This window comes from Antechinus flavipes, chromosome 4, assembly GCF_016432865.1.
Source record: "Antechinus flavipes isolate AdamAnt ecotype Samford, QLD, Australia chromosome 4, AdamAnt_v2, whole genome shotgun sequence".
NCBI lineage: Eukaryota > Metazoa > Chordata > Mammalia > Dasyuromorphia > Dasyuridae > Antechinus > Antechinus flavipes.
Window position 1 is genome coordinate 114,252,911 of NC_067401.1, and position 109,302 is coordinate 114,362,212.

Sequence of the window (109,302 nt, forward strand, 5' to 3'; positions counted from 1 at the left end):
GGGCAGGGGAAGCCTTTTGCCATTCTTTGTATACCCCCAGTGCCTGGCACATAGTAGGTGCTTGGTAAATGTTTACCGACTTCACGATTTAGTATCTCACACACCTCCCACTCGTACTCATTGCTCTCCTGTGGGATTATGGTTCCTCCTTGTTTTCACTTTTCTTTGTCAGGCCGAGGTCCTTGGTCTTAAATAAGAAACTACACCAAATGTGCTAGCCATGTGACTATAAGGAAAGCTCAGGGTGGTCCTGCTACTAAGAGGTAAAGATGCACTCTAAAGGAAATCCATAGATAATAAGATAAAAGAAAGAGAAGCCCTTCTCACTTTGGGTTTACCGCACATCTTGGTCCTGCAGCAAGGAGTAAGGAAGATTTCAGATCCTAAGAGTTGTTGGACAAACTGAATACATACAAATCAGCAGGGTGATGTGGACGCGCAGTCTAAGTGTATTAATTAATGAACTTAGCAAATTACCAGTTTCTTTTGAAATCTTAGGTCGAAGGAGAAAGAGAACTGAAGAGGAAAAGCTTGGCTTAGTGGGGAACAAGGCAGAGAAATGTTCTATTTATGAAGACACAACTCCAAATTAAAAAAAACACAACAACAGGAGTGAACAAATGCAACTCCATAAAGGAAGAAAAGAGCAAAAAGGTGTGGTTATTTCAAGATTTTTATTAAACATCACATACAATAGAAAAATCTCATGTGAATACGCGTCATCGGATCACCTGTACACATAAAAATGCCAGAAGGAACCCAACCTTTCTGAGCTTCTGTACCTGGTGGGTCTCAGGGAGTGTCTCTGAAAAATTGGTCGACTCTACTTGTCTGGAAAGTTTGTGCTAAGCCCGGCACTCGCCATTTCTTGAATCTGGCCCTCGGGGAAAAAGATATTGGCACTAATGCATTAAATGCATGAAATGTCTGTGGAAGGAACCCTTAGGGAATATTAAAGGCCCAACTGCACTTCAAAAGGCACATTCTGGATCAATTCAGGGGCTCAGACTCAATCTTCCTTTTAGGTCTGACTGGTATGAGGTGGCCATCCAGAATACCGAATCTTAGGCAATATTTAGCAATCCTTACAAAATTCAGGGCAAGCTGCAGGGGGAGAGGGAGGATCAGCCTGGAAAAATGAATAGAAATGGCCACCTTTCAATGTGATCACCTCCCTATATTCTAATGAGGCCTCTGGGTCAGGACCTGTAGTATCTTGGCATCTTCTCAGTCCAAAAGCTAGAGGCCAGAACAGACCTGGAACGGAAGGAGGCAAAAGCAACAGAAAAGGATCCAGAGACATCATGCTACCTAGAAAAAGCCGCCACAGTTCACCCTGCACTAACTCAAGGCAGCTGAGGATGTCAGGACAAGTCTTAAGTCACAACAAGCAAGAGAACCGGAAGTGAGAGTATTTATCAAGACACTGGCAAGGTGATCCCAAGAGATGAGAAAGAGCAAGGAAAAGGACGGAAGAGGAGGGAAGGCCTGTGCTCTACTTCCGTCTGTGGCAATGGAGGCCAGTCAAGGATGATACCACATTTTGGACATTACCAGGTTCCTCAAAATCTCCCTTTTTTCTGCCTTTGACAGTGTACTGGTGGGCTCCGCATGGTCCCTGGTTTGTAGCTGCCATAAGTAGTCAGCTGGTCAATAATAAAATAAGCAAAACTTCATACAAAAGAGAGAATGCTTCAGTCAACATTGAAAAAGGTCTCTGGATTGAAACTCTAGATAATGCTCTGAACTCATTTAAAAATCAGCATTAGCCACCAAAATGTAAAGTATTAGTTTTATTAAAATGCAAATCAATCAACTAATCTGTCTTTCTAGTAACAGTTGAATTGCAGTATCCGTGTCAATTAAAATAGTTTCCAATTTATTCTTGGCTGGAAGGAGGGTGGTATTCTGAATTTTAAAACATGGGCCTCCCTTTGCTGAAAACCCCTTGCCTGTTCGGTATTTCACACTGCACCCGATTTTTCATTCACTTTAATTAAGCATATTTGCTCCAAAGATTCTGGAACACCTATTTAGATCTCATTCTTCACCTGATAAAATTTGACAGTGACAAAAGGCCTCATCCCTTTAAGAAAGCAAGCTTGATGTCATGTTCAGAGAAATACTTAAGAGTTATTTACTTGCTATTATAATAATGTATAACCTGGAAGTCCTCAGGCCAGATGGAAAGAATCATACATTATATTCAAAAAAGAGATGCCTTTTGAGTGATGTCTTAGATTTCTGGTGATTGGTATTTTCTGGAAATAGACCAGCACTGAAAATTTTAAATTTCCTTGACAATCAAACCCAAGGGATGACTATCAAGGCAGGAAAAACAAGTCACCATGAAAAAAAGATCAATTAATTAGAAGTGGGGAAACCTTCTTCTATTCTATTCTCCCCCATCCTGTGCTCAAAAGACATATATGCATGTAAAAAAAAAAAATAAACAACAATCCATGTAACACTCAAGTCTGAATGCACTAGATCCCAGCCTCAGGATACCATTATAATCAAGAGTCACTGGATACTAAAGCCATTGGAACACAGGATTCATTCCTAAGAAAATAAGAATCTGTAATTCCGTTTGGACAGTTTCATCACCAAAATATTATTTCCCAAACCACGACTCTGTATTATAACAATTATATTTGTGAGCTGGTCTAAGGAGCTCTTCATACACTCTAAGGCATCAAATAAAGACTTGGGCAGAGCAAGGATGCAGCTGAGCACTTGGCTCCACGTGCTGCTCCATCCATATGCATGCATTACTTATGCACGATCATCTTCATTGTAGATTGACCACAGCAGGCCAATAAATCCCCCTTATGGGGATTTAATTTCCAGCTTTTGACCTTTGGATGAAAAACAAGTGAATCATCTGTTCCTGCTAGATTTACACCAGAGTTAACCTCAATAAAGTGTGTCATGAGTGGTGAGAAAGGAACAGAATTCTGAAAGAATTCTTATCGGCTGGAGGGGAAAAACAAAGAAAAGAAAGTCAAGAGATCAATAGTTAGTTGAAAATCCACAAATATCTCTGAGCTGTGGAAAAAGGGTAGGCAGAACAGCTTCCTAGAGCTCCCTGTGGCTGGGGACCATGAGAAGCTTCTGACCAGGACAAGCAGAGTATGGCTCAGGCCTCCTTCCTTAAGTGCAGTCCCCCATCATGCAAACAGCCTCTTGCTTGAAAGAAGAATTCCCAACCAGTTCTGGTAGAACAGAAGAACAGAAGGTCCCTGACAGCCGATGCTTTCCAAATGTTTAAAAGTAGCGAAACCAACAGCCCTGGCTGTGATCGTCTTAGATGTGAGCCACGGCTCCCTTGGCCACACTAAGCACCGAAGACATTTTCTAAAAAGGACAGGGAGGGTCCTGGAGGTTCCAACAGGGTCTTATAAGTGGGTGCTGTTAGAGCCGCTTCCTGAGGGACTGCATTAGCTCCCCGACCAAGTTCAGTGTTAAGGAACTGTCGATCATTTGCCTGGGTGAGCGGCTGACACTGAGATGTGGAGACAGCTTTTAATTCTCTTGCTGTCTCTTGAACTCTAGTAGACAAGACAGAGCCCAGTGGTCCTGGTGGGGAGTTAATTCCGAGGGCCTTCTGCAGGGGCGCCGCCGAGTTTTCCAAAGAGTGATCGATAGAGCTCTGTCCTAAAAGACAAAACCAAAAGGGAAGTATGAAAAAAAATGTGCACTGAGTAACTTTTTCAAGGTTAAATCCAGACAAAGAGATATGAAACACTTTAATGTTTCAACAGAAAACCCCCCCAACAAGTATGTTCCACAGGCTTCCTTCCTTCACACAGAGGGAGGAAAGGAGACTAAGCAAACCAAGTACAGACTGCCCTGAAATATGTCACTATTCCAGTGTGGCTGGGGACCCTGTCTCCAGGGAATGAGCTTTCTCTAAGTTTGCCCTTTACAGACAGGCTCTTCAAGTAAGAAAACAAGATTGAATATTTTAATAGGATGTATGAGACTGCCACACTCTAAGGAGGATTCAATCAGGAATGGGATGTGGGGGATATAATTTAGTTTTCATACATTTTCTTGGACTTGACGGTACTTGAAAAACAATGAAAATGACCCAGCAACAAGATTCCAATTAATATCACATATGCAGCAGTTCCAATAGTAGAATTGAGTTTCCCTTCCTTCTCCCTCCCCTTCCCTTCACCCCAATAAAAATTAGACTAGCTTATTTATTTCTAAAGGTTGGGTTTTGACATTTACACACACACACACACACACACACACACACACACACACACACACACACGATCTTGTGTACCAGAAATCAAAGAAGTAACTTCTAATTTCTGCCCTAAGAACAGCTGCATATACATACAGTCACCCAGTGGGTGGTGTCAATAAAAGCATAAAGAAGGTAGTAAAAGGTAAAAGTCATGTGCCTACAAGTCAATTAGCATATCTTAAATGCTGACTTTATGCCAGGCAAGGGGAACTCAAAAGAAAAGCAAAAATGGGATCTCTGCCTCCAAGGAATCCATATTTTATTGGGGAACACAATGTAAGAGATTATGTATACAAAAAAAAAAAAAAACAGTGCAAAAAGAAGATAACCTGGGAGGGACCCAAGAATGGAAGGGTGAGCAAGGATGGCAGAGGTGGCTCCAGGAAAGGTCTTCTGCAAGCCCAGGGGGCAGCCTGCTGTGTGCCAGGACCAATGGGGAGGCAGGGAGGCCGGGGCTGTCGGCTCCCAGACTGGAGAGGAGTCAAGTCTGAGACTGCAAAGGAGAAGAGGCCGGTGACAAGAGGCTTTGAATGGCCAACAGAGGATTTTCTATTTATTTGACACTGGGGGTAAGAGGGAGCCTAGTGGGGAGGGAGGCAGAACAGAGCCCGGGGCAGACCCCAGCAGCCTCCACTCAAGGGATACATCTTCTCTTCAGAGGTCAGAGGGTCCCCAGGGCTCCCTGGCAGAGCTAAGTATACCCCCCTGTACAGAAGGTGATCCATAGGAAAAACAATGGGGGTTCTTGCCAAATAAAGGCAGATGACCTTTAGCAGAGGACAGGCACCATTATTTAACACAAAATGACCCAATAAAAACCTCAGATGAAAGAGAAAACGGGCTGGAGAGTCTCAACCCAATGAAAACCACAACGGGGCTCCTGCCTGCTCTGTGTGGGAACCCTCAATGCAAGTTTCTTCAGCAGAGTTTGTAGCTCCCTGCAATGATTACGGATGTCGAGAGTAACAACAATGAAAAAACCTCATCCAGAAATCAAGTTATAAGAGAGAGACTTAAAAGGAAAAATAAGAAGCTGCTTCCAAAGCCCTGCAGGACATTCATGGAGGCACCGAAATCCTGTAATCTGGGACAGTCTGGGGAGACCAAAGCAACCAAATCCTGAGTCCTGGTTCTTGGTCAGGAGTTCAAGGGTTCTGATCCTTGGACTGGCTCTGCTGTGATCATGGACTATTCATGAAGCAATTCAGTTAGCAGCCCAGTCAGCAAGACGGAGCTCAGATCTGGTCTCAGAGACTTCTTAGCTTTGTGATCCTGGGTGACTCACTTAATCTGGGTGTGGCTCAGTTTCCCCAAATGTAAAATGAGAATCATGCAGCACCTACTGTTGTAAGGGTCAAATGAGAAAGTAATTATAAAATGGACATAGTTCAAGTTCAGTTCTAGTCACTTTTCTCTGTGCCTCAATTTCCCTATTTCTAAAATGAGATTTGAACTAAATGATGTCTAGGGTCCTGTGATTCTAATACCACGGGATGCAATTCATTTCCTTTAAACTTAATCCCATTAATTTAAAAATAACTCCCCTTCCCCCTTTCTTCACACACCAAGGTGAGAGTCCTTTTGTGGATTTGTGATTTCTTTCTTTCTTTCTTTCTTTTTTTTTTTTTTTGGATTTCCTCATTTTTCATCATCTCCAAGGAGCTCAGCAAAATTTCCCTCCAGCTGAGCCACAACAATCCTGGAAAGAAAAGCAGGGACCACTTCTTAGTGATTCGTATCCCCACCTTCTCCAAGACCGAGGTGAAGGCTGACCTGACTGGCCAAGGTGAGGGTGCTCCAACAGCCCTGGTCACCTCTACTCCATCTCACTTTAAATCCAAGAGGAGGTCACAGAATGTACGGCCTCCTCTGGAAGCTCCACAGGTGCTGGTGGTCTCTAGCCCTTCCCTTTTTCACCTGGGAGGGAAGAAGATGAAAACAAAGGAGGGATTCGCCAGTTCACAGGACCTGACAGTCTCAACGTCGGCGCAAAATCAGCACAGACTTTACTGAACCCTTCCTTATAGGAACAGAAACCTATACTTTTAAAGGCATTCATATGCAAAATATTAGGCAATGTTTATACAACAGGGAAAATCAAAACATCTTGTGGTATTGATGATTAAGGCTCTGAATATTGAGATCTCTAGGAGTTTTGTGAGCAGCTGAACCTGGCTCCAATTCTAAATGGCTCTTTCTCCTACCCGCCCTCCCCTTGATCCATGAGCTCATTGGTACAGGGGACTCCTGGTGAGGAAATTCCCTCTACCAATGAAGATCTGCAACTGCTCTGCAATTTACAGTCTTAGATAGTAGCCTGGGGTAGTGGGAGGTTAAGTGCCTTGCAAAGATAGATGGCTTTTTCTAGACAATCATACACAACTGTCCTCTACCCCATTTTTAAATTCAGGTTTCATCTCTGGCTGAATTTTCCATTGACTGAAGGAGTCTAGTGGAACTGGGGAGAAAAATTCAGAATCATAAACTAGGGGGATGCTGAGTTTTCCGAGTTTCAAAAGACTGAGAGCTATCTAGCCAGGTTTGTCTGGATTCAAAAGTCCTGGGATCCAGAGGTCACTGCTCAGGACAAAGCATCAGTCAGTTTGTGAAAGACAGCTCTACCCTTTGCAAAATAAAATAGCAGTAGCAGCAATAACCACTCAGCCCTCTTAACAAAACAACTGCAAGGAATCAAGAGTCAGGTTTTCTTCTAAAGCACAGAAAATCCCACGGCCAGCCACACCCCTCCTTCCTCCCCAGCATCTTCTCTCACCAGGACTTGGCCAAACTATCAATCCTTCAGGTTAGCCTTGTCTCCATCTGATGATAAGTGTATAGTTTAATACTCTTGGTCTCCCTCCCCCCTAAGGCTACGCATAATGAACTCAGAATTAAACAACAACAACAACAACATAATTCCTTCTACCAATCACATTAAGAATCGAGATTTGAGTCACTGAACTGAAATGCATTCCCGCCCTTTGTCCCCCACCGCCAAACACACTCCTTTCCTTTCAACTGCCAGTGGGAACGTCTGCTGAAGAAAAGGTGACTTTAAGCACCTTAGAGTGTATTGCTATTAGTACCATGCAGAAGAATAACCTACATAGAGTAATTAACAGGACTTACACCTGAGGTAGAGAGAGGCAGAAGGTCGATAGCAGGGGCTCTTCCTTGAATTAAAATTTAACTTACCCTTTATTGCAACCTACAAAAGCAAGTAATGAGCACTAACATTTTTATTTCTTTTAAACTGTCATTTAGGCTGTAGAGGGGATAATTACCTATCTCCACTGTAGTAAGGTTTTATAACCCTTAGTGAGGCATTTTCTAATTTAATATTTTTACTATATTATCATAAAACCTGTTTCTGGAAAAAATGGTCATGGATTAGCAGCCATTTTCCATAAAATGTGTGTATGTGTGTATTAGGATCTGGGCTTTAATTATTTATTATGTAATTCTTCTGACCATGCTTTAAAAAAAAAAAAAAAGTACAAACTATGCGTGCCTGTGCAATGCAATCAATTGTCCTTCTCAGTGGGTACATTTCAAACATTACTGAACAATGTAAGGCAAATGCCCATGGCTGTAAGGCAGACGGTTCGTACACACGGACACATGCAAGCGTCCGTGCTCTGGTGCTCCACTTGCACACTGATCGTGGGACTCGAACGCTGACAGTTGTAGCTCATGATCGAAGAAGGACAAATAGCACAACAGGGGCATATGAAACCTGCAAATGATCTTGGTCGGCTCTCGGTTTCCAAGGCCGCTGCCTTCGGCAGTATCCAGGAGGCTGGTTCCCGAAGGCACTGTACCTGCGTCCGCCCCACCCCCTATCTCATTCCCAAACACGCTTTTCCTCCCCACCAATTTCTGTAACACTATGGACGCCATTAAGTGCTGCCCCCAAATACAGGCGATGTGGGCAGAAAGCAATCATCCCCTGCTGCTCCCCATCCTCCCCTATCACCCCAAAGTCATTTTCCCCAGGAAAGCATGTCACTTTCCAAGATCTGAGGCTGGTTCTTTGATATCTCCTGGCAAAGAGACTCTTCCAAGCAAACCCTGTCATTTACTTGATTAAAATAAGACACTGCACACGCTGTACCGGATTAATTTATACATGTTGATTTGTTGCTCTGAAAACATGTCCTTGGCTCGTTTCACGCGTGTGCTTTGTCTCTCTAAATAGCCTGTCAGCCCCCACGGGGGCAGGTGGCCCCTCCCGCCCCCTTCCCCACAGCGCTGGGGGCCTTGTTCTGCGGACGGTCACTGGCGGTAAATGCTGGAGACTGACCTGACCTGGTGCTGAGAATCAAAGGAGATGAACAGGGCACTCAAACAGCGAGAGGGAGCCGCGGATTCTTAGACTGGGAAGGCAGGATCTGGCCAAAGTCTTGACCAAATCAGTCCTGAGGAAGATGGGCAGCCCCTACAGAAACGTCCCCCTCCCCAGTGCTTCTCTGAGGGGCAGCTCCGCTTCCACCCACAGGAGCGAGTGAAGGAGCAAGAATGATCTTGGCGTGGTGGGGATACTCAGTGCATCTAATAATTTCACTGATGCTCCCCTACGCTGTGTGTCTACCTTTTAAATCAAACGGTAATCTCAGGGAGACAGCCGGATGCAGGGGAGAGCCTGCTGGCCTGGGAGCCAGTCTGACTGGGCTGCTAACTAGCTGTGTGATCCTGGTCAAGTCATCCATTTCCTGTGTTGTAAAATGAGGAGGGGACTAGATGATCCGTCACCTAAGTATCTGGCCTTCTCTGGAGATGGACCATGTAAGGTACACTTGGGAGGAACATGAAATAGCAGAGATGGACTTTGTTCTCCAACCTCAGAAAAAAAATTTTCAATGCTGTGTCTGTGGCACGGAATACTGCCAATGTTCAGGTGTCTGTGTGCCAGTGCACAAAACATTTACTGTTGATGTTTTGTCCATTTAAAAGCACTGACTCTGCAGTCAAGGAAGCCAGGTTTGAATGCCAGCTGGGCTCGGTACTGCTTATGTGCTCACAGAACCTCTTTGGGCTTCAGGTATGTCCTTTATAACAGAAGACTTGGAGTGGATGAATGAATGGGTGAATAAATATAACAGAATTTATTAAGAGCTTAGTATGTGCCAGGTGCTCTGGGGGGACTGAGAAAGGCCCTGCCTGCCCTCAAGAAGCCCACCCTTTAATCAGGGGAGACAGTGAAAAGGGAATTCCACTACTAGGCAGACGGGCAGGCCACGGACTCCTCAGGTGGCGTCACGTAGGTCAGAGGCGGAGAGGGACTTGAGGGCCTGGACGCAGAGCGGGCAGTCATTCCTATTTATGCACTGTCCCACCCTGAGAAAGAGAGCAAGGGATAACTAGTTGGGATGGTGGCTGGGTCTGGAGGAGCTCTGGTAAATAAGAGATGACCACTAGGCCTTCCCAGCGTAGCTCTATGCTTCCTTCCAGATCTATATGACCAGTTCATTAAAAACACTAATTTCTACCTTTTTTAGGAATATTACCAAATACTAAGCAGGGACCTGCTTGCTCATACAGACCACAAACAGAACAATGGTCTTACAGGTATCACAACACCACGAAGGACTTAATTCTGACGCGCCTTGTGGCCTGTCTATCTTTGTAGTTCTCCTTCCTCCTGCAAGGCCGTCAGCTCCTCTGGGGCAGGGGAGCCTGTTCTGTGTCCTCCTCTGTAAGTCCAGCGCTTGGCCCAGGCCCTCATTCAGACTAGACCTTTCTAAATGATTGCTGAATTACATGGTTTTGGGAACAGTAATAATGGATAACAAAAGGTGGCAAAGATCAGGTATTAACTGTTTCAGTTTACCCAGAGCTGCCTAGATATCAACACAAATCAAAATAAAGGTCAAGTTTATGCAAACTTTACCTATGTGCAGGGACCATTTTCATGGCACAGCACGGCAGGCTCTCAAATTCCACTCATCCAAGGGCCCTCACTGGTGGAATCAGAATCCCATCTACCACCTGCCTTCTCCCTTCAGCTCCCTATGCAGACTGAACCCTTCTCTCCATCTTTCCTTTGTTCCCAAACTACTCCAGATTAGTTCCTCTAACCCCAATCTGAGTCACTTATTGTCCACAGAGACACATTTCTGACTTCCTCTGTGTGAGTCAGATGCCCAGGAGGTTTTTCTGAAATCTCTCCAAAAGGGAACATTTTGACCCCAATTACAATAGGTGGTAGCTCTGAATGCCTTCTATGGAAGTGGATGGAGGATAATTAACCTAGCCTTTATCATCATGAATATGGGACAGATACATATTGAAAATTCAAAAGGAAACATACAAAATTATTTGGTTGAAAGGGGAAGATCAAAAGAAATGGGAGGAGACAGGTAAGGGAAACAAAAGGGAATGAGAGAGGGGGAAGGAAAGGTGAGACAGTTTTTCGAAGGAACAAGTATCCCAGTTAATTAACTGGAATGAACACTGGAACTCCACTGTGAGACAGTGGAATAAATATTAGCAAGGAAATTTGTTTTGAAATCTCAACACAACTATCTATAAAGAAACACAAAATTCTCTTTAATAATTCCCCAATTTTCAGCACTTTGTAGAGGCAAATCAATACAGCAGCTGACAATGCTGTGCTTTTAAGTGAGGAAGAGTGGGCCTCTCTGTCCGACCACCACCTTTTTCACAAGGCCTCCGGAACCCAAAAGGGCACGTGTTCTCAGTCGGCCACACGATGGCAGTGCGTGATGCATTTCTACCAAAGCCAGGACATCCTGACCACTCTGAGCAAACCGGAGCCCATAAATTACCTCGTGTGACAGCTCTCATCACCAGCCTCCCCAGTGCTTGAAGGAGACTCGAGAAGGGCTGTTTCAATTCGTTCTTTTGGTCAGGTCAAAACTAGGTCCTTCAAGCCCCTGCAAATGCTTTTAGCCCTGCAGCTTTAAATTACAGATGCTGACAGGTGACCTCCGGCCTGTCTCCTAAAGATCAGAAGCAAGATTTATAAATTTTTTAAGAAGCAAGTTCAGATCCCAAACAAAGGAGGCTGGAGATGAGGGGAGGAGAAAATCAGTAGGGGAGAGAGAAAATAGATATGAAGAAGAACAATAGTTTATTTATAAATATTTCTTCTCTCAATCCTGTATCTCCATTAACTTCAAAGCAGTTCCAATTGGCACCTTCACAGCAAGCCCACTTCATAACCTCCACACTTCCTTCTTGGCTACATCCTTCTCTAATCACACCTTCATACCAGAAATCCAGCCTCCAATAAGCCAGTGAGGCCGCCATTCTATTCATCTGGACCTCTTATTGAAGACTGGATGTGTCCTGATAGAGGAAGGAATAAAGTACTTGCAGCCCTATCTTCCCCCACCATCAAGTTCACAATCTCAGCATTTACAAGACAATTACCAAGGCAAAAAGAAATTGCCTCCTTTAGATTTCAAAAAGGAGGAGAGAAACAGTCTTTAGACAAAAGGGACTTTTCCTTTCCTGTGCATTAATATTCTATATTCCTAAGATGATTTCCACTTTCACAGTTTGACTGTTTTAACAGATTTGATGCGAGTAAAGACAAACTGCCTCACAAAGGAAAGATGACAAATCATCTTGCTGCTTTTAACAGGGTTTTCTCTTTATTTTTATTTATTTTTATTCCATAGCTGAGCTGCAGAGCTCCCCGCCTTGCTGAAGATGTTTAATATTAACTAACATCAAGCCACCCCGATTCTAGGCAATAGAGTTGGTCCGTGTTGTGTTTACGGTTTTGTGACTGCCAGCTTCAGGAAGATGAAGCTCCCTGTTCAAACACCAGCCCTTCTACCCGCTCCTGTTAAAAGCCAAGGGATGCTTCACTGCTTAGATGTGAATCACTTCCTCCAACTGAACTGGAGGTGAGACAGGATACCACAGTTACATTAGACTTCACATCATGAGCATTGCACAGTGACCCTGTACATTGGAGGGGGCAGCTCAGTTGAGCATCTCTTAGCTTGCATTTAACTCCTATCTTCGAAGGCCTAAACATCTCTAATTCAGCAGCAGTGCTTGTTGCTGACTGGCAGTCAAACAAGGAAAGTGCCCAGCTAATACCCTACTGAGCGTGACAGGGAGCATGGCCCCCATTCTACTTGAAGGCAGGATATCAACCCTAAATATGGCAACTTCAGAGACAAATAGTTAAAATATGATATGCAGCTTAACCCATGCTACCTCAGTGTGCAGGCTGGGTGGGGTCTCCCCTTCCATGTCATCACAGTTCAGGAAAGTCATGAAAAATAACAGGGCCCATTTGGTTACTCCAGGGCTAAAAGGCACATGAACCAAAGCAGTTGCCACAAAGAGAGAAGGATTCTTGGCCATTCAGGAAGCCCTTCTTAGGAATCACAACCCACCATATGAATGTTTTGGAATATTATTGTTCTGTAAGGAATGACCAGCAGGATGAATACAGAGAGGACTGGCGAGACTTACATGAACTGATGCTAAGTGAAATGAGCAGAATCAGGAGATCATTATATACCTCAACAACAATACTGTTTGAGGATGTATTCTGATGGAAGTGGATCTCTTCAATAAAGAGAGCTTTAATTGATCAAGGATGGACAGAAGCAGCTATACCCAAAGAAAGAACACTGGGAAATGAATATAAACTTCTTGCATTTTTGTTTTTCTTCCCGGGTTATTTATACCTTCTGAATCCAATTCTCCCTGTGCAACAAAAGAACTGTTCAGTTCTACAAACATATATTGTATCTAGGATATACTGCAACATATCTAACATGTATAGGACTGCTTGCCATCTGGGGGAGGGGGTGGAGGGAAGGAGGGGAAAAATCGGAACAGAAGTGAATGCAAGGGATAATGCTGTAAAAAATTACCCTGGCATGGGTTCTGTCAATAAAAAGTTACCAAAAAAAAAAAAAAAAAAAAAAAAAGGAATCACAACTCACGTGCAAGCGATCCCCGTTAGTCTCTGCTTCATATAGTTCCTTCTGCCACTACTTCAAACTGGCCAACTCGCCAGGGGCAGCTGAACATGCCTGGTGCCCACCAAGGATGGCTTCCAGCGGGGGGCCAGAGCAGGGGGCCAGAGCTGGGGCTCATCACCTCTAACAGCCTTATTATACAAATCAGGAATGCCATGTTCCCTTAAGCAATGGAAGGGGGAAGCTCAAGCTTAGCAGAGCAGCCCCACAAACAGCTTTGGGCCGCGGCCACTCTGGCAACACAGTCGTGTCAAACCCGGCAGGCCAACGGCTCTGTATCAATCGCTCCTTTGACCCTGCAGTATTATCAGGAGCACTTTGGGGCATCCCTGCTCTCACACTCACAGTAAAAACACATTCAGCCGAGGAGGGAACAGTATGAGCAGAGTCTCAATTGTGCCTCTTGGGACACACAGTTTTATCAAGGGAACCTGCGCCTGGGTGGTGGGGCGTCCGTGGGGATTGGGGCAGGGGTCTGTGAGAAGAGGAAATGTTTGGCTCCAGCGAGGACAAAGTGCTGCAATGTCTGGGGTGGGGGGCACATGTATGTGTATATACCTTACTGGGGATAGCATCCCAGGGAGTGAGGTGACAGGAGGACCTCAGAGATGTGCATGGGGGAGAGCAGACTACTGACAGAGTGTGGGGGGCCTGTGCAAACTCTGGATGCAGTGAGCACTGCTCACTGAGAGGAGATTGGACTGGGTGCAGGGTGGAGTGAGTGGAGACCAACCCAGGGTACAGCCCCTTATTCAGGGGGGCCACCACTTTCAACAAAAGCCTAAAGAAGCGGGCATTAGACAGAAGGGAAGGGAAGACAGACAGAATGACCCTGCCCTACCCCTCAATGGACATGATCAGATGCATCAGATCCTTGGCCACATGCCCCAGATCAGCACCTTAGATCCGGTACTTGGGGAGACAAAGGGGAGCAACCTCCTGGGGCACCTCCCAGAACAGGCAGGGTCCAAGGTCTCCTCTTCTGACCACAGGGTGATCCCCCTATGTCACTCCTAGGGCAGACCCAACGGATGATAATTCCTCCCTTTGGTTGCAATCGTTTCGCCAGGCTCAGTGTTCAGTAATTTTTCCCCTACCCCCATTTTCCCCACAGCCCTATTTTCCTTGCACCATATGGTATAACTCTCACTGAGGTGATTTCAGAAACCTCTGCATCCAGTTCCAGCCAAACTGTTGGTCTGTGTGAAACTACACAAAGGAGATGAGGGAGGACTCTAGGAGTTTGAGGGAATCAGGACAGGTTTCGTGGGCAAGCTGGTGCTCAGCGAGGTGGGGCTGGAAGTGCAGCACCCAGAGACGGGGGGGGCCGAGTCTCAATTCTGCCACTTGGGGGCCGCAAGGCCTAGCGACAATCGCTTAACCGATTTGTGCCTGCGCAGTGAGGGGCTTGGAAGAGGGGCCAACTGTAGCCCCCACACCCTGGGACTCTATCCTCTCTAAGGTCCTTTACACGTACAAAATCTTACAACTCTAAGTAAGGATTCCTACAAAAGAACTGGCAAGAAAAAGTTCTGAGGGGCCTGAGAGTGAGGCTGGGGGAGAGGGAGGCCCTCCAAAGTACGGGATGACACAATGACCTCCTGGCTTAAGTCAACACAACTGATTTATTAGTAGATATATTGGCCTCCATTCCTGCCCATCCCCTTTGTGCTGCACCTTCTGATTCACCCTCTAGAGAACAGATTCTTAGGGAAGGTAAAGGGGGACGCAGGCCCTGCCTTCCTCAGTGCTCCCTGCCAGGCGGAGGCGAGACTCCACTACCGCGACCGCTTCGGCCTTCTGACTATCTGAGCTGCTGGGCATTTACGCAGCAAAGACAGCTTGCTGGGTGGCACAATGAAGCTCTGGCCTTTATTCCCTCGTGGGGAAGCCGATTCTTACTCCGTCTACATCCACTAACTACTCATTCAAGCCAAGAACCTTGTTCCCTAAGCCAACCACATGAATTGCTTTAAAAAACCTGATTCTCAAGTATATAATGAGCAGTTTGCATTTCCCTTTCCCGAGAGCTGATGGAGCTCTGCTCCCTCCCTGCAGGCTCAGGATCTGGGAGGGAGATGGGGGAATGCTGCTGAGTGCATGTAAGAGAAAATGTGTATCGATTTCTTCTTCCTTATAAAGAAGCAGGGAGCCCCGAAGCCCTGCAGGACAAGTGGTCGTCTTTGCAACATTTCAGATTCTACACAGCAAGAGAGCCAGGCTAAAAAGACGCAACCCAGAGCATCTGAGAAGGCCACGGCAGAGCAGAGGCACAGGGACAATCCTTACCATGGGTTGTCATGAGTGGGGCCTGCCAGCTCTTCAACTGTCTTTGATCAAGGTTTTCAGGTCTATTTTCTTTTAAGTAGTGGTGCCCAGAGGGTAAAGGAGTTAATGTTTATAAAGTGTTTTGCTCTTAAAGGAAGATCAAGGTGTGGTCTGTGCGCATTCCAGACCTCATTTCTAGGACAGTGGAGAACAGCACCCCAAAGAAAACACTTTTTTTCCCCTTGTAATTTGTACTCCAAAGTACGGGATGACACAATGACCTCCTGGCTTAAGATTTAATACCAACTGTGAATGGATCCACCCATTCTGGAGAGCAATCTGGAACTGTGCCCAAAATTCTATCAAACTGTGCATACCCTTTGATCCAGCAAATGTCTTTACTGGGCTTGTATCTCTGGGAGATCTTAAAGGAAGGAAAGGGATCCACATGTGGAAAAATGTTTGTGGCATTTATTTAAGGGCTGCTCTTGTTTCTATTGGGCTTATATCCCAAAGAAATACTAAAGAAGGGAAAGGGACCTGTATGTGCCAAAATGTTTGTGGCAGCCCTGTTTGTAGTGGCTAGAAACTGAAAACTGAATGGAAGCCCATCAACTGGAGAATGGCTGAATAAATTGTGGTGTATGAATGTTATGGAATTTTATTGTTCTGTGAGAAATGACCAACAGGATGATTTCAGAAAGGCCTGGAGAGACATGAACTAATGCTGAGTGAAATGAGCAGGACCAGGAGATCAGTATACAAGGAAATAACAAGACTATAACGATGATCAGTTCTGATGGACGTGGCTCTCTTCAACAAGGACATGATTCAAAGTAGTTCCAGTTGTTCAGTGATGAAGAGAGCCATCTACACCCCGAGAGAGAACCATGGAAACAGAGTGTGGAACACAACATAGCATTTCCTCTCTTTCTGTTATTGTTTGCTTGCATTTCTTGTTTTCCTTCTCAGGTTTTTTTCTTTCTTTCCAGATTTGATTTTTCTTGCGCAACAAGATAACTGTATAAATATGTATACATATATTGGATCTAACATGTATTTCAACACATTTAACATGTATTAGAATATTTGTCAGCTAGGGGAGGGGTTGGGGGAAGAAGGGGAAAATGTGCAACAAAAGGTAATGCAAGGGTCAATGTTGGAAAAATTACCCATGCATATGCTTTGGAAATAAAAAACTTTAATTAAAAAAAAAGGATTTAATACCACCACCAAAAATAACAAAAGATCATACCTAAATCAGACTACACACCTCATCTAAGGTAAATCCAGAATCCAAGGTATTGCTTTTAAACATGGTTGACGCTGCACTGGGCTTCACAAAGCTTAGTTTCTTTCACCTTATTTCTTCTAGACTCTAGGGGCCCACATACTCAACCATTTATGAACATCAAAGAAAAAAGGACCAGGGACAACACAAAATATAGTTTACTTCTTGTTAATCATCTGTGCAAAATTAATTAACTTTAGATTACTCAGAGTAACTCACAGAGCTCACTTAAGTAAAAACTGATAAAGAACCTCAAAGATTCCCAAAGGGAGGAAAGTAAGCAAAAGGCCAGGACTCAGAGACCTCTAGTCATCCCTTTCTTCAGGCATTCCTCATAAGGCCCTGGCTAAGAAGTTTGGTCAACTCTATCGGTTTCCAACTGGTCCTCTGTCAAAAGAGGCAAAGAGAGAAACTTCCACCCACATTAAGGAAACTGAGGTACAAATAAATTTCTTGGCACATCATACAAACTAGCACTAAATTAAAGCTTAGGACTTTTAAAATAAATTTTTAAAAGGAGCCCTAGAGGTAACAAACAAATTTCTACAAGACTCTATCTGCATGTTGGCTATGGGCATAAACTTGCAATCTCTTGTACCTGTGAGCACAATGGAACTGACTGGTCACAATAAGGGCTCGCAACATCTCTCTTCTGGGACCAGACAAGTGTGGCACATGAACGTAATCTTATATTATTGCATTATTAAGAAAAGATGGATATGAAGAATACAAGAAAGTCTGGGAAGAGTTATATAAACTCATGGGAAATAGAGGTGAGGGTGGAGTGAGGAATAAATATTTATACAATATCTACTATGTTCCAGGAGCCATGCTAAGTGACTTTACAAACATTTCATTTTTCGTCAGGTGGGAAAAAAAGCCAGGAAAACAACATATATAATGACGCCACAATGTAAATGGGGGGAAATAGGAAACTAAATGCTAATTATAATGGCTAAAGCTGCTCTATACCTCCTTCAACAGAGAGATAAGAAGCTACACCAGTGTGAAACATTACATTCAGCCACAGTTGCTTTTTTTTTTGTTTTTCACTTTCATTTCTCATCTTTGTTAAGGGAATGGTTTCCTGTGTGAAGGAGAAAGAGAGGGAATACAAATTTTTGGAACTGAAGGAAGTGTACAAGCAGAAGACAGCAACAAAAATCAGTTTTTTAAAAAAGCTCCATTTCATCCTTAAAAACTTACGAGTTAAAATTTATATCTTGAAAGCTGTTCCCTTAAATGTCATCTATTCTAACCCTTTAGAGGTGAAAAATTTGGGCCAAAAACCAGGCCAGGCACACAGCAGGCATGTAATAAATGCTTGTGGAAGATCAAGTCTGCCCAAAGTCACTTAAGCACTTAAGTGGCCAGAACTGTAAACCAGGTCTTTTGACTCCAAATCCAGGTTTTTCTCAACCTTACCACAATGTCTCTGCTTGCTCATAGTCAGACAGTGAGTTCCTGGTAAGACCATGATCACAGAATGCCGATCTCCAATGGAAGGAGCCATAACATGCAAGGTAAATAATATACATGCCAAAGAAATGGTATATAATAAGGCCAGATGCAACTAGAATTTAAGATTTATTTCAAATTTAAGAGTACAGAAATTTGATGACACCCAATACCATAAGATTATAGCTTGCGACAGAAGCCTCTTCAGCACCCACCTTATAAAGTTGGTATTTTTAGCAAGAAAAGAATAATATAGTAAGACAGTCATATAATATGCATCTATATACATACATATGTGTGTGTAAATATATGCTTGTGCAAACAGATCAGAAGTAGGAGTTTGGAAATTTGAGTTTTATCCCTAGCTTTGTGTACCAGTTCATGTACCTCAATTTTCACTATTAAAAAGATTCAGAGCATCCAACTACCACCAAAAAAACTGGGGTACTGTAGGGACAGAGTAACTATTAAGAAAGGAAAGAACTAGAGAACAAATTACATGGCATTGCGAAATGGTGACTTCAAGGACAGCAAAGTTAGGTCAAGAAAACGGTAAATAAGATTTCAGAATGGCTCCTAATCTCAAGTGCCTCAGGTGTCACTACTCAGGGCTAAAGAGAGTATACACTGGCCAGAATCCTCAATAAAGCTGGGAAGAGCCTGGTCTATGTGGTCCTCTGACCACTTCTCTGCCATTATCAGGTATCCATTACTTCTCACTCTGTCTGAGATGTCCAGTTCTCTCATATTTCCTCTCAAACCTCAACCACTGGGCCATCCTTCTGATCCTTCCCCAAAGTGACTCATATTATTCTTCCCTTTACCAATCAAAATTCCATTTCCATCAGTACTCTAACTCCTAAGAAGCAATAAGTCAGTGAGTCAGGGACAACTGGCCTACTGCTACATATGGTTTAGAGTAGGCATATTTTTTAATGTCACCATGCTTCCTAAATTTGCAAGTTTATTTTATTTAATGGATTTCCCCCTTTAGTCAATGATGAAGTTAATTTTTAATTAGAAAAACTCAACCAGTTTCAGTCCCCTAAAAGGACCAAAAAAGAACTCCAAAAATGTGAACCTTATAAAAAGACAGAGAGGCTATTACTCTGGCAACTCAGGAACAAAACCCCAATAAACATTACAGTGAAGAGGGCCCTGGATCTGAGTTCAAAACCTATTTCAGACACTTAGTATCTAGGCAAGTTGTTAAACTTCTGTTTAACTCAATTTTCTTATTGTAAGACAGTACTACTTAGTAGTAGTAAAAGGAGGGGTTGGATTCAATAGTCTCTTTCAGCTTTAAATCTCAAAAAAGAAAAGGAAAATCCTGAAAATTCTAGCTGATAATAGGAGACGGAATATCATTCTCTTCCTGTCTATCACTTCTTTACTGACAGTATCAAGCTAGCAGTCTGGGGAAAAGTGAATGCCCAGTGGTGATGATGACAATTTTGTTGTTCAGTTGTTTCAGTCTACCCAACTTTCTGTGACCCCAAAGAAGTTTTTTTGGCAAAGATACTGGAATGATTTGCCATTTCCTTCTGCAGCTCATTTTACAGATGAAGAACTGAGGCAAACAGATGATGAAAATAGCTAACATTTATAATAATAGTAACAATTTAACATTTATATAGTACTTATTATGTGACAAGTACTGTGCTAACTCTCTTTACAAACATTATTTCATTTGATCCTCTCAAGAACTTTATGAAGTAGGTGCTATCATTATACCCAATTTATAGATGAGATCTGAGGATGGATTTGAATCCAGGCCTTCCTGACTCCAGATTTGGTATTCCACCTACTGTTCCACTTAGCTGCCCCTATGGTCTGGGACAATTCTACTTTTTATAACAAATGAATCTCTAACTAGTGAAAAGTTTGAAGGATATACTTTTTTTTTTATTTTCAAAACACATGCATAGAAAATTTTTCAACATTGATCCTTGCATAATCTCGTATTCCAAATTTTCCCCTCCTTCTCTCTATCCCCTCCCCAGATGGCAAGTAATCCAATATATGTTATACACGTTAAAATACATCTTAAATCTAATACATGTAAACATATTTTTACAATTATCTTGCTGTACAAAAAAGATCAGATCAAAAAGGAAACAAAATGAGTAGGAAAACAAAATGCAAATGAACAACAGCAAAAGAGTGAGAATCTTATGCTGTGATCTACATTCAGTTCCCACAATCTTCTCTCTGGATATAGATGGCTCTCTTTATCACAAGATAATTGGAATTAATCTGAATCAGATGATCTCATTGTTGAAAAGAGCCATGTCCATTAGAATAATCTTGCTGTTGCTGTGTACAATGATCTCTTGGTTCTCATTTCACTCCGCATCAGTTCATATAAGCCTCTCCAAACCTCTCTGAAATCATCCTGCTGACCATTTCTTACAGAACAATAATATTCCATAACATTCATATACCACAATTTACTCAACCATTCTCCAATTGATGGGCATCTACTCAGTATTCAATTTCTTGCCATGAAGGATATACTTTTGAGTGGGGAAGGGCCTGTCTTCTCTGTTATACTCTGTCCTGTCCAATCTTATCAATTTAGGAAAGTTTAGTTAGAGATGTATCCCACTGGGGATAGGGACACTTGCAAAATTAAATGTTCTCAAGATCAAATGAAATAATAATTGTAAAGCATTTAGCAGGGTGCCTGGCATACAGGTGTTTAATAAAGATCCAGTCAAGATTTAGTTATATAGGTTTATGATCTAAATTAAGGACCAACTGATTAGTCTTTCCCCTCTTTCTCTACAGATGAAACAGTAAGGGAGAGGGAGAGAAAGAATATACTATTTCTCTGCAACATGCCAAGGTCACTGACATACACGAAAAATGGGCTAGTAACAGAACAAAAGCAAGAAATACAGTCTTATCCACTTTACTGTTCAGAAATTCAGAAGGTTCTCAGATTGTTGGAAAGGAGCTTCTGTGAAGGATTTATGAGAACAAATTGACAAAAATCACTCAAAATGCACAGACAGTTTGCATTGCTGAAATATTGTCATCAAGGAGATATCATCTCTCAGCATCTCAAAGAACTACATGCAAGGCTCTGAGAGGGAAGCTGACAAAACAAAGATGAAAAATGACACCGCCACTGCCCTCAAGGAGTTTATGATCTAATCAGAGGAAATAAAGTATCTATAAGTATGATACAAGGTAGATGATAAGAGCAAAGAAGACATGCATCTAAGTGGGTTTAGAAAAGTTTGAGGAGCAAAGACTGGGGGCTGGATGCCCAGGCCTCAGTAAGGGGAGGGCATCTGAGCTAGGCTTTCAAAGAAAAAAGGATGTTCCTTAAGATGGAGGTATGGAAAAAACAGTCTATGACTGGGAGATGGCTTCAACAAAGGAAAAAAATCAGAGGACTCTGAAGAAGTGTTGGGACTATGGGTGAAGAAATGAAGGTTTTCTTCTATTATTAGAAGATCATTTTAAGAAAGAGCTTTATTCTGCCCTGGATCCACAATGTTCATTTTTTGAAACCACCTTTCTTAGTCCACTTCCAGATGAGCACCAGGACACCAAGTTGTACACTCAACTTCTTTGAAATTGTACAGTGACCAATCACGTAGGGAGAAAAGACAAAAAGAAACAAGAGGAATACTCGCTTTTCAACATCTGCCCCAAGTTTCAATGTCTCCTTTGTCCTTGTCGACATAAGTAGTGAACAGGCCCCTGTGCCTCCCATTTCTGTGCTGAATGCCATCTTTAATGATGATATATGGGGGTCCTTTCCCACAGCACTGCTGGGGGGTCAAACATGTGACACCATCAGTCCGTGTATCAACAAGCGAATTATAAACTGTGTCAATTCGAGTTAATGCAAAGCTGTAATCCTCTTTAACAAGAGATCAAATCAGTGCCATGAGTTATGCTCATTCTGTAATCTGATAAGAAAGAGAGGGAATCTCTAATAAAAGAGTAATGAGAGCTCTTAATGATGCTGTTAAAAGGTAGCACCAGTTAAAATATTGCTCTTGTTCCCTGCTGATTAGATCAATGTTGCATATTTGCCCAGACTTGTTTCACCTGTCAGAATAAGCAGTGTCTTCTTGGGAGATAAGAAGACTCAGAGAAAACATCTGTATCTTTAAAGGGCTTCTCTCTCCCTCCTTCTCCTTACAAGTTTTACAATATTCAGTGGTGACACACCACCCAATACATCTTGGGTTATTAAATGATGAACTTCTTACTTTCATAAACTCTATCAAGACATCATTTCATCACCGGCAAGTGCCAATTTGTAATAAATAACAAAGGATATGGAGGTGGCAAGTGATGGTAAAGCTACTTATAGGACTAGGATATACTCATCTCATTTGAGTAAATATCTACAAAAAAAATGGTAATATAATACAAGGTTTAGGGTGCACAACCACACATAAAATGGTAAGCCAAAGATAAATTGCCTGCAAAAATCCTATTATTCCAAATCACAACAAGAACAACGTGGCAATGATGTTGACAAAGCACTTTACAAGGTTGGATTATATGTGTACATTTCTTTTCTAAAACTCAAGATGTAAAACAACAATGGATTTGGAGCTAGTGAGTATTAGCCTTAAAGAATCCCTACCTGGTTCTTTCATAACACCATACTTTGGGAGAGGGTGTCAAATGTTAGTCCATTTTACTTAAATTGAATGAGCTCAAATTCTTTTTAAATAATATTTTATTTTTCCAAATACATGCAAAGATAATTGTCAACATTCACCTTTGCAAAACCTTTTATTCTAAATTCCCCCCACCCTCAGCCAGGAAGCAATCTGATACAGGTTAAACATGTGTAATTCTTCTAAACTTATTTCCCAAAGTTGTCATGCTGTACAAGAAAAATCAGGTCAAAAGGAGGGAAAAAATACAAGAAAAAAAAAACAATGCAAGCAAATAAAAAACAAGAAGGTGACAATACTATGTTTTGATCCATATTTACTCTCCATAGTTCTTTCTGGATGAGGATGGCTCTCTCTATCACAAGTCTATTGGAATTGTCCTGAATCACCTCATTGTTGAAAAGAGCCCCGTCCATCACAGTTGAACATCACATAATCTTGTTATTACTGTTGGTTTTGCTTACTTCACTTAGCATCAGTTCATGTAACTTTTTCCAGACTTTTCTGAAATCAGCCTGCTTATCATTTGTTATGCAACAGTAATATTCCATTACATTTATAATATACCATAATTTATTTAGCTTCTCCAACTGATGGGCATCCACTCAATTCCAATTCGTTACCACCACAAAAAGGGCTGCTACAAACATTTTTGCATATGTGGATCCTTTTCCATTTTTTATGCTCTCTTTGGAATACAGACCCAGTAAAGACACTGTAGAATCAAAGGGTACACACAGTTTAATAGCCCTCTGGGCATAGCTCCAGGTCAGATACAGAGTAGAAACCGTTGCATGCCCTAATTGAATACTGAGTATAAAACCAATTCTAGAAATTTAACTGTGTGGCTTTGAAGCCCAGGAATGGAGAGGTAGCTCGTTTTACAACTTGGCCACAAGAGTTCCATGAGAATATAACACAATTTCTTTAAATGTCCAAACACAAAAGAGGAGAATGACTTGAAAATATCTATTAAGTAAAACCTCAAAGGAAAATGTAGATTGGACACAATCCCAACAAGAATCCTTAGAAGAGTTAGACTTTTTAAAAAAAGAGTAAAAATGTCATTTAAAAAAATATGAAATCAATAGGAGAAAAAGTGGCAAGAGCTAATAAAATTATGAAAAAGGAATTAAAATATTTGTAAAAGAGGTAATTAACCCATAATAAGGAAAAATAACAACTTAAAAAATTAAAACTGGCCAAATGGAAGCTGATGACTCCATAAAATATTAAGAAATAATAAAACAAAAACAAAAGTTGAAAAATAGGGAAAACAATGAAATATCTCACAGGAAAACATTATATGGAAAATAAACTAGGAAGAGATAATTTAAGAATTGGTCTACCTGAAAAGTATGACTAAAAAACAACCTAGACTATTTCAAGATATTATAAAGGAAAACTGCCCAGATGCCTTAGAATCAGAGGGCAAAGTAGAAACCGAAAGAACCCACTGGTCATCTTCCAAAAGAAACCTCAAAATAGAAGCTCAAGAATAACACACAAAAAATCTACAACTACAAGGTCAAAGAAGAAATGCTACAAGCAATTGGGGAGGGGGGGGAGGGAATTCAAAGATCCAGATTCACAGTTAGCACCACATAAAAATTTATCAGCTACCAATATTAAGAAAGAGAGGGTTTAGAAAGATATTCTAGAAGGCAAAAAAGTTTGGATTACAACCAAGAATATCTGACTCAGTAAAACTGAGTTTAATCCTATAAGGGGAAAAATTGACATTTATACAAATTGGGGACTTTCAAGCATTCTTCATGAAAAGAGAGCTGAAAAGAAAATCTGACATTCAAACACAGGATTCAAAAGCAGCATAAAAAGGTAAACGCATGTGAGAAATCCTGAGATACTAAAAAATGGTTAAACTGTTTACATTTTTGATGATGTGTGTAACCTCTTAGACCTTATCACTTAAGTTGACAGAGAATCTAGATCTCTAATTTTTTACTTTTGAATGATCTCAAAAGAAGACTGGTAGAATAAAGAAGAGAAATACCTTGGGAGGGAGGGAGAAGGGAAAGGAAGAAAAGGGAAATTTATGTCATTAATGGGGCATACAAGGAAAAGAATATACAATGAAGAGAACAAATGGAGGGAGTGGGCAACATTTGAATGCACTCTCATCTGAACTGATTCAAAGAAGGAAGAATATAGGTACACACACAAACAAATGGATTTAGAAATTCACTTTACCCAACAGAGAAGCAGAAAGGAAAGGGTTTACGAGAAGGGGAGTCAGGGTTGGGGAGGAATTAGGTATTAGGAAATAAAAGGGAGAGTAGTGATCAGAAGCAAAGCAGTGTCTTAAAAAAGAGATAGTAAAAATGATCAAATAAGATATAAAGAGGTTCATGGAAAGCAAAATGGATAATTTTGATTACATAAAATTAGAGTTTTTTGCATAGATAAAACCAATGTAGTTAAAATTAGAAGAAAAGAAAGTAGTAAAAAATCTTTGCATCAAGGTTCTCTGATAAAGATCTTATTTTTAAAATATATGGAGAACTGAGTCAAATTTACAATAAGATTTCCCAATTGATAAAGGGTCAAAGCATATAGACGAACAGAAAGCTCTTAGAAGAAAGTGAAGTTATCAACAGCCATATGAAAAAATGCTCTCATTTATAAATAACTGAAAAAATACAAATTAAAACAATTCTGATATGCTACTTTATATCTATCAGATTGGCTAAGATGACTAAGAAACAAAATAACAAATGTTGGAGGAAATATAGGATAATAGGTACACTAATGCACTGGTTGTGGAGCTGTGAAGTATTTCAACCATTCAGGAAATCAATTTGAATCTATGCCCTCAAACTATCAAAGTGTACATATACTTTGACTCATCAACACAACTATTAAGTCTCTCCCACAAAAATATTTAAAAAAAGGAGGGGGGGCACGCCACAGCTAGATGGTACAGTGATTAGAGCACCAGCCCTGAAGCCAGGAGGACCTGAGTTCAAATCTGACCTTAGACACTTAATACTTCCTAGCTATGTGACCCTGGCAACACTTACCCCCAATTGCCTCAGGGGAAAAAAAAGATTTGAGAGAGAGACAGACAGACACACACACATACACACACTAAATGTCAAAAATATTTATAGCAGATCTTTTTGTGGCAGGAAAGAATTGGAAGATATGGGAAAATCCATAAATTAGGAAATAGGTGAACAAGTTATGGTATGTGAATGCAATGAAATACCATTGTTGTAAGAAATGATGAATGGAACGGTTTCAGAAAAAAAAAACCAAATGGGAATATTTATATGAACTGATGTAAAATGAAGTCAACAAAATCAACAGAACAATTTATTCAGTCACAGCAATATTGTGGACCAGCTGGGTAGTGTTGGGATAGAGCACCTGGCCTTGAATCAAGAAGACCTGAGTCTGAATCCAGTATCTTTGGCAAAAAAACCCCAAATGAAGTCACAAAGAATCAAACACAATTGAACAATAACATGTCTAATTCCTGGAGAGTAACGTCTAAGACTTGAAGGCAGTTAAGTGGTACAGTGGATATAGTGCTACTCCCAGTGCCAGGAGAATCTGAGTTCAAATCTGGCTTCAGAACACTTACTAGCTGGGTGATCCTGGGCAAGTCACTTGATCCTGTTTGCCTCACTTTCCTCATAATCCCTCCAGTATCTCTGCCAAGGAAACTCCAAATGGGATCATAGAGTGTTAGAACAACTAAAAAAACTACACAACAAAAAGCAATACTACACAAACAAATAAATCAGCTCTGAAAGACTAACTCTGATCAACAAAATGACCAACCACAAATCCAAAGCACTCATGAAGTTATCTACCTCCAGAAAGAGAACTGATGGACCCAGAACAGAGAATGAAGCATGTATGTATGTATGTATATGTGTATTTTTTTCAGGGGGAGGGAAGGAGAACAAGGTTAATATTGAACTTTGTTTTAGATTACATACATATTTGTAATGAGTTTTATTTTTCTTGCTTTCTCAATGGGTGGTAGAAAGAGAATTTATAATTGAAAATAAAACAAATTTTGAATGAATTAAAATGAGACATTATAAGGCTAACAAAGGAAAAAGAAAAAAAAAATTTAACTCCAAAGGCTGACAAAGTTTACAAATAACTAATATTAACATAATCTAAGTTTCAGAAAAATAGGATAATAGAAGAATAAATATAATATTATAAACTTACTTTTGATCCTTAAACCATGACTGGGTAACTGCTAGTCTGGAAGACTATTTTCACTGGCATATAAGCAAACTGTCCCTAATTGGACATTCCTTCCTATCACTGCTGCCTGCAAGCAGAGAATGTTGCCATTTTGCTTGAGGGCTGAGGCCTGTAAAAACAGGTATTTAAGACTCTTTTGTTTATGAAGTAGATACCACCAGATTTCCAACCCTTTCCATTTGGTATCAACATGCTTAACTTCCTCTCCTCACCTCCCCCTCCAGAGCAGGGGGTAAATAGAGAGGGACTAGCACTTTAATATACTTCTAAAAGATACCACCTTTAGAAAATATGTCCCAAAAAACCTATGGAAAAATCATTTGATCGTTTTCTGGCCACAAAGTTTTTCCTGTTAACAACTACTACAACAAAAATGGCAGCAACAATAGCAAGCACTGCTCACACTGATGTAGTGGGTTGAGGTCTGTAAAGTTTTCCTCACTCCCATTATACAGATGTGCACATTGAGAGTCAAGAAGTTTAAACACCTTTCTTAGTCTTAGAGTAAGCCTCAAAGCAAGGTGGTCTGATTAGTACCATCCCTAGACTGTCTCCCTGATATTACTTAGCTCCACAAGAAAAAGAAGGCTTCTGGACTTTTACTTTATACTCTCACTGGTCTGTCTGACAAACAACCTTCTTTTCACTCCTCTTCCTGATTCTTAGCATCTGGACTATCTACTCTGTCCTCTAATGTCTTGAATAAATTTAGAAATAACTCCAATACTCAGAAAAAATAAAGAACTCAGCAGCTCCAAAGCCCTGCTCTTCCTCCCAAGAGACTCTATAAAGCATTCAAGAAATGTAGGAACTAACCTACCAATAGAATGGCAGAAAGTCCCTAGAGAGATTCTTTGTAATGAGGGTGTGAAGCAAACTCCCTCCTTAGTCCATAGATAACTCTCTGTCTCTGAGGCTCACCTGAAAGCTCTGAAGGGCAAACAAAGGATCCCTGGGGAGGACTGTCCCATGTCAAGGACAAAGAAGATCACATGGAGAGCCAAGCCCAACAACCAGGATAACCATGGAAGCCTCTGTTGCTTTCAGAGAGGTGCTGGCCTAACAACAGCAAGCACAGAGGCGAAGCCCAACCACTCGCCATGCTCTGCCAGGGTCACCAAATGGCTCTTAAATGGCATGTCCAAAATTGTACAAGTCGCACATATGCTTTATTACAAAAAGACACCTCCAGAACATAAAGCTAACAAAAATGAACAATCATTTGAGAAAATAAGCTTTAGTTAGAGAACTGGGTAATCAAGTTGTGTTACTGTGCACATGGCAAGAGAAAGGATAAAGTTTTGATGCAAGAAATAAAGAGGAAAATTTCCATTGTGAAGACAAAGGGCAAACTGAGATATAAAAATGAATCACATTAAACTACCTACCCATACTCACAGATGGCTATTCACAACAGATATTCCCAGTGTTTAAGATAAGTCTAGTGTGGCAGCTTACCCATAGTGAAACTTAATTATATAATTTTTGAAAGAATGATATACTTAAGTACTTTGCAAAGTCCAATGGGTACAAATAAGGCCAATTCAAGGGACACTTCAATGCAGTAAGCTCCCCATTTCTCAGACTTGGTAATAGGTGATGTCACAAATAATTCTGACTCACTAGCACCCAGGACAGAGTAGAAGAGATTCAGCACAGCCCAATGGCGAGGGCACGGCCAGGGGCCAGTGGATCGGGACGCCTTGCCCCTTGCACAATTCCTGCACAAGGGGTTCTGCTTCTCTGGGCCTGTTTCCTCATCCGTATAATGAAGACTTTCCAAGTCCCCTCCAGCTCTAACTCTACCAAAACCCTCTAACAGTGGAGCTGCTCTTCTGACAGGCCCAGGCTGGCCTGTAGTGGGCCATACAGTCTGCACACAACCAGGCCTTTCCCACTCTGGCGGCACTGTGATGGAGCCATGGACACATGCCATTGCCTCCTTCAGAGACGTGATGGAAATGAAGTGTACTTTGGTGGAACTCCACATACAGAAGTTGCCCAGCTATAATTAATCATCATAAAACAAGGCTTTTTACAAAATCTCTTAATTGTGACTGGATAAATCAGTTGTGGAAAAATGATGTGGCTAACAATTACACTCCATTCAAGGGCTATAACCTTGTTTCCATAAAGACTATACATCAGGGAATTGTTTCTAAATCTCATTGCCAAATACTAGAAAGCTCATTTCTATGATAAGGTACCAAGGAAAAATATGACTAAAAGTAGTAGAAATAAATTTTAACATGGTTCTAAAAATACTACTGAAGTCATTGCTTAAATCTAAAAGAGTTTGGTTTTAAATTTCAAATTATTTTGTTGCTACTCCTCATTACCATTTGGTAATTAGTGTTGACATCATTCAGAATGTCCCCTATGGCAAAATTAATGTCATATGAGAAAGAGGGACTATTTTCTATCAGTATGAATCACTAAGACCTACATCAGACTAAAACTACTGATATCACCTGAAGCAATGTGGTGAAGAGAAAAGTGACAATCAAACACCCTGAAGGGGAAGTTCTGTCACTTACTAATTATGTAATTCTGGGCTAGGGACAACCTCTCTGAGTTTTATTTTCCTCATCTGGAAAACAGAATTTCCTACCTGCACTATTTAACTCAGAGCAGTGTTGTGAAGCAAGTCCTCTGTACATCTTAAATGGGAGGGGTTACTAAGAATATATCATTCTATAACACGTTCACAGATAAAGTGATGTATCTGTATCGCTCTTTTGTTTTTATAGAATGAGGAAACCAACAATGACTTTGCAGAGCTCATATGAAGTCATAGTGAGGTCAGAAGGATTTACCTCTTTGACACATTCAAAACCAGTCCTAAAGGAATCCTGATTGTGAACTTAAGATGCTGGAAAAAGCCAACAGCTTGTTCTCTTCAAATAGCTAATTAAATATCTCCAAATAAACATACAAAATTGTCTTTTCCACAAGATAATGAAAGGTGATGGAGCTGAATCTTCTGGAGCAGAAACAGTATTATGCCAGTTACATATATACTTCAATGTAAAAAATAAAATCTAAGTTTGGAGAAAAATTTGGCTGAATTATCACTATTAAAAAAAAAAAAGGTTTTGGGGCAATTAGATGATGCAGTGAATAGAGCACTAGCCCCGAAGTCAGGACGACCTGAGTTCAAATCTGGTCTAGCTGTGGGACCCTGGGTAAGTCACTTAACTTCAATTGTAAAATTGAGTTAAAAAAAAAAAAGATTTTTGTCTACCACCTCCCAAAATAAGAAGTGATGATGATTGTCTCTTTCAAGTTCAATGATTTCTTCTGGAATGGTAGGTAAAGCCCACACAGCATGAAGCAAATATCTATGATCCCACAACCTCTTTCTTCATCCTAGTAAAGAGTTCTATTGTTCTGGGACTACTGGATTAAAGGTACAAAACCTCTAGTGGCAGCCCAAGTTTATGGAAATTCCCAAGTTAGTTTTACAGGAATTACAGGAGTAAGGGTTCAGCTAGATTGCATTAAGAGATGACGCAAGGACCCTTACTATGATGCCAATGACAAATGGTTAACTGATAAGAAGAAATGAGAGGGCAACAGGCTGTAGAACAGGTCAATATCAAGCTATCATGAAGCTATTTGAGACACATAATTAATCTATTACTCACCTGGCATCATCATTCATTGTAGTGTGGTCAATAGGTGCCATGAAGCTCAGTAGTTTGCTAAGGACATGATACCTAAATAAAACAGGGAAACAAACAAGCAGCACATTAGTAACTATTAACATAGAAAAAGAAATACATTACATGAACTAGGAGACTCTGGTAGTAGCTTGGTGGTAAAATAGAGAGAATAACTGATAGCCACTTATTTTTTTAAATAGCTTTTTAATTTTTCAAAATAGATGCAAAGATAGTTTTCAATATTTACCCTTGCAAAACCTTGGGTTTCAGATTTCTCTCTCTCCCTGCCCCCACAACAAGTAATTCAATATAGGTTAAACAGACACAATTCTTCTATACATATTTCCACAATTAACATGCTGCACAAGAAAAATCAGATCAAAAGGGGAAAAGGTAAGAAAAAACAAGCAAGCAAACAACAACAAAAAAGTGAAAATACTATACTGTGATCCACATTCAGTCCCCATAGTTCTCTTTCTGGATGCAGATGGCTCTCTTTATCACAAGTCTATTGGAACTGCCCTGAATCACTTCATGTTGAAAAGAGCCACGTCCATCAAGGTTGATCTTTATAATCTTGTTGTTGCTATGCACAATGGTTTTTTGTTTGTTTGTTTTGTTTTTTGCTGAGGCAATTGGGGTTAAGTGACTCGCCCAGGGCCCCACAGCTAGGAAGTGTTATATGTCTGAGACCAGATTTGAACTCAGGTCGTCCTGACTTCATGACTGGTTCTCTATCCACTGTGCCATCTAGCTGCCCCTGCAATGTTCTTTTGATTCTGTTCATTTCACGTTGCATCAGTTTATGTAAGTCTCTCCAAGCCTCTCTGAAATCATCCTTCTGATCCTTTCTTACAGAACAATAATATTCCATAACATTCATATACTGCAATTTATTCAGCCATTCTCCAATTGATGGGCATCCACTCAGTTTCCAGTTTCTTGCCATTACAAGAAGGGCTGCCACAAACATTTTTTGCACGTGTGGGTCCCTTTCCCTCCATTAAGATCTCTTTGGGAAACAGGTCCAGTAGAGACAGTGTACTATATTCTTAATACTGGGAAAAAACAATCCCCTCCCCCGCCCCATTCTAACTTCCTCACATCTAGATTATTCTCAACACTGTCACCAAAAAGGCTACCTATTGACAGTACTTTGGAACTCAATACCACATCTTACCAGTGGGGCTGGGTGAATAACAATGGCATTCAAGAATCCTGAAATACTACCTGAGCTTTACTTCACTAGCCCCCACTGGGATTAGTCTCATGAAGAAATAATCTATCATTACCTCCACCCTTAAAAACTTGAAAATGGAAGAAAAACTATCTTCAGAGAAATCTTTGTGGAATATATTATATCTTTACTAAAAGGAAGGATATTTAATATTTTCTACGTGTAAAGCAAATGAAGACCCTCTAATGAAAGGACAATATAAGTAATTACATATAAAAAATTCTGACTACACACGAGAGCCTAAATAACTTATACAGGACAAATCCATTCTCCAAATGGATTTCTAGCTACCAACTTTGCCCACCAACCCTGTCTCCTCTCTATTGAAAACTTGTAATTCACTCTGAGGTTCTATCACTTGTCCAAAACTAAGCTTCCACCTCACTTCTTGCTACAATCTCCAAACTATGCTTCCTGAACTCCAGCCAGTTCAGAGATGGAATTTCCCCAACTCTTCTTTCCTAGAAATGAAGACTCCCTGAGAGTTATCCTTAGTTCTGATAGATAAGCCTTTGCTCTATCATGTATAGAGTCAAGTCTCTATCTTGCTAAACAGTGAGCTGCTTCTATGTACCAACTCTTTCCTCCAACTTCAAGTTTCCCTTTGTGTAGTATCTTCGCAAATTAGAATGTAAACTTGAAGACAGGAATTATCCTGTTTGCTAATCTTGTTATCCTCAATGCCTAAAACACAGCAAGCACTTTGTAAATGCACATTTCTATCAAATGAACATTCCTGTTACTAGAGCCCTCAGCCAGTCACCCAAACTTCATATTCTCTGAAAAGGCATTACTTAACCTCATCTTGTTTTCTCCATTAGCAGAACTGCTAAAATACTTAGAAATATTAGAAGACAATTTAAAGAAAACTGTCCAGAATAAAAGAACCTTTTATTCCCTGACAAAGTATTTTAAATATCTTTTATTATTTAATACAAAGCTTCTAAAACTATGAGTTGCAACTCTATATGGTGTTGTATAAGTGGAGATAGAGGTCGTAAAATTATGACTTATTATCAGTAAATGCTTGATTTGTATTTAACATACTTATACGCCTGGAGTCATGTTAAAATTGCTTTAACTAAAAGGGGTTGCAAATGGAAAAAATTTCAGAAGCTCTGATATAATACATTTAATTCAAAAAGGAAGTCAAAAGAACTTACAACTGTTTGCATTTTTGTTTTTCTTCCCGGGTTATTTTTACCTTCTGAATCCAATTCTTCCTGTGCAACAAGAGAATTGTTTGGTTCTGCACACATATATTGTATCTAGGATATACTATGACATATTTAACATGTATAAGACGCTTGCCATCTGGGGGAAGGGGTGGAAGGAGGGAGGGGAAAAGTCAGAACAGAAATGAGTGAAAGGGATAATGTTGTAAAAAATTACCCAGGCACGGGTTCTGTCAATAAAAAGTTATAATTATTAAAAAAAAAAAGTTTTCCATTTTTTAACTTAGTCTAATTGAATTTTTATAACTAACTTTTCACTCTTATTCATTTTTAACTAATAAGTTAATTTCATTTATGTGTTAAAGCACCTGAAATTTCCTGTTGTTCTAAGCTTTTTTCAAAATATTATATGTTATATGTGTAAAAAAAAAAAAAGAGAACTTACAAATGTCCACAAATGTTAAACTATCTCTTTACCCCAATAATACATAAGGATTGTAAACCAGATACAAAGTAAAATACAAAATAAGTCCAGTGGAAAGGGACAAGACTTTCCCCAAGAATGATATTCTTCAAAAGATGTAAAGGAAAATATTTCTAAAGATATCACCGTAACTACACAGGAAATCCCAATTAACTCAGAGTCAAGAATGACATCAAGAAAAGATGAAAGTAAGAAAGGCAGGTAGATGAAAGCGCATATAAAAAAAACAGTATGCAGATGGGCTCTAAAGACAACTGTAGTTGTCACCATCTAATATGCACTTTATTTTGCTTCCTTCCTGAACTAGTTCTGTCTGCAGTTTGCAAAGCATGTCTTAAAGTTGGGTTAAAAGGTCTTGGGGTTCACTTGTCATATCTGCAAGGCAGAGGTGCTGGACGCTGTGACCTCTAAAGTTACTTCCAGTTACAAGTCTCCAATCCCAAAAGAACTTGATTGTAAATAAGTAAAATCTGCTTTAAATTAAAAAAACAAACAAACAACATGGTCTATTCAGGATGTCAGGAAGTTTAAAGCTCAGAATGAGTTAAAATTTGTCTGAAATGTTTAGGATAACGAAAAGGGGTATTTTGTTATGTTTTGTAAAGCAAGAGGAAAAACAAAGGCCTGGATTGCCTGGACCAATGGTGCTCACAAAAGATAACTTCAAGAGCTCAGTTCCCATTATATATTTCTATTTTCTCTACCACAGACAGAACAAAAGTAGGTAACTCCAGAACCTATATCTTTTGTTTTCTGTAATACTATATTCTAAGCTCTTTTATTTGAAGCTGGCTATAACAGTTTTTCTTTGACTGGGAAACTCTGACTATTGGCTATAATTTAGTTCTCAGAAATTTTCATTTAGGGGTTTCTTTTAGAAGGTTACCAATAGATTGTTTTTTCCACTCCTATACCCCACCCAAGCTTTAAGCTGGATCTAAAACCTCTTCTTGCCTTGATGCATAGCCTCTCTTTGCACTGGAAGGCTCTATTTGGCACACTCCTGATCAGGCTCCATCTGAGCAGTAAAAATTTATGACTCATTCTGATTCACCCCCCCCCCCCCCCAGATTTCCTTACCAGGATTCAGTCTAGTATATTTTCTAGATCTGGCTGTATGAGGTATGGGAGGTAGGAGGTAGAGATGAGTTGGAAAAAGAAGAAGGGGTTCACTCCTTCTTCCTACTATTCTGTCATTATGGCTCACCTGGCTCAATGACAATATCCAAAAGAGTGATAATTAATGATAAGTCAATATCAATTTAAACATACAAGAAGGTGGAAACTTCAATTACAGTTGTCTTCCTCCCCCCTTTTTGTCAGTATCAATAGTTTCAGTTGTTAACTTTGTGATTTACCATGGAAAATTTGTCATCTAGAATCCAAACTTCTATTGATAGTTCTCTCTGAATTTAGTCAGGCTGATCCTCAGAGGACATTATTGGGCCCATATTGGAAAGCTGTTCACATTGATATAAGTTACCAGATTTTGTGTCCTAAAGGTTTGGTCTCTAAAAACTAAGAAAAAAATCCCAAATGATAAGAAGAAAAGGCATTTAGTTCAGGACCCATACAAAGAGCAATATGACGTTTCATTAATAGAAATAGAATGTCCATAACAAGGAAGTGATACTCCAACCATATTCTACCATTGAGCAGACCACATCTTGAAAATTATGGGCATTTCAGAAGTTAAACTGACATGAGGAGGCATATCCAGGACAGTTACTAGGAGAATGAGACAACTAGAAACCATGTCACAAAATGATCAGTTGAAGAAATTAGTTATATTCAGCTTGAAAAAGAATTTTAGGGAGAAGATAAGTACATTTTGAGACAATATGTAATGTAGTCTTTAAATACTTGAAAGGCTATCATGTAGAAAGAGGTTCCCCTCTTTCTTGTTCCCCTAAAGTTAGGATTAATGTGTATGTACAAAGGGGAGAAAAGGGGGAGGTAAGAGTAGAGGTCAAAGAAAAAAAGAGGTAAAAGGGGAAGAAACACAAGCATATATTTCCTAACAATTAGGACTATCCAAAAATTGAATGTGCTACTTCAGTTAGTAGTGAGTTCCCTGTTCCTGAAAGTATTCAAAGAGAGGCTTGGATGATATCACCAAGATTGCTGTAGACAACTATGCGATAATCAATTCTGATGGATATGTCTCTCTCTTCAACAATGAGATGATTCAGATCAGTTCCAGGTATTCAGTGATGAAGAGCGCCATCTCCACCCAGAGAGAGAACTGTGGCAAGTGAGTGTGGACCACAACATAGCATTCTCACTCTTTCTGTTGATGTTTGCTTGCATTTTGTTTTCTTTCTCAGTTTTTTTCCTCCCTTCTTGATCTGATTTTTCTTGTGAAGCAAGATAACTATATAAACATTCATACATATATTGAATTTAACACATTTTAACATGGATTGGACTACCTGCCATCTAGGGAAGGGAGTGGGAGGAAGGAGGGCAAAATCTGGAACAGAAGGTTTTGCAAGGGTCAATGTTGAAAAATTATTCATGCATATGTTTTGTAAATAAAAAAGCTTTAAAAAAAGATTTGTAGAAATTTATGATTTGGGTGTGGATTGGACAAGATGACTTCTGGGATGCTATCACTAAAGACTAGAGAGTGATTTACTTATAATGTTGCAAGCATTACAAGATTCACTCATATATGAGACTGACAGAAAAAAAAATTGACAAGTCACTAATTTTCAATGCTGCCAAGTTATGAAGTAATTTGTTCTGTTTTTAAGAAGCTCCTGCTAACTTCCTTATATTTTCAGGCGAGCTTAAACGTCCACACAACCCCATTCAAACTCAAGGTTTAGATATATCATTTATGTTTAAAAAACCCATCACAAATTATGAATAATAGTAGGATTCTTCTGACATCTCTCTTGGTATCAATCTACACTCTTAACAGTTTCACTTACTTCATTTCAAATAGAAAATCATTAATTAAAAACCAAATCAATTTTTAAATCATTAGTAATATACTTTATTCTTATATAATCTTGGTCTCTTAGTTATTAAAGCACAATTTCTACAGATGAGTTAGCCTGAAACACAGAAAAAGTCTACTACTGCATGGTCCTAATCCTATCTAGGAGCCACTTCCCAGCGATACTGGTCACATAGAGAACTGGGTGTAACACAGGGTAATAACTATCAACACTTGGAAAAACAGCTTAAGCAAAGAGCTTTACTGATTCAAAATCAAAAGATCATAAAAACAGCTTAATCATGATGGTGAGGCAGAAGTGGACGGTGAAGCCTTGTGAGCATGCCATACTATATACATTCTCTTCAAATGTAAAACTAAAAAAACCAAGCATTACAGGTATTGGGAACAGACTGTACATCTCCTTCCTTACATTCTAATGAACAGCTTAAGAAGACACAGACACTTCTCATTACTTGATAAGCATTGTCCAAAACATTTAAAGATAAACTGGGGTAGACAAGGAAACGTAGTAGGTCATGACGAGTGATCCTTAAGAAGATTCCATGGTCCTTGTTCTCAAATACCTTACAACATACAAAGTCTGCTGTGATATTTTTTAAATACCCTAAAATATAGCACAATGGATGGGGGAAGTAGAGGAAAAAACAATATATTTTCCTATCTGTGTAAGGATGAGGTGGGAATGCCAAAAAATTATATAAACTCATGAAGATAAGCAGCTAGTCATGTATAATTACAGTATACTTCAATATTCTGATGCATCAATGAGGTAGGGACCCCCTCCACCAAATCAGATTTCAACTCATCCACATCATCTGCTTGTGTGACATCCATGAAATCTACTAAATCCACTCAAAACGACACAGATATATCTATGCTATACGTAGATTATCCAGCAATTATCCCTCTTATCATATTACTAACAACTATAATGTAACAGAATGTTACCTTAAAAAACAAAAAACAAACTTGAAATATAATGCTATCAAGTTTGCCCAGTATTACAGGGCAAAAGTAAAAACCAAAACCAGATTCACCAGGTAATCTCAATTTAACATTATGTAAATCCTTTATTTCCCACTATGTCCAGAAAACTCTTCTTAATGTATTTCAGTCTTCAAAATCTTATAAATACCTTCACTCCTCCTCCACTCCTATTGAACATCTCCTCCCAGAACCTCCATCTTTGAAGGATGCCTAGGAAATCTTTGACTTCTCACGTAGCTTCAATACAGAACCCTCCATCATATGTCCTTGGTTGGTACTCCACTTTTTTTTCCTCCAGCTTCCTTTTGTGTTTTCTTCCAAAACATGTTTCTTGAAGGCAGGAATTATCATTCTTTCTATTTGTATTTGTATTCCCAGAGCTTAGCCCAGTGTCTGGCACATACTAAGCATTTAATAGATACTAACAGAATTACTTAAAAAATCACTTCAAATCTCCCCATTCATCCAAATTTACTGCTTCCACTTCCTCATCCTTCACTTATTTTTCAGTTTTCAATCTCTAACTGGACAACCTTACAATATATGTCCAAATAGACATCACAAACTGTCTATTTGAGAGTTCAAAACAAATATCTCTTAGACACCTCAAACTCAAAAGGTCCAAAAAAGAACCCCTCTCTCTCTCTCTCTCTCTCTCTCTCTCTCTCTCTCTCTCTCTCTCTCTCTCCTCTCCCTCCTCCACCTCACAGAATCCTTAGTTCTCTCTCCCCTCCCCCCAGTTTCCTAGATAGAAACCCTTTGAGAGTAAGGCCTGTTTCAGTTTTGTTGTTGTAGTCCTGTGTCTGGTACACAGTAAACGATTAATCAACTTCTGATTAATTGATTAACCATCTTTAAGGAGAGGATGACCACTGCTTCCCGTTTCCTTGAAAGAAAGAACTACAACAAAAAGAATTTAGGTTAGATATAGAGATGACTTCCTAATGGTAAGTTGTTAGATTCTGGTAACAGTTCTTAAAAATGGTTATTAAATCTGCTCTGGAGCTGTTTAAAAAATTGAATGGATTCACATTTGTCAAAGGGTAGCTACTCCCTTAAGGCAGGGAAATTGGACTGGCTAGCTTCTCAAAGTCCTTCCAAAACACTATGATTATACCTTTCCTCAAAGGACCTTCTGAATTATATGTGACTTCTTCTGAGCTGAAGTCTGTTTATATCTATGATGAAAAACTCATTTTCTGGAAATATTTGATTTGAAAAGCCTAACCATTCCAATTCTTGCCTCTGGTCCTTCCTTCAGTTGCAATCCCTTTAAGTGATGGCTTAAAGAACCAAGGGATTTCCTAGTGACTAAAATCTCTACTTTTCCTTAAAACACTGAGTAAATAATAATTTTAAAAAATTTCTGCCACACATTGTTCCATGCATACAAGCACAATGGTATGGACTTCACGGCCTTCTAACTGAAAATATTTTGTTACCATATTGTGTAAGTACATGGAACCAAGAAACCAAGGAAACGATGTCAATGAGCAGAAGATCATAGGCTGTAAGCAGAGGTTCTTAATCATTTTTGTGCCTTGCACCCTTCTGGCAACAGTTTGGTGAGACCTATGGACCTGTTGTCAGAATTATGTTTTTAAACACATTAAATAAAATACACAAGATTACAAAAGAAACCAATTATACTACCACACAGTTATCAAGTTATTAAAATACACACACATATATAGATTCCAGATTAAGAACAAATGATTTAGAGTTTAGGTCATAGAGGACATCAAGTGCAAATTCATTATTTTACAAATGAGGATACCAAGGCAGAGAGAGGTTAAATGGATGGCCCAGTCATAAGATACATAGTCATATGTTTCTTAAATGGAACTTGAAACCAGAGCTTCCAAGCTCCAAATCAAATATCTTCTCCACTATACACTGAACATACTATTCTAAGGAGGGTGGTAAAGGCACTCTAATATCCTATTAACTTCATAAAAACTCCAAAGACAATCTTTTTCTACTGTCTTTTTCTTAATGCCTTTGTACATATCTCTTCTAACTATGTAATGTGATGAGAGAGTATCAGGAATTGCTATCACCACTTTAGACCTAGAGAAATTAAGTCATATTAAGTCTTTTTGCTCCTTTTTGAGGATGCAGAGGTTCAGAAAGTCAATACCAGGACAGCTAGATGGAATTAGGAGGACTCAAGTTCAAATCCAAACTCAAACATGTAAACTTACTAGCTATGTGATCTGGGCAAATCACTTAACCCCAATTACCTCAAGAAAAACAAAGCAAAAACAAAAAGAAAATTAGTATCAAAGAACGATGGCTACTTTCTTCATCATCAATGTAAAGAATTATCACGGTAACATAATGGCAAAAACACAAAAACAATGTTTTAAAACACTAAAGTTACAACTCACCGGAGCTTCCTTCCTTTGCTGGCTTTTCTATCAACTTTCTTGTGAATTTTACTTCGTAACTTCTGGATGGCCAGCCACTGCCTGTAACATCCACAGCAAAGGTCAGGTATTATCATAAGCAGAAACTGTTACATACAGAAGAACAAATGGGAACCACTCTAAGAACCCTAAAGAAAAAAATCTGTACCCCATCAACTTGTTCTGCAAGACAGTTGGTAACCAAAGTGACTGAGAAGCATTTTGACAACTATAAAAAAACAAAAGGCAAACTATTAACTTCTATGGGAAAATAATGATCTTTACTACATAGGGAGTAGTTGTGATAGGTGCTAAATTTGGCAGGGTTTATAAAAAGTCAACTTAGTAGAGATGCTGTGTTTTCTTGAAATGTTTCAATAACGTAAGTTTCTCTAGAATTCCTGTTGCTGCCTCTAACTGATTTACATGCAGATATGCTTTAAATGTAAGTTTTTCTTTCTCATATCCAGGTGTTTTAACATCCAATTTTAAATATCACACTGATAATTTTTTAAATTGCCTACTGAAAAAAAGGAGACAAAGTTGAGAAAACAATAAATTTGTTTCTCATTTTTGATGGGAAATACTATTAAGGAGTTAATTTTTTGAGTTAAAGGTACTTAACTGAGAAAGTTTTTCATAAATTGCTGGTGGGAACAAATGTTTTAAAAAAAAGAAAGAAAAAATAAGCTAGTCATTTTACCTGATTTACACAATGAAAACTTGACATCTGAAAAAAATCTAGCAAAATCCAATTACTGCAATCTTAATATAATCTTAATTACCATAATCTATTTTATTGTAAAGTCAGATAAATGTATAATATAATCACCACTTAAATGCAATTTTGCTCTATCATGTTAAATTTATAGTGAATAGTTCTCCATAATATTCCAGACATACACAAAATACCATGACACATTACCCTAAAATTCAAGTAATATTTACTTGAATAAAATTATTTCATCAACACAAATTTTGCACTACATTCTTTGGCTTTCCCCAAATGCTGTTCTGCCGGGAATCCCATTCTGGCTTTTCGAGCTTTTGTTTCCTTCTATGCTTTTTCAAATCATGGCTCATGGCTATTTAAATGTATACTATTCATTAGGCTGTATTCTGAAGGTCCTTTTTATTTTCCACCCTCAGGATGAGGCAGGCAGACACCACACACACACACACACACACACACACACACACACACACACACACCCTTTACTACTTTGCATTCTAGTCTGACATCTGGGCAATGCTGCTGGTTCCAATTTCTAATTGTACTGAATGTTTCACGTGAGAGATGGAGGTCTCAAACTGGGATAGCTTTAACAAAGCAGATTTGACTATGAGCAAGGGACCTGTTGTGACATAAGGCCAAATTCTGACAGGAGGCAGCACTTAATTAGAGTGGCTGCTCTTTACCCTTTGGTAAGTTAGTAGGTAGAAAAGATCACAGTTGAAATCAAAAGGAAGCCATTTTAAAATCCAACAACAAAAACAGAATATATATGCACACTATATACTCTCTTTACAAATTCCCAAAGGAGTAACAGAGCCCCAAGTTGCATGACAATTTCTGATGTTTTGTCTCAATGGTTTCTATTAAAGTAATAAAGCTTTATAATTTAAATCAATCACTGCCTTTGAGTGCTGTGGGTGGGGTTTCTATTAAAGTAATAAAGCTTTATAATTTAAATCAATCACTGCCTTTGAGTGCTGTGGGTGGGCTAAGGAGGCTCAAAGGAAAAAAAAAAGTTATACAAGCTTCTATGGATGAAGAGGAAGCTATATATAACTATTTACCTGCCCATTGCCACCTGATCATTAGGATCCAAGGAACTGGTTTTCCGTTCTATAAGTTCTCGGAGAAGCTAAAAGAGAAAAGAAAGTATCTCATTTATTCATCACCTCCAAATACTGATTTTAAAAGGGCACAGTAGGAATTCTGAATGGCACAGTTACAGCTCTAAAACTACAATCAATAAGATACAACTCAGTGGCAAGAACATGACTGAATTCATGTTAACCCCTTCATATTTATATATCTTTTAAAAAGGTGGTTAGGGTTATAGCAGAGAACAGAAGTCCATTAGGAAGACTTATTGTCCTACAGTTCATTTCAAATGGATCAATGTGTGGGAGCAACGTTCCCTTCATCGTTTTATGATTAGTTTTGTCCACCCCATCGATATCAATGGAGAATCTTTAAAAGGTCAGGGAGGAAGAGATCCGTGGCAAAACGGAATCAGCATCACCCTACCACCACAACAAGACAAAAGTGTATGGTTAACTTATGTCCTATAATTTCCTACAAGAGAGAATCTTGCTTAGACAAAATTCATTGTTATATATTTCCCTACAACTAAAACTATCTTTATTATGCAATGATAAGTCTATATATAAGATTCTAGCACATTTAGAGCCAGATTTCTAAAAGTAAGACAAAGGATAAAAAGGCCCAGAAACTTACTCTATACTGCTGACTTGATGGGAACTCTAAATTACTCTCCTTTCATTTTAAATATTGTGACACATGTTACAAGTGCCCATCAGCAGTAACACAGAGATTTTGGAATTCATAGTAGGTCTTCAAGTCTTAAGTGACTATGAAGCAATGGACTGAGAGGCAATAAGAAATAGAATTTTTTAAAAAGGTTATAATGATAATCCTAGAAGTAAGCCCTTCTTACTCACCACTAAAAACCAGGAATCTACAGTAGAGTTGAAAATTTTTAAAATCTTCCAAGTGAAAAGCCTTTGAGAAGATATTAAAATAAACATGATTATCCTAACTAGAACCAATAATACAAGTTTGATTTCAAAACCTGATTTTTTTTTTAACCCATATAAGTAATTATCTTATAAGGCTGGCACACATAACTATGTAGATATTTCACCAAATTAAATAGCAAAACCCATTAGGAGGGTAGAAAAGGGGGAATAAATTCCTAAGAAAATAGTTTCCTTTTTAATTTTCATTTGTTTACTTAAGTAGGCATTCTAAGAAGTAAAACACATTTAAAAAAAAAATACCCACCTCCTTAAGATGCATTTTTATTGCAACAGGGAAAAGGGTATCTCAATCGCAATTAAAAAACCTCCCAGGATGTTTTTTCATTTGCTTATTTTGGAGATTATTACCACAGCAATTACATTTAAAAATGCAGGGACCAGAGGCCACTGGTTTATTATCACTAGAAAACAGCAAGCTATTTCTCTGCCCTGTTTATCTGATTGATTCCCAACATCTTTCTGGCAGCCAATCTATCAGTTTATCTCTCCTACTTCATCACAGTCACTTCTGGCAGCTAAATACAAGATCCAAATCCAGTGTTACACAGACATACGACACAGTAAACCTATGTAACACTGCGACTCTGTAAACAGTTGCCCTTAAGGCTAAGCAAAAATGGGCTTCTGGTTTCTAGTCAATATTCTGTCAAAAGCCAGGTAGGAGGGAAGAGTTTAAAAAAAAAGAATGAAATAGCTGCCTTTCATTGCCTTTACTTTATGCGGTTCTTTCTCCATTATGATCACAACTGCTCTGGGTTTCCTAGTCTCTTTGGTCCCATGACACAAGGGCAGTAGCCCTCATGAGGGAGAAAGTGTACATGGTAGTCTTGACTGGTATAACAGGAAATGCCTTCTTCAGAAGGAAGCCCCATCTTGCATTTCTCAGAGTCTACGTATTGGAGCTACATAACAACTCCAACAGATCTATTAAGCTCACAATTGGGCTTCTACAATTCAAACCCTAAGTTGGGGTAGCATTTATTTTAGAACTCACTGTGTACAAATTCTGGTCTGCATTTTAAAGTATGGCCTGTCACCTTCGTAGCCAAATGACTTACATTGTTATTCCTATTTAGTCATTCATTATTTGGGAATGTTGTTTTTTGGTTGTGTCTAACTTACTCATTTCCAATGTTTTATAGAACTCTGCTACATCCAAGATAGGAAAGAGAAAGCAAGCAAAAATTATAAATAAGTAAGTTGTTTACATCAAATTTAGAAGAAAATGGATCATTTTAATAGTTACTGAGAGATAACATTTCTGGGATGTGAGATGCAAAATTTATTGTTGCACTAAGTTCTGCTTTAAAAGCATAATCTTGTTTTTAAACTAGGAATAAAAGATTTTTTACTAATATTAAAATTTACATTTCTATTAAAGTTGTTGGGTTTTTTCACAAATTAAATGCTTTCCTTGATGACAATATTTATAGTAATTCTCAGAATGAAAATGAAATCTATAAGACATCTTCAACTTATGAATGTAGTCCCCAAACTAAGAGTATAAGTCCTTTAAAGCACAATTTCTCATGGAAACATTAGGATAAATATGCTTTAATGTCCTTGTCAGTCCACAAACTACTTGGCCTACAATGTAGAATATAAGCTCCTTGAGAGCATATCTATTTTATTATCTTTTTTGTTTTTATATTCCCAGGACCCAGGCACAATGCACAGAGTACATACTTAACAAGAACTTTTTGAATTGAATCCTGTATACCTAACTACTATTAATATTTCATTTTTCTATGAGGAAATGAATTCTGACTTCTAGCTAATCAAATACCAAAAGGTAACTACATCTTGAATGGAATTAGTCAAGGGCATTGTAAGTAGTAGAGGAGATGTGAAAGGCAGGAATCTGGGCATTTGTTAATCTTCTGTATCAGTATAAAAGATTAGGTACCACTGTCATTTACTCCCCCCAAGGCATTCTATCCACCCCAATAAATTAGTAAGAGGTAGCAAAACAGCATGGTGTAGGAAGAAGGGATTTTGGAATCAGAAGACCTAGCTTTTAACCATAACCCCACTACTCAAAAATATGTGAGTGTGTGTGGGCAAGTAACTTAACATATTTGGGCCTCAGTTTTCTTAACTGTTAAATGAAAGAATTAAACTAAATGATCTCTAAATTCCTTTCTAGTTTCAAATTTTATGATCCTGTAAGTCAAGTGTCTATTACTTTTTTGACTAACCATAACGAGGGATGGCTTTAATATTCTTTAATCTTAATATCCACAATGCACTGATTCCCACTGGTACAGATGCTGTCTTTTGCTAAACAAACATTATGAGAAATCTTTATAAGGTGGAACATAGATACCATCTGACTTGGAGCTAGAGAGTTTCAATTTACACTGACTTCTGTAGGCAGGTAGACATGGTAAAATGCTGCCTGGGCAACATCATTTTATACAATGTTATTAATGCAGTATATTGCCAAATCTCACTTAATGGCCCAGAAATTTCCACTGTAAGGTTCAGACCAATACCCATTAAGATCATTGTTCCTATGGAAACAACTGATGTTTGTAATGTTTTCTGCCCAACATCAAATTTTCATGGAATAATTTAATGATGTTAGTTAGAAGACACTTTTCATGTTTTGTATGGTGATACCAATGTTTTAATTTACACAATACTCTATTTGACATGTACGGAATATACTAATATCTATCCAAGTATGCACTGAAATGATGCTTATTGGTACCAAGATTGTTTCCAGTGAAAAACCAGTATTTGCTACCATTAGGAGTACCCTTCACTTCCCTTTTGATGCCTTTTCTCATATGTCCTGGCATGTTATCTAACTCATTCTCTAGTTATCAAGTGCCCCCATGTGATTTGTTGGCTGTCTCAACTCCTTACTCTAGGATTCCAGCCCACATCTGGCATCCCCCTACTCCAATAAATTATACCCCAACCTCTAAAACTTTCTTAGTTTTCCTCTCCTACCTCCCCTATTCACACAGCTTAGCTCAATGTTAGCAATCCAATTAAAGTAGTTAAACTAAGGTGCAGATGAAGCCCAGACATTCTCAGAGTAAAACAAGTACTGGAGTCAAGAACTGAGTTTAAATTTTGACTCTGCTACTAACTGGGCCTGGAGGGGGAGGGAGGAGAGGGAAGAGCAAGTATAAATCATTTAATCTTTCTGATTCTCAATTTCCTCTTCTGCAAAATGGAGCTGATACAAATATTTTGACTACCTACCTCACAAGAGACATTTTGGCTCAAAGCTCTTTGTAAGTATCTCTACATATTATTCCTATTTTCCCAAGAAGCACAGGTAATTTTAAAAAGGAATTCAACCCAAAAGAACTCTGCAAGAAGTCCATATAACAATCTACTAATTATCATGTACCCTCCTTTCCTATCTGGCTTTTAAAAAGAAAGGAAAGATCTCTGGCCTTCTTCCACTTATCCTTTTGTGTCCCCCTTTTCATCTTGTAGCATTCTTTCATTTCTGAATATTATTTCAAGAGAACTACTTTTCCTATTATACTATATATTTAAATATCTTTTTTTATGAAGTGAGGTTATCCAATCTTGCACACAAGTCACTGTTTTCCAACTTTTCATACACTCAATAAGATTATGGATCTAGAACTAAATTCTAACCTCTTTTTTTAAATAACGATGAGGGAAGTGAAAACCAGAAACATTAAGTTTTTTGCCCAAGGTGCCATTAAGTGAATCGAGGCTAATCAAGAATTTGAACTCAGCTCCTCTAATTTCAAATGCACCACTTTCTTCACTATACTATCTCTCTGCCTCCGTCTTATTGATATGACATGGTTCCAAGTTCCAGTGTTTTTTTATGAACATATTTCTGGGTAACTCTGTTCTCAAATGTGACTCAATTATCTTTATTATTAAAATTCAAGTATAGCACAGAGTAATGGAAATCCACAAGTAATCTAATCCAAAATCTGAACTTAAGACAACAGATTTAAATGTTTCCATATCTAACTGGTCAAAATTGCTGCTATGTAAAATTGGGCTTTTAAAGTTACTTTTCTTCTCTTCTTCTGAGAAAGACTCTTTAACTGTTAAGTTGTAGAATTGCCAAAAGTAAATAAATAGTAGGGAAAAGGAAAGGACAGGGGTATGGAGAAATCCATGAAAATGGACAAATTATTGGCTAAAAAAACAACATGCTAATAACTATTTGAGTTAGGATTTTACTAAACTTCTTAGTGATATTCTGGATAAGGAATGGTCAGGCAACCATTACTTCCTTATGCCTTATTTAATTTAAGTTTAGGATAAGTGAACCTGACAATGACAGCAATAATAAAAAGAACTCTCGTTTCTATAGGACTCTTTAAGACAAAAAAGTATTTTACCCATATCATCTCTTTTGGTCTCTCAACATTCTCTCCGTTTCACAGAAGGAGGAAGTTGAGGCTTAGAAGTTAGCTGAATGATCATATGAAAGTAACTTAAGTGTCAAAGGCAAGATTCACATCCAGGTCTTTCCAATTACAAGTCCAATGCTATCCAACTGTGCATACCTTTGATCCAGTAGTGTCTCTCCTGGGTCTGTATCCCAAAGAGATCATAAAAAAGGGAAAAGGACCCACCTGTGCAAAAATGTTTTGCTTTTGCAGTAATGGCAGGGAACTGGAAACTGAGTGGATGCCCATCAGTTGGGGAATGGCTGAACACGTTATGGCATATGAATGTGACAGAATATTTTTTTTTAATTGAAGTTTTTTATTTTCAAAACACAAGCAGGGATAATTTTTTCAACACTGACCCTTGAAAAAACTTGTGCTCCCCTAAACTAATCTATTTATTTAATGCTATACCAATCAGAGTTCCAAGAAAATATTTTGATGATCTAGAAAAAATAACAACATCCATTCATATGGAATAATAAAAAGTCAAGAATCTCAAGGGAATTAATGAAAAAAAATCAAATGAAGGTGGCCTAGCTGTACCTGATCTAAAATTATATTATAAAGCAGCAGTCACCAAAACCATTTGGTATTGGCTAAGAAATAGATTATTTGATCAGTGGAAAAGGTTAGGTTCACAAGACAGAATAGTCAACTATAGCAATCTAATGTTTGACAAACCCAAAGATCCTAACTTTTGGGATAAGAATTCATTATTTGATAAAAACTGCTGGGATAACTGGAAATCAGTATGGCAGAAATTAGGCATGGACCCACACTTAACACCATATACCAAGATAAGATCAAAATGGGTCCATGACCTAGGCATAAAGAACGAGATTATAAATAAATTAGAGGAACATAGGATAGTTTATCTCTCAGACTTGTGGAGGAGAAAGAAATTTGTGACCAAAGATGAACTAGAGACCATTACTGATAACAAAATAGAAAATTTTGATTACATCAAATTAAAACGCCTTTGTACAAACAGAACGAATGCAAGCAAGATCAGAAGGGAAGCAACAAACTGGGAAAACATCTTCACAGTTAAAGGTTCTGATAAAGGCCTCATTTCCAAAATATATAGAGAACTGACTCAAATTTATAAGAAATCAAGCCATTCTCCAATTGATAAATGGTCAAAGGATATGAACAGACAATTTTCAGATGATGAAATTGAAACTATTACCACTCATATGAAACAGTGTTCCAAATCACTATTGATCAGAGAAAAGCAAATTGAGACAACTCCGAGATACCACTACATACCTGTCAGATTGGCTAAGATGACAGGAAAAAATAATGATGATGTTGGAGGGGATGCGGGAAAACTGGGACACTGATGCATTGTTGGTGGAATTGTGAACGAATCCAACTATTCTGGAGAGCAATCTGGAATTATGCCCAAAAAGTTATCAAATTGTGCATACCCTTTGATCCAGCAGTGTTTCTATTGGGCTTATATCCCAAAGAAATACTAAAGAAGGGAAAGGGACCTGTATATGCCAAAATGTTTGTGGCAGCCCTGTTTGTAGTGGCTAGAAACTGGAAATTGAATGGATGCCCATCAATTGGAGAATGGCTGGGTAAATTGTGGTATATGAATGTTATGGAATATTATTGTTCTCTAAGAAATGACCAGCAGGATGAATACAGAGAGGCTTGGAGAGACTTACATGAACTGATGCTAAGTGAAATGAGCAGAACCAGGAGATCATTATACACTTCAACAACGATACTGTATGAGGATGTATTCTGATGGAAGTGGATTTCTTTGACAAAGAGATCTAACTGAGTTTCAATTGATAAATGATGGACAGAAGCAACTATACCCAGAGAAGGAACACTGGGAAACGAATGTGAACTATCTGCATTTTTGTTTTTCTTCCCGGGTTATTTTTACCTTCAGAATCCAATTCTCCCTGAGCAACAAGAGAACTGTTCAGTTCTGCAAACATATATTGTATCTAGGATTTACTGTAACATATCTAACATATATAGGACTGCTTGCCATCTAGGGGAGGGGGTGGAAGGAGGGAGGGGAAAAATCGGAACAGAAACGAGTGCAAGGGATAATGTTGTAAAAAAAATTACCCTGGCATGGATTCTGTCAATATAAAGTTATTATTAAATAAAAGAAAAGAAAAGAAAAAAAAAAAAAAAGAAAAAACGTGTGCTCCAATTTTCCCTTCCCCTAGATGGCAATATATGTTAAACATGTTTAACAAGAAAACCACAACAAAAAGAGTGAAATGTATCTTGTAATCCACTCTGTTCCTACAATCCTCTCTCTGGGTATATACCTGGCTAATCATAAGATTATTGGAACTGACCTCAATCATCTCACTGTTGAAAAGAGCCACATTTTTCAGAACTGATCATCACATAATCTTGTTGTTGCTGTGTACAATTATTTCCTGGTTCTGTTCATTTCACTCAACATCAGTTCATATGTCTCTGCAGGCCTCTCTGAAATCATGCAGCTGATCATTTCTTATAGAACAATAAGGAATATTATTGTTGTATAAGAAATGATCAGCAGGCTGATTTCAGCTTGAAGACACTTAAATGAACTATTGCTGAGTAAAAGGAGTAGAACCAAAAGAATACTACACAGCAACAATAAGATTAGGTGATGATTATCTGTGATGGACTTTGACTCTTTTCAACAATGAGGTGATTCAAGGCAATTCCAATAGACTTGTGATGGAGAGAGCCATCTCCATCCACAAAGAGGACTGGTAGAACTGAATGTGGAGCACAACATAGTATTTTTATCCTTGTTGGGTTTTGCTTGCTTGCTTGCCTTTTTTTTTTTCTTCTCATTTTTTCCCTTTTGATCTGATTTTCTTGTGAACATGATAAATGTGGAAATATGTTTGGAAGAATTGCACGTTTAAGCTATTTGGACTACTTGCAGTCTAGGAGAGAGGAGGAAAGATGGAGAAAAATTTGGAACACAAGGTTTTCCAAGGGTGAATGTTGAAAACTAATTTTTGCATGCATATTGAAAAATAAAAAGCTGTTTTTTAAAAAAACTGTTCAGAAACAATGACTTGTTATTGTATAGAATTCTGTTTACCAACTTTCATTCTTTCATTCCATTTTCTAGGGCTTTCTAGGCTACTGTTAGAGGTGCTGCTCCAAATTAATTCAGGTTCAACGCTGGGATAAAATGACACGCTCCCAAGTCACTGAACATTTAACAAAGAAGATCTTTATTTTGCTCTTACACTGTAAAGATGCAGGAGTACTTAGCTGCTCTGGACACAGCCCCCTCTATCTATATTTGAAAACCCATCTGGCCAGTTGGTGGTGATGGTATGGACATGGTCCCAGGCACCACCAAATCTAAGAAGTCTAGACTCCACTGGAGTAGGAATTTCTTTTAAATGCCCCTAGGTCAATGGTGTTGAACTCAAATAGAAAGAGGGGCTACTAAATCATAAATAAGGATCCCTATGAGCCACATATTGACTAATCTATATTATCTATGTTTTGTACTATTTTCATTTGTTTTGTCAAATATTCCCAATTACATTTGAATCTCAGGAGTGTTAGGGGCCACGTATGACTCTAAAGGGCTCTAAATGACCAGAAAACTATGTTGGGAAAGCCCAGGAAACTCAATCAGGTCTCAGAGTAATTTTTTTTGGGTAAGGACTCCTGTTTTGAGGGGAGAAAGCAGCTACATCAGAAAACTGTTTTTATCAGAGCTAGAAATAGCAAAAAGGGAAAGACGCATTGAGTACTGGTAGTTCTTCCAACAAGGAGTTATATGACCCTGGAAATCCGTTATCACCAAATGTTAGATTTGGAAGGATCTTTGGGGCTCACTTTGTCTGATACATTTTATAGATTAGGAAAAATGAGGTTCATTAGGGAAAGCAAGTGGCATACCAAAGGTCACACCACTAGTTAATAAGTCAGTATTGATATCCAAATCTAGTACTGAAAATCTATTCTTCATCAATTCATCAATTCTTCCAAAGCCTTTCTCCCCTCTTCAGTCTTTTCTTACTTTCCTTCTTTTCCAAATGCTACCTGATAGCCAATTCAACTTTATACTGTATATTATTCTCTACTATCTCAAACCCTTGTCCTATTACCCATCATCTCTTACCAAATGGCAGCCCTAGATTGCTCCTACTCAGACTCATGTGCTACTGAAGGAAGCCACACAATTATGCTGACCCATAAATCCATATTATCCAACTTCAACTGGACTCTGACGGTAGTAAGGTAATCCTTTAACTTCAACAAAGCTGTTCTCAATCTTCTCTCTTCTCCTCCATTTTCCCTCATTTCCCTTTTTCTCTTCAGTCAAGTGCCATCTCAACTTGTACTTTATTAAGAAAATTCTGATGACTCCACATGATCACCCTCATCTCAACATTCTTTTATTCTACCCATTCTCTCTTCTACTCTTTCAGTCTCTGAAGGAATCATTCTCTATCTCCCCCCCTCCCCCAGGCAATTGGGGTTAAGTGACTTGCCCAGGATCACACAACTGGGAAGTATAAAGTATCTGAGATCAAATTTGAACTCCTGACTTCAGGGTTGGTGCTCTAAACACTGAACAACTCCTGACTTCAGGGTTGGTGCTCTAAACACTACGCCACTTAGCTGCTCTTGAAGGAATCATTCTCAATCCTGAATTCTGTGACCCAGCCAAAATGGCTTTCACTCTGTTCTTTACACTCCTAAAATGGTCATCTGCCATATCTGTAATGCATTCCCTTCTTACTTCTGCCTCAGAGTTCCTCTTTCTCTTTAGGGAATAGCTTGGACATCATTTTCTGCATGAAGCCTTTCCTGACAAATTGCGAATGTGCCATCTTGCTAACTAAATTACTTTTTATCAATTCTTCTCCTCTATACATATTTATCTTTTGTCTTTCCCCCAATCCCATTCCCATTAGAATGTAAGCTTCTTGGGAGCAGGGTCTTGTTTCAGAATTTGTATTTGTATCTCCAGTACCTAGCACTGGACCCAGCACAGAGAAGTGTTTTAATAAAGATTTGTGGATTGACAGGTCAGCAAAAATTAAGACTTTGAAGATTCACTCAGATTTTTTTTTTAGATTGCCCAAATCATAGCTTTATTTTTTAAAGCTTTTTATTTTCAAACATATGCATAAAGTTTTCAACATTCACCTTTACAAAACCTTGTATTCTCTCTCCCTTTCTCCATCCTTTTCCCTAGATGGCAAATAAATCCAATATATGTTAAACATGTGCAATTCTTCTACACATATTTCCATAGTTATCATGCTACACAAGAAAAATCAGATCAAAAAGGAAAAAAAATAAGAAAACAAAAAACAAAAAAGGTGAAAACGCTATGTTGTGTTCCACACTCAGTCCCCAAATTCTCTCTTGAGATGCAGATGGCTCTTTCCATCACAAGACCACTGAAACTGGCTTGAATCACCCTGCTGTTGAAAAGAACCAATGTCCATCACAATGGATATCCTATAATTTTGTTGCTGCTGTGTATGATGTCTTTGGTTCTACTCACTTCACTTAGCATCAGTTCGTGTAAGTCTCTCCGAAATCATCCTGCCCATCATTTCTTACAGAATAATAATATTCCATTACATTCATATACCATAACTTATTTAGTCATCCTTTAACTGATGGCTTCCACTCTTTCTAAGATCATATGATCTTAGATATGACACTATTTTTTTACCAAAAGACTCATTAGCTTGGGCTAGTCCTGGTTTAGAAATATAACAGAGATCCACAACGGCTAGCATATAAACAGATTTAGAGGCGTAATTAATCTTAATATTAAAAGAAGCCTGTCCTACAAACTACGAGTTACTATATTTTTACATTGGATAATCATGAGGCCAGGCAATTTTTTGTTCCTCAAAGTGTGGATAAAAGCTACTTTAGTACTATAAAATAACAAACAGCCTTCATGACAGTGACTAGAGTGAAGAGAATCTAAGTATTTAAAGGAAAAAGGCATTTTATTCAGAAAAAGAAATGCAAGCAGAGAAATCAGAATACACAAATTAAAGCTACTAAACATCTTATAACTAGTATAACTCTTAATAGTGAAGTTACAAATTACCTACGGCTGGTTACTAAAATAAAAGGGGATATAGCCAGAGGCTACCACTGGAAAAGTCTGTCTATCTCTGCCTCACTGCCTCTGGTCTTTAAGGATTTGATTAGTTTTTCCGCTTACTGATTCAGTGTTGCATTCTGCCTATACTCCAGAGCTATCTAAAGCTTGTGATTCCAAATGAATGATAAATTCATTTACTAAATAAAGTAACACTGTTTTCTCAGAATAAAGTCCTAAAATACTTTCAAAGCTCTAATATTTCACTAAGCTTGACCACTGAGGCTAAAATTTATTAGTCAAAACAGAAAACTTTCTCATCAGATCCCACCTACTTCATTAGCTGTGATATATAGTGTCTCCCAATGTCTAATTATTAACTAGGAAGTGTAAGTAAATCACCATCAACATTAAGTCCTGATGTGTGAAGACAGAGTAAGAATTAAGTAATTTCAACTCTAAAAGCTTTTCTTCTATTTGAGTCAGACTTCTCTTTACTTCCTTTTCCACTTTCCACATAAATAAATTTTTTTTAAAAAGATATTTCTAAAATGAAATCTACACAAAGGTCTAGCTCAATTCACTAGCCCCACTATTTTTCATCTGTGCAAAAGAGGAAATGATGTCAGTGGGCCTTACTATAATAAGAAAAGTGAATATGGCTTAGGGCCTCTGCTTACTTTTTCATTCAGGCTATTCCATGATAACTTCTCCTTTTTATGAGACTAAAATACTGTAGTTATGCTCTAAAAGAGGTATAGGAAAATCATTCATAGTCATAATTCATAAGAATCTATTAGCAGGATTTCCAGAACTTATTCCAGTTTATTCTTCAAGTTTTATCCTATAACCTTAGAAGACAAAGTGGAACAAAACTAAAGAACTTTCTCATCTGAAATAATTTGCAATAGGAACTAGTAGCTACATTTGCCTTTTCATTGTAGTTTATAATCTTGGAGAAAAAGGAACTTGTATCATTCTGGGCTTTTATCGGATAGGAATTCCTAAGATTATGTTGATTAATATGGGAAAAAAAATGCCTTTAGGAAATCTACCAAGTTTTTCTAAAGAAGTATTCTGCTGCTAAATGAGCATAAATGATATGATTAAAAACTAAGGTAGGTGGTCTTTTAATATCTGAAAAGAGATTTTTCTTTTTGCTTCACTTTTTCCACTCAAAATTTTAATAAGATTATTGACAATCTTCCTCCCGCCTTTAAAATGTCTCAGAAGACAGCAAAATCAGATGCATGCTTACTAAATAATACAACTCTGGATTATGTTACAAAGAAAGATGCAATGTATGTGAAATGGGATCTAACAATGTCATAGAAATCCAGATCTCCTAACTCTCTGATCCCATCACATTGTTGAGGGAAACTCTCACAAGATTCAAACACTAACCCTTGGTATCTAAATCTCCAGGAAGAGAACTTTCAGCTAATTCTTATATTGTTAAGTGCTATATTCAAATGACAGTTAACTTGTAAAAGCAATACATTAATATTTAATACTAAGGCACTAATTTAATTTAATGGTAATTGGTAGAGTTCCATGATTCTTGAGGAGCAGTAAATTCTTCATTAAAAGATTGCCAGAAGCTTGTGTTTAATTTACATGTAACCAGCTGACAATGTATTAATACTTATTAAGTATAAACAAGAGTGTTTTGGCCACATATTTGTTTAACAAACTCCTTGTATACTATTTGTTTGAAAAAATTTCCTCAATAGCTTCCAGCCAATTCTTTGCTGGCTTATCCCATGAAGTATCACATGCTTTGGTTTTGCCTTTGTTTTAGACTTTTTTTTTAAAAGTTAAGTGAAGTCATGCTCTGATACTTCTTGAAGCAAGAACACCGGAAGAAATGAGGGACCATTCATGTGTACCTTCCCTCTCAGCTGCTATTTGATGAAGTTTCCGGGCCTTGCATTTAAAGTGTGACTTTGGGCCTTCCATCCTGTGCAGACTGCATTACAGTAAGCGCAGGCTATCGATCAAATGCCAATACTGATGCGCCATCTGGATTTGAAAGTTGACAGACCTACAAATGGCAGAATTTTTTGTAAAGATTTTTTTAAGGACACGCTTTACCAAAAATAAAACCACACAATCTGAAGAAGAATTCTGCAGCAAAATGACTATTGCTACTAAAATTTTATGGTCACTAATATACACACATATACGTATAAGTGTAGATAAATATGTTTTTGGAAAGGGGGAGAGAGAGAAAAAGAGAGAAATATGTAACCACATATTGGTTGATTTGATTTTGGGAATTTTTTTCCATGGCCATTGTCTATCAAAAGAATAACTTATTAGTCAGAGTCCTAGCTATTTTTAAATCACAGCCCCCATCATTCAAATCTATATACTCTATTTGACAATTTTTAAAAATTACTATAAAAGCCTTTCTATTTATAATAGATTTCAACAAATTTTTCAAAGATACTATATAAACTTCCCAAATGATAGAATTATTTGATAACATTAAAAAATGGGATGCTCTTTCAACAACAGAAATTTGCTTTTTCCAACAACTCATTAAGAAGATGATTCAAAAATCAAACTTCATAATGTTGTTAACTATCAATTGAACCATAGGGGAAAAAACATGATAACAATAAGAACACTAATGTTATTAACCTTAGGAATGGCTTGAAAACATCTCTTATTCACACACAAAAAATCTAAATGCATCCAATTAAAGCAACCCGATCAACTGTCCATATTAATCACTCACCAATTTAATTAAAGTAAACCATCTTGTCAGAAAGCTTGCCTCTTCTCTATTTCTCAACATTATCGACTTTTAATAGTTCACTGGATTAGTAATTACTTGTTTATGGCATTATCAAATGCCTGGGAGACAAAAACTCAGCATGTGACCAAGGACAGTCATAGACATGTCCTGACAGCAAATCAGAGGAGAAATTTAACCCATCAAACTGGGCACCAGAAAAGCAAAACCTATTATGCTTTTCTCTACTCTGCCAGTTCAATTCAAAATGATAGGAACAGCCAGTACAAAAGTAAAGAGAGCCAGAAGCAACATGCGAAATCCTAACAAGCCCTCAGAAATTCAAGCATTGATTTGTATACAACTCAGTTCAACTGGTTCCTATGAGCTGTAAACAAAATAGTTAAAATTTTCTTACGGGCTTATGAAAAAGTCTGAGTAAAGAGCTATACCTTGCATAGTTTTAATGTCATAAGCTCTGGCAACTTACCTGCAAGAAAGCAAATCTTACAGAATCAGAAAATCCTCTAATAAATAATGAGGGGAAAATAGATGGGGCAGTTTATAGTTAAAGAAAATTCATTCACAAAGCTGTTAGGGAGTAGAAAAGAATTAACAGAATATTCCCTCCTTGCCCAAAAAAGTTTACAAACATTCTTGATTGTTCACAGGCATGTCCCAGTGTCCTCAGTGAAGAGTTTTGGTACTGACAAAAAAGCTAAGCCCAAGTAAGATAATTCCTTTTGGAGTATAAGATCAATAGAACACTTTCAATAAGTGAATATTTCACTTCCCTTTATTAAATCTCCATCAAGTATCCCTCAAACCACTAGTCATCACAAAACAGCAGAACTTATTTTTAATTAAAAATAGCAATTGGCATCAGCTTAGTAAGTTGGTACTCATCTAAAGGAAAAACTTACATAGGTTGTAAGCAAATTTAACTCAACTATTTAAAAATTGAGTATGTTTATATCATAAGGCAAATTTAAGAAAAACTTTTCTGGAATTTCTCAAAAAGACACTGTTTAAAATTGCAGTAGGGAATGTAGAATAGGTTCAGTGTCACTTTCAGCTGTTAAGACATTTGCACAATGACACTCGAATTAACAAAGTATGCCTTTGAAACCCTACAATGAAACATTAAAATTCAATGCAATTATAATCTTTCTTGAAAAAACACAAGGATTTTAAAAGTCTGGGCTTTAAGTTTGATCAAAAAAGAAGCAAGCTTGTAATGTGTATTATACACAGCATACAAGCTCTTCGTTGTTCCCATATGAAAAACAAAAACGAAACCTCACAGGCCCATTGTAATACATTGTACTGCTTCTGAATGCAATACTTAGCTCTGGCTTACTACCCTGACAAATAAAGGAAAGCACTTTATGAAACCAATTTAATTGGGAGGTGACAGAAAACATACAGCCATTTTCTTTAGCCTTATCATTGAATTGGCTTCAGCTCCAAATCTCTGGCAAATCCCACTCAACAGAAAAAATTAACCAGGTCAGCAGAACAGGTGCTACGTTGTGTCTGTCAAGGGCCTGGCATCCCCACAATTACTTGCACACAATGAAGCAGTAATCTTTACAGATCATCTCTCCCAAGAAGCATTTTGGGGAGGGGGAGCAAAGCTGAAGGGAGGGGGCAAAAGGGGAAAGGAGAGAAGGAGTAGAAGGCAAAGAGAAAAAGCAAGAAAGGAAAATGAATGTGCAGCTGCCTTGCGGCTCAGCAGATGTCGGTGTGTGATGTACGAGGCTGGGATAAGCTGTCGTAGCCTGCTGCCAAAGAGTGGTAAGTGATTAAAGCCTGCACAGTTCTAAGCACCATATTTAGAGTCTGCGGGGTTTCAAGACTTGCACCCATTCCTTGCTGTGCTGCCAGATGTTGGCAACTGGTCCTGTTCCTACTGACTGTGCACGGATGGCAGCAGTTGGTACAGCAGCAAAGCAATCTGGAATGCTTCCGGAGATGCTGTACATTAACAAGTGTCACCCATCATTCACCTTTACAGAAGGCTGAAACAACTCCAATTTGCTGCCACTTCCCTCTTGGGAAACAGCCAAGATAAAGTTGTGCCTGGCAGCCCCATTTGTTTTACTCAGGTGTTTCGACTGCCTCACTGACCTCTATTAGTTTAAGTTTTAATTTAGATTAACCCTAGCACCCCAATTAACCAGCAAGGGGAAAAGCTAAGATGTGACTCGTCATAACTCTGAAATCAGAATTTATCGAAGTTAAAATTATTAGTCAAGATGAAGGGCCAATCAACTAATGCTATTTCTCTTTAAATGTCTCTTCGGAACAAAAAAAAAAAAAAAAAATTGTTAGAGCCTAAGGATTGCCTGTGGAAGTATCTTCTCCCTAGTAATTTCAGTTTGTTTTATTAAGCCCATTTAATTTATGATGCACTTTCTATCTAACAATACACACTTGAATTAATGGGGATTGGAACATTTCTGATTGTCTCTCGTGATCTCACACAATTATCCAGCATTAATATCCCAGATCATGTCATTCTATAGACACTCCAGAATAGAATAGAGTTCCCTATTCAGCTGACAAGAAAACGTAGGGAAGGAGGGGAAAAAAAGAATCAGGAACTCTTAAGTGAGAACACCTGAAGCCTTACCAATCCCTCTTAGCCAGTCCCCTCTCTGTTGCTGTTAAGATTCATGTACAGTTACAATTTTTAAAAAGAATGCTTTAGAGTAAATGGAATGAGAGAGTAATGAGGACCCTTTTTTTTTTCCCCTTCAGGGCACAGATAGAAGAACCTCTCAATAGAACTGGCTTATTCTTTGGGTTCTACAATAGTCACTCACTTTTTAGGGAAAAGGCTAACCGTTTTAAAGTTTTTTTGGCTATACCTCCTCATTATCTCAGAATTATAGAAGGGAAAAACCTTGATGAAAATTTGCTTTCTCAATTCCTTGATCATCTTTTGAACTAGGAAAAGTACAACCCAAAGATAAATAGGGAAAATGCAAAAGTCTATTCAATAAGAAATGTGGCACATCAAGAAAACCAATATTATAGTAAATAAATTTTACTTCTGTAGGGTAGCCTGAACATTAAAAATCTCTTATTACAAGTCATCAATAATATCACAGAATTGAATACAAATTTCAAAAATGAGGATTCAAGAGGAAAAAGATGTGAGATGTGGCCCTTTACACACTTAGAGACCTCTTATCTTCACATATTTTACTAGAATTACTACATGATTTTTGAAGCTGGACAGATGTTTTCATTTCTAATCTAATTAATGAATGTGGGAATACAGGAGATACTCAATAAAGACTCACTGAATTGATCAGAATAGACAATAAAAAGCATCCAGCAAAGCTGGGATTACATTCAAAAAGGAGTTAAGATGCCAGGCCCTAATCCTTACCTTAACAACAGTGTTACAACACAAAGTCAAATAACTAACAAAAAGTCACATATCACAAAGTAGCTGACAAAGAATAATCTCCTTCTCCCCTCATCAAAGAATTCAAAGTATTCTATGGGCATGATTTGTTGTATAGTAAACAAATCCTAATGGAGCAGACATACTGGTTTTGATATTATAAAGGGAAAACTCACTAAATCATACATAGGATGTCAATCTTAAACCCAATCCAAATCAAAGCTGGTAATTTTCTCAAAACTACAATATATGCTGAAATGTAAGATTTTAAAAAACATACCTGGTGATAAAAATCATCATCATCAAAGATCTCTTCATCCAAGTCCTTCAGATGAGCATTGGCAATAACTTCAGGCACTATTTCCTGCATCAGCAGAAGGAAGGGAAAAGAGAGAGTGTGTGTGTGTGTAGATTTTTAAATTTGTGTGATATACAGCCACCTCCTCTACATCCCTTATTATAAATGTAGATAGGCTGAATTTCTTGTTTTTGAAAACCATTGAAGTCCTTTGACCGATTACCTACTGAGAAATGGCTCTTGGACTTATCCATTCTAAATTTAGCTTAGATGACAAGACTTTTAGCAAAAATATCTGATTAGGAGATTTTTACAATTCTGAAACTTCATCAAGTAACCATCAAATTGGCAAATAGTCATTGTTGGAATGGCTTTGGGATAACAGACACTATAGATGGAGTTGTGAACTGGTTCAAACATTCTGAAAAAAAAAAAAACAAAAAACCTGTTTATAGCAGTTTTATTTAATGACCAAAAAAAAAAAATTAGGAAAAAAAAGTGGGTACACCCATATCAATAGAGGAGTGATTGTACAAACTGTGGCATGTTAATTCAGATCTGTGATCTCACTGATCCTTGTGATCAAGATCACAAACCCCATTTATATCTATGTATCTGTGTTAACATGAATATACTGTTTTTGAACACAGGGAAGTTGGGGATTTGTTTTATTTGATTTTGAATATTTGCACAACTTTTGTTTTATCTTTTAAACTGGATAAAGTGAGAAAACAAGTGCTTGTTAAATGAAAAGTAAAATAAAAAGAGAAATGAAAAATTATAATGTGAATGAAATAGAATGCTTAAGAAATGACTTTGCATCAGATCCAGGAACAACAATGCAGGGCCTCCAAGAAAGATCTATGACCATAAAGACATTCAAGAAAATACACAGGGAAAAAAAAACAGGTGGATGAAAAATGCCTAGATATGCAGGTAGGTAATCTCTAGAGTTCACCAATTAGTACATATTTATCTTGAACAAAGGTTAAATTGAACCCAGAAGTGAACAGGCGATTGGAATGTATTGCCTTTGGGAAAACACAAAGTTCTTTTAATGATTTCCAGAAACTTCTCTTTGAAACAAGGACACATCTTTTTAAAATCAATATTCTTCCTGTGTTACTAGGTGGTTCTGAGTCATGGAGCATGATACTTTCCAAAAAACATTATCACCCACAAGACAATGGTTAAATGAGGGGTGTTTGTGAGTAGACAGCAACACATGCCAAACAAGGAATTAAAACATGGAGGAAAAGATGTCATTAAAATATTAACAATAAAGAAGATAGTTTGATTTTGTGATAAGCATGAGGGGAAAACTGATAACAGCTCAGTAGTTCTCTCACAAAACTTGATTTCAAGAGAAATCAAGGCAGGTCCTTAGCATATTTAATAGACTTTCATACCAAACTTCTGGATATATGAGTCACAGAAAGGAAGGCATGGATAGAGGGAATATCCTCACTGATCAAGATTACAAATCTATCTGACAAGGAATACAGAGTAACTTGGGAAGACTTGTGTGAATTGATGCTGACCACAATAATATAAAGACAAACTTTTAAAAAGATATTAGAATTCAGATTAATGCAATCTTAATTCTAGAGAGCGAATAACAAAATATATTTCTATCACCATCATCATTAGTGATGCCTTAAAATCTGCAAAAAGCATTTTACATTTTTTTCATTCGCTCCTTGATAGAGAACCAATTGAAGATGGATATAGAATATAGCATAAGATGTCAGACATGCTGATGTGTCCATTTTGCTACATTTGGGGAAGGAAGGGGCACATAAAGGATGTAGTTATTGATAAATGACATATATACATATATTTATAGACACATATCTATATAATAGAATAACACTTTCTAAAAAGGAAGTGGGGGGGAAATCATGGTACATGAATATAATAAAATATTGTCGTGCTGTAAAAAACAATAATATGATGAATACAAAGAAGCAAGGAAAGACATCTATGAAATGATTCAGGGTGAAATAAGCTGAGCCAAAAAATAATATATACAGTGCCAATATCTATGTAAATGAAAAGAACAACCATCCATAAAAAAAATCAAAAGTAAATGTTGTAAAATGATGATAAACAAACATGGCTTCAAAAGATATAAAACACTACCTCGTCCTCTACTCCCATCTTCTTTGCAGAGGTGGGAGGTTTATGGATGTAGAATAAAAGTGCATATTTTCAGAGGTTTTTTTTTTAATTGTACTAATTGTTTTTGTTTTCTTTTTTTTCTGTTAAAAAATTCTATGTTAGAAAAAAAAATTCTATGTTAGATGGGATGGGTCTCCAGGAAGGGGACAAGAATAAAGATACTGGGAGAAATTAAAATAATGTACAACAAAATAAATCAATAAAAAATTATTTTAAAGATGTACTTAGAGAGAGAGAGACATGCTATAATGAATTTAATAAAGTGGACTGGGTATTTTGTATCTATGGAATCGCTCCTGAACACAATGAAAGCATTATATTAAGATTATCTACAACACCAAATTTTCTTTTTCTCTCTCTCACACAGTCTTTTAAAATGTAAATTCACATGGGGGTTGACATCTAGCTCTTTGATTTGCTCAATGGATGTGATAAAAAATATTTAATGATCCTAATTTCAGCCTGTTTTCTTTAGGAGTGCTTCCCAAACACCAGCTTTTTGCTTGTAATGATTCAAGGCAGATACTTAGTGGCTCACAAAACACACTGCTAATACACTTTACTTTCTAAAATCTCTAAACTTAAATAACTGAGTCATTATCCTCCTCTCTACAACTTCCTTTCATTCCTTTCTCTTTCTGTGTCTTGGTTCCACACCAATGTTTTAAATGGTGGCAGCACAGTCCAAGGTATAGAATTTAGATATTTTACTGGTTCACAAGAGACTGTGATTTGGAAAATAGTTTTAAACTGATTAAAAGTTTGGGAAAGCCTTTGAGACACAGCCAACAATTTTGATCAGTCCCAAATTAGAAATTTCTATACAAGTGTTTTTATAGGATCAATCAAAACCTTAGGTTTCTATTGCATCAAATCGATTCCTATGGCTTCAAATCAAACTCAAAACAAAGAGCTATTGCATATGAGATTTTAAGGGTCCCATATTTCAGATGACTTATTTAAAAAATAACTTTCCCAATTCCTATACACTTCTCATTCTAAAATGTCGATTCTGTTGATTTTCTACTCTATACTTCTCTTAAAAGCTGACTTCTTATGGATAATGACATCCACAAGAACTTGCCCAGTTTTTCAGTAAATTAACCATGCAGATACTGTTCTTCATAAGCCACTGCCATCACAGAACCCTTACCGGCTGCCCTGGCAAATTCTCGGGAATGGGTTGAGCCACTGGCTCAGCTCTGCCAAGTACACGGTACACGGAACGCTTGGTCTGTGTTCTTCGGAGTAATCTCTCTTTGTCCATCAGAATATGGTCAATCTGAGTCAAGATTGAACGCTCAAAGGCACCAAAACCCTGTAAGCAAACAATATTAACCTGTGTCAGATAATGCAGAAGTTCAAGGGTGAATGCAGCAGCATCGGCTTCTCTATCTTTTCCCGCCAGCAGGGAGAGGAGCAGCTGTGCTTATTGTTTAGAAATACAGCTGTGGATAGCTGCTTCTTTCAAAATGAACCTCAAATACCCAAAGCTCTTTAGTGGAGCAACCAACACCCTCTCTTAGATATACAATAACAAAGAATTAAATCATTTCTATAGTATTTTTCATTTTCACCAAATTTGATTTCTAGCGAGCTAGTACTTCTTAGGGAAAAAAAAAAACCTTGTGTCTGTATTGGTTATAGCAGTGGCCTAGATTTAAAGAGACAAGATCTAAAGAGGGGAGGAGGAAAGGAACTAACCCAACATCCTGTATCTGTAAGGAAGGCAAGTAGAGGAATTCTTGATTACTATCATAATGTGATTTTTTTTTCTCATGAAAGATAGCCAAAATCCCAGTTTCTTAAAACCAATCCTGTCCTACCCTAAGGGAGCATGTCCCCAGGCATGTCCACACACAAGCTACTCCAATGCCCAACATACATACTTGCCTTCCCAAGCTTGCCTGAAGCCAATCTGGTTTTGTCGTGCCATTTCTGCAGCGTACGGTTCCTATAAGCTGTGAAATCAGCAAAGCGCTTTGCCATGAAGCTGGGATAATCCTCCATCTCCAGCTTCCTCTTGGGAGGGCCTCTCCTCTGCTGGTACTCCCCTACCATGGCTTCTTCTTCTTCTTCTTCACTAGGGATTTCTTCCTCACTGGGAAAAACAAGGAGATTGTTGAGAGAAATCATCTAGTCAAAAGAAAGGGCTTATTTATGTGAAATCAGGGGAGAACCCCAGAGAAGTAAGATCTAGAACCCAATACCCTACCAATTTAGCCAACCTTTTACATAGAATCCAGCTTCTTAAACTGTGATTTAAGACCTCATAAGCAAGTCTTGTAACTGAATATGGGAGTCAAGAAATTATGATTATCTTTAAATGTCTGATTTGTGCACCTATTTTATATATTCATATTCCCAGGGTTGTGTAAAACTATAAGGTGAAAAGAGTCACAAGTGGAAAAAGTTTTAAGAAGCCCTGGGTTATAGCACAAGTTGCAGAGAACAGGTGAAGGTTTTCTGTGGATGTTAAGATGGGGTTAAAGCGGATGGTTAAGAAATAATGTGATGGGGAAAAGGACATGGAGCTAGAAGTATCTCATACTTATAGAATATCTGCAGAGAAAGCAAAGTTAACTGTGACCTGAAATGTTAGTGGATCACAAGCTCAATTTGAGCCAGAAACAATGTCATAGCCAAAAACCCTAACATCATGCTAGACTTCATTAAGAAAAACTAAATGATTTTAAAAGCACATGAAAGATGTTCCAAATAATAAGGGTAATGCAAATGATAAAAATTCTGAGTTTTCATCTCACATTCAGAAAACTGGCAAAAATGACCAAAGATGGGAATAGGCAGATGGGGGGATTGAAGAAATATTAGCACACTAATCTATTGTTGGTGGAGCTATAAATTGGTATAATCATTTTGGAAAGGAATTTTGGAAATAAAGTGACCAAAATGTCCACATCTCTTGTAAGTCTCAAAAATTCCACAGTTAAACTATACCTTGGTGAGAGTCACTGATAAAAAGAAGAGTAATGAAGGAGACTCCCTGATTTAATAAAAAGCAAACAAACAAAAAACACATTAAAATATTTACAGGAACACTTTTTTTGTGGTAGCAAAAAGCTGGAAACAAAGAAGCACCAATAGAATGGAGAATGGGCTAAATAAATTATGTTATGTGAATGTAATAGAATATTATTTTGCTGTGAGAAATGATGAATACAGAGGGTCTATGGAAAGACTTATGGGAATTGATGATGCAAAATGAAGTGAATCAATGACTACAATAATGTAAGTGAAAAGTACAACCACAAAACAATCAAAAATGAATGCTGCAAAATTATAAATTTATGGCTACCAAGAAGAGTCATGAAAAGACAGGTTTCAATAACTCTTTGGTAGAGGAAAGATGTCCATGGTGATAGGAACACTGTATATATTTCCCCCTTTTTTAGATATGCTGATTGATTTTGATGATCTTCCCCCTCCCCCTTTTTCCTCCTCTTTTCTTTTTTAAATTCTGTTATACAGGAAGGCTGTCCCTTTGCAAAGGTGGAAGACTACAGGGGGAAATTTAGATGATGTAAAAACAAAAGACAGCAATAAAGATATAGTTTTTTTAAAAAGGAAGTAAAGAGTTCAGAATGGAGGACTCATTAGATTCATCATACTGTGTGGGTAGAACACATCAGAATATTGCATTCAGTCCTGGTACAGACTATTCTCACTTTCCACAAATTAGCATTACCCAAATGGGCTCCATCTCTAGCCCTTAGCAGGTGGAGTACTCTACTCCAACTACTGAAGATAATCAGGCTGCTGAGCCAAGAGCCATATAGAAGCAACACCACATAGGGAGGGAGAGATCTGCCAAACAGGTCACTTAAAGCCATGTAAGAAGTGATTGTATAGCACCTTAAAAGTTCAAAAAGCAAGTTATATTTTCTCATTCGAGTCTTATTTGAGAAACAGATATGCATATAGAAGGTGGCTTTTAATCTCAGACAAGGCTAACATGTCCTATTTTGCTTAACTATTTCTCACATTTTAGGGTGAACACAATATATCCCTTGGAGAAGAGTTGAGATGGAGCACTGTGTGGGTAGATCTGAAATACATCTGAAAAATGGCTAAGTGAGAGCCTCAGAAGGCAGAACCAGAAACAATGAATAAAAGAGGTATGTTTAAATTTAATATAAAAAGGAAAAACTATTACATTTTTCTAACTTCTATTACACAATAACAAATTCTGAAAACTGGAATGGACTATTGCCTAAAAAGTTTTTGCTACCATAAAAAGCTAAGATGGTTCCTTATTGGATTCAAGCCATTCTCCTATTGGTCAAAGGATATGAACAGACAATTTTCAGAGGAAGAAATCGAAACTATTTCTAGTCATATGAAAAGGTGCTCCAAATCATTACTGATCAGAGAAATGCAAATTAAGACAACTGTGAGATACCATTACACAACTCAGATTGGCTAAGATGACAGGAAAAGATAATGACAAATGTTGGAGGGAATGTGGGGAAACTGGGAGAACTGATACATTGTTGGTGGAACTGTGAATGGATCCAACCATTCTAGAGAGCAGTTTGGAACTACGCTTAAAAAGTTATCAAACTGTGCATATCCTTTGACCCAATAGTGTTAACTACTGAGCTTATATTCCAAAGAGGGAGGGAAAGGGACCCACATATGCAAAAATGTTTGTGGCAGCCCTCTTTGTAGTAGCCAGAAACTGGAAACTGAGCAGCTGCCCATCAAGTAGAGAATGGCTGAATAAATTATGATATGTGAATGTTACGGACTATTATTGTTCTGTAAGAAATGACCAGCAGGATGATTTCAGAGAGGCCTAGAAAGACCTACATGAACTGATGCTGAGTGAAATGAGCAGAAACGGGAAATCATTGTACATGTCAACAAGATTATGCAATGATCAATTCTGATTGATGTGGCTCTCTTCAACAATGAGATGATTCAGACTAGTTCCAATTGTTCAGTGATGAAGAGAACCATCTATACCCAGAGAGAGGACTGTGGCAAGTGAGTGTGGACCACAACAACGTATTTTTTTCATTGTTGCTTGCCTACATTTTTCTTCTTTTTTTTTACCGGTTTGATTTGATTTTTCTTGTGCAGCACAAGCTAATGAACTGAGTGCAGATTGAAGCATGTTATTTTCCCACTTTATAATTGTATAAATATGTATGCATATATTGGATTTAACATATATTTCTATAATGTTTAACATATATTGGACTACTTGCCATCTAGGGGACGGCATGGGGGGAAGGAGGGAAAATTGGGACACAAGGTTTTGCAAAGGCTAATGTTAAAGAATTGTCCATGCATATGGTCACTTATTAGAGATACTATAGAGGGAAACAATTTTTGGGTGAGATCTAAACTAGACAAAGCTTAAGAAGCCCTGTGTTAAACAGTGAGTATTTAAAATTAAAAATCCAACATGCTTTAGAACTTGGCAGTCAAAGTCCTCCACAATCAGACATCATCCAGACTTTGCAGGCTGATCTTAGGGCAAAGTTTCTGCACATGCTTGAGGGTCATGGAGTTAAGCAATCCCCTGAGCATGAAGAGACTTTCCTGCTTCAGGCCTCAAGGACTGCTCTTTCCTATGTCTAGCCTCCATCTTCCCCTTTCAGTTCTGGAACTCCCATTTTGGGGTCCAAGTTGTTCTAAATAATGAGCACCTTACAGGATCCACTATCTCTAGTTACTGCAAACATGGTCCATATAACCTCTTATTGGCAACTCTCTTACTTGAAGTTTAATTTGTAAACAAATTCTCCCCTCCATTCTCTTGGAACCTGATTCTGTTTTGCTTTTTTATTTGCATTCCCAGTGCTTAATATAGTACTTGGAACACTGTATGTATTTAATAAATGTTTTTTCATTCATTCATTCTACTGAATTTCTACCCTTCCTTTATAGCTTATTCAAAAACTACTCCATTAATGAAAAGTCTTCTTTGATCTCCCACAATGCGCGTCCATGCCTACCAAACTCATTCTGCTCACTGCTAATTAAAAGTATTCCCAAAGACTTACATGAACTGACACAAAGTGAAATTAGCAAAACCAGCAGAACACTGTATATAGTAACAGTCATATTTTAACATGATTAACTGTAAAAGACTTAGCTATTCTGAGCAATGATGATTCATGACAATTCCAAAGAAGTCATGATGAAAAATATTATCCACTTTCAGAGAGCTAATAAACCTAGTGCAGATTGAAGCAAAATATTTTTTCACTTTATTTTTCATACTTTTGAGGAGAGGTTAACAGTTATTATGGAATGAAAAGATGCTCCAGGTCATTATTAATCAGAAAAATGCAAATTAAGACAACTCTGAGATACCACTACACACCTGTCAGACTGGCTAAGATGACAGGGAAAGATAATGCGGAATGTTGGAGGGGATGTGGGAAAACAGGGACACTGATACATTGTTGGTGGAATTGTGAACACATCCAGCCATTCTGGAGATGAATTTGGAACTATGCTCAAAAAGTTATCAAACTGTGCATACCCTTTCACCCAGCAGTGTTTCTACTGGGCTTATACCCTAAAGAGATACTAAAGAAGGGAAAGGGACCTGTATGTGCCAAAATGTTTGTGGCAGCCCTGTTTGTAATGGCCAGAAATTGGAAACTGAGTGGATGTTCATCAATTGGAGAATGGCTGAATAAATTGTGGTATATGAATATTATGGAATATTATTGTTCGGTAAAAAATGACCAGCGGGATAATTTCAGAAAGGCCTGGAGACTTACATGAACTGATGCTGAGTGAATCGAGCAGGGCCAGGAGATCATTATATACTTTAACAACAATACTATATGATGATCAATTCTGATGGAAGCGGCCCTCTTCAACAATGAGATGAACCAAATCAGTTCCAATAGAGCAGTAATGAATTGAACCTGCTACATCCAGCAAAAGAACTCTGGGAGATGACTATGAACCACAACATAGCATTTCCAATCCCTCTATTTTTGTCCGCCTGCATTTTTTATTTCCTTCACAGGCTAATTGTACACTATTTCAAAGTCCGATTCTTTTTGTAAAGCAAAATAACTGTATGGACATGTATACATATGTTGTATTTAACTTATACTTTAACATGTTTAACATGTATTGGTCAACCTGCCATCTGGGGGAGGGGATGGGGGGAAGAAAGGGAAAAATTGGAACAAAGGATTTTGCAACTATCAATGATGAAAAATTACCCATGCATATATCTTGTAAATAAAAAGCCATAATAAAAAAAGTTATTATGGAAATGTGTTTTATATATCCATATAAATATGGGTATCATTTTGCTTATCTTTTCAATAGGTAAAGGAGAAACTAGAGGTAAAAAATTTGGAGCTCAAAAAAAATTTTTTTTTTCAGATATTGTTTATTTTTTGTTTTGACAATCCAGATGCATGCTTTCCTCCAACCAGAAGTTGTAGATTACTAACTCTGTGAAAGAAGGGATCTGTCCTGAAGCTTTCTACTTCTTCTATGTCTAACTCAGGGCTCTGTACAGAGTATGTGCTGACTAATCCTGCAAGGCCTGCAATCTATGCAGGCAGATATTTATTCAATGCCATGAACATAAGGTGCGTGGCTTGTGCTCTCAATATGGAAGGATCAGAGTTTCTTGTTCACAAATAATAAAACAATTCTAGGAAAGAAAGGAGGAGCAGGATGCCTCCCACCTCCCCACCCCAATCCATTCCCACTTTACCTTTCCTCTTTAGGTTTTGTTCCATCTACGAGGTGTCGTGTGTCTGGATACTGGTAAAGCAGTTCTTCCTGAAGATCTACCAATGACCTAAGCAACGCTTTAAGTGCCTTGTGGCCTAGAAAATGGAGAATAGAAATATGACAATTGTTGATCATTCTCCAATTGCAAGTAATACACAAGACAGCTCTAGGACCAAGGAAAATGGGGAATTATTCTCTATTTTATAACTACATACAACTGGAAAGGCAAACAGTCTATGTTGCACTTAACAAATCTCTGACACTTCACTTCTCCCTGTTTTACCACTGACTAGTTATATGACCTTGGAAAAGTCATTTTGCTTCTCTTAAGCTTTGATTAGCTTAACTCTATAAAGGGAAGCTACTGCAATTTGCAAAAGCACTCATGAAGTCCAATGGGGATATAATATATTTTGTAATAAAAAAATCAATAGATAAGCTAGTGTTACCAGAATTGACTATTTAATCCTTTAATCTTGGTTTTGGAAGCATCACTGGTGATTTACCACTTACTTCTTTAATAGTTTTCCTCTACCAATGGTTTTGACAATTCCTTGTTCCTAAAAACACTTTATGACTTAGCCTTTTTCTTCTACTCACTTCCTTACAATATCCTATACCCCTCTGTCCTTACTTTTTTCTTTGTAGACTTTTTCCTTTGAGAATCTTACCTAGTTTTAGTTTTAATTATCATTCTTTCATTCTTCAACTCTATTCTTTCAGTTAATCGTTAAGTAATTTATTGAAATTCATAAAAGATAAAGTTAGCAGCCAGAATCTGAATTTTGAATTATGTCTGCAGGGGCAAAGACTCTGGGTTGATTTATGCTATCATGTGATTCCCCACTCTTATAACACTTTTACATAGTTAATTTTTCAAGTTTTACAAAGGATTTTTCTCATTATCACCCTATGAAATAAATTAACTCCATAGATGAAGAAAATGAGTTGAAGTGACTTTTCCAAAGTCACACAACTAATTAGTGTTATTGTTTGAGATCAGGTCTCTTGCTTCCATCAGGTCCAACTCTCTGACTATTACATTGTGCTATTACCTATCACCAAACTGCAGTTATGAGGCAATTAGTTGATTAAGCCTAGAGGAAAATCTTAGCTTTTGGGTCAAGATTTTATTATTATCATTATTGGTCAAAATCTATTAGGAAACCAGAAAGTAGATAGGCAGACAGTAAGCAGATATCAACATTTCAATCCATATACCAAGAAAAGCTCCAAATAGGTACATAATTTGGACATGAAGGGTGAAATTACAAATTAGAACAGCAAGGAAAAAATTACTAGTCATAAGACTAAACAAAAGATAGAAAGGCTCACAAAAGATAAAATGAACAATCTGATTACATAAAAAAGTTCTTATACAAAAACACACGCAGCACAGAAGCAAAATGAAGAAACCGAATAAAACCTTTACAGCAAATTTTTCACTAACAGTTCTCAATGATTTCTAAGATATATCTCTAGATATTAGTCACAAATATGTAAGAATAAGATCTATGCTCCAATTAATTGTTGAAGGATATAACAATTTTTACAAAAAGAAATCCACATTAACAATAGCCATATAAAAATGTTCTAAGTCACTAGTAAGGAAATGAAAAATAAAACTCTGAGATACCACTTCATATCTATTAGATCAACAAAGTTGGCCAAAAACAAAAAAAAACAAAAAAAAGAAAGAAAAAAAAGAAAGAAAAAGAAAAATGACAAATACTGGAAGGGCTATGAGAAAATAGATACTTTAAAGAATTACTATGAACTAATCTAGCTACTCTGGAAAACAATTTGGAACTGTGCCCAAAAAATTATTAAACTGTGCATATCCTTTGACTCAATGATACCCACTATTAAGTTTATATCCCAAAAATGTCAAAGAAAAGAGGAAAAGAGCACATATATTTTAAAAATATTTTTAATAGCTTTTTTGTAGTGGCAAAAAACTGAAAACTCAAGGAATGCCTGTCAAATAGCTGAATGAGTTATAGTAGAATGCTATTGTGCTGTAAGAAAAGATGAAGGGGATGGTTATAGCATAAATTGAGAAGACTTCTATGAACTGATACAGAACCAAGAAAGCAATTTATGCAACGGCAACAAAATTATACTAACAAATATCGTTGAAAGACTTAAGAACTCTGAACAACATAGTGGAACCAATCACAATTTCAGAGGATTCATGATAAAACATGCTACCCACCTTCAGAAGCTAGAGTGGTCATAGACTCAAGAGTACAGACTAAAGCATAGGAGTTTTTTGGTCGTAGCTAATGCTGGAATTTGTTTTGCTTGTCCATGCACACTTGTAACAGATTTTGTTTTTCTTGCTTTCTCAATAGATGGAGGAGTATGTGGGAAGAAAGAATTCAAAACAAAACAAAACAAATTTTTTTTAAAGACTACTGGCAGAGTTTGTGGCCAAAGAACACAAAAAGCTAAGAAATCTGAGCATAGTACAAAGAAAGACTGAATTTGAAGTAAAAGGATCTGGGTTCTGATCTGACCTCTGCTGCTTATTCCCAGTGTGACTTCAATTCTTTGGATGTTAATTCTCCATCTATAAAAAGGCCCTTGGAGGCCATCTAGTTCAAATCCTGTTTTCCCTCTCTTTTACGCTTCTGACCTGCCCATTTGTCCATATCAGCGGCATAGCCTCATTCTTTCCCATACCAGCCTAGCAAAAACAATCCTTTACTCTCAATGCATTGAACAATTCCTTTCTTCTACCTAAGAGATGAAATTTTTACTTCAAAAATATAAATAAAACTCAGTGAATTTCACTTCTAGGCTTACATCTATTAAGCTCTGTATGCAAAAATGTTTAAAGAAGCTTTTTTGTTGTTGTAATGTACTAAAAATAAAGAGTGTCTACCAATTGGTCAATGGTTAAATAAATTATAGTATACAAATGTCATGAAATTTTATTGAATTGTGAGAAATTGCTAAAAGGACAGTTTCCAAGAAACGTGGGAAGACTTGAGTGAACTGATACAGATTTAAGCAAACACAATCAGGAGATTTTTACCAATAACAAAAAAATTGTAGGAAAAAAAAAAAAAACTTTGAAAGTTTTAAGAATTTTGGCTAATATAATGATTCATAATGATTAGAGAGGAATGATACGGAAACCTGCTACCTACTTAGTAAAAGACAAGTGATACACTTCAGATATAGACTGAGACAAATAAATTTTGGATATGGAAAATGTAAATCTGGAAAGGGGGATGGGTCCTACTCTGTGCCAAAAAGATTTTTCTTTCTTTCTTTGTTGAGGGGAAAATATTTGGGTAGAGAGAAATGCTGTAATAGTACCACCAAAAAAAAGAAAAGACGGACTCACGGAAGTATATTTTTAAACACAAGTAAATGTACAGAAGGAAGGTCAGAAAGAAACTGACAAGCAGAAGAGTTTTCAAATATGCTGAATTTATTATATATGTATATATTAAAATATGTTGTATGTAAGAGATTCTCAGTTCTACAAATAATTTTATTTTTTTTGTTCTACTTTGTACATGAAAATGTTCTTTTTTAGTTATCTGTTAAATCTAGAATAAAAATTTAACCAAAAAAAATTTTTTTTAAATGCATCTAGGCTCTCTCTCACCTACTCTAAAAAGTATCTTTCCAACTGAACAGAAGAAAATAAAGAACATTTCATTAAAATCAATCACTCACTCAACATTTATTAAGCATTTATCATGTTCCTTGTATAATACTAGGTAGTGGAAATACAGAGTTTGAAACAATTCCTCTGAGGGGAAAGTGTATCTTCTAATGGGGGAGAAATAGAAGTACATATATAAATATACTCAGAATAAATAAAAGTTAATAAATACGAAGTAAATTGAGAAGAAAGGTAATATTAGTAGCTAATGGGGGATCAGAAAAGGCTTCATATAAAAGGTGGTGCCTGAATTCCATCTTAAATGAAGAGATGAACTTCTAAGAGGTCAAGGTGAGGAGGAAGTGAATGACAATAGACAGTACAAAGGCAGAGGGAAGTGGACTGTCAAATGTAAGAAAAAGGTAAAGGTCAGGTTGACTAGATTAGAGCATAAGAAGGGGAGTAATGTACAATGAAACTAAGTTTGAAGGAATCAGATTATGAAGTGAAACCAACAAGTTTATATTTTATCCTAAAATCAACAGTGAATCACAAGAATTTAATAACAGAATAAGATAATCAAATCTTCATTTAAGGAAAATCATGTTAGCAACTATGTGTAGGATGAACCAGAGTGGAAAGAGACAAGGTTAAATGGGAGGCTATCATAATAATCCAGATGAGAAGTGATGACAACCTGATCTACAGTGACAGAAAAATAAGCAGAGAAGAGGTCAAGATGTGAAGTAGAAATGGCAAGCTCTGGCAACCATGGAACCCAGGATAATGCCAAGGTTACAACTCGGGTACTGAAAGGATGATGAGATCTTCCAGAGAAATAAGAACATTTGGGGGGGGGGGGGAGGTTTAAAAGAAAAACTTAATAAATTCTGTTTTGGACATGCTAAGTTGGAGATGTCTCCAGGATTTTTATCACCTGGTTACTCTTGTTGCAGTAAGAACAAGTCATTTGTATGCAGTTAGAGCTTTAAGTTTTGCACAGTGCTTTTCTCACAACAATCCTACGAGAGTTAGGTAGCATTGTCAGTCCTATCTTATAGATAGGAAACTCAGATTCAGAATGACTTGTCCATGTTCACTTGAAAATGACAGCTCTGCAGAGAGAGCTCAATCAAGCTGACATGGATTCAAGTCCGACCTCTAACACACACATTGGATAAATAACTTAACTTCTCAGAGCCTCTGACAACTCTCTAAGACTGTAACTTGTACTGCCAATGTATACAGGTAGAAAGTATTACGAATGCAGAGGTTCCCTAAAAGTGATGAATTCATAAATTTAAAAAATAAAAATTAAGGAAAGGGACCTGTATGTGCCAAAATGTTTGTAGCAGCCCTGTTTGTAGTGGCTAGAAACTGGAAAATGAATGGATGCCCATCAATTGGAGAATGGCTGGGTAAATTGTGGTATATGAATGTTATGGAATATTATTGTTCTGTAAGAAATGACCAACAGGATGGTTGGGAGAGACCTACATGGGCTGATGCTGAGTGAGATGAGCAGAACCAGGAGATCATTATACACTTCGACAACAATATTGTATGAGGATGTATTCTGATGGAAGTGGATTTCTCTGACAAAGAGACCTAACTGAGTTTCAATGGATAAATGATGGACAGAAACAGCTACACCCAAAGAAGGAACACTGGGAAACGAATGTGAACTATTTGCATTTTTTATTTTCTTCCCGAGTTATTTTTACCTTCTGAATCCAATTCTCCCTGTGCAACAGGAGAACTGTTTGGTTCTGCAAATATGTATTATATCTAGGATATACTGTAATACATTTAACATATATAGGACTGCTTGCCATCTTGGGGGGAGGGGGGAGTGGAGGGAGGGAGGGAGGGGAAAAAACAAAACATAAGCGAGTGCAAGGGATAATGTTGTAAAAAATTACCCTGGCATGGATTCTGTCAATACAAAGTTATTATTAAATAAAATAAAAAATAAAAAAAAATAAAAAATAAAAATTAATTATAAAGCATTGTCCTTGCATGTAAAAGTGGCCTGTTCATTTTTAACCAGTTTTATTAAATTAAAAGCTCACTGCAAATCTATCTGTTCTATTTTCAAAACTATTTACTGGCCTTTAGCAATCAGTACCATACACCCTGTGGGTTTATAATAAACAATTCAAAATGCTTATTTATATGAATCCAAAGTTCTCAGTTTGCTGTTCTCAAACCTAATCTTCACAAAAGAACTGAACAGAAACAAGTGGAGTTAAAGAGAAACAAAAACAGGATGGGGGAAAAATATATTTCTTTTTTAAAGGCAAAACTAATTCTAAAAATCTAGACTCTAAAATAAAATATATGCCAATTTATGAAAAAATGAAAGGAAAAAATGATCAAGGAATATAAAGGAAATGGAAAGGATAGAAACCATACTTATAAAATCAAGGCACTAGTGTTTATCAGTAGAAGAAAAGTTGAGAATCTCTCAATTAACCAGAAACTCCATAGTAGCTCACAGTTCTTAAGAGTGTTTATAATAACTAGGTAAAAAATAAAGGGAAGAAAAAACAAAAACAAAAACATTCCAGACCCAAAGGTGAGGGTGGTAAGGAAGAGAGGTAGGACTGATTGGAATGGTCAGAAAAAAAAAATTCTCTTGAACTGAGTTTGCCAACATAGAGCCCTATAAAATCTTCCAACACCAGGAATAACCATTACCATCTTCAGTTTAGTTTACCTTTGTACACAGACCAACATACATTCATAAGCTTTCCTGAATTTGTCAAGGACAAGAACTCATATCTGTCACCTTTCTAGGATGTCACTATTTGGAAACAAGAACAAATGGGGAAGAAGTCACAGGACAATCTGTACAATATGAGGCTGCTTTATGAAATACCACACCAAAATGTGATTTTCACATGTGACAATCTGGGGATTCTGAAACCCACCATAGCAAGATCCTAACTTTTAAAGCCACTTTCAAATACTTCACAAGCCCCTTAATTCTTTTCAAGCCAAATAAAAAAATTCAAGTAAAAAGAAAAAAAAAAAAGACTCCTTACTGCAGATATATTAGATAGCATATCAATCCCACAAGAAAGCTGAGAGCCAGTATCAGTAAATCAAAGAATGCCTCTCTCATATGTTCTCATTTTATACACCCCTTCACCCAGTCAAAAAGTAGCCCTGGAGTATTTAAAGTCCATTCAGGGATAGCACTGCCATGAATCAAAGTGTCAGGAGATCCACCAGAGATGAAATCTGTCATTCCATTCTTCAAACTCCATCCTCCACTGAAGGAAAAAAAAGTTCATCAAAGCTAATGTTACTAGTGACCTAATAAGGTGAAGACATGTTAACATTCCCAATCTCCTTCCCTTCCAATTCTGGCCATGGGTAAAAAACACTACCCACTGGCTTCAACTTTTCCAGTGAGCGTCCTCCAGTCAGTGAAAACCTGTGTACATACAGACTTGGAAACATGAAATGACTTTGAGCTTCCTACTTTAAGATGGTGATGATCATTAAATGTGACTGGAAGAAAAAACAACTAAAAGCAAATGCTTTGTTTTCTGTCTTTCTTGATAAAAGAGGGTACCTGTGTACCACCTTCAGATCCCAGGACCAAATTTCCAGAGGATCTTCCCCTAAGAGGAGAAAGATATGCTAGATTTCTTTCACCTCAGTAGTAAGTAATAGGCTCTAGGAAGCAACTTTGTTAAGAACATTCAGAGTACAATGTAGCAGAAAGAGAGCTGGCAGAAGACCAGCATTCTAATGCTGACTCTCCCACTAACTAGCTCAGCAACACCTTTGGCCAGTTAATTTAATCTCTTTGGGTTTTAGTTTCCTCATCTATAAAATGCAGATAACACAACCTGCCCTGGCTACCTCATAGAAATGAAATGAGGATCAACAGAATGAATTAATAACATGTGAATATATTCTGAAAACTACAAAGTGCTGTTAAAAAAAAATGTGAGGTGAACATTATCATGGAATTTATCTTTGTATAGGTGAGACAATGTTAAACATTTGCTACTGATCTACAATTATTAATAAATGACATCCTATGTACAAAATGCTATCACCTACTAGCTGTATAAGCTTTCTGATCCATCTAATAAGTTTTAGGACATTCAAATACCTTGTCTTTTTGTTGCTGTTGAACACATTTTGTTTCAACACATTCACACAGTTTATCAATTAGGATCATAAGAGTGCTGGTTCCCAGAAGATTAAGAAGGGAGATTGGGAAGGAGGAGGGGAAGAGAAGAAAGGGAGGGACAGAGAAGAGAAAAATGCATGGCTTACCTTATTTATTTTTTTAAAAATATATACAAGCATATCCCACATATGTGGATATAGCCACATAAAAACACATTTTCATTAAGTTAGATATATATGCTTAGTAGGATCTTCAAATTACAAGGCAATTTTTTTTTCCCTCCTTTAAAAGTACCTAGGAAACTAGAGCTAAACTATAGGTCAAAATGACACACAATATGTTGGCCTAAGAACAATACTTTTCATTCAAATCCACAAGCCTGCCACTTGCACTAGTCATCCCCAGCAATTAATCCCCCAAGAAAGACGTTTGATTAAATCTTTTCAAGCAAATCCTTTGCTTTGCTTTTGTTAGTTCACTTCTTGTCAACATCTATTAAAATATGCCTTTAATTCTCCCACAATCTTAAAAAACACCGATTCCACTGTCTTCAACTTTAATCAACTGTATGGCCGGCATTTTTCATTTCATAATAATGTGCTGCTTGGAATTCAAGAGGCAGGCTCAGCATCAATCATCTGGTAAGAATTTTTCCACTGCAATAAATATGCAAATGAGGAGAGCCAGTCAGTCGTATTTCAGGCCCGACTTGCTAGTGTTTTAAAAAAGACACAAATTTATTAATTGCCGGTGGCCAGAGGAATCCTATTACTTTGGGCATTGATTACAAAGCTGTGTGAGTGATTATTGTGCAACTCGCGGGCTACCCAGGCATGAGGAAAAATTATTAAAGCAAGGCAGAGATTATCAACTCAGAATAACAATAAGCCTTAACATTTAGGCCCTAACTTCTTCAACAAAGAATTACGTGAAGGCTCCACTGTATCATAATTCCGAATTCTGTCAGTATTACTGTTTGGGCTTGTTCTATATTCCCCAAGCAGCATGGCGTTAACCAGTATGAAAGAGTACTGCCGGTTACAAATTCCTTAACGTGGGCCATTTGGACAAGTTTTCATTATTCCCATAGTATGTTCAACTGGAAGGTTTTTATTTATTATGATAAATAAGTACACATGTGTGCATATACACACAGACACACATGCTTCTGTAAGGACTGTGGATTTAGCTAAACTACTCTGCTAAGTCTTTTGCAATGTTGTGATCCTTTGGTTCTACAGTTCCAAAAGCACAAACTGTTTAAATGAGGCCCAACATACCCACCCAGGGTAATTTTTTAAAGTGAACATGGAGACCAGATTCTAAAAATATAAGGGCTACTCAGGAAGTTGACATGGATCCTGTGAACCCCTAAAGGGCTCCAGAACAGCAGGGAAAGCAGTCAATGCAAAGGTCCTGTGATGGAAACAAGTTGGTTAATTTGAAAAGGTAAGAAATATTCAATCCAAGATATTTTAAAATCACATAAGATGACCTGGAGAAAAATTAATTTTAGTCTTCACAAAAATTATATGTAAAAAATGAGGACGAGAGGAGAGAAGTGGCTGGAGAAGGCAAAGAGAAAGGAGAAGAGATATATAAGACATGTTTGAAAGGGAACACTAACCAAAAAAATAAGAAAAAAAAGAAAAAGAAAATCCTCACCATTTAATACTACGGCCAGTAAGTATCATGATAAATAGGGTGTATTTGGGCTCTATAGAAGGACATCCCACTCAAGCTGTAATTTCTGACCTGGCATGAATTTACAAGAAAGGAAAAAGAACTGTGGAAATTCTTAGCTTTCCCTGAATACCTCTCTCAACACCCTGATAGAGTGTATCAATAAATCCTTAACAAGCCTTATAGGACAGAGCAATCTAACTGATCAATGGACTTCCCCAAATCCTCCACTGTTACCTACAACTGGGCAGTACCTACACCTTCATTTCTCCTGGCAGCACTATTTCCTTAAAGAGGAAATACATTTTTCCCCTTTAAGTGGACAAAGTAAATGTACCAAATATGAGGGTTGTGACATCCCAGTATACTTGAACTTTATAGCAAGGGGAGCTAATTAGGAAGGAAATTAAAAGGCATTTAAAGTAAGGCTCTCTCTCCTTTATAAAATAATAATTTTTTAAAAATCTTACTGTTTCATATTATAAGCCATAAACAAACAGGCTTTTAAGTAGTGAAATTCTCCTTAGGAAAACAAAGAAAATACCTTGAATTCCCACAGGTTACACATAATAAAAATTCAATTTTTCAGATGGACTAGAGAAATGATACTTACATCACATAGTTAAAAATAAGGACATTTATTCATTCAGTCACAAAAATGTTGGAATCAAATGAAGCCAAATTGAAATTTCCCATATATTAAATGCATACTGCATTCACCTCATAACTTATTATTTATGAAAGTTTAGGTGGGTATAGTGGCACACACCTATAATCCCTGTTACTGGAATAGTTAAAAGTAAATGGATTGTTTGAGCTCAGGATTATCTGAGCTGCAATAAGTCTAAAGTCTATAGTATATGGGTCTTGACATTGTTTGGAACCAGAGTGATGAGCTCTTGGGCTGCTTTAGGAGAGGCAAACCTGCCTAAGTCAGAAATATAGTCAAAATTTCTATGCCAGTCAGCAATGGATCAGGCCAGTGAGTAGCTGCTGTATTTATGGCAAAATAGAAAACTATTCTTAAAAAAAAAAAAAATCTATAGACTCTTAAAAAATCTGTTCTAAAGCATTCTTGCTATATCTATCCCCAAGCTGAACACCAGCAAGAAATCTGAACAACTAGAGAAGTACCTTTCCTTTTCATGGAACCCAAAATAAACCTGTAATCTTTTTGGTAATTTCAAACATGCCATGATATATAAGATCCAAGAACTTTTCCTGAGATCCTTAAAATCATTTTAATATGCTTGACATTTGCAAATACAAAGATCATTATAACTTATCAGCTACTCCTTAAAAATGCTCTTGCAAAGAATATTATTGTCATCATGCCATCTCTATTTAATGGATTAAACTGAGACTCTGAAAAATAAAATGAATCTTGTATATCAGGAAGAGTTCTATATAATACTTCATTCTGTTTTGCTCCAAGCTTACTATCCTGGGAAATAATCTGATTAAGTTTAAAGTAAAAATTAAGTTAAATTGAAAAAATATTAAAAATAATAAAACCTGCACTTTATATTTATGAAGGTACAAATGACAGGATATCCCTTCTTGGCATGTACTTTTAAAGAGCTTAATTGAAGTTTTATTTACACAGTATTTTTGGAAAGGTAAAATAGGATTCAGACCAATACAAAGATCTCAAAGATTGTATGATCATATGTAAAACATAAATGTAAAATCTGAACAGACTTTTTTTCCCCCCTAAGGAAAAGAAAACAATCCTTAAGAAGCACTCTGGGTTAAATGTGCAAACTATACAAGACACTTAAATCAACTTTGAATGCTAATCATTAGAAAGCCAATAAAACAAAGGAAACGCCAATCAAAAAAACAAACAAAAAAGTCCTAGTTCTATCCAGTTCTGATCACTGTACTCTAACAATAATACTAAGAAAATAAAGAAGAACCAGTTAATAAAGATGAAAAGTATGGCTCATGGAAAAAGACTAAAGGAGTTGAAATTGTTTAATTTGATTTTCTAATTTTTTTTAATAGCATAGCTTTTAACAGTCAGATTCATGTATGTATCTTGAGTTTATTGTGGTATGTGGTATAATATGGTGGTCTAAACCTAATTTCTTTCCTTTTTTCACTGCAATTTTTGTCAAATACAGGAGTCCTTCTCTAGGTAATTTAAGTTTTCAAGCTTATTTTTCACTGCATTAATTTCAACTTCCTTGTCTATTCCATTCAATCTATTTTTCAAACTTTTTTTTAAAGAAGTACCAAACATTTTTGTTGATTAGTACTTTATCCAAAGGACTATTCTCCCTCTATTTCCACTTTTTTTTCCGTCATTTTTTCCCTTGTTCCTTAAGATTTTTTGTTCTTTCAAATAAATTATTTTGTCTGGCTCTCTAAAAAAATTCTCCTTGGCAATTTGCTTAGTATACCATTGAAGCTGTAAATTAATTTTTGATAATTTTGTCACTAGTATATTAATACAACTCAGCTATGAGCACTAACTAAATCTCTCTAGGTAACATTACTACCCTTTACTTCTTAAAGAAGCATTTGGTAACTGTGCTGATACAAATATTGAGTGTGCCTTGGTGAGTACCGGGTACATTTTGTGTTTTGTGGTTATTTTAGTTGGGACTTCCCTTTAGAATTTTATTATTGCTATATAGAAATAAATTGATTTTTTAAACTTTATTTTGTATCTTGCTACTTCACTAAACCACTGTTTCATTTAGCTTCTTTGCTGATCCCTTAAGATTTTCTAGTAAACAGATATATCAACAACAATTAGGAATAGTTTTGTCTCTTTTTTGCCTCTTTCTATAAGAATTTCTTTCCTGATTTATTTTTATTCCTGACAATTCTTATCAATCACCAAAAAGGAAAAATAGCACTTCTACTTTAAGTCTACATTTATTTAGAAAACTTCTAGTATTTCTCCATTATATAGTGTTATATACTGTTAACTTTTTGCATAAATGCCTTTTAATTATATTTTTAAAGTACTTATAATACCTATGTAAATGAATGTAGTAATACTTCATTAAAGGCTTTCCCTCCTTCTACTGATATTATCAGGAAACTTTTGTAATAGTGGTTAGGGTAGAATTCCTTTTTTTAACTTTCTTTTTTGAAGCACATAAGATTTAATATTTTCCCCCAGTTCCAAATTCTTTCCCTCCTTCTACCACTCCCCCATCTCCAAAGAGAAAGCAAGAAAAATAAAGGCTATTACAAAATATATATATATATATATATATATATATATATATGGAGAGAGAGAGCACGCGCGCGAGCGAGAGTGTGTGAGCCATATAAAACAAATTTCAACATTAGCTATGTTCTTTCCCCCACATGTGCCCCCTAAAAAGAACAAAAAAGAAAACAAAACATTCTTCAAACTATACTGAAGCCCATCAGTTCTCTGATGGAGGTGGACATTATTTTTCATCATAAGTTCTTTGGAATTATGGTGGGTTATTGTGTTCTTTAATTATTAAGGCTTTCAAAGTTGATCTTTTTTACAATGCTGCAGTTATTGTATAAAATGTTCTTCTGGTTCTGCTCTCTTCACTTTGTATCAGTTCACAGAGGGTTAGGGAATGAATTTTTAACAAACAAAGAATAAAGGTGATTAAAAATGATAAAATAGATAATTTCAATTTCGTGAAAATGAAATGTTTTTGTACAAACAAAATTAAATAACCAGAATAAGAATAAAAGTGATCAAATGAAAAATATTTATATCAAATATTGTTAATAATTCTACCAATAATTTCCAATTATGACATTCAAAAATATATAGGCAACTAATAGAAATATAAAGCCATGCCTAAGACATAAGATAGACAAAAGATAGGAATAGTTCTGTAAAGAAATGCAATACTAACAACTATGTGAAAGAATGTTTAAATTCACCAAACAAATGAAAATCATAATTTTTTTTTTTGGCTGAGACAATTGGAGTTAAGTGACTTGCCCAGGGTCACACAGATAGGAAGTGTTAAGTGTCTGAGACCAGATTTAAACTTAGGTCCTCCTGATGTCAGGGCTGGTACTCTATCTACTGCACCATCTAGCTGCCCCAAAACAAATGAAAATCAAAACAACTCTTAGATTCACTTCATACCTCTCAAATTAGCAGAGATGACAAAAGATGGGAATGGTCAATGTTAGAGGAGCTAGGTAAGAGGGTCAATTATAGCTCTGTTGCTATGAATTGGTCTATTCTGGAAAACAATTTGGAATTACACTAAGAAAATGAATGGTATATCCATACCTTATGATCTCAAAATTCCACCATTAGGCCTATATTTCAAGGAAATCAATGACTAAAAAGACTTAAATACATAAAAAATTCACAGCAGAATTTTATAGTAGCAAAGAACTAGAAACAAAGTAAATACTTGTTAACTGGGGAATAGATAAATAAGTTATAGTATGTGAATATAAAAAAATGTTGCTATGCTATAAAAAATGACCAATACAAAGAACTAGAAGACCCAAACTGATGCAAAGTGAGATGATAAGCAGAACACAGAAAATAAAATATACAATGATTACAATGATGTATATGTATATGGAAACAGCAGCCAGCAGCCAAAAAATCGAAACTGAATGCTATAAAATTATGACTAAGCTTGGTCCTGAAGAAGAAATAGGAGACTTCTTTTTCTTCTTTACAGAGATTGGTCACTTGGGTGTGGAACACTGTATACAGCATGAGACTATTTCAATGTATTGGACAGCTGCTTCTGCTGAACTTTTTTGTTTAAACTACTTGTTATCTTTTATCATCTTTGAGAAAGAGAAAGGGAGATACCTTGGAAATATAAAAACAAAAGACAGAAATTATAAACTATAATGATCAAGTTTGGCTCCAAATAAGAAAGCCCTTTTATTCTCCCTTCTTTGAAGAAGTGTGAAACACTATAAAAATTATGGACTTTTCTGAGGTTTTATTTGATTTTGCTGAATTTTTTTTCCACCTTTTTTCTTAGTCTAAGAAAACCTCTAAGTGGTGGTTCTCGAGATTGAAGAGAAATTCCATTGGGAAATGTAGGTGATATGAAATCCAAAAGTATCTATGTATTTAAAGAACTATAGTTTATTTAAGAGAAAATTAATATAGAGTAATAATTTCACGTATTTTTAGTAACAGAATAGTTTTCATGAATGTAAACCAAGTTGTCCATATCAACAAAAACTCAAAAAAGGAAAGAAATGAAAATGAAAATGGGAAATGTCAGTCAGATATATTGAACAGGGAGACAGAAGATTGGAATGAATTACTCAAAGAAAGTCATAAATCCTTTATTCCTAAAGATGTGAAAAAAACAAAAACAAAAACAAAACATCATCATCAACAACAACAAAATAAAAACCTATTTCTAATGATTAAAGCATTTGAATATTTTCAGATGATCACTCAAGGTCATTTCTGATTTATTGAGAACATAAATGTTTCAAAGAAATAGTATTAAAATCTACTATGTGAAACTGCACCTAAATCTCTGCCCTTTTATCTCTCCCCATTCTTACATTCTTTCATCATCATTCTTCAAAGAATCTCAACTAAAAAATTATAATTTAATTTAGTCACTACTTTTTGAGCACTTATTATATAAACATTGTGGCATGGAGAGAAACAGCCTCCAAACAAGAAGACCTAGGTTTCACAAGTGCCAACTCTCAACTGTGACTGTGGGCAAGTCACAGAACCTCTCCACTTATCTAGACAACTCTCAAAGGCTTTTAAGTTGTGGAGAAGGTGCCAATCCCAATGAGCAATTTCTACATACAGAGTTCCATATGCCAATGAAATCACAAGTCCAGTCTCTATCACTTTATTGTAAGCCAATTACAAAGAAAAGAGATTTAACAGTTCTTATACTTATCTTGCCTATCTACAGTGTTTTCTGAGTGGGCTTTTCTGATTAATTCTCCTTAATTCCCTGAGGATACCAGAAATGTTATCTACATCCTTATTTGAAGGAGTATGGCATATATAAAATGTAGGTCACAACTTAAAAGTTATTGAACAGCTTCTCTAACTAGTACAAATGAAGGAAGGGAGAGGTGTAGTCAGATTTCTTGTTTTGTATCCATATAAATTGCCAACATGACCCCCAAAGACAGCATCTGGTAAATCTGAGTCCATATTCCAAAGAGAGCACTCCAATGCTCTATCTAGATCATAAAATAATCCCCAAGGAAGTTAAGCTAAGGTCAAGTGCAGTTCAAGTACAACAAACACACCTTTGGAAGACTGGACCACACACACACACACACACACACACACACACACACACACACACACACACTAATTATACAATAAATGTTTCCTGTCATGCAGGTTTCCTCTTAAAACTCAATAGCAACACAATACCAAACATATGCTTTCTTTTACCTTCCTCTCCCAAAATTCAGAATCGCTACCATTCTGGTTTTAAAATAGAAATTATGTATGAACCAATTTAAACCAGGTCCCACACAATCTTTGTAAGGATCAGGAAAAAAATACTTTTCTTCCATGTCCTACCAAAAATACTTTATAGCCAATTAAAAATTTTTAGGTTGAGCTCTACAGATAAAACACATACTTAGAGGCTACACTTTATAGACTGATACAGTTTTTCTGCCAAGTACTAGGCATTATCAAATGTCTCCAAGTCCTGCTTTCCATGAGCAGCCGATTTCAAGCTTTGATACATTGTAGATGATTCTTCCACATATCAGATGGAAGCTACCACCAGCCCATCAGATAGATTTTTCAGACAGAAATACTAGTTCAATCCAAACAAACAAGCTAGAGTGATATTCCTCAAAAATAATCACTTAAATAGTGAATGACATATGTAAATGTCATGGATCTAATAAATGTCACTTATTGCTAGTAAACAGGTACCTTTTGGCTCTTAGATCATAGGAGAATAAACTCAGAGAGATTGGTGGGGCCATGATGTAACAAAGTTGTCTTTCATATGTTATTAACATTAATACTAAGAGAAAAATCTTTGGAAATTCAGTAATGAGAACAATAATGTGACTTGCATATCTGGCTAAGTTGGAAGAAACAATACAAGTTAAAAACATACCACTTCTATGAACCTTTCTCCAGAGATTCCCCTCTCCCTTTCCCCTTAAACAAATAATTCATCTTCTACAGTTCCATTGTGATTCTCTCACTTGGATCATTTTGTTCCTTTTTTGAAACTGTAAATCCCTGAGGAGTTTCAATGAGTTGGGAAAGAATTGTTATTCACCAAGAAAAAAAAGGCAGGATTAACAGCCATGGCCCCTCCAACTGGGAAACTTGCATCTTGTACTTTTACCATGTAAATAATGCACAGATCCTGCGGGAACATGCCAAACACCAGGATTCTTAATTAATGGAGCTCTTTAATGTGCAAATCAGGAACAAATTGCAAGTTCTGACTTGCATTGATTATGAAAACATTAATTGAATGAGCAAGACCCTAAGAAATGGCAGAATCTCAGGTTGTGGAAAAAGCAGGAAGATAATGGTCTTAGAATACAAAGCTCTTTTCCAATCAGACTTCTGACCAATATCTACAAGGAGAACCTAAACTTGAGTGTTTGTTAATGTAAGTGTAGTCAGAATTCAACACACACACACCCTGCAACACACACACCACAATGTAAACACTGATTTTTAAAAGCATCAATCTACTTCCTCAAATCCTAAAGCTTCTCCACTAAGTAAAGAAATGTTCCCAACTTCAAAGCTCAGAAAGTCCTGTCTTCAAGTGCTTTATGAAAAAAAAAAAAAATGCTCATGTGCAAATCCATTTCACATATGCATGTGTGCAACTATACACACACACATATACAAACAAAGGTACAAACAAAGCAATGCTGTCTCTTTAAAAAGAAATTCATCCTATATAAATTATAGCCATAAACTTTTCCTGCAGTGCAGCCTAATTAATTCTTGTTCTATACACAAAGGGAAATGCTGGGTGACAAATGGGTGTGAAGCCAGAAAGCTGCCAGGTCTGCAAAACATTTTCTACTTCAATTTATAAGCAATTTTGCAGTAAATCATCAACCAGAACCTGGAATCACAGGAATCTCTGAGTGTCCAAACCACATTATATCACTTATCAAAAAGAGAGGGAAAAGGAGTTTAAAGACATCTCATTTTTCAGTACTAACCCACATCAAAATCCGGAAGCTGTGTGTAATCTATTATTCTCTTCTGGGGAAGGTTTTAGAGCTAAAGAGATATTTTTTTGAGCAGAAATGCCACTGTGGGTTAATATAGCCCATTCCTCTATTCCTAGACATACTGTATCATTTGTCCATTACTGCAAGAGAGAGATCTCCAAGAGTTATCCAGGAATCTACCCTCCCTAAAATGTTTCTGTTAAAGAAAAGAGTACAGAAGTGAGAGGAACATTGTGGGAAAACTAGTGGGGAGGGGGGGTACACTAAGGAAATAAAGTAAATTAAGAAGGAAATGGGACTTGGTACAAAATGCGAAGAAAAAAAGTCTGCTAGAAGAATTTCAGATACATAAAGTATTAATTCATTTCCTCGTTAAAGCATGAGCTCTTTACGAAAAGGGATTGTTTCATTCATTATATTTGTTCCCCTAGGCTCTAGCATAGTGCCTGGCACATAGTAAGCACTTAATAAATACTTGTGGATTGGTTCCTACAAGATGCCTCAAAAATAAAAAGAAACTAATCACCATATGAAAGAAACTAAGTTTATCGAATCTATAGGGAGAAACACTATCCTGGCCAACCAAGTATAGTACTGAATACCACAAGGATGGCCTTTTCCATATAGCTAAAGCTTTCCAACAGTTAACAAAGAGCTAATTCACTAGGAAGCATGTGACAAATGGCAACCCCTCCTTTTCCCTCACTAAAAAACTAAGTATAAGGAAGCAGCTAGGGAATACCATGGAGCCAATTCAAATCTAACCCCAAACACTTAGTATCTGGTATCACCCTGGGCAAGTCACTTCACCACTGCCTGAGTTTTCTCAGGATATATAGTGATATATAATGATAGCACCTACACTTCCAGGGTAGTTATGAGGATCATCAGATGAGATCCTATTTGTAAAGTACTTTATAAAACTTAAGATTACACAGCCATTAATTACTATTACCTACCTACCAGAGTTTAGCTAACTTCTTAGAAAATTGCTATCAGGCTTTATGGCAATTGTGTTAGATCAGGAATTGATTTGTCTTTTGGCTTCCTTTGATATTCACCTTTTTAAAATGCCTTTATAAATATGATTCTGAGAAGGATTCCAAAAGCTTCACCAAACAGGGCAAAAAGGGTTCAAAACACACAAAGTTTGTATGATGGTAACATAATTTTAGATGGTTTTAGATAGTAACAGGCTTTCTTTTCATAGGACTTGGAGTTCATCAATAGAGCCAAACTTCTTGGACAAAGGTCAATGTCCTGCAGTTTGTCATTCAGTCATGTCCCAGTGGACCAACTTCCCGTGAGGTTTTCTTAGCAAAGATACCAGAGTAGTTTGCCACTTCCTTTTCTAGTTTTAATGCAAGCAGGGTTCAATGACTTTTCCAGGATAATGTGGCTAGTAAAGGTCATATCTGAACTCTGGTCTTACATCAGGTCCAGTGCTTTATCCACTGAGCCACCCAGCCATAATTATCTGATGGCAGATACCTTCACCATCCACAGCCTGTACCTTGATAGTGTTATTAAGGACAAGAAATGAACACCACTGTTAAGCTGCTAAGTTCTCTAACCCTAACCCTAAATTAAAGTCATTCTTTCCAATACATAGCCCACTATCCATTCCTTAGGGTTAGGAACTGGGGGAAGAAAAGACATATACTTTCCCAAAATAAGGCGCAGGTGAATTAAAATTAGGTGCTAAGAAAAGATTAAAGGAATAAAAGTTGTTTTTTTCAGACTGGCAAATTGACACAATATTGGCATGAATGGACTGGAAGATGAGATACCTTTCCTTGAATGAAATGGAGGAACAAGGAAAGAAGAGTACATAAAAAAAAAATTGTTATTAACAGTGAAATTTATTTTCAAATTCTTTTGCAACTAAAAAAATTCCACTTCTCCTATATTTATGTTACATTATACTCTGTGTTCTTGGATATATTTTGCTTATGGGAAATATCAAAATGTCAACCATTGTTTCTATTAAAGGTCTTTAATGATATTGCATTTTAGACCTGTAATGAAACATGGTGCTCACTGCAGTTTGTAATGCATATCATTAAATACGCTAATAACATGCATTTCACTAAAAGGTCATCTTATTATGGCTAGAGTTTGACTTTTTTTAATCACTTCGTTTAAAGCTGTAGAGCTAATTTTGAAAAAAGACAAGAGAGATGTACCTGTTACAGAAATGTCATCTCTCTTCCAAGTCTCCTATTCTTTTAGGTCACATATGCTAGGGCTTCCTCCAGTAACTTTTCTTCTTTTCCCCAAAGAAAATAATCCATTCATTTGTAACTCTGTGCTATCCATAAATAAATATGAAATTCTTTCGTCAATGCAGATTTGTGATAGACTTGTACATCTATGTAGATAAAGGATGTTATATATAGAGAGAGAAAATAAAGACAGGACTCTTTCCCAAATTAAAATTTATTCATTTTTTCTCTATCAATCTAGTTACTAAAGCGAGGCTTATCAGAAGGTTTCCTTCAAATTGTTTTAGAAGGGTTTGGCCCATGACTATGACTTCAAAATCATAGCCTAAACTATACAAAGCAGCTTCAGGTTGAGACAGAGATAACTAGCCATTCTCTGACTTAGTATCTCAGAGACCTGCTTACAACACAGAAAGACTAAGTGACATCTAAGGTTAACCCAGCAGTAGATATCAGAGAGAAAACTTGAATCTGTGCCATCTCAATTATATCCATTCATTATGCAAAGGTGTGTTTCTTAGTAATTATAATGACCAACAAATCTTTCTTTTTACTAGCTTTCTGGATATATGAAAGAGCAAACATACTAAGAATATTAAGAAAAGAATAAACTGAAAGGAGCATAGTGACAGAGTGGAGGGAAACAAGTTCTTCTTCTAACAAGATGTTAGGCAAGCCATTTAACTTCTCTGGGCCTCAATTTCCTCACTTATAAAATGATAGTGTTATACTAGATGATCTCAGAAAAAAAAATCTATTTAAATATTTTTGGCTATATCTATTCTCAACCTGGTGCAATCCATGGTAATATCTATTTAAACAAAGAAGTCTACTCCTAAACTAAATAATGTGCTGTTGGCTCACAATGGGCACTCAATAAATGCTTGCTAAATCAAACTGGTCCAATAAAATTCATTCTAATATTAAATCCAATCCTAATGCTAAAATGAAGATACACTTAATGAGTACATAAAAATAATTCATCAAAAAAAGGTAAAGCCATCAAAAAATTCTACCTGCAAATAAAACTATTAAATTATGAAATTTCATAGCATCAAATTTAAAACAATTTAAAATGAAATAACAGCTTCACAGAGTGTTATACATGAAACAAAACTGAGGTTCATAGAGGTTTCATTATTAGGCTAAGATTGCAGCTAGAAAATGGTAAAACTTAAAAAGTGAATCCAGGTCTCCGCATTCCAAATTCAATAACTCAAACTTCATGCTTGTTTATTTAGCCAGTCAACAAACATGTAAAATAGAATTTACAAAGCATTTTTAGATTTGCAAAGTGCTTTAAAAATATGGTGTCACTGGTGCATACTCTTTAACTCAGCAGTGTTTCTATTGGACCTATATCCCAAAGAGATCTTAAAGGAAGGAAAGGGACCCACATGTGCAAAGAATGTTTGTGGCAGCCCTTTTTGTAGTGGCAAGAAACTGGAAACTGAGTCGATGTCCATCAGTTGGAGAATGGATGAATAAATTATGGTATATGAATGTTACAGAAGATTATTGTTCTGTAAGAAATGATCAGCAGAATGATTTTAGAAAGACCTGGAGAGACTTACACCCAGAGAGAGAACTGTAGGAACTGAATGTGGATCACAACATAACATTCTCACTCTTTTTGTTGTTCATTTGCATTTTGTTTTCTTACTCATTTACTTTCTTTTTTGATCTGATTTTTTTTTTGTGTGTGTGTGTGTGTGTGTAGCAAGAGAATTGTATAAACATGTTTATACATACTGGATTTAACATATTTTAACATGTTTAACATATACTGGATTGCATGACATCTAAGGGAAGGAGGGGGGGAATGAGGGGAAAATCTGAAATGCAAGGCTAAGCAAGGGCCAATGTTAAATTATCCATGCATATGTTTTGAAAATAAAAAGCTTTATTTAAAAATATATACATGGTATCACTCTTCACAATAACCTTAAACTGTGAAAGTAAAAAAAAAAAAAAAAAAAAGCTTAAAAACAGATTGAATATGTAAAGATGAATTTCAGGGAGAAGCTGAGGATGACTCTTCATTTATGAGACTGAGTGAGGAGAATGGTGGTGTCCTCAAAAGCATCAGAAAAGTTGGGAAGAGTGCAAAGTATAAGATGAAAAAAAAAACATGAGCTCTATTTTGGACATGTTGAGTTTGAGACATTGGTGTTGAGTTCATTACTCAAAAATGGTAGGAAAATGCCAATTTTCTTTGTCAAACATCTGATTGTCTAAGTTACATCTCACAAAATCTGTTGAACAGATATACCAATTGATGCTGCAAATTTTTATATGCTTGGTATACCAGAGAGAAAATGATACATGTTAGTTTGCATTGACCATTTCCCTAGAGGATAAAAACATAGTAATATTTTTTAAATGCTCTACCTCTATAAAGTTTGAAGACCCATTGAGGGTAACTTTTCCCCCATAAAAACCAACATATTTAAACTACATAAACTAATGAAAAATATGAATTTAAAAATGGGAGAGTCTCTGAAAGCATAAAAAGTAGCACACATTCCCAAACCAGTATCTTTATATTTGATTCCATAACCATAAATGACATCCAATAGGGAAAAGGAAAATTCAGGAAAAGTGAACTGTAGTAAAACTTTAATTATCTAGTATCAAGAAGTCTACAAAGATGATAAACCCAGGAAAAATGTTGATTACACAGCACCACTAAGAAAAGCAAGCATAAAATAATATGCACTTGTAGTTACAAAGCACAATCTCATTTTAATGGTCAAGCAGAAATATTTTAAAGTTTACAAGATGATGTACCCCAACGGAGGGGCACGATAAGTAAAATGTCACACTCATGACACAAAACTCATGCAAAAGGAAGAAATAATTAAATGAAGCCAACATGGAAGTCTGAATATTACTAAAAAGTCCAAATTCTGATAATGAGAGTTAAGATAATGATTTTAAACAGGATAAAAAAGCAACCTAGAAGTAAGTCATTTCTGCCTTTGAGTCAATAATTTTTCAGAAAGGATACCCCAATAGTCAGTCCAATAGCTACACATTTCATAGTTACTCTTTTAAGATGCTTAAGTTGATATAAGGGACTTTTCCAACAAAATAAGGTTCAAGGTTTGTATTAGGGTCAGAACAAATTGAACACAGTATATTTCTTATTATTACACATATATAATGACTAATTTTGGACATCTGGAAGAGGACTAAATTATGTTCAATAGAAAGTAACTTTCCCTGAGAGTAAATACTTTTCATTTTTGCTTAATTCAGTGTCTAACACATTGTATACACTATTTGTTGAACTATATACTTCCTTTGTTGAGCTCTATACATTTCCTAAGGCAGCAAAGTGTATAATAAATACAATAGAAAATATCGGTATTGTAAGAGTTGAAATACTTGTTAAATATATAAAGATTAACCCTCAACTATCCAGAAAATCCAGCTCTCTGGAACTTTTCACCCTTTTCCACTGACAGATAAGTAAAATGCTGTTTTTCAAAGACCTATGATAAAGTATCATCATAACAAAAATGATCTAAAGGCTCTTCCAGCTCTAATATTAGATGATTTTAGTATTAGATTATAGAATTACAGAATCACAGCAGGAAAAGATATTAGAAGCAATCTAGTCCAATTGGAGACTGCAATAGAAAAGAGCAAAGAAACACAAGTAAAATGAGTTAACAGCATTCTAAAATAGTCAAGATGAAATAGTAGATGAAATATAATTCACCCACACTATAAGACACTGGTCAGGTCATTATCCAAATACTCATTTTAAAACAGCTATGAAAAAATTGAAATGCAAACAGGGAAAATAAAAATTGGACACATTATGAAATATTAAAAGTTATTTAATCTAAAACGCCCCATTGTTACCTGGATCAAGTCATCTCTAGCATTTTTGTGTGTGAAAATTTTATTAAATATTCCAACTGTATATTCTTTCAGGCTCTTTTCCAAAAACATACCAAGAATCAAGTACAAGACAGAATGAAAAATTCCAGAAAGACTCCCAATTTTCAAAACACTTGAAAACCACTAGTAAAATGATTAGCAGAAAGAGTGAGGGTAAAGTAATTACTACCTTCTTGCTATCTGAGGAGCTACTAGAAGGATGACACTAACCCAGTTTTCTATTTTCACACAGGAAATAGATTTCAATTACAGTAACAGATACAACGGAGAGATTAGTCTCTAGGAAGTAATTCCTGATTAAACTAAGTATTTTCCAAAAAAGTTAACAGAATCTCTTTCCTTCAAAATCTTTAGAAATGATGCTGTAAAAGCTTTTGATTCAATGCCTTAAATTATTAACTTGTGTTAGTCAATTGCTGGCTCAAGAATATGAAAGGAGAACAAAAGCATGTTCTACAAATAAGGCCCTTCGCAAGCTTCCCTGAGATCAAGATGACCCCGTATATATCTAAGCCTTAAACTTAGATGGTTGACTGTCTTGCCTTAAGAGAGGAGGAAAAGAAGCAGTTTACTTGAAAAGTGAGACAAAATAATATAATTCTTTATAAAGTTGGAAAACCTAGTGATTGGGGCTGTCCCCTTCTAACTACTAGTCTGTAGAGAAAGATAAACATTTCTTTGGGGAGCTGTAGCCCCTAACTAAGACAGCAAGTAATAAAATTATGCTTGCTGAGAAAATCACATTATCTCTGATAGCTTTGAAATCTGAGAATAACAAATAGACATTTGCCTTTAGTGAGTCAAATGTAAGTCTGCCTTACAGTAGGTAATCAACTGGGTTACATGACCTCCTGAGGTCCTTTTTCAGGTATAAGACTCCAGAATTCTACCAAAATTTCCCTCCCTTTCAAGCACTCTATAGTATGGCTATACTGTATATACATATACTGATATTTCATCTTTAAGTACTTCCCAACTGGCTTTCTCCCAGGCTTTGAATGTTCTTCCTCCCTTCTAATCCCCAATTCTCAGAGTTTCTGACTTTAAGACTCAGCTTGACCAAGCTTCTATGGGGAGCCTAGTCTGGTACCCCCAGCTTATACTATCCCTAACCAGGTTACTTTTTAAACCTACTCTGTATGTAGCAAGCATAGTGTGGGGCTGGAGAAAAAACAGAAATCTCAGGAGAAAGAACACACACAGGACCTGAGTGTGAATCCTCCTAGCACTACTGCTTCCTACCTATGTCTTAAGCACAGTTTCCTCTCGTCTTGGACTAGATAACTTCTGAAGAGACTTGACTTGTTATTGCCACCAGTAGATCATGAGCTCCTCAAGGTTAGGGACAGGTTCATTTTTGTCTTTGTATCCCAACGAATAAGTACAGTGCAGAAACATGCAGCAAGTGCTTTTAACAATGTTTGTCACTGACCAAAATAAACAGGCACTATGTTCACCAGAGGATTTGGTACTCCCCAAGCAATATTCGCAATTCACCTACTACTCCTACTTTAAGCTCTCTGTACTAGAATACTACCATGTACTGGAAATACGCATAGTACAATTCTATCTCAGCCAGTCTTCCAGGACTGGAAATCTATGCACTTTTATACCTTCCCTAAAAACGACACACCTAGAAGAGAAAAGAACATTTTGAGAAATGTCATCTTATGATGTGCTTTGATCTTTAAACTGAGGTAAGCACTCTTACTAAACAAGGTAAGCAAGCCACCTATTAAGTTAACCTTATTCTTTTAAACATATATTATAGAACTCTTGTTACTCTTCCCCTTTTTCTGGGTGCAAAAGATTTGCTCATTCCATAAGTATTTCAGTACATAAGAGTCCTTACTGTTTTTCAGGGCACTGGCAAACTCTGACCTGCCCTTGTCCTTGAAAATAGGAAAAACGTCAGGTTGGGGAAGTTGGTTGGTTGTCAGCAGAGCTTTCTGCAGCTTGATTCTTCCTTCCAAAAGCTGGTCCCACAGTGCTGAGAATCAGGAAAACAGAAAGCCATCATTTACTTATGATACCTTTTCCTAAGAGTAATAATCCCAGGCCCTTTAGCTGCATAATCCCATTATAGTAATTTGCCAAGTTAGTGTTTTCCCAAATTAGGAGACAAATAGCATTCTGGAAACTAATGTTCATTACATAGGAGTGACAACTCATTCATCTGTGATTTTAAAACCCGAGAGGAAAAGAAAAAGATTTTCTTCAAGTCTGAAGCTGAAATCTAGTTGCCTCAGGTATTAGGGCATAGCCAACTGCGCTACTCAATATGGAGATGACTGACTTAACATAAAGGAAAGGGGCCCTAGGCCTCCAGATAAGTGGGGCATGTCACAGAGTAATTGGAAGGGCACAGGAGGGAGAAAGCAAACAAAAGAAAGTAGATCAAATGTGGAGATTTAGAGAAATTGGCAATCAGCAAAACCCAGGCACCAACCTATTTGGTTCTTCACAGCTCTGCCTTTCTCCACTTCCTCTGACACTTTGCCTCCTGAGAAGGTCTTCACTGCCTCATCATTATCTTTGTCTTTGGGCACAGCTTCCTGGATTTCCTCTCCATCTTCTTCCTCATCAGTTTCCTCTTCTATGCCGTTTTCTTCTTCTTCCTCCTCCTCCTCCTCCTCCTCCTCTTCATCACTGCCAACATCATCCATTCCCTCAGAAAATTTTTCAAAGTCACTGATGCTCTGGAAACTAAAGCCTGATGAATGAGCATTCCTCTTCTCTCTCTGGCCTTGGTCTTCCAAACTGCTCCCCTCATCATCACTGGATTCCTGCTCCTCATCAGACTCCACCAGCCCTGTGCTCCCTGACTCTTCATCAGATGCTTCTCTGTCTAGTAAGGAGAAAGGAAAAAAGGAAGATAAAGTGACTATTACATGAAGAAATATATTAACTCCCATCTCACAAACTTATTCAAAGTTGTGGCTTAAAGCTAATATTTTCCTTCATTCACCTTCAAAGGAACAGGTGGGTAGAGATGGAACACTTAAATATAAGATTCAAACTGCCATTAAAGCTTAGACACCAATCTGGATTTGTATTTCAGGAATGGCTTTTCTCCCTCCCTCTGTCAGAACAAGAGTAGATAATTATTACATGTGACATAGTCAGGATATAAATATAACTCCTCTTTATTAGGAACTTTGGGCATAACTATATATTCTTTGAGTATTTATTGTGTATCCACTAAGTAAAAAGTACCACAGGAGATACAAAGATTAATAAAACAGAGTCCCTGTCCTTGAGGAACCTACACCAATCTAATTAAAGGGAAAAGGCAAAGTATACAAAAGACAAAAAGCAAAGCACCAGGCTACCTGTTAGGAGATACAAGAAACTAAATATGCCAACCAAGTCAAATGACTCTGAACCCAAGAGTCCTGGTGATAGCAGTGTCCTCTAATCATCTGACTCTAGCCCAATTACACCTATAATTAAGGAGGGGGAATCCCCTTAGGAGGAGGAAGGGCTCACCTTCTTCATCACCTCCTCTCTGAAGTCACACAGGGGAACAGCAGCATCTTCAGACACAGCTCCTGCTACCAGTCTACCCCTCACACAGCCATCCCATGGGAAGATGACTCCTACAGAAAAGGAGCCAGCTATCATCACCAGCTGCTATCCACAGAGCAGGCAAACCTGCCTTACTGAAGCTTCAGGGCATCCTGAGGGAAACAGAAGAGGCAGCATGGGCAAGGCAAACCATCATCACCACCGTTCCTGGATGACCATTTCTCCTCAGACTTAAATGGAGAAAGTCCAGGGCCTAGGCCCAAGAGCCTTGGGAATCATAATGCTTCCAGCCTAATGCCCTTAACCATCATCCTGATGGTTGGTGGAGAGGTAAAGAGGAGTTATATTTATATCCTGACTATGTCACATGTAATAATTATCTACTCTTGTTCTGACAACTGCAGGTATTATGGCAATAGCTACTAAAGATCCAGGAAGTTCTTGCCACCAAAACCACTAGCTCTGAATGATTCAACATCAGAAAGAAACAAAATTTTAGCACTGGAAACAATATAAAAGAAGAATAAGAAACTCCTAGGAAATGACATAAAATAGCAGCATGAAATCATTTCTCTGACTCAAAAATGAAACCTTCCTTTTGTGTCACCTTCCCCATCTGAAGGGGAGCTCCTCAAGAATAAGGTCTGTCTGGCTTTTCTATCTACATCTTCAGTACTTAGCACAGTACTCTGAATATAGTAAGCTTGATCTACTTTTTAATCACTCATTCATGAAAGAAATACAATGCACCAGATGCACTCAGTGGAAAAAAGTCAACATTAAGTTAAAAGACCAGGAGATCATTATATAGGGCAACAACAAGACTATATGATCAATTCTGATGGATGTGCTCTCTTCAACAAAGAGATGATTCAAACCAGTTCCAACTGTTCAGTGATGAAGAGAGCCATCTACATCCAGAGAAGACTATGGAAAATGAGCGTGGACAACAACATAGCATTTTCACTCTTTGTTATTGTTTGCTTGCATTTTGTTTTCCTTCTCAGGTTTTTTTTTCTTTCTAGATTAGATTTTTCTTGTGCAGCAAGATAACTGTATAAATATGCATAAATACATTGGATTTAATATATATTTTAACATATTTAACATGTATTAGACTACCTGCCATCTAGGGAAGGGGGTAGAGAGAAGGAGGCGAAAAATTGGAACAGAAGGTTTTGCAAGGTATTTATTGTGTATCCATGCATATGTTTTGTAAATATAAAGCTATAATAAAATAAATAAATAAATTTAGAAAAAACACAATAGCAGTATTAAGTTAAAGGAATAGCGAGGAAGACTTCCTAGAACACAAAGCATATCTGCTAAGCCTTCCCCTTCAGGTAAGACTACAACAGAATGCTGCTGGGGGAGCAAAGCAACTCTTCGTCTTCATTATCCTTCTCCTCTATCTACTATGGGGTTGTCCATTTAGAATGGGAAAAATATGGGAAAAAAGAAAGTAAAAAAGAGAAAGCTACTCCAGGGAAAGCCAAAAGGTAGTCTTTGGGTAGAAAACAAATATGTAGAGGGAAAGAGAAAAAGAAAGTTAGCCTGTATGGATGCACTGGGGTCAGCACTGAATGCAAATCTAGCTAAAGAAACTTGGACTTAATTAAGAATACAGTAAGAAACCATTAAGGCTCTCAACTGAGAATGACATAATCAGAGCTAGACTTTACCAACTTGGCTTGCAAGATGGACTGAAGGGGAGAAAGACTAAAGACTGATATAATAGTCCTGATGAGATGAAAGCATTCACTTATTCATCCAGTCATTTAACAAATTATTTAACAAATACTTTTAGTGCCCACTAGTGCAAGGTACTATATCAAGTCCAAGGGGAGAAAGAAAAATAATGGTGTCATAAGCCTCCAAAATTAAAATATAATTTATCTAAGTCTTCTTTCAGGATCCCCTTTGCAGAGGGAAACCCTGGCATTTCAAAAACCAAACCTCAATAAAAAGCAAAGAGAAATGGATTACGGATTCAAGATATCTAGCAATTGCCAAAATTTTGTATTAGATATAAAAAAGTAAAATTTTAATGAAAGAGAAAATGAAACTCTTCTTTCTCTGAATGAAAGTGACCTTCCTTTACCTATTCTTGAAAAAGCACTGTTTTTCTTTAAACTCCCAAATATGAAATCTCCCTGACCCTGGTGTCAGTCTTCTCTTAATACTATTCAGGGATTGGCTAGCTGATAATTCTTTTTATATCTCTAACAGTTAGCACAGTGCCTGTGTACAGAGTAAGTGTTTAATAAATGTTGACTGATTAATTGAAGCAATCCAGAAATTAATTCCTTCCCATACCTAACTATAAAATCCTCTCAAAAGTCAGACAGTGTCTCTGTAAGAAATGACCAGCAGGATGAATACAGAGAGGCTTGAGAGACTTACATGAACTGATATTAAGTGAAATGAGCAGAACCAGGAGATCATTATATACTTCAACAACGATACTGTATGAGGATATATTCTGATGGAAGTGGATCTCTTCAACAAAGAGAAGATCTAACTCAGTTTCAATTGATCAATGATGGACAGAAGCAGCTACACCCAAAGAAAGAACACTGGGAAATGAATGTAAACCGTTTGCATTTTTGTTTTTCTTCCCGGGTTATTTCTACCTTCTGTATCTAGGATATACTGTGGCATATTTAACATGTTTAGGACTGCTTGCCATCTGGGGGAGGGGGTAGAAGGAGGGAGGGGAAAAATCGAAAGAGAAGTGAGTGCAAGGAATAATGTTGTAAAAAATTACCCAGGCATGGGTTCTATCAATAAAAAAGTTATTTAAAAAAAAAAAAAGTCAGACAATGTCACACCAGGTCTTTATTCCAAGTCTTTCTAGAACAGTATGAGTTTGAGTCTTAATGGCATAGCTTTTGAGAATCTCCACATCACAATGAGATAGCAAAGGAAAACTTTAGGGAATGAATAGTGGTGAGGGTCTCTGCATCTGGAGAAGAAATGCTTCTACTAATAAAATTTCTCTTTCAAACTTCCTGATTTCTGTTGAAGGCTATGCCATCTTCTAGGTTCCCCAATTGGAAAATTTGCATTATCCCCTACTCCTTGCTCTCTCTCACCTCATCCAATCGAGTGTCAAATTCAACATTACTGGCATCCAACCCATTCTCTCTCCTCACAAGGACCACCTTAATCCAGGTTCTTAGCTCCTAGATTATCGCAAAAGCTTCTTTCAAGTTGTTTTCCTCGCCTCAAGTCTCTCCCCCATGAGATTCATCCTTCAAACCTATGGTATCAAACTCAAAAAGCTGCACAGTGATACAGAAAACCACCCATTAACATCACCTATGTTGTAGAATTTTTATCGCTTTTATTAAACATTTCCCACTTATAATTTAATCAAGTTTCTTGGAAGCATTTGACATCTCTGCTTTCCACTGCTGCCAGTGAAGTACTGCTTAGTTACTCCCCTAGAGCTCATTCAAATCCAGATAGTTTTTAAAGCCCTCTTTAACCTGGGTCCCCACCTATCTTTCTATATTTCTGGTGGATGACTCAATGTGATTCAGTCAAGCTGGCCTCTTTACTGTTCCTTTCAAATCATATTCTCCCCTTGATGACTTTGCGCAGGTGGTACCCCATGCTTAGAGCTTCTGCCTCACAGCTTCCCTCTTCCTTCAAGATGCAGCTCAGGCACCATCTTCTGCCTGGTGAACTTTTTTGATCTACCTAACAGCTTTCTTGTATTTATTAATATTTTTTCTATATATACTTATTCAATGTTTAATTACATGTGTCTTTGCTATTTTCATTAGAACAGAAGTTTTTTGAGCACAGGGAATGTTTCGCTCACCAATGTGTACTACTAATGTCCAGCACAATGTCTGGCAGATAGCAGGCAATTAAAAACTACTTGATTAACTAGTAGGTCCAACAAACTGCCAGAGTCTATAGGAAATTGGATGGTTGGGTTTTACTGCTTAAAGTGAAAAACTGCACAGAAACACTAAGTGCATAGTTAGAGTCCCAATTATGTAATCAATTTGAATAAGCTCTAAGCCAGGACTACCAGACTACTTCAGGTGGTCCTTAGTTCACTTTCAGTGCACTGGGACACATTATGCAAATAAAAAACACACAGGAAATCAGTAGTTCCTTTTGAGAATGGAATAGGACATACACAGAGAGCACTCTTCTAGGAGTCAAAAAGTTAAGAGTTTTTAGTCTAGGCTCTGCCACTAACATGCTGCGTGACCCAAGGTAAGTGAGTACCTTTTGACAGGCATTTTATAGAAAATGAAAGCATTGAACTAGATAATTGCTAAGGTTCCTTTCGGCTCTAAAATTCTGTGAGTCTGTAACAAGGCAGATATTTTTAAAGCCCTACTAATTCTTTTGTCACACAGATCAGGAAGCCATCTTTCCTCATCTCTTTATATGCCTTATTACTGATCCTTAGATCAAATTAGAGCTGAAGAATAAGAGATAAAATAAAGAAAAAAATCCAGATATCATAATCCCTAATATTGTATAATTTCTTTGTCAGTAATTATGAGTCTACAATGGAACATTTCAACATTCTGTCAATTCACAATACTTCCCTTCACATATTATGACATAACCAAACTTAATTAATATTTCCACAGCACATACAATTATTTTCCTGACTCTGAGCACTTATTCACTGTTCCTTCCTCCTAGGATGCCCTGCTCCCATTTCTATCCAAAGAAATATTAATGATCAGTCTTGGCAAAGTTCAAGTCAAGCTCAAATGCCACTGCCCTCCCCTCAGGCAAAATTGGTCTCGCCTTCCTTTGAACTCTCACAAGTATTTTGTTGATAACCCTCTTAAACAATTATCACATTCTACTTGGTATCACACTTGTTTGCCTACATATCTCAATTCCCTTGCAAGACTGCAATTTACTTGATGGCAGGGTCCATATACCTCATGTGTATTTCTACCTTGCCTTGGTGACTTATATTTATGGTGGCCACTATATGTCTTTTTTTGGATTGGCAATACTCCAGGACTAATCCCTGATCCCCAAAGAAACAGAAGATAGGAAGAGAAAAAGTAAGACATACATCCATATATATGTCTATCTCACCGGACACTTCTAATTGAGGTTGCTCCCACAGATCTTCTTTCAAAGCCTTTCGAGAAGTGATTTTGCCTGAATATCGTTTGTCCGTATCTGAGAGAGAGGCAAAGGCCCTTTTCCTAATACTTCCCACACGAGGGAGGTCACTGTCTTCATCTTCACCCTCATCAAATCTGTCAATAACTCGGGCAGCTGTAGCTGAAAGGCAAAAAAAAAAAAGGAGGGGAATCATTAAAAAGTCCATCATCGATAGGACAGTTATAAGGCTTCCATATATGTCCTCTCACTCCCATTCCACCAACTCCAAGATGTCACTATTAATACCTGACTACTCCAAAGTGGAGCCAAATCACACCTCAGATTCCAATAAAATGCATGCCCCAATTTATTTTTTTAGGACCCACCTGTATTTAACCAAATAAGCTGTAAACAACAAAACAAGTTCTTCACATACATGCTATAGCAAATTTGTTATATCATAAGTTTACAGACTTAGTTACTGAAAAGTTTCTTAAAGATCATTTGGCCTAATTGTCTCACTTTACGTGGGAAATCGTGACTCGGAAAACCTAACTGACCTGGTCTCTCAGGCAGTGAGAGAGAGGAAGGATTGCACTCCCCAGCTTGTGCTCTATCTCATTTGCATGTTCTCTCTCTCATTAGAACCGGAACCTAAGTTCCTTTAGGATAGGAACTATCTTTGCCTTGGGTCTTCAGCATCTAGAATATGGCCCGGCACACAGCAGGAGCTTAATAAATGCTTGCAGGCTGCCTGACGTGAGTGATTAAATTCTGGGGATATAAATAAGGGTAAATGACAGGGTTTGCTCTCCAGTCCCTCACTCTCCGCCGCAGAGCGGGACTTCGAACCCACTCCCTATGACTCCACCTTACTCCGCTGGCTGCCTCAAAATGCCCAGACCCACCGATGAACTTCCTGCGCAGACCCCGAGGCAGCGCCGCGGAGGGATACCGCGGCTCACAAGCTATCGCCGCTCACAGCAGCCCCCGCCCCCCCTTCAGGCACGCGGCGCGGGGGACCGGAGAGTGCGCCTCTTCCGCACGTGGTCCCCGGCCTTGCCCGGCCTCCGCACTCACCCTCCTCGGGGTCCGCCTCCGGGTCCGCCTCTATCGGCCGCGGGTCCAACAGCTGCTCCAGCTGCCGCGCCAGGGGCTGCGGGGCTGCCATGATTTCAGGCTGCCCTAGCCCTGCAGGTCCGCCGCGTTCCGCCGCCGCCCCAACTCACGCTCCCGGATCGTGGCTCCAACACCGCCAACTTCCGGGAGGCGCTCGCTTTGGGGGCGGAGCAGACGGGCAGGGGCGGGGCCATCTGTGGCATCACAGCCGAAGGAAAGAGGGTCGGGCAGAAAAGACGAGAAGGGAACTTCAATGTGTGCGCTTGCGTGCGCGAATACGTGCGTGCGTGCGTGCGCAGGGTAGGCTGGGCGTTGGGGGCGTGGGCGCTGTTAGGCGCGCGCGTGCTCTCAGTACCTTGGGAAGAGGTTGTTCTCCTAGTCTGTCCGTTCCCGGGGTTCTGAACGGTCGGTTGCGCGGGGTTAAGGGTGACCCTGAATGATAAATAGGGGCAGGCGAGCGTCAGAAAAGAGAAAGGAGGAGAAGCTGGGCTGCTGGAGCAGGGTGGCCTGGTGGAGGGCCGGAGGCTCTCCTGAACGGGGCGCGTTTTCCAGGCTCAGTGTGTGCAAAGTGCTCCTGGCGCCGTTATTAATTGCCAGAATTAGTGTTAGTACCCATGCCAGCGCTCGCTTACCCCTACCTTCCCAGCCATCTAGGCATTTTTTACCTGAATGGGGAAGGATGCCAGGGGACCAGGCCTTATCTTTATCCCTTACCCTCTGCTATCCAGTGCACCCAAAGGAAAAACTCCCATCTCCCAAGGGGCATTTTACTGGCTCCCTTGCTTGAAATACTTTCCATACTCATCGATGACTCCTGGCTTCCCTGGTTTCCTTCAAATCCTCGCTAAAAGTTCACTTTCTGCAGGAAGTCTTTCCTGATTCCCCTTTAATCCTAGTGTCTTTTCCTCGTAGTTATTTCCTATCTGTCCTCTCTATAGCTCACTTGTATGTAATTGTTTGCATGTAGTCACCTCGTTAGACTGTGAGCAACTTGGGAACGGGACTTTTTTTTTTTTTTTTTTTTTTTTTTTTTGCCTTTCTTTGTATTCTCAGGACTTGGCAAAGGTGCCTGGCACATAATTGGCATTTATATGCTTATTTACTGTTAGGACATTGAATTTATTCAGGATATAGTGCATCCCACATACTTCCATCCAAGGATGAAACCTTAACAGAGACAAATGTCCACCAAGTTACTAGTGTCTGAAAATGCTGAATCTTGGGCTAAGAAGGGCTAGTCTTTCTAGACTGATCTCTCTGGACCTATCTGGAGGCTTTGAGAGGAACCAATCACAGAAAAAGGCCAAAGGGATAGAGGGTATTTCCAATGTGTGAACACCTGAAGTGATAGCATGAACTTCCAGGTTGAAGATTTTTTTTATAGTATATCAGAGAAAATTCAGAATAAGAAATACAGTCCTAGTTGGGCCTCAGTTTCTCCCTTTGTGAAATGAAAAGGTTAGTAGACAAGATGATTTCCAAGATCCTTTCTAGCTCTACATTTCTGAGTGATCAGATTCTAGACTTGAGTTTAATCTCAACTTTATTAGAAGCCTACAGAGACAGATGTCCAGCAAGTTACTACTGTTTGAAAGTGCTGTATCTTGGGTGCTAAAAAGGACTAGCCTTCCTAAAACTGACCCACTTGGAAGATTTGAGAAGTTGAGTGGAAGCTTCTGATGCACAAAGATGAAAGGGGTCTCAATCAAACCTGGAGAATGATTCAGGAATTTAAAATCAGTCCCCCCCCCCATTCCTTGTAATAATTTCCTTATCTATAAAATAGAGATAATGATATTCTCACTAACCTACCTTACAGGGTTGTTGTGTGAAATAAATGAGAAGATCTTTAAAGCTCTCTATAAATGCCAGTTATTATTACAGTGGCTGGAGGCATCAAGTCAGTGGCCTTGCTGGGGCAGGCTTATTTGTGTGTTGGTGCAAAGTATTTCTTTTGGCAACATAAACTGCTTTTAAATGAAGAAACTTTTTATCTCACTTTTTAAAAAAGGATCTCTCAATTCTTTCCCTATTGCCTGCTTTTTTATCTTAAGATTATCATAGATATAGATTTAGAAGATGTAGTAGATGTCACCAAATTTAACCCCCTCGCTTTCATATGAAGAAACAGACTCAGAAAGATTTGCTCAGTCACACTACTAATAAGTAGCAGAAGCAGAATTCAAATGCATGTCTCCTGATGCCAAATTCAGCCTTCTTTCCATGAAATTATTCTCCTTTTTATTTCTCTGGGAGTTATGAATGCTTTAAAAAGTAATCATCTTGAGGAGGGAAAGAGAAAGCAATAAAATGAGGAAGAAGAATGGAGGTATAGATTATTGACATCGTACAAACATTGAAGTTTTGGGGGCACCATGCTGTCTCTGAGTGAATGGGAAGGAGCCTATAGAAATAATATAAAGTTTTTTAGTTTAGTTTTTGTTTTTGTTTTTTATTAGCTCTGACCTCTTATAGTTCCTACTTTTCTTTGTCTTCCTCTGGCAAGACTAAATAACCAGCTCTTATTTCCCATAGATGACTGGATCTTGGAGCTTGGTCCTCAAAATAAAAAAGCTTTGACTTTTCAGCTCTTTGACATCCAGAACTGAAGGTAGAGAGTCCCTCCCTTCCAAGAAATGAGTGGAGGCAGAGAAGCTCAGGAAGCAATTAGGTGAACTGAAAAGATCATTGGATCGACCTGATTCTGACTCACAGCTCTCTATTACCAACTACTAGTCTAACCTAGGCCTCAGTTTCCTCATTTATAAAATGAAAATATCCAAGATCTCATCCAGCTCTAAGTCTCTTAGATATCACTTAGCAACCCAAAGAAGAAAAAGTAAAAGCAGACTGCTGAATCAATTGAGTGAATACAAAGAGGAAGGTCTTAGAAAATCATACACCAGAATTAAGGAAAAACAAATATTCACTCCCTTAATTCCCAGTTCTGGATACCCCCTTGTCTTCTTACCATGAATCATTGAAGTTTCTTGTGGTGGGATGTCAGGATTGGGGTAGCCCTCCCATATAAAGGTTCAAGAATGCTTATAATATCCCTCAGACAGTGACTCTGAGAGTAAAGAGATGGTAGATCACTATCATTCTTTTTTCCTTCCATGAGAAGATGATAGCAGGGGATAGGCAAGGAGAACAGACACTGAAAGCAGGAACCACAAACATTATCTTTTCTCTTTCTATGGGCACTCGTCCTCTCTTCTCCTGCCTATGGCTTTGATTGACTCTATAGGCTGCACTCCAGCATTCCTTTCCTAGTTAACTGTTGCTGCCCAAGTCTCTTCCATCTCTACTTCAGCCAGCACCATCATCACCCCTAAAATCTTTTAGTCCTACTTAGGTCTCCATCCTCTCTTAAAACCTGTCCTGAATTTCTAGAAAGCAGACTTAGATTTCCCTTACTCTCCCTTCTGCCTGATAGGGTCCTTATCTTTCATCCTTCCTTCTCCCCATACTTGACAGTCTTAGCCCCCAAAAGGTTTAGAGAGCCTCTACAGCTGTGACCACAATCAGACTCCTCTGTTGGTATATCAGTTCTCAGAAAGAGACCCAAACTACATCTGAAATAAAAAAAGACAGTTTAAGATGGCTCAAGGAAAGTTAGAGATCAAGTCCTGAGGGAAAAAGGAGTCTCTCTCTTCTTGGACCTTGATATTTTAATACTAACAAGTGTCTCTATTCTCTTGCTGGTCTCATTGCCTCTACCTCACAAGCTCAGATGTGGACTATGAATTTCCTTCTTGCTGCCCTGTGCTCAAGGCATTCAGGGCTCATATGGGAAAGGGGAAAAACTGCACCCTCTCCAGTTAGCTATACTCCTGGGTTTTAGTCACCACCTGTTTCAGGTCTTAGCCAGAGCTTTGATTTCTCTCTCTGTGTCTGTGTGTATGACAGAGAGAATAGGAGGGAGGGAAGAAAAGAGAGGGGAAGAGACAGAGGGAGAAAGAAGGGAAAAAGAGAGAGGGAAAGAAAAGAGAAAAAGAGAGAGAGAGAGAGAGAGAGAGAGAGAGAGAGAGAGAGAGAGAGAGAGAGAAGAGAGAGAGAGAGAGAGAGAGAGAGAGAGAGAGAGAGAGAGAGAGAGAGAGAGAGAGAGAGAGAGAGAGAGAAACTGTTACAACGGGAAGTAAGAAACACTGAGTCCACACATTGTGCCTAATGGTGAAATGCTTCAAATAAAATACCTGATTCAACAATAAAACTGCTAAATAATTCAGCAGCTCTGATATGAAAACCTTCCTTCCCAATGAGCATCTGTCCAGTAAAATGAATTTCTTTAAAAAAAAAAAAAGGGAAGGAAGAAAGAAAGCCTTTAATGAATAAATTGCCAGGGATTTAATTTATATAAATGTAAAATGGTTTCCCCCCAAAAGCCAATGTATCTCAGTGCAGATAAAGAAATGAGTTGCACATAGAGGCTATGAGTTTCAAAAAGTCTCCCTAGTATTTAATAAATTCTGATTTTTGAAAGAACACTGCCAGATCCCTCATAGATAGTTTCTATTTTACTTTATTAGATAAAACAGCCTCTGGATGTAGTGAAATATTACTCACTTTAAATGCTCTCCTTTGTCAGACAGATAAATTCAGTTATGTCTCAACAAACTAGGAAAACAGCCCTGGAAATTACATACTATATAATGTAAAATATTTTTATTTTTTAAATAAGAAAATAAATAACCCAGACTGGAATCTGGGAGATAGGAGAGAATGGACTATAGAAAACTGCTGGGTTTACATTACTTTTGTGACATCTGGAGAATAATAGACAAACACAGCTATTCTATAGTAGGTAAAATATTTAAATTTTCCCCATATCTAATGAAGTTTTGGAAAGGCTTTAGATATTTTCACAGTTGAAATTTGATTTCTTTGCTAAGGTAATGATTTTTGTTGTTCTTTCAGTAAAACTCAATATTCAGAGTCAAGCAAACTATGTTCCCCCTCTACCCATCTCACTCCTGAAACTTCAGATATAACAAATGCTATAAAAACAATGATTTCTGATCAGTTCTGAGAAAGGGATTAAAATATTTCATTTTTACTTGCACTCATTTTTTTGTTATCCTTCAAGCTATAAAATTAGAAAGTAGGATTATCTATGAGAAACCAATTGAACTGAGAACTACCCCTCTCTAGCTATATATTTACAGATTTCTGACATTCTGATAAAGTTTTTGTACAGGCTAAGAGAAAGGGGAGAGGTAGTGACAAGTAGGCAAGCATACAGACAGGCGGACTAACTTTGGACTTAAAACACTCTCAGTCATGTATTTGGTCTTTTTTCCAATTCTCTATTAATTTATCAGTGAACATCTCTTCCACTTCATTAGTTAAGTCCCCAAATACAAATCTGCACTTATTGACAGGAAGAAGCCACAAAGAAACACTCTACTTGCTGGGGAGGGGTCACCTGGGAGATTAAAGGAAATATTAGTCCTCCAACCAAAACATTAGACACACTCCCCCAACAACCTTTTCTCTTCCTGCTTCAAACTTGCTCCCCACCTCTTCGGAGATCATTGCACGCATCAAAAGAGCAAATTAAACACCAGTTATCTAAACATCAGATTTTCTATTTTTATTAAAAACTCACAAATTTATTCAACATGTTTTCTTTCATACAGTGAATGGTCTAATATGCACTGGAGGTCACACAAGCTTAGGTTTATTAGAACAATAAAAGACATATGAGAAATTTAATATATAAAGAAAAAAGTAGCAGCTGTTGACTGCATATTTGACCATAAAATTTAAATATTTTGGACTTTTATTTTAAAGACACAAAAATAAAACCTGTGTGGGTCTATATAAGTCATATTAACAACTCCATGAATGTTCAACAGGACTAAAAATTAGCAAAGATGTTTTCTCTTTTTTCCCTTAAACCTTGTAACACTTTTTTTTTTTTTTTAACACTCTCGGGTTGCTGGTGCCAGGCACCTTACAGTATTTGTGCTATAATTAGTTTATTTGGCAACTGTCTGAATATCATGTTTTCTCTTTGCCTCCTGTAAACAACACCTTTTACAAACTAGCACAGTGAGCCGAAAGCC

The 109,302-nt window shown here is 37.4% G+C and overlaps 1 protein-coding gene across 1 annotated transcript; it reads right to left on the minus strand.

Moving 5' to 3' along the window:
• Positions 1 to 655: 655 nt before the first annotated feature.
• AATF (apoptosis antagonizing transcription factor) lies at positions 656 to 103,412 on the minus strand. Its single transcript, XM_051994078.1, has 12 exons — positions 103,196 to 103,412; positions 102,104 to 102,295; positions 95,937 to 96,335; positions 95,340 to 95,477; positions 69,710 to 69,824; positions 63,880 to 64,087; positions 63,140 to 63,304; positions 59,788 to 59,871; positions 41,875 to 41,942; positions 40,057 to 40,137; positions 30,798 to 30,869; positions 656 to 3,657 (listed from the first exon to the last, which is right to left on the minus strand). The coding sequence occupies exons 1-12, from the start codon at positions 103,284 to 103,286 to the stop codon at positions 3,591 to 3,593; spliced, it is 1,680 nt and encodes a 559-aa protein (XP_051850038.1). The 5' UTR covers positions 103,287 to 103,412; the 3' UTR covers positions 656 to 3,590.
• Positions 103,413 to 109,302: the final 5,890 nt, after the last annotated feature.

Excerpts from the sequence above, each read along its gene's own strand:
- AATF (XM_051994078.1), bottom strand. The coding sequence starts at position 103,286 with ATGGCAGCCCCGCAGCCCCTGGCGCGGCAGCTGGAGCAGCTGTTGGAC. Across the intron at positions 40,138-41,874 it reads GATCAGGTGGCAATGGGCAG|GCAGTGGCTGGCCATCCAGA; the intron begins GTAAATAGTTAT and ends TGGATGTTACAG. Across the intron at positions 30,870-40,056 it reads AGCAAAGGAAGGAAGCTCCG|GTATCATGTCCTTAGCAAAC; the intron begins GTGAGTTGTAAC and ends TGTTTTATTTAG.